The 117,203-nt window shown below is 44.7% G+C and overlaps 1 protein-coding gene and 1 long non-coding RNA gene across 2 annotated transcripts; one reads left to right on the top strand and one right to left on the bottom strand.

The window, feature by feature from the left end:
* Positions 1-31,019: 31,019 nt before the first annotated feature.
* LOC141131453 (uncharacterized) lies at positions 31,020-113,491 on the bottom strand. The gene is made up of 3 exons (XR_012242780.1): positions 113,248-113,491; positions 58,423-58,564; positions 31,020-31,321 (listed from the first exon to the last, which is right to left on the bottom strand). It is a non-coding gene; the product is annotated as an uncharacterized lncRNA (long non-coding RNA).
* On the top strand, positions 48,683-51,449 carry LOC141131450 (protein kinase C theta type-like). Its single transcript, XM_073618741.1, has 5 exons — positions 48,683-48,834; positions 49,367-49,505; positions 49,613-49,804; positions 50,240-50,371; positions 50,888-51,449. The coding sequence occupies exons 1-5, from the start codon at positions 48,698-48,700 to the stop codon at positions 51,038-51,040; spliced, it is 753 nt and encodes a 250-aa protein (XP_073474842.1). The 5' UTR covers positions 48,683-48,697; the 3' UTR covers positions 51,041-51,449.
* Positions 113,492-117,203: the final 3,712 nt, after the last annotated feature.

The following is a 117,203-nucleotide window of genomic DNA, read 5'->3' as shown; positions in this document are numbered from 1 at the left end:
CACACGGTATTTGCGCAGCGGTCTTTTAAACGCAATATTTTTTGAAAAAATACACTAATAAATTTTAAAAAAATGTAAGCAGTAAAGTTAGCTCATTTTTTTTTTTTTTTGTCCAAAAGTTTTGATTACTTGTTTTTGTGTATTTAATATTTAAGATATAGTTTTTTTTATTTTTTTTTATCTAAATTCTACATACAAGTGAACTGATTGGAGGTTTGTTTTGTTTAATAAATGTTTAAATGTAAAAAATTTTCTGTATCACTAAGGTTGCTTTCACACTGGAGCGGGCATGCGTTGACGGTAAAACGCTGCTAGTTTTAGTGGCGCTTTACCGTAATTTTACCGGCGCTATTCGGCTGCTAGCAAGGCGCTTACAACCCAGCTAGCAGCTGAGGAAGGGGATAAATGCGCCCCTGAAGCGCCACTGCCAAAACGCTTTGCAGGCGCTTCGGCAGCGGTGCGCATTCATTTCAATGGGCAGGAGTGGTGGAGGAGCGGTATACATCGCTCCAAAGATGCTGCTTGCAGGACTTTTTTTTAACATCCTGCCAGCGCATCGCCTCAGTGTGATAGCACTCGGGCTTTCACACTGAGACTGCATGGGAGCCGTTTTACAGGCGCTATTTTTAGCCCAAAAGCGCCTGAAAAACGCCCCATTGTGAAAGGGGTCTAACTGTTAGATTTTATGAGGTGAAGGGAAAAAAAAAATCGGCCTAATATATCGGCCCAAAAAAATCGGCATCACATATCGGCCTTCGGCCACCGCGATTTCTAAATATCGGCATCGGCCAGAGAAAAACCTATATCGGTTGACCTCTAGTAATTACCATCTCACACTAGCTAGTTCACATCTCAGATATAGGCAACACTTACCATTGGTAACCAAGTATTCAATATGCAAGCAGCAATCCAGCGTATAAAAAGCTGGGGATAAGATAAAATAGTATTAATAATATAATTCCCAACAATTATCTCAAACTAGCTATTTCACAACCCAGATACAATGCAACACTTCTCATAAGATTGTAAGCTCTTCTGAGCAGGGCCCTCTTAATCCTCTTGTATTTTATTGTATTGTAACTGTATTGTCTTCTTTTATATTGTAAAGCGCTGCGTAAACTGTTGGCGCTATATAAATCGTGTATAATAATGATAAGGCAGCCAGATATCCAGCATTCAAACAGAAATTCAGCATATACAGAAAAAAATAACCCAGAGGCTCATTTACACTCCAGAGGGTATATCAAGGTCCACAGCATTTTTTTTATAATAAATATATAATTTAAAAAAAAAAAGTTTGTCTATTTAGTGCAATTGGGGTTATCAAAGGGTCATCGTTCAACGCCCTTACCTTGACATTTGCTCACTTTATCTGTCTAACAAGGATGCTGTGCAAGCACCCAACATTCTCCTTATCTGATGACATAATTGGTTGTTCAGACACCGGCGGCTGTAAGGTTGTAATGGTGCTTGATCCACCTGCTGGCCTTGTATACACTTTTTGGGCAATTTTTAGGCATTTTTGCCAAGGCACCCCTGAAGAAAACCAAAGGCACTCTGGTTGAAAAACCAGGCCTTAGAGAATAAAATGGTGGTAGTTCCAATTTTTTATGTCACTTGATATCACCGAAAAGATCTAAGTAGAAAAACACTAAAGTGAATTTTGGGGCAAATAAACTACCCACGTTTTGGTCAAATATAGATACCCAACATGTCAGACCTTAAATTGCGTGAACCCATGAAATGGCGACAAACTTCAGTACCCTATATTTTCTATAGGTGATGCTTCAAAAGCCCTCTATATGTCATCAGTTTAGTGTTACGGAGGAGGTCTGGTGCTAGAAATATTGCTCTCTCTAGCGTGCGTGGCGATATGTAACGTGCATCGCAATCAACTGTTTCACGTGTAGGTGCCCCTAACACAAGCGTATACATTCATAAGTGGGGGTCCTCAACATTTTTTAGGGTGTAACTTGGGTGTAACTTTTTTTTTTTTAAGTGATATTTAATTAGTGATATCGGAGTCTTTTTTTTTTTGTTTGTTTAAAAAAAACAAAAATGTGGTTGCAGCGGTTTTGCACAGAGCAGCCCCGATCCTCTGCTTCTCGGGTCCCCCGCTGGCACTCCTGGCCCCTCCCTCCTGTTGAGTGCCCCCACAGCAAGCAGCTTGCTATGGGGGCACCTGGGCCGAGCTGTTCTGTGTGTCAATTAAAAAAAAAGAAGCCATGGCTTCTCCTCCTTGGCTCACTGACTTTGACCGCAGTGGGAGAGCCAATGGAGCCCATTGCTGTGTCTCAGCCAATCAGGAGGGAGAGCCCCGGACAGCCGAGACTCTCGTGCAACATCGTGGGGATCATTTACCCAGTCAGATCTTTTGGCATATATACAAGGTGTGTCTAAAAAGTTTGATGAATGGTATCAGAAAACAAACAAAACAGAAAATACAAATTACCTTCATTGGCCTTCAAAATAATTGCCATCCTTCGCAACACACTTTTAGTAACATTCATAAAGCCTCTGGCAACTGTCATCAAAGACCTCTTTAGGAATCTATCGCAAAACCGCTGTCACACATTCTTGGATTGCCGCCATGTCCGCATAATGTGCGCCTTTCGTGACGCTCTTTAGGTGGGGAAACAGAAAGCAGTCCACAGGCGCCAGATCAGGGGAGTATGGTGGATGATCGAGAACAGGTGCGCTGTGCTGAGCCAAGAATTGGCGCATGTGGATCGCACCGGGTCTCATCCTCTGTGACGATGGAAGGATGGTTCCTGGTCACACATGGTAATGAAATCTCCTGAGGTTTCCATCCATTTTGCTTTCTGTTTGTCACCTTATGTGGCACAAACCGGGCACAGATCTTTCACTTCCATGCTAGCATTTGTTGCACTCGCTCTATCATGTCTGGGTGTCACTTACCTTGTGACAGAGCCTGATGTGTACAGGGCGGCCTCTCATACAGCCCCAGCTCTGAGACCACTGATGAAGCGTCAGTGGCAGTGAGAGCACGGCGAGGTATGAGTGTCTGTAAGATGTCTGTCAGCCGCGTCAGTGCGTTGCAAGTACTTTGCCAGAGACGGGTCAGATTTCTGGAACAGCAGATGGCAGCAGAGACAGCCATCCCCGGATTGGGCAGGCTGCAGCTGCTTGACAGGCGGCTGGCAGGTAGCAGGTTCAGGACCAGTAGGGACCAGGTAGCATGCAGAGCAGGATGGGTGGGTAACTGGATGCAAGGTCAGACGAGCCAGGTCTACAACAGATGGTCAGATACAGGCATAAACGGCAGGCAGAGAATGGTCAGGATACAAGCCGAATACAGCAATGTAGAATCAGGCAGATGAGCAGGAGGCAGAGCAAATCCAGAGACAGGCCAAGGTCAGGGCAGGCAGCGTTCAAGTGAGGTCAGAGAAAGCTGGGTCAATAACAGAAGTAACACGGGCAACTGCACACCTGTCCCTGCGCACCAGTGTACATCTTGAGGCTTCATCTGTACTATGGCTAGTGCCTTCCTGACACTGGGGTTCTGCTTGTCAACGGCCAACCCCAATGTGGCTCATCCTCAGTTGTTTCCTTCCTGACGAGAAACTCATTTTCTGGTCATAGGTTCTGGCCCGTACACTTGCACCAACATTTTGTGCATCTCCATCACCGGTTTCCCCAACTTGTAGCAGAACTTGATGTTCACTCATTGCTCCATTACACTGTGACCATATCTCTCACACATGTGCATGCACCTGGCCCATGTTGCCATTGAGATATTGGATCATTTACCAAACTTTTTAGACACACCTCATATACCCTAACATTAAAGTGATATTAAAGGCTTACTTTAAAAAAAAAAATAACAAACATGTCATACTCATTTGCTCTGTATAATGGTTTTGCACAGACCAGCTCCAATCCTCCACTTCTCGGGTCCCCCCGATGGCGCTCCTGGCCCTTCCCTCCTGCCCCCAGAGCAAGTCCCTTGCAATTGGGGCACCGAAGTTGGCTCATTCCCGAACTGCTGCTCTGCATGTCCATTCATACACAGAGCCATGGCTCGGCCCCAGCCAACGAGGAGGGAGAGTCTCCAGAGAGACGATGGGGCTCCGGTAAGTATTGGGGGGGGCTGCTGCACAGAGGTTTTTTACCTTCATGCATGATTAGGACAGCAAAACAGGTTAACAGATAAATCAAATAAATTGTTTTTCTGTACCCACACTTATATCTCGTGCAGTACTTACGTCCGAAGAAGCCAAACTCACCAACCTGAAGAGTGAATATTTATTGTACCAATACACATTAATTTAATTTAATAGCCAAAAAATGGAAAACTGCATTAAACACTACAACATGCAGAGAATCTCCAACAGTGGCGGCTAGTGGTATGTTTGGGGGCCATCAAACGATGCAAACAACCCCTCCCCCCATGGATCGTTCAGCCCGGGTCACCAGCAACTCCCAAACCCAATCGCCATTTTATTCTCTAGGGTGTCTGCTAAAAAAATATACCGTATATAATGTTTGGGGGTTCTAAGTCATTTTATAGCAAAAAAGTCCCAGAAAAGGCCTGGTCTTCAAGTGGTTAATAGGCAAAACAACTTTTCATAATTCAGAGGGACCAGCATTTTACAAATCACTGGGTTTTAGTAATTATACGAATTCAGTGTTTTCCTATGTGATTCCACATTAACCCTGAAAATGTGTATATACCTATGGAGGGAGAATGGATTCGGGAAGTAAATCTAATGAAACAAATATAAAACATTTACCCTCCTTATACATGGTAAAATGTAACTACTCAATAAAATAGTTTGGATTGAATCAAATTCAAGATTTTGGAAGAATCAAACTTTATATTAAAATAGTGTATATGGTGCAATTTATACAGGGATGAGAGAAATTATTGGGTTTTCTTCTTTTGTATTCTTTGTATTTAAAAAAGAATAGGTATGACTGGAATGTGGAGTTCCCCTCCCCCTTCTGTATATCCTTTTAGTACCCCTCTTTTTATTGGCCTCCTGCCCTTCCTTTTCTGTTCTTACTTCTGTTTCTTCTATTTGACAATTCTGGTAACAGGTTTGTTCTTGTAGTTCAGACAGTGTGGCCGTCATCCCACAGGTTAGAGATGTATATGCTGCCTATATATACTGTATGTATATACTATACTGCCTATATATACTGTATGTATATACTATACTGCCTATAAGTAAGGATTTCTGTTTTAGTGGGGGGGGGGGGGTTGTTTTAAATATGTAAATAGCCAGCTGCTGCCCCCTGGTGGAGCTGGGTAGGTCCTGAATCATATAATGAAAGCTCTTATATTTGCATATGATAATACTTTTGCTTAAAGTGGTTGTAAACCCTTACAAACCATTTTTTGCTACAGGTAAGCCTATAATAAAGGCTTACCTGTAGCTACCCTGGATTATCTCCTAAACCTGCACGGTTTAGGAGATATCCCCCTGTATCTGCATGTGCCGAAGTCATCGGCACATGCGCACTGAAGCAATGGCACGTTGTGCCGTTGCTTCTGTTAGACTGTGCCGCTACCGGCGGCTCCCATGCGTGGGAGTGACGTCATTGAGGCTCCAGCCAATCACAGAGCCGGAATCCGAGGCTCCAGAAGGAAGAGGGGCATAAAGATGGACGCAGCCTGCACAGGGGACAGCACTGGATTCATTTGCAGGTGTCACATAATGGGCTAGTATGCAATGCACACTAGCCCATTATGCTTTTAATTTGCAGGGTTTGCAGTGAGCAAAAGAGGAAGTAAAGTCCATCAGGGTTTACTTCCTCATTAAACACCCAATTAAAAGTCAGCAGCTACAAAAAGTGTAGCTGCTGACTTTTAATAATCAGACACTCACCTGTCCCATGGTCTAGCGATGCGGGCTAACGAAGCCCGCTCCTCTCTGCGGGAACGGCATCACTACTGTGGGCGCCCGGCTGTAGCTTCACAGCCAGGCACGTACTGCGCATGTGCGAGCCACGCTGTGATTGGCCGGGCAATCTTCTGGGATGTGCCCCAGACGATTGCAGCGGGGGGGAGAGGTGAACTTACGTAGTGTCAAAAGTGTCCGATGTGTCCGCCATATTGTCGCAGTCCCGATAAAAAAATTGCAGATCGCCACCATTACTAGAAATAAAAAATATATTAATAAAAATGGCATAAATCTATCCCCTATTTTGTAGACATTATAACTTTTGTGCAAATCAATCAATATACCCTTATTGCGGGTTTTTTTAACCAAAAATATGAAGAATACGTATCGGCCTAAAATGAGGAAAACATTTTTCCTGACAGACTCCATGGCAGCCTACGTATGGGTTAATCCCGCCTCTCATACCTCATAGGACCCCACTCCCATAAATCTTTGCTTCTAGACAGAGACTGTGTTCCTTTTTTGTCCTCCTCCTAGGACCAAGGTGTATCTTACCTTATGAAGTTTTTGTTGATCCAGTCCTGGTGGTTCGCACGTATTTGATGATGGCGGTGTCTTATTGAAGTCCAGTTTCCCCAGCTATTAGCAGGGCGGACATACGGGGTACACTCTGATGCCTGGAAGAGCTGATTATACCGGCCATTGGCTGGGAAGCGGCATCTCGGCCAAACGTCCCAGCTATTAGCGGGAGGCCTCCTTCATTATTACCCCGGGCGTGCGGTGAGCGCTCCTCTTGCTCCCATTTCCAGGATGGATCCCCTCAGGTGCCGTGGTAATGTATGATCTTCTGTTTATAAATTTTTGGCAGCCTGTTGTGTGTGTTGTTTTGTCTTGTAATGCTTTTTCTAGTGGCCATGGCGGCTGGGACGCATCTGCGTTCCAGTCCGCCGCTTCCCCGCTCCGACTGCGCAGCTGCGAAGTCTCGATTGAGATCGAGGCTTGGTTCGCGCCTGCGCAGTCCGCACGTGATGACGGCGACAGCGCATGCGCGCGAGCGCCGTGGAGCGGCGTCGGTCACAGCGTAGGGACGCTGTGGCCGCGATGACGTCATCACAGGTGGCAGATTCAAATAGCTGTCACATACAGCTATGGTTTGGGTTGCTCTTTCGCTCAGGCAGCGGCTTCCCTGTGTCCATCTCTCTGGCTTCTAAAGTAAGGAGCTTTGCTGCTCTTCCTGTGTCTAGGTCTCTTTCTCCATATAGGGGAAAGAGAAAGTGAAAGTATACATAGTTATTTGTCTCTTATTGATTGTTTGCAGTCTTTTGTTTCTGTCGCCATGGATGTGTCACCGCCACCTTGTGGCCAACCCTTACACCGCAGGTAGGATGAAGTATTGTTATTTTCATTCTGCCTGTATTGGTTGGGTTCTAATTAGGAACAAAGTATTCTTTTCTTCCCTGCAGCCCTTCTAGGTCTGAACCACAGTTATCGGCACATAAAGAAAAAGACCAGTCTAGGTCTCATCATCACCAGTCTACGTCGGGTTCTAGACGTACTAGGTCACCTTCCAGACACCGCAAAGAGGGGTCAAGGTCTAAATCTAGCCATCATTCCCCCCGCCATTCCAGCCGCCCTGAGAGGAAAGCTTGCTGGGGATGTAAAACTCAGGTCCCAGAGGGTAAATCTCTCTGTGAGTTGTGCTTTTCGAGAGCCACGAAGGAAAGAGGAGCTGAGGACCAGCAAGTGGAGGCTCTGGTCAGGAAAGTGGTCCAAGAATCTCTTAACAAAGCAGATTTTGACCGGGCAGTAATTCCTCCTTCTGTTATAGCTCCAGTTGCTGAAGAAATTGAGTCCGAAGTTCCAGGCCCATCTCATCATAGTCTCTCTTTTAGCGGTTCCTCGGACAGCGAAGCAGAGATAATTGAACCTGGGGCAGGTTTTGACTTCTCCCTGGTTCCCCAGCTGGTCAGAGCGGTTAAAGACGCATTGAGATGGGAAGAACCAGTAGAAGCACCCTCTAAACAGAGGAAATACTTTAAGCACCTTAAGAAGGATCGCCCGAACTTCCCCTTCCTGGGTGAACTGGGTGAAATTATCTCGGATGAATGGGGTAAAGTTGATAGGAAAAATTCCTTAATTTCCAAGGTTGCAAAGATGTACCCTTTCAAGAATGATGAAGTAAAACATCTTGAATCAGCCCCCCTTATCGATGCAGCTCTCATGAGGCTGGTGAGACATGTTACGCTCCCTCTAGAGGATACCGTCTCTTTCAAGGATGGTCTGGAAAGGAAGATTGATACGGACTTAAAACGTATCTATATCACGGCAGGGATGGCTTGTAAACCGGCTTTGGCCCTCGCAGCTTTGTCAAAAGCTATGGAGTCTTGGACGGATGATGTGGGGGCAGCTCTAGGAAGTGTGTCTGAGGACTTATTCAAGAGATCTCCAGTACATGAGCTGAAGCTGGCTTCAGTATTCCTGGGAGAAGCATCTATCGACATTATTCGTCTCGTGGCACGTGTCATGCTTTCATCAGTTACCGCTAAACGTGCCCTCTGGTTACGCCCATGGGTTGCAGACCCTGCCTCTAAACAGGCCTGGTGCAGGATTCCTTTCGAAGGCTCCTCACTCTTCGGAAACAAACTGGATTCTGCCATCTCCCGTGCTACTGGGGGCAAGTCAGGATTCTTACCCCAGGACCGTCGTATCCTTAACCAAAGAAGGACTCAATCCAGACAAGAGCCAGAACGCGCTAGAGATGCTCGTCGCTACAGACCTGGTCGGGAGTTTAGAAAAAACTGGAGGAGAGGCCAGCCTTCAGGCCAAAAATCCTCAAAGTCAGCCCCGTCAAGTGGTCGGGAGACTTCCAAGTCCTTTTGATACGACGCCTGTCCAGGTAGTGCGAGTAGGAGCTCGTTTACTCCGGTATCAGCACGTCTGGGCAGCCTCGATTCAAGATTACTGGACCGTAAAAACGGTCTCTTCAGGTCACACTTGGGTTTTCACCAATCCACCCAGTCACCGGTTTGTGCCTACGGTCCTTCCGCACTCAGAAGGAAAAAGACAAATTCTTCTATCTTATACAGAATCACTGATTGCCCAGGGGGCCGCCATTCAAGTTCCATCAGAAGAAAGATTTCTTGGAATTTATTCCCCCCTCTTCATGGTCCTCAAAAGGAATGGCTCTTCGAGACCAGTAATCGACCTGACACATCTAAATTCCTTCATCAAGAAGGAAAAATTCAAGATGGAAACCCTGCTGACAATCCGACAAACAGTACAACCAGGAGATTGGCTGGTCTCCATAGACCTGAAAGACGCCTACTTTCATGTGCCGATCGCAAAAGATTTCCAGAGGTATCTCCGATTTGCAGTAGGCCAGAGGCATCTCCAATTCACTTGTCTCCCATTCGGGCTCACAACATCGCCTCGAGTGTTTTTGAAGCTCTTATTGGCTGTGGTAGCTCTAATCCGGGTAAAAGGCATTCGGTTACACCATTACTTGGACGACCTACTCCTACTGTCTCAGGACAGAGAACAGATATTGTCACATCGGGATCAAGTCATATCTACCCTGACAGAGTTCGGTTGGCTATTGAACAGGGAGAAAAGTCACCTAGTTCCGACACAAGCTATAGTATTCCTCGGAGCCCTATTCAACACAGTGGAGAGCACCATCTCTCTTCCTGTGGAGAAGATTCCAGTAATTCGAGAGAGAATTCGCCTAGCATTGTCAGCAACTCTCCTCAGAGCCTCTCAGTGTCTCAAAGTAATCGGCACTATGGTAGCCACAGCCCCCATGGTGAGGTGGGCGCAGTGGAAAATGCGACCCTTTCAGAAGGGTTTTCTCCAGCAGTGGGATCCAGGGTCTCGAGACCATCTGGTGCGGGTAACCACCTCCATGCGGGAGGGCCTCCCCTGGTGGTTGCTACGGAAAAACCTCCTCAATTGTCACTAAATAGCACCTGTCTCCTGGATTACAGTGACAACAGATGCAAGCAACAGAGGATGGGGCGCTCTCTGTCTGACGGAGATAGCCCAGGGCAGGTGGGACTTCCCATCCCAGGGGATAGTCTCAAATGTCCTGGAGCTCAGAGCTGCTTTCCGTGCCCTTCAAGCCTTTCTCCATCTGATATCAGGAGCCTCAGTCCTCCTGAGACTGGACAACACGACCGCAGTGTCATACATCAAGAGACAGGGGGGCACCCGCAGTCTCTCCTTACTGAGGGAAGTAAGCCCGATCATGTCCTGGGCCCAGACGAACTTGACAAATCTATCCGCTGTTTATCTCCCAGGAATTCAAAATGTCCAAGCGGACTTCCTTTCAAGAGTCACCCTGGACAACAACGAGTGGTCCGTGCACACCGAAGTCTTCGATTGGCTCCTGTCTCTAGGGATGATGCCGGAAGTGGATCTGTTCGCATCCCCATGCAATTTCAAGCTGGAAAAATATTACACGAGGTGTCGTTGTCCACAGGCCTTCGGAGTGGATGCCCTGACGGACCAGTGGAAATTCCACAGGGCCTATGCCTTTCCCCCGGTTCCAGTCATTCTTCGTTTCCTTTCGAGGCTCAGGTGGGAGAATGTCGAGGTACTGGCAGTTGTTCCGTTCTGGCCCAACAGGCCATGGTTTCCTCTCCTGATGCAGCTCAGTTACCGAGAGCCGGTCCCTCTCCCGTCCAGACCAGATCTCCTGCTGCAGGGAGCGTCTCTTCACCCTTGTCCATCCCAGCTCCATCTGATGGCTTGGTGGTTGAGAGGAGAAGGTTGGAAGTACTAGGTTGTCCAAGTACAGCTATTGCTACATTGTTGAATGCCAGAAGAGTGGGCACCAACAGAGTGTATCAGAGGATTTGGGTGAAGTTTGCGGACTATGTGATCTCCACCAATGGATCCTGTAGTAATCCAAGGATTCAGGACATTCTAGGTTTTCTTCAAACTGGCCTGGATCTGTCCCTATCGGTGAGTTCCTTGCGGGTTCAGATTTCTGCAATCTCAGCCTTTACAGGCGTATCATGGGCCAGACACCCCCTTACTAGGCAGTTCTTCAAGGGAGCAATAAGGCTTAGGCCTCAGAAAAGACCAAGATTCTCTAAATGGGATCTCCCTCTCGTCTTGGATTTCTTCTCAGAAAAGGAGATACTGCATATGGATCAATCATCGATTAGATAGCTTTCTCTCAAAGTGGTCTTTCTAGTGGCCATAACATCGGCCAAGAGAGTTTCTGAAATTGGATCCCTAGGATACAAAGAACCTTTCCTTACCTTCTTCCCAGATCGTGTAGTCTTGATCCCCATGTTAGGATCGAATCCAAAGGTAACAACCATCTTCCATGAAAATCAGGAGATTGTCCTCCCTACTTTCAGATCCACTGAGGACTCTAATATTCACCCTCTAGATGTTGGACAGATTCTGAAGCAATACCTAGAAGCCACAGCCTCTTTTCGCCAGTCTGATCATCTGTTTGTGCTTTTTCACGGCAAGAACAAGGGTTCACAGGCCTCCTCTAGAACCATCGCAGCATGGATCGTCCAAGCTATTCAATGGGCTTACAGGTCTAAGGGTTTGGCTCCTCCGGAGGCGGTAACCGCTCATTCTACCAGGAGCGTCTCTACATCGTGGGCAGCATCCCGACATGTGTCTCCAGACGTAATCTGTAAAGCGGCCTCATGGTCATCAATTAACACTTTTATGACACACTATTGTGTAGAACCGGCTTCTTTGTCTACGGTTAACTTTGGTTTGCACGTATTATCTGTTGATGGTGCCAATTAAACCTTTTTTCTTTAAAACCAGCAATGGCCCACCCGGGTGGGTATGGCTAGTTATTTCCCATACGTAGGCTGCCATGGAGTCTGTCAGGAAAACGGAAAATTTATATCAAATACTTACCGTAATTTTCCTTTCCTGATGGACTCCATGGCAGCAGGAGTTCCCTCCCAGTTGCTGGAGTAGGCTAAGTTACGGAACACAGTCTCTGTCTAGAAGTAAAGATTTATGGGAGTGGGGTCCTATGAGGTATGAGAGGCGGGATTAACCCATACGTAGGCTGCCATGGAGTCCATCAGGAAAGGAAAATTACGGTAAGTATTTGATATAAATTTTCCGTTTTTTTTTTTATATATTTTTTAGGGATATTTATTACAGCAAAAGGTAAAAAATATTGCTTTTTTTTCCAAAACTGTTACTCTTTTTTGTTTATAGGGCAAAAAGTAAAAACCGCAGAGGTGATCAGATACCACCAAAAGAAAAAAAAAAGGTCATCAATTTTGTTTGGGTACAGCGTCGCATGACCGCGCAATTGTCAGTTAAAGCGACACAGTGCCGAATCGCAAAAAATGGGCCGGTCATTGGGCAGCCAATTCTTCCGGGGCTGAAGTGGTTAAAGAGCTGTATGCGGACTATCCCATGTGCCCACCAGAAGGTGGCAGCTGACTATATGAAGGCCATTTATTATGAATCCATTTATTTGTTCTTGTATACAACATTGAGGGATGTGGCAACACATTATTGTGGCAGAATACTTATTGATATTTATAATATTTCTTTTTTCAGTGTTTGAATGCGATACATTTTTCCTGAAAAAAGGGCGGGCTATGCCCCATGAAACGCAACTGCGCCAAAGCTAAAGCAAGTCCCTCATCCCCCACTGTAGTAGGGTTGATGAGAATCAACACTAAGAAGAGCATCATATCGTCTTGATGTTTATGTTTGTGGTATATGTGTATATTTTCATGTCTTCAGTAATTTTAACTTGTATAAATAAATACTTTCGATACTTCTTTACTAAAGCAGAGGACAATCAGCGCAAACTAAACGTAATAATGAATGCAAGTTGGACACTTAAAGGATTCACCAACCTCAATAGCAAATAACTAAACAAATGAAAGTGCAGCGCAAACTGTTAAAAGCATTAAATAAAAGCATTAAATAAAAAGTCCATCTAGTGAGACATATATTAAATTCTTCTTGGCACAAACAGACTGGTCCCCTTTTCCAGCATCTCAGATGTCTGGATGCCTGGACTCCAGGCAGATGGTGTCACGGGCGAATGGTGTCACGGGATTCGAACCAGCAACCCTTTTTGCTGCCAGGTTACGACTTCACTTCAGATATTCTGTTTGACCGACCACCGCAGACAAGATCTAAGGCAGCTGCCTATCAGATATTCATCCAGGCGTGTCTGACCCCATGTAATTAAGGGGTCCATCCCTTCCGGTAAGCGTACCCATACGATTTTGTATATGACATCTGAGACGCAGGAAAAGGGGACCAGTCTGTTTGTGCCAAGAAGAATTTAATATATGTCTTACTAGATGGACTTTTTATTTAGTGCTTTTATTTAATGCTTTTAACAGTTTGCGCTGCACTTTCATTTGTTTAGTTAGTTGTTAGATACTTCTTTACTCCATTGGTCCTGCTATAGTCCTTTCAATCTAGAAGTTAGGGTTTTTTTGTGTATAAATACCGTATACAGCCCACTTCCTGTTTCTTGTCTGGCCATTAGCCTAGACCAGTGATGGTGAACCTTGGCACTCCAGGTGTTTTGGAACTACATTTCCCATTATGCTCATCTGCAGAGTGCTTGAACATCATGGAAAATGTAGTTCCAAAACATCTGGGGGGTGCCAAGGTTCACCATCACTGGCCTAGGCTTATGCCATCATGCACAGCTCTCTCTCCCTCTGGTGAGAGTTTGCCAGGAAGGGAGGGGGGGTGAATCATAAGAGGGCCAATGAGAGCTGCAGAGCTGGAGGTGTGCCTCCTCTGTGTCTGTGTAAATCCAGGAAGTGAACAGGCAGCAGCTTCAGCTGCCCACAGTTAAAATGCATGCAGCCAGACTCAGTGGATGGAGATTTCTGCAGCATATTTGGCAAGTACAAAATAAAATAAATATACAAAGTGGTTGGAGGGAAGCTTCAGAACGGCAAAGATGTTTTTATTACAAATTATGTGAACAGACTGCAGTTCCTCTTTAATTGACATTAAGGACAGGCAAGGGGAATTTCAAGAATAAACAGGAGAATTCCTTGATGTATAAGGTTAAAGCAGGGCTCAACACACCCCAGGTGCCAGGTTGCATGGGCAACTAGAATTAGCGGCCTGGCACCTGGGCTGCACTGTGGCAGGTGTCATGTCCCCCTGCACCCCGCACGGGTGTGTGGACTAACAGGGTGTGCTGGCCGGTAAATGAGGCCGTGGCTTTGCGGCCTGCTGGAGCAAGATGCATCGCCTGCTATGCTGAGTGAGGGCATTGCTCTTACAATGATAACATTGGCCGGCGAACCGTTGCCCTTTTCTGGTGCCTAGGGCTGCGACAAGCAGTCACTGACAGCGCTGAGGGCTTCCACTGCTCGCCCTCCTCCGACATCAATTTGACAGCTGGTAAGAGATTGAAGGTGTTGCGGGCTTCACCTGGCACTCTTTCCTTTATAGTGAGTGGATAGGGAGTGTGGGGCAGCTGGTTGGAATGGTTTCAGTTCCATTTACCACCCCCTCCCTGACGAGGAAAACGTTTTTTTTTTTTTTTCCATTATAATTCATTTTGTATTTTTTTATTTTTATTTTATTATCTTCAGCTTTGCACTCTCTCCTTGTCATGCCACAGCAACACAGCCGAAGGTCTACTTCACACCAGCTATCCAATCAGCTGCGCCTGTCAGTTTTTCAGGCAGACCTGATCAGACCCTCCAGTCTCCTCTGTGGAGCAGCGGATGGCAGCAGACACATGTCTGCTGATGCCCGCCACCATCCAATCTGATCTGATCATGTCTGGCAAAAACAGACAGATGGTGATTTTTCTTTATCATACATCACGGGACACAGAGTAGCCATAGTAATTACTATGTGGGTTAAACGCCACCTATAGGTGAATGGACACTGGTGCACTAAAAAAACAGGAAGTCCCCCTCTATATAACCCCTCCCATACAGGAAGTACCTCAGTTTTTTCGCCAATGTCTCAAGGTGTTGAGGTTCTATGCTAAAGAAAAGCCCCGTTGGAGAAATACTTGACAGGATCAAGGAGCTATGCCAGGGGTAGGCAACCCCCAGCACACAAAGCCTCTTTTGCCGGCACTCGACTTTCTCCCTATCAGCAGAGCAGTGCAGGGAGATGTCAGTGAGACACTAATGCATTTCAGTTTCAGAGTTCCCCACGCCAGACCTGCACTGAGGGGGAGGCACTGTGTCCCCACACATTGTAAAAGATGGGAAACATTGTTTGGTTCTCTAACTTTGCTGTAGCTGCGATCGTCAGCTTTTGGGATGGGGAAGAGATTGGCTGCAGTTCTGCTGGGGGGGGGGGCGCTCCCTGTTTCCAGATGGAGAAGGACTGTCAATGGCCACTGCTAAAGACAATCACAGTCCTGCTAGCCCCATCCACGATCTGGAGGAAGGTGACTCGCTTGGTTGTCACTACCAATCTCAGAAAGAAGGGATTTCTTGTACAAAGGTTTTTATTAAGTGCCCCTCGCCCGCCAGCTGTCAAATGACGGACAGGCGGCGCAGCTCTCGGTTTGTGCAGGCGCCATATGACGTCCTTCCAGAACGACCGCTCTTGCACGCCCCTGAAGGCGCGCATCGCGGCGATTGGTGGTGCAGTGTGTCAGTCACACACACCGCTACACCAATCTCGGTAAAGAGCCTCTGATGGAGGCTCTTTACATCGTGATCAGCCGTGTCCAATCACGGCTGATCACGATGTAAACAGGAAGAGCCGTTGATCGGCATTTCCTCACTTGTGTCTGACAGACGCGAGCAGAGGAGAGCCGATTGGCTGCTCTCCTGTTTATCAGCACAGCCCCCCCTCAAATGCCCGCCCAGGACCACCAGGGATTGGCACCACCCTGGACTACCAGGTATGCCACCCTAGACCACTAGGGAAATGCCAATCATTGCCCAGGCAGCTGCCTATCAGTGCCCAGGCAGCTGCCAATTAGTGCCCATCCCAAATGCCTGCCAGTGCAAGTGCAATCAGTGATGCCTATCAATACCATCTATCAGTGCTGCATATCAGTGCCCAGCAGTGCCACCCATGAGTGCCCATCAGTGCCGCCTATCAATGCATATCAGTGCTGCCTACCAGTGCCCATCGTCAGTGCCACCTCATTGATACCACCTCATCGGTGCCGCCTTATCAGCGCCCATCAGTTAAGGAGAAAACTTACTTATTTACAACATTTTATAACAAACAAAAGAAAAAAACTTTTTTTTTTTTTCAAAATTTTAGGTCTATTTTTATTTGTTTAACAAAAAAATAAAAACCCCAGAGGTGAGCAAATACCACCAAAAGAAAGCTCTATTTATGGAAATAAAATGATAAAAACTCTGGGTACAGTGTAGCATGACCAATTGTCATTTAAACAGCAACAGGGCTGAAAGCTGAAAATTGGCCTGGGCAGGAAGGGGGTGTAAGTGCACTGTATTGAGGTGGTTAACCACTTAAAGACCAGCCTCGTTTTGGATTTTAGGTGTTTACATGTTTAAAACAGGTTTTTCTGCTAGAAAATTACTTAGAACCCCCAAACATTATATATTGTTTTTTTTTCTAACACCCTAGAGAATAAAATGGCGGTCATTGCAATACTTTTTTTTGCACCGTATTTGCGCAGCGGTCTTATAAGTGCACTTTTTTTGGAAAAAATTCACTTTTTTGAATAAAAAAATAGGACAACTGTATAGTTAGCCCAATTTTTTTTTATATTGTGAAAGATAATGTTATGCCAAGTAAATTGATACCCAACATGTCACGCTTCAAAATTGCGCCCGCTCGTGGAATAGCGTCAAACTTTTACCCTTAAAAATCTCCATAGGCGACGTTTAAAAAAATTCTACAGGTTGCATGTTTGGAGTTACAGAGGAGGTCTAGGGCTAGAATTATTGCTCTCGCAATACCGGTCGCGGCGATACCTCACATGTGTGGTTTGACCACCGTTTTCATATGCGGGCGCTACTCACGTATGCGTTCGCTTCTGTGCGCGAGCTCGTCGGGACAGGGCGCTTTAAATTTTTTTTTTTTTTTTTTTTTTTTATTATTTATTTTACTTTATTTTATTTATTTTTTCACTGTTTAAAAAAAAAAAAAATTTGGATCACTTTTATTCCTATTACAAGGAATGTAAACATCCCTTGTAATAGAAAAAAGCATGACAGGTCCTCTTAAATATGAGATCTGGGGTCAAAAAGTCCTCAGATCTCATATTTAGACTAAAATGCAAAAAAAAAAAGTTGTTTAAAAAAAATGACACAAAAAAAATTGTGCCTTTAAGAGAAGTGGGCGGAGCCGTCGTAATGACGTCGCTCCGGCCGTCACATGGTATAGAGACGGGTGGGGGCCATCTTGGCCTCACTCGTCTCAGTACCTCGGCGGTGACAGGTCCCGATCTCCTCCGCCGCTACTGACGGCTCCGGTAAGCGGCGGAGGGTGCGGGAGAGCGGCGGGAGGGGGGGTGGCACCTCTCCCGCCGCCGATAACGGTGATCTCGCGGTGAACCCGCCGCTGAGACCACCATTATCGTGTACAGAACCGCTCGCTGTAAAGATGGATATCTCGGTTGTGGCAGCAGCTGCTGCCGTTACTGAGATATCCATCTTTAAAAAAATGACGTATATATACAGTGAGCGGTCGTGAAGTGGTTAATAATCAATTCAACTGTACAGCTCATCACATCTATGGTCACATAGGAGATAAACATAAGATATCATAAACGAAAGGAAGACGAATAAAAAAGGAGAGCATTAATAAATTCATGTCAACAAAGTAGAACAAAGTGTCCCCTCCTAAGTCTACAGCATCCTAGAACATATGCTTGGAGTGTAGATAGGGAGCACCCAAATGGGGCGTGGAATCAAATCTGGTAGGTTGTATGTAGGCGACCCAAGGCTGCTAGAAATCCTGAGAAATTTATTGTGAGTGTCTGAAATTATGGCTATCAGCTTTTCATTTACCATAATGTCATTCATACGATGTTTGACAGCCTCAAAGCTAAGTATGGGTGTCTTCCAGGCTCTCGCTATGGTCAGTTTAGTTGCAGTAAACAGATGCAGTGCTAGCTGGCGTTCTGGAAGCAGTAGTTCTATAATTGGTTTGCATAGGAGAGCCTCATAAGGGTCCCACTTCAGGTTAGTGTGAAATAGAGTGCGGAGAAGGGCATAGACTCTGACCCATAATCTGCATGCTCTTGGACACGCCTAAGAGCATCCCCGGAAGCAGAGAGGAGAATAAGTTGGAATGAAACGAGCCAATCTAGCCAGGGTATATTAACATCTGTATAGTATTTTATATGCATTCTCCAAAATGAGGACATTTTTGCAGCATTCGAAAAGAGAGATAGTAATGACCTGCCTGTCCTCCGGATCCAGCTGCCTCCCTGAGTTGGCCTCCCACTGGAGGTAGTAAGGTCTAATCTGTGTTTCTTTTTTTTAGAGAGAAAATTATTGCTGCATAGACTAAGGAGATTAGGCCCGAAGATTGGGGCCGGGATCTACAAAGGCTTTCTAAAGGGGTAAAGGTGCATGGGGTAGGTCGGGACTTGATGAGCTGTTGCAGAAAGTGGCAAAGCTGTAGGTAGCTGTAGTGTTCCCGAAGTGGGATATCGTGTGAGGAACGCAGCGCATCAAATGTAATTATCTTGGTGGGGGTGAATAGAGAATGAATATCAACAAAACCGTTATTAGTCCACCAAGAAAACTGTTGTGGGTTATCATGGCCTGGCGGGAACAAAGGACACAGGAGGAGGCGGAGTAATGGAAGATGAGGAGAAATCAGACCCGCTGAGTATTTAATCGAGTCCCACGCGTGGAGGGAATGTGCCAGGCAAGGCCCAAGAGTGTCAGGCCAGTGTTTGAGGGGAAGCCAGGGCAAGGAGGCTAACGGAATTGGATATGAGTCCACCAAGTCTATGGTGGCCCATAACGGCATTTGATGCTGTTCATGGGGATGAGACAATGGGGCAATGTTCGCTGCTGTATAGTAGGCTTGGAGATTGGGAACCGAGAGGCCACCATTGATCTTACGGGCGTATAGAACCTGTGTCTTGATTCTGGGTTTGGTGGAACCCCAGATAAATTTCAGAATTTTACGTTGGTGAATGCGCAGAATATGTGTAGGGACCGGCAAAACATGAAAAAGATACAGTAGTTTTGGGATACAAGTCATGCGGACCGCCACAATCCTGCCGAACCAAGATAACGGGAAATGGGACCAGGAGGACAGCATATCGGATAACTTCCTGAACAGAGGGGGAAAATTGGCCTGGTATAGTTCCTCATATGTCGGAGTGAGCCTAATCCCCAGGTAAGGCAGAGAAGTGAGCCATTAAAATGAAAAGGCATTTTTTAGGGTTGCCAGCTCCAAGAGTGGAAGGTTAAGAGACATAGCTTTCAATTTGGTAGGGTTAACTGATGGTCCTGAAAATAGCGCAAAAGGTATCCAGGAGGGGGAACAGGTTAGGTAAGGCGATGTGGGAATTAGTTAGTTAGGGACATTGGGATATCGTCCACAAATAATGATATTTTATGAGAAGTACCCGCTTTATCCACCCCTGTTATGTCTGGGTGAAATCGCATTGCCTCCGCTAAAGGTTCTAGTGCTAAGATAAATAGAAGTGGGGAGAGCAACCTTGTCTGGTCCCCCTCCTGATAGGAAAGAGAGGCGATTCAAAATCGTAGTACTTGACCTTGGCCTGGGGAAAGTCATATAATGCTGAGATCCAGCTCAAGAATGAGGTGCCAAAGCCGTAGTGGCGAAGTACCGTCATCAGGTAAGGCCAAGACAGGGTTGTCAAAGGCCTTGTTCACATCGAGGGACAAGAACATCGTCGCCAAAGATCTGTTATGTACTATATGTTGGATTTGAAGGAGCCGTCTGATGGCGTCTCCCGCCTGTCTTCTCGGAACAAAGCCCACCTGGTCATTTTTAATCAGACAAGGTAAAAAGGAATTCAAGCAGTTGGCCAGAATTTTTGTTAAAATTTTCATGTCTATGTTTAGAAGGGAGATTGGCCTAAAATTGGCCCAAGAGGAATGGTCCCGGTCGGGTTTGGGGATCATCACTATATTGGCGGAGAGGAGGGTTGAAGTAAAGGTGTGGCCATTTTTCACAGAATTAAACATGGTTGTCAGGTAGGGGGCTACCACATCAGCCATTTTCCTATAGAAAAGTGCCGTGAAGCCATCTGGGCCCGGTCTCTTGCCCACTTTCAATTCTTTAATACATAATAGGGTCGGGGTCCGACCATGGAGCTGCTAAGATAGAGGCGGAGACGATTACGGGAAGATGTTTCCTGGACACAAACATATGATCGATTCGGGAGTGGGAATGATGAGGATGAGAGTAATGAGTGTAGTCCCTGCCCGGGGGATGGAGCTCTCTCCAGACGTCCACCAGGTCATGACTTCGTAGTAAGCATAAGAACTTTTTTGCATCTGGAGAATGTGCTTTGCACTCCGAGGGATATTTGTCAAATGCGGGGTTCAGAGTCACATTGGAGTCTCCTGCCAAGAGCAGAGTATCCCTCTGGTGGGCTTTCAGCAAGGATCAAACATGGGTCAGGAAGGGCCCTAGATGTACATTTGGGCATAGTATGTCAAGATGTTAACTTACGTGTCCTGAATGCTACCCTGTAACAGGAGGTACCTTCCATTTGGTTCTGCTATCTGTTTACTGCAAGTGAAAGGAATTGATTTGCGAAGAGCGATCAGTACGCCTCTTTGCTTAGTCGGGCCCTTAGTCAGGTAGATTTGAGGGTATATGGCATGAAAATTTTGGGGGCAAGAAGAGGAGGAGAAGTGGGTCTCCTGCAGGCATGCAATGCCCACTTTTTGTTTTTGGAGGTATTTAAAAACCTTCACACTTTTGAAGGGAGAGTTCATGCCCTGAACATTCAGGGATAACCAATTCAAAGCCATACCATCAGAAAGACGAACTAAAAGATTACGACGCCCTGAGGCCCCGTGGATTTTAGGGGGGGGGAGAGGAGAGAGGAAGAAGAGAGATTGGTGAAAAGAGAAAGTATAGAGGTGAACCGTGAGAATCGAGGCCGAGAAGTACTCGGAGCATAGCAAATAGGTAAAGCATAAATGCTTCACTGAGTGGGACCAAAGGCCCACAAGGGGGCCGGAAGTTGGCTAAGACTAGCATCTGAGCCAAGTTCTGGCACATGGGGGAGCAATGGTCCTTTGGAACCACTCAATATCCTAATATTGTAAGATTGTCACAAGTAAAATAAGCACAGTATCTAACTTAGCATTTAGGCCCCTTTCACACGGACGGATAGAATGGTGCTTTTAACTGCAGATTTTCTAGATTTCTACCGCAGCTAAAAGCACACAATGCTTTCCTATGCGCCCATTCACACACTGCGTTTAGCTGCGATTTTGTTACATGCGGTACCGTGCGGATAGAAAAAATAGAATTGACTGCGTCCAGGAGCGATTTAGCGCAGCTATCTGCACATAACCGCAGGTAATCACAGTCTATTGTGTCAACTGCGGATAGCAGCGTGAGGAAAAGAAAAGAAAAACAAAAAAAAGCTCTCAGTTCACCAAACATGAGGAAGAAAAATCGGTGACTCGCGCTAAACAAATTAGTGAATGTGTGGCTAAGAAATGCCGCACCAAAAAAACTAGATACAACAGGTATTAGTGAATACATAAACCATCAGTGCAGTAATATATCACAATTAGTGCAAGCACATTTCAAAATGAGTCCATGTGTAATAAATATAATAGGAAATAAATGTGAATGGTTGAAGGAATAGTCCATAAGGAAAAAACCCAAAACAGTGAATGGCAATCCTGGGTCTTTCAACTGCATGGAACCCCTGGCACGTGCCCCTGGAAGATGCTGAGCGGTATCATCGCGCCACCTCCCACTGTCGCTGTTCATTCAGTAGGACAGGCTATCTGTGGTCATCCGGCCGGTGCCACAGACTGTTCTTCTATTGATGATGCTGATTTTCTTGCCTACATGTAAGTGTTTAAGTTTTTTTATTTTAATAAATTGCTGTTTGATTTTACACTATGGGAGCCCTCCCTTTCTTTCTTCCTATGATGACAACACTATGCTGAGGGCTGAGCCCCTTTCTGTGGACCCATCCATCTCCATCCTAGCACCTGACGTCCTTTCCAGTTTCCATCTCCGCCCCTGGGAGTTCCGGACTAGCAGAATCTCAAAGCCCTTCTAGACCCTCTGTAACGGGGGTCATGGGGTTCTGGTAAGCGGCCAGGCTCTTACTATTGGTGGTGGTCCCACACATCCAAGGTTCCATGCGGTTGAAAGACCCGGGATTGCCATTCACTGTTTTGGGTTTTTTCCTTATGGACTATTTCTTCAACCATTCACATTTCCTATTATATTTATTACACATGGACTCATATCACAATTAGTGCAAGCAAATTTCAAAATATTACTGCACTGATGGTTTATGTATTCACTAATACCTGTTGTATCTAGTTTTTTTGGTGCGGCATTTCTTAGCCACACATTCACTAATTTGATTAGCGCGAGTCACCGATTTTTCTTGCTTATATTGTGTGTTTGTGTCACATTTAGGACATTGCAGCTTTTTTTATCATATTTTATACACCTTTGAAGCGCAATTATTCCCCCCCCCCCTTTTTTTTTCCACCAAACATGAGGGCAAAGTAGCCGATCGAAAGACGTTGCGAGGTTAAAGGGTGCACCCAGTAACGAAGGGGACATCTCCTCCGCTCGATCACTCTTCTCCTCTTCATTCTCATCAGCAGCAATATACGCAAGCCATCAAACTACCCGTACATGCATTCATCTTCAAAAGCACAATAGACAGAACACTCCTCTCACTGCAAAACTCCAACACACACTCAGCCAGTACACAAAGAGACAGGAAATAGATGATTTGAACTGCAGAGGACCGAAATGCATCATGGGTAGATTCAGGACCAAACAAAAACATTGACTACTGCAGCTAAACGCAACCACGTGTAAACGCAGGTAATCGCATTGTACAAATGCAGCTGATCGCAGTGCCTGGAGTCTTGAATTTCACAGAAAAAAAAAAACATGCTTTTAACTGCGGCAGAATAGCCGTCCGTGTGAAAGGCGCCTTAAGGCACTAAATGTATGCAAGTAAAATGAGACTTATACATATAGGTGCAAGGAGGTCCCTTGCTCTCCCGGGGCTGCCACCCTCAAGTGGTGTCACGCAGGGAAAGCCAGCGGACAAAGAGGCAAACACAAAAAATGCTGGCCACTAAAACAATAGGTGCAAAGTGTAAAACAAACATGAGCCAATAGGCTCTATAACAGGTTAAACTGAGATGGAGAACACCCATTCAATCACTTACACCACAGGTTAAGGAGTGGATGTCACTGTCAGCCAGCCTATAAAAATAAAAAGAGAACAACAAAGAAAAAAAAAAAAAGAACAGTTGTGGGTCTCCCATTAAGGGAGCCAACCTATGTTAGGTGAACCGTCCCATCTAAATGTCTACCCCCACCCATCATACAATAGTCAAAGAGTTTCTGAAGCGGTTAGGGCAACCGGTGACTAAGTGATGGGAAGAAAGGCAATAATAAAACCAAAAACTAGGAACCTCAGGGTATAGAGTATCATCGGTTACCTTTCTCAAGCATCAGCAGGAGACGAGGATTTGCGGATGAAACCTCGAGAAAGTGCAACATGCTCCTCCATGGCCTTAGCCTCCAAACCGGCAAAGGGTAAACCCAGCCTCGAGGGGGTATGGCACCAGGTTGAAGGTCAATTGCAAAATCATACGACCGGTGTGGAGGCAAAGTACCGGCTTGACCTTTGTCAAAGACATCGCTAAAATTGCTGTACTCCTCCGGCAGGGAGGAGAGTGAAGAGGTGCACAAGACCTTGGCTACCTTCTGGAAGCATCTCTTACTGCATTGTGGTGACCAGGACAGAACCTCAGCACGGAGCCAATCAAAAGAAGGGCTGTGCCTCTGTAACCAAGGATAACCAATAACCAGCGGAAACTTAGGTGAGGAAATAACTTGGAATTGGATCTCATGGTGAAGAACCCCTACGGCCATGGACAATGGAACAGTCTCATGAGTCACATGGGCAGGCTGTAGAGGTCTCCTGTTAAAAGCCTCAATGGCAAGTGGAGTGTCACGCAGCTGCAGTGGAATCGAGTGCATCGCTACAAAGGCAGCATCAATGACCAGGCCTGCTGTCCCGAGGTCGATAAGAGCCTGTATCTCGACGGATGACTCAGCCCAAGAAAGGGCAACCGAAACCAGGGGCTTATCCTTATAACTGGAGACAAAACAACGCCACCTAAGTTCTATGACAGGACTTCAAGGTTCGGGCGTTCCCTGGACAGGTAGGACAGGACTTCAAAAAGTGACCAGCCTGGCCACAATAAAGGCACAATCTCTCCCTCCTTCTAAGGGCTCTCTCATCCGCAGAGAGACGCGTAAAGCTCAAGTGCATGGGTTCATCTTCACAGACCGACTCGGTACCAGGAGGCATGGGAGGTGAGGGAGGCAAGGGTGGGACTGCAAAGCTTGGAGACAAATGTACAGGAGGCTTCCGCAAGCACTCCTTAAAAGAGAGTCTTTCTCTGAGTCTGGAGTCATTGAGAATGGCAAATGTGATCAAATTCTCCAGCTCAGTGGGTATATCTCGGGCTTTCTCATCCTTGATGTTATCCCAGAGACCATGAGAAAAGGCAGCCATGAGGGCCTCATTGTTCTAAGAAACCTCTGCTGCCAGAGTACGGAATTCAATGGCGTAATCGGCAACAGTTCTCGTACTCTGTTTGATGGACATGAGGCTCTTGGCAGCAGAAGCGGAGCAAGCGGGAACGTCAAATACCCTTTTGAAGGAAGCCACAATTTCTGGGTAACTCAGGACCATGGGTTTTTGTGTCTCCCATAGAGGGTTTGCCCAGGCCAAGGCTCTCTCAGAAAGCAAAGATATCATGAAATCTACTTTGCTTCTGTCCGTGGGAAATGCCTGGGGCAGCATCACAAAGTATATCTCAACCTGGTTGAGAAACCCTCTGCATTGAACTGAATCGCCCCCAAATCACTGGGGAAGTGGAGCGGAACCAGACATACCTCTTATAGGAGGTAATACTCGAGGTGGGTGCCTGCACAGAGACTGGAGCAGCAGCTGGGATTGCCTGCAACACAGGTTGTACCGGAGCAGCCACAGTGGGAGATTCCAGGTGAACCGTGCGACTCAAGAGCATTTGTAACGCCATGGCAAACTGATCCATGCAGTGATCCTGGTCATCCAATCTGGAAAATCACACTTGTTTAATAATAATAAAAAGATAAACAGAGTAAGTGTAGTCAAAACATAGCCAGAGTTCAGGAACCAGATCGGATTGTCAGCCAGGCCAATGTCAGAGAGCTAGAGATAAATGTAGTAGAACAGCATGCAGGATCTGGAGCCAGTAGGAACATCAACCAAGCAAGTCTTCAACAGGAACGCAGGAGTCTCTGTGATGTTGACCAAGGCGAAGGCAGAGATCAAGTGAGCTGCATGGCTTAAGTAGGCAGGACTGATGAGCAGCATATCGTCAACAGGTGAGTAACTGTGGAGAGATAGGAGCTGGCAATTAGCCGACAGCTGAGTGGCCAGCTCAGAGAAAGAAGGGCTGAGCCCAGCCCTGACAGCATGATTCTGTGATGGTCATCACTGCATGGGCTACTTCCAAAAATCACTGTCTGAACATAGTTTTCCGTGCCATCCATAAATAAAAGGTAAAGCTCTAAATCGAAATGTGACATTTCTTTTTGACAGCCATCTGCCCCATCAATGCTGAAAGATATATCCAGGTTTTAGAGCAGCATATGTTCCCATCCAGAGGATGTCTTTTTCAGGGAAGGTCTTTCATATTTCAGCAGGACCATGCTAAACCACATACTGAATCTTTGACAACAGCATTGCTTAGTAGTAGAAGAGTCTGGGTGCTTAACTGGCCTGCCTGCAGTCCAAACCTTTCACCAACTGAAGATATTTTGCACATTTTGAAAAATACAACAAAGGATACCCAGGACTGTTGAGCAGTTAGAATCCTATAACAGGCAAGAGTTGGACAACATTTCTCTGCCAAATCTCCTCGCTTCCCAGATGTTTACAGAGTGTTAAGAGGGGATGCTACATTGTGGTAAACATGGCTCTGTCCCAAATTTTTGGAGACGTGTTGCTGCCATTAATTTCAAAATTAACGTTTTTTTTTTCTTAAAATTGTACATTTTAACAGTTTAAACATCTTATATGTTTTCTATTGTGAATATAAGTTAGGTTTATACGATTTACAAATCATTGCATTGTCTTTATGTAGATTTTACTCAGCGTCCCAACTTTTTTGGAAGCTGGGCTGAACAAACAAACCTTTCTTTTTTAGCAAATGTGGGCTGGTGGTCTATAACAGAGGGGTGTAGATTTACATTCTAGCTTCAATAATTATAATTGAATATCCCCTTCTCCCAAGAAAAGGAAAAGCACTGACTACAAGTGATGATTATATTTTCCTGAAGTGTTGTGCTGTTCTCACAAAATGGCAAAAATCAATATACTAAAAAAAAAACAATTAATATTTGATAATATAGTGACAGTGTAGCGCTACTAAAAAGTGAAATTAAATCACAAAAAAACTAAATAACACATCTAATAAAACCAAAAAGTAATATATATTAGCTATACTGAATAAAACAGCGAGGGTGTAAGAAAGAATGTCCACAAAAAATGGCAAATGGTAGATCCCTCAGGTGAAGGTAATCCCAATCGTGAAATAATGGTGTAAGGTTTGTCTGTGGTCAATAACAGCGAAACTCAAGAGGTAAATGGGTACTCTTACCAGCTGTGATGGACCCCAGATGTCATACGACAGAGGGGTCAAACAGGCTTGAGATCCTATGTTATATTCATCAGATGTTACCCAGGTACTGGACACAGGTGGATGGAACCAGTTCAAGGTGATATCCTCAGCTCCTGGTCCGTAAAGGCTCCAAGTGCTCCCCTGTCAAATAGCCGTCTCCAAAGATGAAGGGGGGTGGTGGTGCCCTCAAAATGCTTAGAGTGTGTATATAAAGATTATATTATTATATACATACATACACACAGTGGGGGTTATTTACTAAAGGCAAATCCACTTTGCACTGCAAGTGCACTTGGAAGTAAAGTCACTGTAGATCCAAGGGGGATATGCAAGGAAAATAAAAAACAGCATTTTAGCTTGTACATGATTGGATGATAAAATCAGTAGAGCTTCCCCTCATTTCAGATCTACCCCTTAGATTTAGAGCGACTGCACTTTCAAGTGCACTTGCAGTGCAAAGTGGATTTACCGTTCGTAAATAACCCCCAGTATCTCACAAAAGTGAGTACACCCCTCACATTTTTTAAATAATTTATTATTTCTTTTCATGTGACAACACTGAAGAAATGACGCTTTGCTAAAATGTAAAGTAGTGAGTGTACAGCTTGTTTAACAGTTTAAATTTGCTGTCCCCTCAAAATAACTCAACACACAACCATTAATGTCTAAACCGCTGACAACAAAAGTGAGTGCACCCTTCAGTGAAAATGTCCAAATTGGGCCCAAAGTGTCAATATTTTGTGTGGCCACCATTATTTTCCAGCACTGGCTTAACCCTCTTGGGCATGGAGTTCACCAGAGCTTCACAGGTTGCCACTGGGGTCCTCTTCCACTCCTCCATGATGACATCACGGAGCTGGTGGATGTTCGAGACCTTGCGCTCCTCCACCTTCTGTTTGAGGATGCCCCACAGATGCTCAATAGAGTTTAGATCTGGAGACATGCTTGGCCAGTCCATCATCTTTACCCTCAGCTTCTATAGCAAGGCTGTGGTCATCTTGGAGGTGTGTTTGGGGTCGTTATCATTTTGGAATACTGCTCCGTGGCCCAGTCTCCAAAGGGAGGGGATCATGATCTGCTTCAGTATGTCACAGTACATGTTTGGAATTCATGGTTCCCTCAATGAACTGTAGCTCCCCAGTGCCAGCAACACTCATGCAGCCCCAGACCATGACACTCCCACCACCATGCTTGACTGTAGGCAAGGCACACTTGTCTTTGTACTCCTCACCTGGTTGCCACCACACATATTTAACACCATCTGAGCCAAATAAGTTTATCTTGGTCTCATCAGACCACAGGACATGGTTCCGGAAATCCATGTCCTTAGTCTGCTTGTCTTCAGCAAACAGTTTGCGAGCCTTCCTGTGCATCATCTTTGGAAGAGGCTTCCTTCTGGGATGACAGTCATGCAGACCAATTTTATGCAGTGTGCGGCATATGGTCTGAGCAATGACAGGCTGACCCCACCCCTTCAACTTCTGCAGCAATGCTGGCAGCCTCTCATACGTCTATTTCCCAAAGACAACCTCTGGATATGACGCTGAGCATGTGCACTCAACTTCTTTGGTCGACCATGGCGAGGCCTGTACTGAGTGGAACCTGTCCTGTTAAACTGCTCTATGGTCTTGGCCACCGTGCTGCAGCTCAGTTTCAGGGTCTTGGCAATCTTATAGCCTAGGCCATCTTTATGTAGAGCAACAATTCTATTTTTTCAGATCCTCAGAGTTCTTTGCCATGTTAAACTTCCAGTGACCAGTGAGAGCGATAAACACCAAATTTAACACATCTGCTTTCCATTCACACCGGAAACCTTGTAACACTAACGAGTCACATGATACCAGGGAGGGGAAATAGCTAATTGGGCATTTTCACTTAGGTGTACTCACTTTTGTTGTCAGTGGTTTAGACATTAATGGCTGTGTGTAGAGTTATTTTGAGGGCACAGCAAATTTACACCATTATACAAGCTGTACACTCACTACTTTACATTGTAGCAATTTAGTATCATTTCTTCAGTGTTGTCACATGAAAATATATAATAAAATATTTACAAAAATGTGAGGGGTGTACTCAATTTTGTGAGATACTGTGTGTTTTATATATATATATATATATATATATATATATATATATATATATATATATATATATATATATATATCTCAGGCCCAATGGTTCTGATGTACTGAGGAAGTATCTTATTGTGTGTGCTGCCCTGCTGTATAATTATCCATCATGGCATACCGTCAGGGAGGCGTGTGATTGGCCCCAAATTTATTCTGCCACAGGACATCATCCCCAAACCATCCCCAAACATATAGCCAATGCCATTAAGAACTATCTTTAGTGTTATAAAGAACAAGGAGTCTTGGAAGTGATGGTTTGGCCCCCACAGAGCTCCGATCTCCACATCAAGTCTGTCTGGGATTACATGAAGAGATGGAAGAATTTTAGGCAGCCTACATCCACAGAAGATCTGTGGTTAGTTCTCCAAGATGTTTGGAACGACCTATCTGCCAAGTTCCCTGAAAAACTGTGTGCAAGTGTTCCTAGAAGAATTAATGCTCTTTTGAAGGCAAGGGGTGGTCACACCAAATTTTGATTTTATTTGGATTTCTCTTCTGTTTATTTTTATATCAATTAACAAAATTGAAAGTAAATGAACTATTAACACTTCTATTTCTGAAAGCATTATTCAATTACAGCATTTTTTCACACTTGTCTAAAACTTTTTACAGTACTGTATATAAGTTTTGGATTGTCAGATATTAACCACTTGCCAACCGCCGCATGTACATTTACGTCAGCAGAATGGAACGGCTGCACAAAGGGACGTACCTGTTTGTCCCGGCTGCGTGCTCGGTGAGCGTGCCCGCGATCGTCTCACGGAGCGCCAGAACAGGGAGATGCCTATGTAAACAGGGCATTAGCCAGTTCTGCCTAGTGACAGGATAGTGATCTACTGCTCACTGTCATCGGGAGCAGTAATCAGTGTCATGTCACTTGTAGCCCATCTCCCCCCAGTTAGAATCACTCCCTAGGACACACTTAACCGCTTCATTGATGGTGTTTAACCCCTTCCCTGCCAGTGTCATTTACACAGTAATCAATGGATTTTTTATAGCACTGATCGCTGTATATATGACAATGGTCCAAAAATAGCGTCAAAAGAGTCCGATGTGTCCACCATAATGTCGCAGTCACGATAAAAATCTCAAATAGCAGCCATTAGTAGAAAAAAATAAAATAATAATAATGCCATAAATCTATCCCCTATTTTGTAGACGCTATAACTTTTGCGTAAACCAATCAATATGAGCTTATTGTGATTTTTGTTACCAATAATATGTAGAAGACTACATATCGGCCTAAACTGAGGAAAAACATTTTTTTTATATATATTTTTTGGGGATATTTATTATAGCAAAAAGTAAAAAATATTGCTTTTTTTTCAAAATTGTTGCTCTTTTTTTGTTTATAGCGCAAAAAATAAATCTGCAGAGTGATCAAATACCACCAAAAGAAAGCTCTATTTGTGGGAAAAAAAGGACATCAATTTTGTTTGGGTGCAACGTCGCACGACCGCGTATATGTCAGTTAAAGCGACACAGTGCCGAATCGCAAAAAATGGCCCAGTCATTGGGCAGCCAAATCCTCCAGGGCTGACGCGGTTAAAGCTCCACCCCAGCCATAACTTGTTTATGTTTGTCACGCTTACCCCTAATGCAGATGGTCAGGTACTATAGCTGGCTGCTGTGTTCTTCATCTATAGCAGCTCATTTCCAGTATGGCAAGCAGGCCTACTGGTACTCAGTTGCCCCAGGACTTATGCACAATGCTATAGTTCCTGGCCACTATGCCGGGGCAGGCGCGGACTGGGCAAAGCAAACAGGTACTTGCTATTGGCAGACATGCAGAGTGGTTCAATGACAGTCCAGGTACAATGTAGGCAAGGTTCAGAATAGTCTGGGTCAATCCGTAGTCAAAAGACAGGCAGAGTTCAGAGAGTAAGTGTAAAAATGTGTAGCGCTATTAAACTACCAAGGAAAAATGTGTATTGAAGGTAATCAAACTAATTAAAAGGTAATACGATCAATAAAATTAGTAACATGGTTAAAGTGCTAAACACCTCAATAAAAAGTGCTATGTGAAAAACACAATATACAAAATGGTACATCAATATCTATCCTATTATAGAAATAACATAACTGGTATTGGATCAATAAAGTGCTTAGAGTGACAAAAACCACAAAGTTCAACATTTTTTTTTTTATTTTAATAAAAAGATTAAACCAAAAAAGTGACATGGTTAATTAAAAATGCTTAAAGTGCCAAGAACCAAAGTCCAAAGGTTTGAAGGTGTGATCCAAACAAACTTGAACAAAGAATTCAGCCAAAGGGTGACACTCCAAAAGAGCCAAAATAATTAAAGGTGCCACCAAAGGCTTATTGGTCAGCTAGCTCGATGGATGCAACAGGCTTTTAGTCTACAGCTGTGTTGGCAGCTATTTTTTCTCTTTCCATTTCACACAGCGCGGTATTTTCCCCCTCTTTTTCCAGAGTTCAGAGAGTAGTCGATATCCGATCTGAGGTTGTCAACGACGGAATCTAAACAGCAGAGCAGGGCAGACAAACAGAGAGCTTGGAACATGTGTTACAAAAGCAATATCACAAGCATGAGACTGCAGGTTTGGCTGGCTTGAATCAGGTTTGGTCTCCACCCAGAGACTGACCACATCAATCACCTTGCAGGTGGACAGGCATAGAAAATGTATCACAACCAAAATTAGAATGCTATAATGAGACCAGAAGGATCAGGAGCGCTATATTCTCCCAACAATGTTGTGTACAAAGAGATTAATTTTTATTATTGTGTGAATCCTCACCTAGGAGATTTATCCATACTTCTAGTCTATTAGATTTGTGGCAGAACAGGAAGAGAGGATAAAAATCTCCAGTGGTCACATAGATAGCAATAAAATTTAAAAGCATTTAAAACAAATCTAGTAGAATGAGGGAGACTTTCCCTCACTTCCTGTCTAGTTGGCAGAATAGAAAACTATGGAAATGTTCACACTTCCTATTTGACAGTTTTCAGATCAAGAAATGATGCAGAATCCTCCCCAATGGGGACACAAGCAATAAACACATTTTCCAGCAGAGTGAGGAAAATTTAGAACCTCTTCAAGATCTTTTACTTCTGTCTGTATCTTTATAAGGGCGATTTCTCCTAATTTCCTGTCCAGAATATGGATATCAGGAAGAAAAAGAAATACCCTCTATGCTGGTTGCATTTAAATTCTTAAGGGAAAAGATCTACATACTAACCATTTGACAGAATTTCTGACTTTTCTCCATTTTGCTTCCCTCCCCCAAAAAATGTTGCTTTGGATGGAATTGGGAGTTTAGGTAGTGAGACTTGCTAAACCAACAGTGAATATACATTACACTATCTGTAAGGTGTTTCCCAACCCTTTGACCCTTCTATACAGGATACAACTGTCAGACCACTTGTCATACCACACTAAATCTCAGGTTCAGTTCATTAATGATTTTGGAACTTTAAAAAGATAGAAGACACAGAGTTAAAATGAATACAGAAGGCTTAGCACATTCCAACAACTCAAGACATTAAATCAAAGGAACATGGCACCGCAGTGGATCAGACAACTCTTCAGATGATTTCTCACATGACAAACTTACAGGCAGCTTCATTCTAATTACTATGTCTAACCACAAGATTGAGCTTTCCTATACAAAAGTCTTACTGTTCAGTGACAACCTGTCCCCTTATGGGAACGTGTCCATTACTGGAATAATAGGGACATTCTAACACCTTATCCTAGCACTGGAGGGCATTGTTTGACAGGTAAGACTGCCATAATGTGCTAATATGCGAGGCATACTAGACCAATATGGCTAACAGGTCCTGGGGGTCCATTTAATAATAATTTAAAAAAAAAAATCTTATTATTATTATTATACAGGATTTATATAGCGGCAACAGTTTGTGCAGCACTTTACAACATGAGGGCAGACAGTACAGTTACAATACAATTTAATGCAGGAGGAATCAAAGGGCCCTGCTTGTTACAGCTTACAATCTAAAAATGTAATTCTGCTTTAAATAATTCCTTTGGGCAATAATATACTGCAATAGCTTGTGCTACGTACTGAGATAGGCTTCTCCTCTAGTCCAGGATATAGAGAGAGTAGGTTGTCTCACATTTTCATCATTTAGAAGAATAGGCTTGTATTTTTTTCCAGTCAATACAAGGTTTTCTCTGACTGGTTAAAGTTTGAAGGTGGGCAGGCGACACCATGGTCTCCAACTCGACCAGAGAAAGCCTTGTATTCCTTGAAATTATACAAGGCTTCTCCTGAATAGTGGAGATATACGCTACAACTGGCTCTTTTAATATCTGGCATAAGAGGAGAAGTGTCATACTGCTGCCAGGGCACATCGTCGTTTGCTGTATCTATCACAAGCTTCTATGGTGTATTACAGCCTAAGCAGCAGCCAGTCTGGCATGCAGATAAATCATATAGTCCAAGCTGGCTCAAATAAGTCATTTAAAAGTGACATGAACCCACCTAGAATTCTCTTTTAGATAGTGTAGCTTGGTCAAGGACTTCCCAACAGTGTGCCGATTAGACAATCAAAAAAAGAAAAAAAAAAAAAGAGAAAGATTGTACAGATGGTCTCTTCATTGCAATAATTCTACATTCTCCTTTTGTCAGTAAACTGTCATTGTTGGGCTGACATTACTGTGCATAACAGTAGAGCTCCCTGTCCTGGCCCTTCATTCCATAAGCTGAGTCTTGTTGTGTAGATCAGGGAGTCTCTAAACTTTATAAACATAGGGCAAGTTTAGTGTCCTTCAGACTTTGGGGGGGGGGGGGGGGGGGCATATTAGGACCAGTGGGAGTAGAAGATGTCCTGTCATCCAGTAAGTGTAAACAGTGCCCTATCTTTGTTATCAGGAGGACCTGTGCCCCATCCTTGGGGTCAGTGGGAGAAATAGTGCCCCATTGTTGGTGTCATTGGTATGTGCTCTTTCGTTAGTGGGAGGAATAATGCCCCATCGTTGATGTCAGTGGGAGGAATAGTAGTCCATCATTGATGTCAGTGGAAGTAATTTTGCCCCATCATTAGGGTCAATGGGAGGAACAGTGCTACATTGTTGGTGTCAGTGACAGAAATGATGCCCTATTGCTCTATTGTTGGCTTCAGTGGAAGGAATAGTGCCTCAAGGGCCAGATAAAGGCAAGCAAAGGGCCACGTCATGCCCCAGTTTGGAGATGACTGGTGTTGATGATTATAGAAAGCAAATAAAATGACTGAATTGCATTAAATGGTGTATTTTTCATATATGCTTTAATATCAGACATTTGCTGGCAAATAGTATAAACCTGTTCATCCCTTGACTTAATATGCAGTATACTGTAGAGTGGCACTTTAGCGGGTAAGAAGTTATTATTGGGGAAGGATTAGAAGTGTCTGTTTTTTATTGTTGTCTGTGTCCCCTTTGGGAAGATGTCTCCTCACAGCGTGTCAGTTGGACAGGATGTGAGAGGAATCCCTCCAGCAGAGACACACGCTGCAATAAAACATTTTTTATCTGAAAAGAGAAAGGTTAGAACTGTCAGATTACTCCTATAGGTGTCCCTACCAGTGAAGCAAGTACTTGCCATACTTTCAGTCTGGTTCAGATAACAGTTACTAGACTTGTATGTTCATTATAACCTCTTGCTGGCCATGTAACACAAATGTTTGGTGACAGGTCAGTTGGGCCTTAATGCCCACATGGTGGCCAAGGTTTCTGTGCTCTGAGCGTGCTCACTGCACCCTCCAGCGCAGTCAGCAATCTGTCACTGACAGCTCCTGACCTTCTGTTTATGATGAAATCTGATGCAGCTGGACAGCGCACAGAGTGGTACTAATGTTTAGAGCAGTATGCCCACAGGGACAAATGTAAGAAACAAAGACTTTCTGCATTACAGACATTCCTTCCAGGGCACATACCATCCTAAAAGTTTGTAATACTAAGTGCACTGCCCAGCTGCAGCAGTTTTCAGCCTCCCGTAAAGCTTTATAGGCTGCCTGCAGCTGGGTGGTGCACCTCTGCCCTCCGCCTGCAAAAAACACTAAAATCTCATGCACAGAGGCTACAGGCCTAGTGTGCATGAGGTCTAAAGTGGAACAAAACCCTCCTATCTTTTACAGCCAAAGAGGCCATCTTAAAGCAGAACTAAAATTCCAGTATGTTACACTGACAGCAGCCAGGCATTTTATTGCAGAAGAGATATATGCAATGTCTTGTCTGCAATAAAACATACTTACCTGCCTGTTTACAGCGGTTTCCAGGATCATGCACAGCACAGCTCAGAGTGGCCAATCCTGTGTGCCAGGATGACTAGCTCCTGCGCATTGGCGAGGGAGTGAAGTCATCCCACACTGGCCAATGAAAATGGCTAAAACCAGCACACAGGAAAGGATGCCGGTGTTCTGACTAGAACTGTCCTCCTATCGCATAGTGTCCGCCCCGTACTGCGCAGGCGCAGTGCTTGCGCAGTACGGAGCAGAAGGAGATGCCGAAAGTGTCCGAAGTTGATCAGCTGACCATCAGCTGTACACGGCGCTTGGGCACTTCTTAGCGATGGCTTTGTAAGAGGGCCCCTCGCAGGCTCGCTTCGCTCGCCACGCTTCGGGCACGGCCTCGCTGCGCTCGGCAATTATTTATTCTAACTCTATGTCCACTTGGATAGTAGGGAATGAACCTGGACATAGGGTGAGAATAAAAGCGCAGGCGCCGTGTACAGCTGATGATCAGCTGTTAAACTTCGGAGACTTTCGGCGTCTCATTTGTCCTCCGTACTGCGCCTGGACTGTATTCGACAAGACACCGGCACCAGCAAGGGAGTATTGAGAAGGTGAGTATGCTCCATTCAGTTTCTATTTAAGTCTCTATTTGATCTGTTGCCATGTTGCTGCACATATTATCGGTTATGACACCAGCTATTTCATGGCTTGACATTTCGGTTGAGAGCACAAGCAACTTTGACAATTTTCATTCATGGCATGCCATGAATGTAACTGTTTTGGGAAAGTTAAATCAATAGGTATACATACCTCCCAACAGTCCCAACTATGTGGACTCTGATGTAAGTGGGGGCCTCTGTGCAGACTCTGACGTAAGGGGGGGCCTCTGTGCAGACTCTGATGCTTACATAATAATGTACATAACATAATGTACAGGGTGCAGGAGTATGTAATGTACAGTTTGTAGGGCTCAGGAGTGGGTATTGTGCAGAGTGCAGGGGTCAGAAGTATGTAATGTACAGCGTGCAGGGGTCAGGAGTATGTAATATACAGGTGTCAGGAGCATTTAATGTACTGGGTGCAAGGGTCAGGAGTATTTAATGTACTGGGTGCAGGGGCCAGGAGTTTGTAATATACTGGGTGCAGGGGCCAGGAGTTTGTAATGTACTGGATGCAGGGGCCAGGAGTTTGTAATGTACTGGGTGCAGGGGCCAGGAGTTTGTAATGTACTGGGTGCAGGGGTCAGGAGTTTGTAATGTACTGGGTGCAAGGGTCAGGAGTTTGTAATGTACTGGGTGCAGGGGTCAGGAGTTTGTAATGTACTGGGTGCAGGGGTCAGGAGTTTGTAATGTACTGGGTGCAGGGGTCAGGAGTTTGTAATGTACTGGGTGCAAGGGTCAGGAGTTTGTAATGGAGAGGATTCAGGAGTATGTAATTTTACAGGGTGCAGGGGTCAGGAGTGTGTAATGTACACGGGTGAGAGTCATGGTACAAGAAGGGGGTCCCATGAGGTCCAGAGTGAATGAATGTGTTCACTGTACACTCTGTTAGAAAGAGGTCCCCCTCTAGGTTCCATTATACTACTTTGTAGTCTCTAATGGGGCCTGAAGGAGAAGCTAACAGACTCTGTTGTACTTTGGGCCAGGGGCAGGACATGGACAAGGCATGGGTGGGTCATGGGTGGGGCCTGACAGGGGGCCCTTGCTTTATTTGTTCCAGGGGCCCTGAGTGTTGTCAGTCCGCCCCTGCCGGCAAGTGTACCATAATGCTCTCCCTGTCAGGGATCTCCCTGTTAGGGATCTCCACCCGACAGGAGCTTCCTAGTTCCTGCCCATCATGACATCATTCAGAGGCTGGGATGGAAGAGGAGGAGTGTTGTTGTGACCTGCAGGGAGCATCTACTACAGTGGGTGAGTGAGCAGCTGAACATTGCTGCACTGCTTTGATATTACAGAAGTGGTTAATTATCTTAAAAAAAAAATTGGGGTAGGGAGTTAATTAATCTACAATGATATTTGTTATATGCAGTATGGAGGAGGTTAATGTATTGCTATTGATCACTGATGCATTAGTGACCAGTGGCAGTTAATTAACCTCTTTGTGCTGCATTAGCAGCAGTGGTGTCAGTGTTAATTAAACACTTAATGCTGCAGCATAAAGGAGTTAATTAGCACTGACACTGGTGCCACTAATGCAGCATAAAGGGGTTATTAGCACTGCCACTGGTGCCATTGCCACTAATGCAGCATAAAGGGGTTAATTAACTGCCACTGGTCACTAATGCATCAGTAACCAATAGCAATACATTAAAGCGGAGCTCCGCCGAAATTTTTTTTTTTTAAAGTCAGCAGCTACAAATACTGCAGCTGCTGACTTTTAAAACATGGACACTTTACCTGTCCAGGGCGCCCGCGATGTCTGCACCCGAGGCCGAACCGTCTCTCGGTACTCGGGTGCTGCCGCCTCCATCTTCGGTAAGGGAATCAGGAAGTGAAGGCTTGCGGCTTCACTTCCTGGTTCCCTACTGCGCATGCGCGAGTAGTGCAGCGAAATATGGATGGTCCCTGCTGTCTCTGGGACCCGTGTGTTTCCCAGCAGACAGCGGGGGGGGGGGGGGGACAGGAAGTGGCGTAAATAACCGCAGATTCTGCGGTTATCTATGCCGGAAGTGGGTACAGATACCTGTAATATACAGGTATCTGCACCCCCCTCCCCCCTGAAAGGTGCCAACTGTGACACCGGAGGGGGGGGGAGATATCCGATGAGTGGAAGTTCCACTTTTGGGTGGAACTCCACTTTAACCCCTCCATGCTGAATATTCTAAATAGCATCGTAGATTAAAGTGGTTGTAAATGTTTTTTTTTTTTATATAAATATAACAAACTTGTCATACTTACCTGCTCTGGTAAAGGGTTTTGCACAGAACAGCCCAGACTCTTCTTCTGGGGTCCCCCGCCGGCACTCCAGGCCCCTTCTCTTCATCCCGCCTCCTGTCACCTTAAAATCATAACATAGGGGACTTTTTGTCCCCTATGTGATGAAAAAATAACTTAAGAAAAAAAGTTACACCCAAGCACATAACCCCCCCCATCTCCACCCAAATTTTTTTGAAGCCCCCCCACCCCCACATATACACATGAACTAATGTAAACGCATGCCTCAGGGGAACCTACGCATGAAAACGTGATTGCAATACATGTTACATATTATCGTGCACTACGGAATGAGAGCAACACAAGACCTCCTCTGCAACACTAAACTGATACCTATAGGGGGATTTTGAAGCTTTGCCTATAGAAAATATAGGGTACTGAAGTTTGTCGCCATTTCACACAAAATTAAGGTTTGACATGTTGGCTCTATTTACTTGGTGCAACCTCTAAGTCTTTTATATATTACCAAAAAATTGAGTAATTTATTGCCTTTATTTGCCCTAAATTTCTCTTTAGTGTGTTTTTTTTTACAGAAATGTTACGTTTCCTAGACCTTTGCGGTAATATTGTGTGACATAAAAAAACTACCACTATTTTATTGTCTAGAGTGTCTGCTTTCAGGAAATATATAATGTTTGGGGGTTTTGTGTAATCTTCCAGCCTAAAATGATTTTTTAAACATGTGTGCAAAAATGGCTCTGGCTAAGAAAAGGTAAATTAACCACTTGAGGTCCGGGCCATAGCCGAATGACGACCACAGCGCAGACCTAAATTTCTGGGAGGCCGTCCTCCCCTGTGCACGCACCCCGCGCGCCCCCTGCACGGCGCGTGATGTGATCAACAAGTCACGGAGACTCGGGTGATCACAGATCCGAGTAAGGGGCCGATCCCGACCCCTTACCATGTGATCAGCTGTCAGCCAATGACAGCTGATCAGATGATGTAAACAAAAGATCAGAAATCGTTTTTTTTTCTGCTCACGCTGACAGTGTGAGCAGAAAAAAAAGCCGATCACCAGCTTATGTTATAGGGACATTGGTCCCGAAGAGGAAGGAGGCACATCTGCCTCATCTGTGCCTGCCAGTGCCACCTATTGCCACCTGACAGTGCCCACGAGTGCCACCTATCAATGCCCACCAGTGGTGCCAATCAGAGCCACCTAGCAGTGCAGTCATCAGTGTAAGCAATCAGTGCCCATTATTGCCACCATCAGTGCCCATCACTGCCACCTATCGGTGCCCATCAGTGCCGCCTCATCAGCGTACATCAATGAAGGAGAAAAATTAACTGTTTGCAAAATTTTTTAACAAAATATAAAAAATATATAAAATTTTATTTTAAAAATTCGGCCTTTTTCAATTTTTTAACAAGAAAATAAAAAACCGCAGAGGTAATCAAATACCACCAAAAGAAAGCTCTATTTGTGGGGAAAAAATGATGACAATTTAATTTGGGTACAGTGTTGTATGACCGCGCAATTGTCATTCAAAGTGTGAAAGCGCTGAAAGATGAAAATTGGTCTGGACAGGAGGGGGGTTTAAGTGCCCAGTAAGCAAGTGATTAACATGGATGACAAAAGTGGGAGTTGGGAGGAGGCAGGGAAGAGGGAGAGTGGGGCAGAGTTGCTCCACCATGGACCTCTGGGTTATACTTGCCCCTGGGCCAAAGGATGCCAGTCAGCCCCTAGCAGGGGCTCTGGAGGGCCACATTGTCCTCCCCCCACCCTTGTGATCATGAAAAATCTTAGACTGTTTTCCTCGATCCATCACTTTTCCACGCTCTATGGGCCACTTGACTGGACTTGCCCCCCAGGCCTAAGGCTGCCAGCCCTCCCCTGATATATTGTGTATATATATATATATATATATATATATCTGCAAGGCGGCTCTCCTGCGCAGGATCATGTACCTAGCACTTCCAGGTCTGGGGCGCGCAAACGCACCGCCGGCAATCTGCTTGCACTGTGATTAGACACAGTGGGAGCCAATCAGTGCTTCCAACCTACTCGATGTCTGTTGGCACCTGCCAATCGTTCAGGACACAAGCAGAACAGTCTATGAAAACAAGCCAGATTGCTTGTTCTGTCAGTAGGGAAGGTATTGATCTGGTGTTCCTGCAAAACAGGAAGATGGATCTCTGCCTTCCCCTAGTACAAGCACCTCCCACACAGTGACCAAGCACAGGTTAGGCACAGAGGTAACCCTTTGATCACCCCTGATGTTAACCCCTTCCCAGCCAGTGTCATTAGTACAGTGACAGTGCATATTTTTAGCACTGATCACTGTATTAAGGTCACTGGTTCTCAAAAAAGTGCTATAACTATTGGGATTTTTTTTACTAAAAATATGTAGCAGAATACATATTGGTCTAAACTGATGAAGAAATTTGTTTTTTTACATTTTTTTTATTGGATATGTTTTACAGTAGAAAGTAAAATTTTTTTTTTTTTTTTCAAATTTGTCGGTCTTTTTTTGTTTTTAGCGCAAAAAAAAAAAAAAAAAAACCTGCAGAAGTGATCAAATACCACCAAAGGAAAGCTCTATTTGTGAGGAAAAAGGACAAAAATTGTATTAGGGTACAGCATTGCATAACCGCGCAATTGTCAGTTAATATAATGCAGTGACATATCGCAAAAAAAGGCCTGGTCCTGAAGGGGGGGGTAAACCTTTCGGAGCTGAAGTGATTAATTACTGAAAGCTCAGGAAAGAGAATGAAGGAAACATTCCGTTCAGCAAAGATTGTAATGATAAATGTCTGTCTTCCCAGTTGCAGTTCTAACTGTTAGTTACATGCATGCATTCACTTTTCACACCTTAGCTTTTCAGGATTTTTTCATTGGTGTATTTAAATAGGAGCTCCAGGCTCCTTCAGAAAAAAATAAAAATCAGCAGCTACAAATACTGTAGCTGCTGACTTTTGGAGGTCAGAGGGGCTCTACAAAAGACTCCGGCCTTTTCAGTCTTTGTTGATTCTCTTGCCACCAGGTCTAGTTACCCAGAGATATTAGATGACTATTGCCTGATACTCACATATCTTACAGACCTACATAGCAATCTTATTGTCTATGGTGCACAGCTAACACTTTTGGAGCATCACCTTTAGTTGGATTGATAATCTGTTCTCCAAACTCGCTTGGCTGTGCTGAGTTGTGCACCCCTCATAAACATGAACACCTTGATTATACGAGCACATCTGTGAATAAAACTGTCAGGTAATCAAATCTTTACCATGTACAACCTTCAAATAATGTAAATGTCCCATCAGAACTGGTAAGTGATCGGTTCCACATGTGAGTATGTTTATTAGTTCTGTTCCCGCCTTGTGTAGATGAAACAGCGGCGTCTGCGGACTACCTCAACCAACAGGGCAAGCATCAAGGGAGTGAAGGGGCGTGTACAATGCGTTTCTGAGACCCGCCTCCTTTATAAATAAAATGTTGATCTCTGTGCATGACAGTTGTTTGCCAGTTGGATGGCTGTGCTGCTTTCCTCCTCTCCATACAGATTGTTCCCTCCACATAGAAGCAGCATTTTGTTTACCATAATGTAAGTCTGGATTTGTGTTGTTAATAAATAGATACTATGTTCTTACTGATACCTGTGTTGTGGCCACCTTTGTGTCTCTACATGAAAATTACAAGCAAGAAAATGAGTCAGAAGACTTAAAGGTTAACTCCACTTTCGTTGGGGAAAAAAAATAGCAAATAAAGAAAACATACTATAGTGTATACAATTGTGACACAAGTCATACTGTAATTGAATTTAAAAAAAAAAAAAATGACCTTTCCTTTTCAGTCTGCAGCTCTGTTGTTTTCTGAAAATGCAATGCAATATGGCAACCTGGAGGTGTTCTGTACACAGAATGTTTACTGATCACTCCCCAGAAACATCATTTCCTGCTTGTGTGATTGGCTCACTAATTTTCCCAGAAGTCTGCCTTAGATTCAAGTCAGATTTCAGGCATCCCCTGTAACAGAAATGTCATTTTTGGTGAGATACTTCCAATAGGAACACGTCTAAAGGGATGCAGGCCCAGCAGATTTCCTCATTAGTGCTCTGCAGCTGCCACAGCTGACTGATAATTATGAAACCACTTCCATTAGACCCACTTAGCACAGAGGCAGAGTGGAACAAACAGTGATTTCTTCAGAGTAACACAAGGTAGGAATCTGCAACAAAGGTTTTTATAACCCTTGCAATATACATAGATCACCTAGAGGGAAATGTTTTGTTCTCAACAAAAGTGGAGCAACGCTTTAAGCTGGTCATAGATGGATTGAAATTTGGCCTGGATCAGCAAGGACTGGATGAGGCCATTCACATTCCAGTAAAGTTGATTTAATGATCGACTTCTTTCAAACTGGCTTGTGGGAAAACGTCCTTTTGATCAGTGTATTCTGACAGGGAAGGAGCCCCACTGTCCGAATATAATACTGGAGAAGAGCAGGTAAGGGAGAACTGCTTCAAGACAACACCAGACTCCATTGTTTTTTTTCTTAGACAGAGACAAGTATTTGATTTTTGGGGGTAGGTAGAGTGAAGATTTTCTGCCTAACCCCCTCCCCCCAAAAAAAAACAAGATCCCTAAAAATCTGTCTCAGTATAAAGATCCTACACTATGATTCCAGCCTTGTCTTAGTTGAACCAGAAGTTCACCCTTAGTAGAATTCCAACTGTGGGAGCCCAACCCCTCCAGATGCTTTGTGTCAAACCATAATAGATGCATGAAGAAAGCCCAAGGTATGAAAACAGGAGCCGTTTGAAACAAATACAAAAAACGAGGCATGATGGACATCTTGAAAGAAGCCGTTTGGCTAAACCAAGAATGACGGTAATAGACCAAAATTAAAAAAAAAAAAAAAGTGTGGAGTGTATGGCGGTGAGTAGTGTGTGCAGGAGAAGAGTGCAGGATGGTGTTAGTAGTTCATTATTTTTATCGTATTTTTTTACAATTTTATTTTTTCAAAATTAAAAAAAAAAAAAAATTGGGGGGGGGGGGGGCAGTGTCAGTAGAGCAATGGTCAGTGTAAGATTTTTATTTTTTACTATTTATTATTAACTATTTATTTTTATTTTTACTATTTTTATTGTGTGCAATTTATTTTTTCTAATTATTTTACAATTTATTTTTATTTTTTTCTCAAAATCCTTTGGGGGGCAGTGGATGGTGTCTGTAGGGCAGTGGGTGATGTCAGTAGTTTGTTTTTAATATTTTATTTTCTGTTATTTTTTACAATTTAATTTTTTATTTTAATTTTTATTTCATTGTTTTTTTTACAGTGTTTCTGGGGGAGGGGAGCAGTGGATGGTGTTAGCTGGGCAGTGTCAGTAGAGCAGTGGATGGTGTCAGTAATTTTTTTCTATTTTTATTTATGTTTTATTTATTTTTTCACAAATACATTTTATTTATTTTAATTTTTAAAATTTAATAATTTTTCTTCCTTTTTTTCCTACAATGCCTTTGAGGGGTAGGGGATTGGGGCAGCGGATTATGCTGGTAGGGGGGTAGATGGTGTTAGTAGAGCAATGGACAGTGTCAGAATTGTTTTAATTTTTACAATTTTATTTTTTTATTATTTCTTTCTATTTTTTTTTTTTATTATTATTTTTTCAAAATGCTTTTAGGGAGTGTTTTTTATTTTACTTTTTAGTGTTTTATTTTTTTTTTTTATCATTTTATTGAGAATTACATTTTTTAATATTTATTGCAATTTATTTTATACAATTCATACACATATATATAAATAATGTGCGATTGTACAACACTAGAATATGTAAGTGATATATACATGTATAGTAGCAATATGTGATTGCGATTTATAAATAAAGTTTATTTTTTTCAAAAGTTGGAGAAAAAAAAACAGCCCTTTGTTGCCAGGTAACAGGTGACTGATGATGTCACAGTGAGCAGCTGGGCTATAAAAAGCAGCACTGCAGTGGCAGGCAGACAGATATAAAGGAGCAGTTGAAGAGTACACAGTGATTTTCAGTGTCCCATTGTATTGTTGCTGTGACCCCAATATATTGTAGAGATATTATATCATATATTAGATAAAAAAGGAGACAGCGTAGGAAGAGATTTATTGCTTTGAATTTAAATTTTTTTTCTTTAAAAAAAATAAAAAAGCAGAAATATGTCTTGTAGAAATAGACAGGTCAGGACTTGTCTAAGTGCTGAGGACTTCACATTCCATACAGAATTAGGGAGAGGATCCTATGGACAGGTAAGTGATCATATTAGATTAGTAGTGAGGACACAGCTGGGTATCTCTAGAACTCTCTGATCTGATCTGTAGTTTTTCACCTTCATCTCACTAATGAAGCTGCCCAACAAACATGACATTTGGAGGTTGGAATAAACCAATAAAGTGGTTCCCCATCTTCATATCACCCCTCAGAGTTCTGATCCTGAGTCTCCCCTCAATTCACAGCTCTGATCAGAGATCACATGATCGGCTGGTTTCCTCTCTCATCGTCTGACAGAGGCAGGAGGAGGCTGAGATTCGTCCCTGACTCACTCGGGGGAGGAGACAGAGCTGATCATGTGATCGCTGAGAAGCGAGGCATTGCAGGATTATTTATACATCACACACGGGGCACAAAGCAGTGGTGTTCGTAAAGCTGTTGCTGAGGTCGCCATGGTGACCGGCCCCAGTCTATCTGGATAGGAGGAGCGGCTGATTAGACCTAAATGAAAGCACAATGTGTGCTGTGCTCTTTATCTCCCCCTACAGTGCAGTACCCGACAAGAAGAGATAAGGGGAAGCTCTGCCTTTTTTTAACCACTTGCGGAATGCCCACAATAGTGCCTGACAGAGCGAGGACGGGGATGTGTGAATGTAAACATAGAGATCTACGTTCTGTCAGGGGAGAGGAGAGACAGACCGTGTGTTCCTAGTATATAGGAATAACGATCGGTCTCCTCCCCATGTCAGTCCCATCCCCCCCCACCACACAGTTAGAACACACTGAGGGAACACATTTAACCCCTTGATCTCCCCCTAGTGTTAACCCCTTCCCTGCCAGTGTCATTTATACAGTAATCAGTGGCTATTTTTTAACTCTGATCGCTGATGTGTCAAAAGTGTCTGATCTGTCCGTAAATAACAAAAATGCCATAAATCTATTCCCAATTTTGTAGATGCTAAAACTTTTGCGCAAACCAATCAATATACACTAATTATACAAATATACAACATCACACGACCGCGCAATTGTCAGTTAAAAATGGCCTGGTCAGGAAGGGGGTAAATCCTTCCGGGGCTGAAGTGGTTAAAAAGGCTATCTGTATGTATGTATGTATGTATGTATGTATGTATGTGTGCATATGTATGTATTATGTATGTGCGTGTGCGCGCATGTATGTGTATGTATGTATTATGTATGTATGTGTATGTATGTATTATGTATGTATGTGTATGTATGTATTATGTATGTATATGTGTGTGTGCACACGTATGTATTATTTATATGTGTGTGTGTGCACATGTATGTATTATGTATGTGCGCACGCATGTATGTGTATGTATGTGTGTGCGCATGTTTTATAAGTATGTATTATGTATGTATGTCTGTGCACATGTATGTATGCACATTTTATATATGTCATTTTAATCCTGACCTCCTTAAAGCTGAGTTCCACACAAAAACGGAACTTCCGCTTTTCGGAACCCTCCCCCCCTCCGGTGTCACATTTGGCACATCTAACACCCCCCCCCTCCACTGATTGGGAATGGTGCAGTCCAAGGGTGATGGTTTCTCCTTGGTAATCTACAATATAATAAATGATGTTTTTTGGGTTCAGTTACTTTACTTTAACCCTCGCAGTGCAGAGGGGACCCCACTACATGGGGAATGTTTTTCCCTTAGATTTCAGCTTTAACCCTTTTTCTACCAAATCCTAAAGTAGCATTCCAAGCTACCCCCAGACTAGTCTTACAATTGTCCCCTCCCCCAAAGCCTAAGCTGACTAATCTCTGTAAGAAAGATTTATATACTTACCTATGTACAACCCTCTCCATCCAGTCATGTGATCTCCTATGTCATCCAGTGCCAGCTGCAGGTGAGAGGAGAGAGTGCTTAAAGGGGTTGTAAACCCATTTGGTTTTTCACCTCAATACATTCTATGCATTGAGGTGAAAAACCTCTTGCAGTGCATCTGCGCCCCAAAGCCCCCGTTTTACTTACCTGAGCCCGATCGTTCCTGCGCCGGAGACAAGCAACCGCTCTCAAGCCGGTGTAAGGTGCCGATTAATTGATTGATAGCAGCACAGCCATTGTCTCCCGCTGCTCTCACTCAAATCCAATGATGCGGGAGCCAGGGGGCGGAGCTAAGTCCTGCTGTCTGTGTCAATGGACGCAGCAGCAGGACACGGCAGCATGCCTGCACGAGTGCCCCGAGGGAGAGCGCTTCTCCGACGGGACACTTGAAAAAAGGAGAAGCCAGGAGCGCCACTGAGGGACCCCAGAAGAGGAGGATCGGAGCCACTCTGTGCAAAACCATCTGCACAGAGGAGGCAAGCATAACATGTTTGTTTTTTTAAAAGAAAAAAAAAATGCAAAGCTTTAGTGCCCCTTTAACAATGGCTGGTAAAGCCTGGAGGGGTGACCTCACCCATAGGCTTCCTATGGCCCATCCATTGTCATTGCTCCCTCCTCTCTCCTGCAGCCATCGCTGGCTGACACAGGGAGTCAGATCACATGACCCAACCGGGGTGGGCTGAAAATAGGTAAGTATATACAACATTCAGCCTGCTGTAATGAATAGGGCTGATGGAAGCTCATTTTTATGTCTATAGGACATTTATGGAGGTTGATAATATTCTGACAAATGACAGAAAGGGGGAAAAGAAATGTAATTACAGCGAGAACAGGAGGAATGTCTAGGAATGATGTTACAGCTAGAGCACATGGAAAAGAAGATGTACTAACCTCCCTCTCTCTCTCTCTTACAGGTTGTGGCTGCCACCCCCCACGCCATTAACAAACTGGTGGCCGTGAAGATGGTCAGCAAAAAGGATCTAATTAAGGACGATCCGGCTTCCGTCCTGATCGAGAGGAAGGTCCTGGAGATGGTTGAGTGCAGCCCTTACTGTACTCACCTCTATGGCGCCTTTCAGACAGAGGTAAGTGTATTTTCTATAAAATATAATATATAGTAGCAAAAATATTGTTTCATGACATCTGCATGCCGGCTTTGGAAGCTGAACTCCAGACAGGCAGGGAAGATGCAGATGTGACACATGTATAGTACATCTCACCTGTCAAAGGATTGTGTTGTGATCAAGGTAACCCTGCCAGACAACATTGCCAGGTCAGGGACCTCACTTTTCTCTGCTGTAGTCACACAATAGTGGCTGATCACCTGCCTTGCAGCCTACACTGATAACTGTCACACTGCATTAGGCAATGCTATACAATGCAAACTGGCCTGACTGGCTCTCACTGATAACAGTGTTCCACCACCTCTGGCTCAGGTTCTCTGCCAGCCACTATCACCTGTAAACACAGAAGTCACCTATAGTGGAGGTACTAGAGCCAGCTGGGTGCTTCAGCTTAATACTGCAACAAAAGTAAGATATGTGGACAATGGTGGAGCTTTTAAGGAAGGGGGGGTTGCATGGAGAGATCAGAACTAAAGATGGGTGAAAGTGGGATGTGGATGGGGGATGCAGAGGTAAAGTAGCTGTGGAAGTAGGCTGAACTCTGCACTCACTTTGTAGTGACCCCTGAACTCTGCACTCTGTATGTAATGTACTCCTGGTGTTTTATGCCCCTTTAAGTGGTTGTAAACCCTTGCAGACCACTTTTACCTACAGGTAAGCCTAGATTACCTAGATTAAGGCTTACCTGTAGGTGCAAAAAATATCTCCTAAACCTACATGGTTTAGGAGATATTTCCGAAAGACAGGTACCGATGTCTACGGCGCATGCCCCGTAGACAATGGCCCGCAGGCGCACTGAGCGTGCCGTCTCTAACGGCGATCATGCAGTTAGTGGCGGCACCAGCGCGCATGCGTGGGAGTGACGTCATCGTGGCTCCGGCCAATCACAGTGCCGGAGCCGTGATACCTGGAAAGAAGATGGACGCTTCGTAGGAGAAGGGACAGCGGTGACATTGCAGGCTCCCTTAGGTAAGTGACACATAATGGGCAACTATGCGATACAAAGTAGCCCATTATGCTTTACCTTTGCAGGGAAACAAAGAGGAAGTAAACTCATCAGGGTTTACTTCCCCTTTAAGACCCTCCCACTGTTAGTGGGTTAATAGTGTGGTTAAATTTCACTATGCAATGAGGTTTGGAGGGTGTGTGTGAGGGGCTTTTGGGGGGTCGTGATTGGGTTCCTGCACCTATTTTCTGAGAAAAAAAAGCCCTACCGATAACTGTCCCTCTCCTAGCTTCAATCCTGCTGCAAGGAAGAGGAAGCCAATATAAAAATGACTTTTGGTATTTTTACCAGCTGTATTTAAGAAATAGATTTACCGAATCTATCTCTGGAACCAAGTGGTGATTTATATCAGACTGGAGTTCACATAGAATTGGAGAAGTCAGATGTAGCGGAATACACCAGAAACATGTTACCAAAGGATGTATAGTAATAGATAGACATAGATATTATGCAGTGTTTTTTGGTAGAGAATTATAATCTTATTTTATTTTGACCTTCTAACTGAATTCATTCACTGACCTGTCTGTATTTCCTTCCCCAGAACTACTTATTCTTTGTAATGGAATACCTGAGTGGAGGAGAGCTGCGGAAGAAGATAACCAGCAAAGCAAAATTGACGATCGCCGCCATCAGACACATGGCAGTGGAGCTGCTTTGCGGTTTGCAGTTCCTACATTCAAAAGGTGTCGTGCACAGGTAAGTATCTTTAATAGACTGCAATTATTTTTACAATCTGCCCAATCGCTGAAACTGTAACTAAATCCCATTTGTGAAAAGAACTATTCACCCTTCTGCAAAAGGTGGAAGGGCGCAGAGGCAATACATTTTACACTTAGTGGTGCTTTCCTGTTTCCCCCTTCTCCATCCAATGATTGTGGCTGCCCTTCTGCTGGCCGTTCTCATAAGAGAATGGTTGAGTGCAGATTGTATCACTTTTTAATGTTTCACTTACACAGTAAAAAAAGGAGGGAATTTGGAGAATTTTTTTTTGATTTTCCACCAGGACTGATTGATTAGTGCTGATGAAAACAATTGTTTAATGATCATATAGTAGTAGTGCCATCAGTTCAGGAAAGACATCATTGTTTCCTGGATCCTATCATTCTGTGTATGGACAGCGCTAGGAAAGGCAGATTTGTGAATGTTAATCCCTCTATGGATCAGTAATATTGGGATATAGGGAGGAAAATTGACTGAACTGCAGATCTGATGCTCTTTTTCTTCGTAGGGATCTAAAACCTGAAAACATCCTTCTAGATGGGAAAGGTAATGTGAAAATAGCAGACTTTGGTCTAGCTGCGACCAACATGATCGGAAATAAGAAAGTAACTGAATATTGCGGAACATCCGGATATATGGCACCAGAGGTAAGTAAAAAAAAAAAAAGCCAAGGGAAACTTTCAGTCTGGCCTTTTCCAGTCTCAGCTGAGTGTGATTTGTTGCTCTGATCCTAATCTCTCTAATTTTCTTGCAGGTCTATGAATCTAAACCATACAACGCAATGGCAGATTATTTCTCTTTGGGAATAATTCTGTTTGAAGTGGCTTTCAAATATCACCCATTCTATGATGGCGAGGACGATAAGAAGATGAAGAAATGTATACTCCAGGATGAGCCACGTTACCCAGAAGAGGCTGACCCTGATCTTCTGGACTTACTGGCAAAGGTAAGTAGTGACACAGTCCCAGTGGGACAAGAAAAGTAGATATTTAAGCTCAGCCAATAAGTCAGTGTTCTTTGCAAAAGCAATGCTCTTTATTTGCTTTAGGGCTCTGAGTAAAGTGGAGCCTCATTTATCCCAATGATTGTAAATAAAATGAGCTAGGAGGTGGAGGAAACCTGTCACATGACCTTGAAATGTCATGTGACAATACTCTGCTCCTACGAACAAGCATTCTTCGCAAGTATTATGCAGAGAACACACTGCAGAGTCCACATTGTGCTCAGCATTTTATTAATAGGATGTAAATTGCCAGCGCTGTGTGGAGTATTTCCTGTGATGTGCGGAGAGTGAACACCGCAGATCTTTATAAATAGACCTCTTAGCAGTTTTATGCCATTACGGTCATCTAATGTTTCTCCATTTTCTTTTCCCTCACAGCTCCTGTGCAAAGACCCGAAGACCCGCAAAAAGGATGTTGCCAACATAAAGGACCACCCGTTCTTCAATGAAATAAATTGGGAAGAGCTGGATGTGGAAGAGCCTACCCCTCCATTTCCTAAAGATAGGAAGGTAAGTAGAAATTTGAGTGCTTTGTGTGCGGTCCACCCAGCCTGGCACTGTACACAAAATAAATGATGTTTGGAAGACAGTATCATTGTGCTTAACATGAAACCATCAAGTCCAGATTTATGAAAGGATATGAACATTCTGTCTTCAATTATTATAATTGTGCAGCTTTTTTATTCCCATCTTAGCTTTTCTGACTTATCAGATTTAGAGTCTGGGGGGAAAGAGTTACATATCACTTAGCTATAGGGCTCTGAGAGGACAGCAACAGGCAGACCTCATATGAGCTCTCAGCCCAACTCTCAATCTGAAGACTCAGGGGGAGTGAGTAAAGTGAAATAAGGGGACAGATATAAACCTTTCAGAAGTGAGTTTGCACAATTCTAATAGTGAAGATACATATCCTTGGTATCGGACATCTCACAATCATATGGACTTGGATGGCCCATACAGGGGGAAATGCCCCCAAGAGGTATTTCTTCTAATTATTAGTAAATCTAACTGATCTCTCTTTTTTAGAACCCCAGAACCATACAAATAAAGCGAATGGAGCTGGAAGAAATAACAGACAAAGAAAAGGCCGTTACAGATGACGAACAGAAATTGTTCACAGACTTTCCTTTTATCAGCGACAAATGGAAAGCCCTCATAAACCAAGAAGAGGCATCTTAAGCAGAAAATGACATAAATGCCTCAAAATAAATCATCAATTCACTCAAGAAAAAAAGGGAGGATACAATCATCCAGTGTTAACTAGCTGGAAGAATAAGGGGAGATGACCCCAAAAAGAAAGGCACAGCTAAGCACACTGCCCTTGAAACTGAGTGAAATGAAGCCAGAAAAACAAAAATGGAAACAGGATAGGGAAAAGGGGAGAGGGAAGGGAAAGAGAAGGAAAGAAGAAAGTGGGGGAGGAAAAAGCTGCTGGAGACAAGGACCAAAGACGGAAAGCTGCTGGATAGAAAGAGGGAAGAAAAAAAAGAGAACCAAGGAGGACAGGGAAGGGGGTGAATGAGGAAGGGAGGAGGGAGAACGGGAAAAGAGAAGAAAGAAAGGGAGAATGGGGGGGGGGGGGGAGAGAGAGAGAGAGAGAAAGAGGGAGAGAGAGAGAGAGGGGAGGAGAGAGGAGAGGGAGGGAGAGAGGAGAGGGAGGGAGGGAGAGAGGAGAGGGAGGGAGAGAGGGAGGGAGAGAGGGGGGAAGGGAGAGAGGGGGGGAAGGGAGAGAGGGGGGAGAGAACCAAAAAGGACAGGGAAGGGGGTGAAGAAGGAAGGGAGGATGGGAAAAGAGAGAGGGGGGGGAGAGAGAGAGAGGAGAGGGGGAGGGAGAGGGAGAGAGAGAGGAAGGGGGGGTAGAGAGAGAGGAAGGGGGGTAGAGAGAGAGGAAGGGGGGTAGAGAGAGAGGAAGGGGGGTAGAGAGAGAGGAAGGGGGGTAGAGAGAGGGAGGGGTAGAGAGAGGGAGGGGTAGAGAGAGGGAGGGGTAGAGAGAGGGGGGAGCAGATACCTGTGTAATACAGGCATTTTCTCCCACTTCTGGGCATAGATACCAGAGCCACCCACTGGTATCTATGCCACTAGTGCAGCGCGAGTCACGCATGCGCAGTAGGGAACTAGGAAGTGAAGCCGCAAGAAGAAAGAAGAGGAGGAGGAAAAGAAAAAGAGGAGGAGGAGGAGGAAAAGAAAAAGAGGAGGAGGAGGAGGAAAAGAAAAAGAGGAGGAGGAGGATGAGGAGGAGGAGGATGAGGATATAATCTCAAATCAGGTACAGTGGAACCTCAGATTACAAGCATAATCTGTTCCAGGAGAATGCTCGTAATCCAAAGTACTCGCATATCAAAGCGAGTTTCCCCATAGAAGTCAATGGAAACGAACCCGGAGATTTCAAAACCATTTCCACCTGAAAGGAAGAAGGAGATCTTTAGGCTGAAGATATATGCACAGATGAACAGAGCATGCGATTCCTTCATCCTCAAATTGGAAGGACTGGGATTTTTTGACCGCAAGCAAGATGAACTCCGAATTGCAGAGAAGTTCTGCTAAGTACCCAGGTAAAAACAGGACTAACATTTATTTACTGACACACACTGAACAACATACAATGACTGGCATGCACTGACCTACACTAACAGAGGACGTCCAGATGTACATAAACTGACTGGTCCATGCTTTAGAGAGATGTACACAGACAGACAACCAAATTAGGAGAGAGTAGATCGCACACACAGATTATAGGATGAGGCCTACTACAAACATACATCCAACATTAGAAAAATGATGACTAGCATCCAGTAGGGTAGCTTAGTGTAGTTAGTGTAGGTCCTGCCCTAGAAGAGTCTACCTTGCCGTGGTGGGCAGGCTTGGAATCTCTTGGTCAAAAGTGTGTCAGTGAATGGGAGAGAGGATCACTAGAGCTTCACTTCTGGCCAATTGATTTTACCAAAGGACTCTTGGTTTAATCAGAGTATATTTAGTTGGAAAAGGAAAAAATGTGTATAGGTCAAGAATTATACTTTCATAAACACACAATAAAAATTTGGTATATTTACATTTGAATTGCTTCCTCTTTTATTTAATCCTTTCATGACTCGGGGTCATTACCACTTGGATGCACAGGCCATATTTGCAAGGCCGGAAGGGGGTCTATGGCTACTTCTTCCACTTCTGGTGTGTGTGTAGGGATGTGTAATAGGTGTTTATGTATAAACATGTGTCCTAACCATGTATATAGGTATGTACTGACAAGCCCCTTATATGACAGTAGTGACAAGATCCTCTCAATGGAGACATCAGGGGTCTTCTAGCTTCATCCCAAGAACAGGATATATGATTAAATTTGGTAATGAAATATTCCCCTTAACTAGGAAAAGATATCAAGTTCTCAGGGAATTTTATATTCATTTTTAAATTTTATATTCCTACACATTCCCCTCACAAAATATATAGGAAATTCTTTCCATTTATCCAGGGCTAGAGGATCTGCTCTATTCAGAAGTGTTTTTCTGCCCTCACAATCTATACTTTAGTATTAAGCCTTTGGGCTCTTTCACATGGACGTTATCCGTGTACGGAGCCCGCTCTGTTCAGCGGGGTATCACTCCGTCGATCCCCGCTGAGCAGGCAGTTGACAGGTCTGTGTCTGCACACTGTGCAGGGATGGACCTGTCAGAGCGCCGCTCTCCCCTATGGGGGAATCGGATAAAGATGGACCGTAGAGTCCGTCGTCACCTGATCCGATGACGGATGGAAAAATAGGGTTTTCCTCCGTCACACTTTTTCAGATCGGAGTTGGCTGGATATCAGCAGACATGTCACCGCTGACATCCATCCCCCCCATAGACCTCTATGGAGTGTCCGTTCAGGTCTGCCTAAAAAACTGAGGCGAACCGTCCGTGTGAAAGGGGCTTTTCTCTAGTCTCCAATATAATTGTAAAATTCTCAATTTTAAAATCTCTTGCTTCTTAAAGTGACTGTAAATGTTTTACATTTTTTTCATTAAAATATTAAACATGTTATACTGATCTGCTCTGTGTAATGGTTTTGCACAGGGCAGCCCTGATCCTCCTCTTCTCGGGTCCCCCGTCGGTGCTCCTGGCTCCTCCCTTTGCCTGATATGGGGCACTTGTGTGTGCTCGATCTGGAGCCTCACTGCCTTTGTCTATTGTGTGAAAAACTGCACTTGGTGACTATTAAATGACACAGTGAAAAGAATTGCGACTCTCAGAGAAAGCAACACTCTAAAATGTGTCAACACCCAAAGAAATGTCACTATAGCTGGTTTGGTGCACTGTCTCTTAAATTGTTACATTAATATGAAAAGCTTAATTGATAATGACACAATGACAGTGGGACTAGGCCCTGCCCCTGGGCTACGCTCACAGCTTTTGACTGACAGCAGCTGGAGCCAATGGCTCCCGATGCTCTAAGCCAAGCCTGTGAGAGCGGGGAGAGGAGAGAAGAGCTGCTGCAGACGTTCATAGCACTGGATCGAAATCTGGCTCAGTTGAGTATTAAGGGGGAGAGGTTGGGTACTATTAAAAGTTTTTTACCTTAATGCACTTTCATTTAAAAAAAACTCCAATAGTACAATGGTAACCAATAACATTTTGCTTCTCAGGTTAACAACTCAGGTTATCTACTTTTGTCTATATCCTGTACAGTATGTCCTCGGTCTCTTTGTCATTCGACTTTTACCAGAGAGGAGTCGAGCATTACAGCCAGAAACATTGTTTCTATTTTCAATAGTTCTGTAGGAATAAAAGTAAAAAAATAGCCAGGGCTGAGCTTTTACTCCTTTCATACAGAAGCATCAGAAATATTTCTGTTGGGCTTGACTTATTTCCCAGATCACCTTTCTTTATTAGAAGGGACTTCTCCATCCTGGCTAGCATATATGGTGTGACTAAATGGGGTTCTGAATTAAGCTTTTCCTTAAAGTGGTTCTAAAGTATTAGGCTTAATGTACACAGGACGTTTTAACAACCTCAGGCGCTTTTAACCCTTTTTCGGCCACTAGCGGGGGTTAAAAGCGCCCGCTAGTGGCCAAAAAGCGCCGCAAAAACTAAGGTAAAGCGCTGTTAAGAATAGCGGCATTTTACCAATACATCAGTCTCAACATACATCAGTGTCCCCATCAGTCTCCCCATACACCTGTGTCCCTATCAGTCTCCCCATATACATCAGTGTCCCCATCAGTCTCCCCATATACATCAGTGTCCCCATCAGTCTCCCCATATACATCAGTGTCCCCATCAGGCTCCCCATATACATCAGTGTCCCCATCAGGCTCCCCATATACATCAGTGTCCCCATCAGGCTCCCCATATACATCAGTGTCCCCATCAGGCTCCCCATATACATCAGTGTCCCCATCAGGCTCCCCATATACATCAGTGTCCCCATCAGGCTCCCATATACATCAGTGTCCCCATCAGGCTCCCCATACATCTGTGTCCCCATCAGGCTCCCCATACATCTGTGTCCCCATCAGGCTCCCCATACATCAGTGTCCCCATCAGGCTCCCCATACATCAGTGTCCCCATCTGTGTCCCCATCAGGCTCCCCATACATCTGTGTCCCCATGACTCATCAGGGTATCCCCACAAATTGGTGTCCCCGTTAGAGCCCCCCACATTTTTGTGTCCCAATCACTCATCAGAGGCTCTCTGCACATTTGTGTCCCATCACAGGCCACCCCCGCTTGCATATTTGTGTCCCCATCAGAGCCATCACCCCCCCCCCCCCACAAATTTGTGTCCCCTTCAGAGCCATCACCCCCCAACACACACATTTTTTGTGCTCCCATCAGAGCCATCACCCCCCCCATATTTGTGTGTGCCCATCAGCCCCCCACATGTTTGTGTCCCCATCAGAGCCATCAGCCCCCCCCATGTTTATGTCCCCATCAGAGCCATCAGCCCCCCATATATTTGTGTCCCCATCAGAGCAATCAGCCCCCATGTGTGTGTCCCCATCAGAGCTATAACTCCCCAATATGTTTGTGTCCCCATCAGAGCCATAACCTCCCCCATATGATTGTGTCTCCATCAAAGCCATCAGCCCCCCACGTTTGTGTCCCCATCAGTCCCCCCCCAGATGTTTGTGTCCCCATTAGAGCCATTTAACCCATCCCTCACACATTTGTAACCATCTCACATCGGCGCCACCTGCATGTGTACTTTACCAGCACTTCTCAGACATTACACTGGCTGTACAGACGTGCTGCACCTCCCGACTCCCGCCCCGCTGGTATTACACACTGGTTACTGGTTAACAGTGAGGCAGGAGGCGGGAGCAGGAAGGTGGCAACAGGTCTACACTAAAGCACTTCTTTGGCTGCCCATGGTCCCAGCAGCCAACATAGTGAGATGACAGGAGGGATTGTGGGACCTGCGCTGAATATTGCTGGGGGTGAATATGCAGCGCAAGTTCCAGAACTGACAGGAGGACCGAGGACTCCAGCTGCGGGCCAGAAGAAATGGCCTGGAGGGCCGGATGTGGCCCACAGGCCGTACTTTGGAGGCCCCTGGTGTATGGTCACATTTATACACCTAAAATTACCAATTGCGCTTTCAGTGTCATTAATTGTTAATGCCACACCAAACACAAAAGCAAACACGCATTTTGCCACACAAAAAAACAAGTGACAAATGCAATAAAAAATGTGCAAAAATGTCCCCTGAGCTATTTTGTCATGTGTAGCACAGCCCATTGAAATCAACGAGCTGCCCTATGTGTGACACTGGAGAAACAAGCCAAAAAACTTGCACTCCCACTACTCTAGGTGTGAATGGGGCCTGAGAGTGAAATTGGTGCGTTTACACAAGAGCAATGAGGCTCCATTCACATCTGTGCGTTTTCAAATGCATCGCAAACCACAGAAAATGCACGTTTCACCACGCGTTTCAGAAATGCTGCAAATGTGCATCATGCTTGTGTTATCATTAAATGTTAAAGGCTCCCCAAGTGCAGCAAATGCACCAAAAACTGCAGTAACACACCACCACCTGCTCCAAAAAAAGTTCTGGAGCTTCTCTGGGGAGATTGTTATGCTTAAGGCAGCCCATTTAAGTGAATGAACTGGCCTATGCTTGACGAGTGAAAACACTCCAAAGTACCCAAAACAAACACATGCAGGAATGTGAGTTTTCACTACGCAAAGATGTGAACAGGGCCTGACAACTGATTGTCTCCCTCTTATGTTCTTGTATAAAGATGGCCATACACCATGCAACCTGATTGTACAATCTCTGTACAATTTCCTTTAGATTTACCAAAATGATGGAATACAGGACACACTTGAACAATCCATTAAATTTGTATCCAATCAGACGGGCCTTTGTACTACATAGCTGATGGGAGATCTAAAGGCGATTGTACAATCAGATTGTATAGGGAGTAGGTGGAAGGTAGTATTGTAATGAAGGAGTGTGGTCCAGAGTGGTGAACACACCCTATCATGCCCTCTTCTGTGATGCAACAAAGAAGTGAAGGCTTCTGGGAGATGATCTATAGAAAGTGAATACTGATACAAGCTACAGGAAGTGATGGAATCTGAAAATCTGTTCAAAAATACAAATAAACTGACAAGATGTGGAAAGGTGGGTTAGAAAAAAGCACATTGAGATGGATGGGCCCGAAATGGCATTAGAAAACACTTCTATTTACTATGAACACTGAAATTCTGCCCAAAAGGGTGAACCTTTCCTTTACCTACTATTCATATAGTAAATAAAATTTAGGTAGCCATAAAATACTCACTTTGAATTTCACCCGATTCCTGCTGAATTGGCCCAAATTTGAGCTGTGGATCTGTTGGTACCCCTTTGCTTAACGTGGAGTTCCACCCAAAAGGGGAAGCTCTGCTTAATTGGCTCCCCCCCTGCCCTTGTTTTTTACAGGTACCTGCAGACACTTCCAGATAACTTTGCTGCAGAAAACTCATCCGGAAGTTTGTCCCCCTCCTCCTTCCCCTGATGCCAGGCCATTCACAAAGCACAACGCGTTTCACGCCTGCGCAGTAGGGAACAGTATGTGTAGCTGCTGACTTCATTTTTTCTGAAGTCTGGAGCTCCTCATTACAAAAGTTGATATTTGGATTGACTTTTGTCAAAGCAGCCAGCGAGAAAAATGTTGGCCAAACGATGCCTGCATCCAGTCAGATGCTGGGACTGTCCAGGAATCCATGCCGTTTAGCGGGATGGAGAAATCAATCAGTTTCTCCTGTTCAGGAAACTGAATGAGAGAAATCTACATGCGTGTAGCCAGCTATAGCAGGGTGTGGGGTTGGGCTGTAGTCTGACATTAGTAAAGGACCTTATTCCAGCCTAATTAACCTCCATAATAACCGTGAAGTCAGTATAATCTATTGAAGTAATATCAGGATGGAAGGCTCTCATATTTCTATCCTAACATATTCTGCTTAACCTCCCTCCCCCCATGCAGTGGCGTAGTGTGGGTTGTCAATGCCTGGGGCAAGGCAAGTAATTTGTGCCCCCTAACCCATAGACTTTTAGCACTCCATGAGTCCTTTACATAAGTACAATATTAAACCCCTTACCTAAGGAGAAGTGGAAGACATACTGAGTGGAGGTCCCTTTGCACACATCAGGCACAGGTACTTGAAGGCCTTGGTGCTGTTCTTTAAGGTGCACACACTGCAGTCCCAATAGTCTTCATCTGAGGAGGGCTTCCGCTTCAGTCTGTGGAGAAGACACACACAGGTCAAACACACAGCACACAACAAGGTCTCTGCTTCTCTGCTCCACCACACAGAAGACCACCACCCTCTCTGGACTGCTCCACTGGCACCACTCACCTGGCTGGTAGGGCTCTAAAGCATACCTGCATATGTCAGCCATGAGGAATGGTGTGTCCCCCAGGAGCTGCAGGAAGATGGTGGCAGAAGTAAGGTTCAAGTGGTGGTCCCTTGGGCCTTGCATACATCACACATCAGGTGGTGTCAGGGAATGGAGTACTGGCCACATGGTGATGGAAAAAGGCTGAGAGTGTGACTTCTAACTTTTAGGTCAACAGTTGTAGCACTAGAAGTGATGCAAGGTCAGTGATGAAGCACTGGAGTGGCTAGGGGTGAGCTTCTGTGACTCCAAAATCTGCGAGATAGAAGGTTGGCAGGGAACACTAATACAGTAGATTTTGGAGTGTAGTGAGGTGATGGTGAGGGTGATGGCTTCACTTACAGCCTCTGCTTCCCATTCCTGTCTCTGCTACTGCCATTTATTACTGCTGGAGGTAGAGAAGGCCAAGATCCTCCTAAACCCCCTAGACAAAGGAAAGGGAGATATAAGAGCAGGATACAGCTACAGTGGCTGGAGAGGGAACAGTGTTAGTCAGCTGCTTTGTCATCTTACCCAACTGGGCCCTCCTTCGAGCTGGGTGGTAGATTTTCATGCACGGAGAACCCAGCTTGTTAACCCTTCAACCCCTTTTATAGTGCTAAGAACAGATGTTTCAGATGACCATAATTTTGTCAGAAGGCAAGTTCTTAAAGAATGCAAGGTGGCAGAGGCTCTGTGACCAGTTGCTGTGGAAAGTCCCCCTTGATCTACCGCTGACCATCATGCTAATGGTCTATGGCTATACCATCAGCCTGTGTCAACCACTTCATCACTAAAGGATAAGTTCACCTTTGGGAACATGTTAAATGTTCAACCCGTTTTTAAGGTGAAACATGTAAGGTGTTCCCAATGCTGCAGCTGATGCCCACTACCCCCCCTTGTGACAGCAGTACGGGGAGAATTTTCCTGTACTACCTGTCACCCACAGTCACACAGCTCTGTCGGCTTGTAGTTCTCAATGTACTACCACAGCGCTGTGGAGTACCATTGTAGTCCATCGATTTCTTCCTGTCAGTGTATTTCCCTGCCCATATGGGATGTACAGCACACAGATATACTGACAGATCTGAAGGAGACCTGCATGGCACCAGCCTTCTGATCGCTGATGCAATGCTTTACAGGCTCTAAAAGAAAAAAAATAATCAAAGCACATTTTTTTTATCTGAAAAAAATTAGCATTTATTATTTATTTCTAAAAGGTGAACTTATCCTTTAACCAACTCTTCCTCCTGACTGGGCTCATACTCACAGTAAGTGCCAGGAGGTGTGCATGCCTGTGGTCCCCCTCTTCAAACATGGTCTGCGAAGGGCTGACTGCAGACACTGACCCAACCTACTCTGACTGGTTGCTGGTCTTCCTCCTATTCCTTCTTCAAAGGGAAACTAGGTAGGTGTTGGGCATGAGTGTATTACAACAATGAAAGGAATGAACTCCTGCGTTGCCTAGTTGGTGTATGTGTATTGACAAAGGAAAGTGTTGCAATACAGAATATAAAAATAAAATAAATAAAAATTACAAGGATACAGCTCCTTTCATACGATCGGACCGATTGGGTCCGCCTGTCCATTTTTCAGGTGGACCCGATCGGGCCACCCATTGTCCTCTATGAGGAGGCGGATGTCAGCGGACATGTGTCTGCTGGCATCCGATTCAACAAAATCCGCTGAAAACAGATGTATGGCGATACGTTCGCCAACCATCCAGAGAGCGGGATCGGATGGAAACTGACATGCAATTCATTTCCATCCGATTGCCCCATAGAGTAGAGTGGGCTCTGTCCTTGCCCGCTTTGCACAGTAGGGCAGACATGGACATCTGCCTGTTCAGCGGGGATCAGCGGAGAGATATCTCGCTAAGCAGGCAGATTCCGCTCGGACAGATCTGCCCCGTGTGAAAGGGGCCTAAGGCCTCTTTCTCACGGGGCGGATCAGTGATGATCCGCCCCGTGAACATCCGCTGGCTCAGCGGGGATCGCTCCGCCGATCCCCGCTGAGCAGGAAGATGACAGGTGCATCGCTGCACGCTGTGCAACGGCGGACCTGTCAGAGCGCCGCTCTCCCCTATGGGGGGATCGGATGACGACGGACCGTAGTGTCCGTCGTCATCCGATCCAATCCGAAAACGTATGGAAAAGTAGGTTTTTCCTCCGTTACACTTTTCGGATCGGAGCGGGGTCGGATGTCAGCGGACATGTCACCGCTGACATCCGACACTCCATAGGGATGAATGTATGTCCGTTTTTCATCCGAAAATGGAAGGATGAAAAACGGACATACGGATCGTCCATGTGAAAGAGGCCTAAATGAATGATGCTGCTGCAGTCACAAATTTGTTCCCACAATGTACAGACAAAATAATATAAAGTGTGCTGCTCTGCAAATCAGTGTACAAAACAAAAAGTACTGCTAACAACTAGCAAAAATAACTAAAAACATAAAACACGTCCTACATTCATATCTTCAATTCATCAATAAAATATACGATTAGAATATAAATCAAAGTCTATATAGTAGTGAAATAAATCTGTGTCTGTGTGTCCATAGTATATCAATGTTCTTCAGTGCTCTTGGGGTCCCACACCTTTTCAATGATAGTTCACTTTTACAAAAACCTGCCTATGCAGATAAGGGGTGTTTGTAGATAAAAACAAACTGTGTAGCTCTGACTAAAGACGAATAACACCCTTGCTACAGGTGTAGACCATTTACATACCTTATGAAGCCTGACTGGAATGCTCCCAGGACGTTGCTAAGTGAGGCCTAGTCATCACTACTCACCTCCACCATCACAGGAGTGAGCTCTTTCTCTGATTCAAACCCCCTCACATGTCCTTTCTCTCCTCTGATGCAGAAGCTTTGAGCTCAGCATTTGAGAACTCACTCCTGTACTGGTGGAGGTGATCAGTGATGACTAGGCCTCACTTAGCAACGTCCTGGGAGTATTCCAGTCAGGCTTCATAAGGTACGTAAATGGCCTACACCTATAGCAGGTGCTTTATCCAACTTTAGTCAGAGTTGCACAGTTTGTTTTTATTTACAGACACCCCTTATCTGCTTAGACAGTTTTGTAGTAAAGGTGAACTATTCCTTTAAATCAAATCACAGTGCTCCTAAGTGAATCCATATGTGTCACTTCTGTGCTCACTAAGCTCTCACCTTCCCGTATATGATATACGCACAATAACCATCAGAAAGCGGTTGTATAATCCGTAGATTTCCTATCCACCAGTGAACCTACAGCTGTTACTTCACATACTCCTGATGCTCATGGCACTGGTTCCTTAAACCACTTCAAGACCAGGCATATTTCTGACATTTGTTGTTTACAAAAAAGTTTACACACACACACACACACACACACACACACACACACACATACATACTTATTTTAGAGGTGGGCGATTTTCTAAAAATATATTATATATATATTTTCTAGCAGAGACCCAGGAGAATAAAATGACCGTCGTTGCAATATGTTATGTCACACTGTATTTGTCTTTCAAACGCAATTTTTTGGGGGAAAAAATACACTTTAATGAATTAAAAATAAATAAATAAATAAACAGCAAAGTTAGCCCAATTTTTTTGTATAATGTGAAAGATGATGTTATGCCAGGTAAATAGATAACTAACATGTCATGCTTTAAAATTGTGTACACTTGTGGAATGGCGACAAACTACGGTACTTAAAAATCTCCATAGGTATTGCTTTAAAAAAATGTAATGGTTACCAGGTTAGAGTTACAGAGGAGGTCTTGTACTAGAATTATTGCTCTTGTGACGATACCTCACATGTGTGATTTGAACATGGTTTACTTATGTATGCGTTTTCTTTGGCGGGTGAGCATAGAGTGATGGGGAACTTTTTTTTTTTTTTTACACTGTCCCTTTAATTTTTTAATTTAATTTTTTTTCTGATCACTTATTGCTGTCACAGGGAATGTAAACATTATTTATATCTTTATGGAGAGATCTGGGGTTTAAAAGACTGCAAACCCCTCCTCTGCACTTAAAAGTATTCAAAAATGGCAAAATCTGCGTTTTTGAATACTTTGGATTTTTAGACCAACGGTACCGGGGTGATTCCTCTAGCTGCAGGCGTCACTCTGGTACAACCACTTTCTAAAAATGACGTACAGGTACATGATTTTGCGGAAAGTGGTTTTTAACCAGTTGCCGACCGCCGCACAACGATGTACGTCGGCAGAGCGGCACGGGCAGGCAAAAGGACTTACAGGTACGTCCTTGCCTGCCCGTGGTTGGGGGGTCTGATCGGACCCCCCCCCCGGTGCCTGCGGCGGTCGGCAAATCCTCCCCGGCGATCGGTGGTGAGGGGGAGGCCATCCATTCCTGGCCCCCCCCTCGCGATCGCTCCTGACCAAGCAAATCATTTCCCTGCCTCTGTATTGTACACAGAGGCAGAGGAAATGATGTCATCTCTCCTCGGCTCGGCATTTTCCGTTCCGGCGCCGAGGAGAGAAGACTGTAATGTGAGTGCACCAACACACACACACTCAGTAGAACATGCCAGGCACACATTACACCCCTGAACCCCCCCAATCACCCCTCCCCCTCCCTGTCACACTGACACCAAGCAGGTTTTTTTTTTTGTTTTTTTTTTCTGGTTACTGCATGGTGTCAGTTTGTGACAGTTACTGTGGTAGGACAGTTACTGTTAGCCCCCTTTAGGTCTAGGGTACCCCCCTAACCCCCCCTAATAAAGTTTTAACCCCTTGATCACCCCCTGTCGCCAGTGTCGCTAAGCGATCATTTTTCTGATCGCTGTATTAGTGTCGCTGGTGACGCTAGTTAGGGATGTAAATATTTAGGTTCGCCGTCAGCGTTTTATAGCGACAGGGACCCCCATATACTATCTAATAAATGTTTTAACCCCTTGATTGCCCCCTAGTTAACCCTTTCACCACTGTTTACCGAACAACTGTTACGGGTGACGTTGGTTAATTCATTTTTTAGTGTCAGGGAACCCGCTGTTTATTACCGAATAAAGGTTTAGCCCCCTGATCGCCCGGCGGTGATATGCGTCGCCCCAGGCAGCGTCAGATTAGCGCCAGTACCGCTAACACCCACGCACGCAGCATACGCCTCCCTTAGTGGTATAGTATCTGAATGGATCAATATCTGATCCGATCAGATCTATACTAGCGTCCCCAGCAGTTTAGGGTTCCCAAAAACGCAGTGTTAGCAGGATCAGCCCAGATACCTGCTAGCACCTGCGTTTTGCCCCTCTGCCCGGCCCAGCCCGGCCCACCCAAGTGCAGTATCGATCGATCACTGTCACTTACAAAACACTAAACACATAACTGCAGCGTTCGCAGAGTCAGGCCTGATCGCTGCGATCGCTAACAGTTTTTTGGATAGCGTTTTGTTGAACTGGCAAGCACCAGCCCCAAGCAGCGTCAGGTTAGCGCCAGTACCACTAACACCCACCGTACACCTCCCTTAGTGGTGTAGTATCTGAACGGATCAATATCTGATCCGATCAGATCTATACTAGCGTCCCCAGCAGTTTAGGGTTCCCAAAAACGCAGTGTTAGCGGGATCAGCCCAGATACCTGCTAGCACCTGCATTTTGCCCCTCCGCCCGGCCCAGCCCACCCAAGTGCAGTATCGATCGATCACTGTCACTTACAAAACACTAAACACATAACTGCAGCGTTCAAAGAGTCAGGCCTGATCCCTGCGATCGCTAACAGTTTTTTTGGTAGCTTTTTATTGAACTGGCAAGCACCAGTGGCCTAGTACACCCCGGTCGTAGTCAAACCAGCACTGCAGTAACACTTGGTGACGTGGCGAGTCCCATAAGTGCAGTTCAAGCTGGTGAGGTGGCAAGCACAAGTAGTGTCCCGCTGCCACCAAGAAGACAAACACAGGCCATCGTGCCCATAGTGCCCTTCCTGCTGCATTCGCCAATCCTAATTGGGAACCCACCGCTTCTGCTTCCCCTATTCACATCCCCAACCAAATCAGTCGGCTGCATGAGAGGCATTTTCTTTATGTCCTCCCGAGTACCCCTACCCAACTAACCCCCCCAAAAAAGATGTTGTGTCTGCAGCAAGCGTGGATATAGACGTGACACCCGCTATTATTGTCCCTCCTGTCCTGACAATCCTGGTCTTTGCATTTGTGAATGTTTTGAGCGCTACCATGCACTAGTTGAGTATTAGCGTAGGGTACAGCATTGCACAGACTAGGCACACTTTCACAGGGTCTCTCAAGATGCCATCGCATTTTGAGAGACCCGAACCTGGAACCGGTTACAGTTATAAAAGTTACAGCTACAAAAAAAGTGTAAAAAAAAAAAAAAAAAAACACAAACAAAAATATAAAATAAAAAAAAAATAGTTGTCGTTTTATTGTTCTCTCTCTCTATTGTTCTGCTCTTTTTTACTGTATTCTATTCTGCAATATTTTATTGTTATTGTTATTATGTTTTATCATGTTTGCTTTTCAGGTATGCAATTTTTTATACTTTACCGTTTACTGTGCTTTATTGTTAACCATCTTTTTGTCTTCAGGTACGCCATTCACGACTTTGAGTGGTTATACCAGAATGATGCCTGCAGGTTTAGGTATCATCTTGGTATCATTCTTTTCAGCCAGCGGTCGGCTTTCATGTAAAAGCAATCCTAGCGGCTAATTAGCCTCTAGACTGCTTTTACAAGCAGTGGGAGGGAATGCCCCCCCCCCACGTCTTCCGTGTTTTTCTCTGGCTATCCTGTCTCAACAGGGAACCTGAGAATGCAGCCGGTGATTCAGCCAGCTGACCACAGAGCTGATCAGAGACCAGAGTGGCTCCAAACATCTCTATGGCCTAAGAAACTGGAAGCTACGAGCATTTTATGACTTAGATTTCGCGGGATGTAAACAGCGCCATTGGGAAAGCATTTTATCACACCGATCTTGGTGTGGTCAGATGCTTTGAGGGCAGAGGAGAGATCTAGGGTTTAACAGACCCCAATTTAAAAAAAAAAAAAAAAAAGAAGAGTACCTGTCACTACCTATTGCTACCATTTTGCCAGATGTAAATAGCGCCATTGGGAAATTGGGGAAGCATTTTATCACACCGATCTTGGTGTGGTGTGGTCAGATGCTTTGAGGGCAGAGGAGAAATCTAGGGTCTAATAGACCCCAATTTTTTCAAAAAAAGAGTACCTGTCACTACCTATTGCTATCATAGGGGATATTTACATTCCCTGAGATAACAATAAAAATGATTTAAAAAAAAAAAAAAAAAATGAAAGGAACAGTTTAAAAATAAGATAAAAAAGCAAAAAAATAATAAAGAAAAAAAAAAAAAGCACCCCTGTCCCCCCTGCTCTTGCGCTATGTAAACAGCAATTGCACCATGCATGTGAGGTATCGCCGCAAAGATCAGATCGAGGGCAGTAATTTTAGCAGTAGACCTCCTCTGTAAATCTAAAGTGGTAACCTGTAAAGGCTTTTAAAAATCTATTTATTTTGTTGCCACTGCACGTTTGTGCGCAATTTTAAAGCATGTCATGTTTGGTATCCATGTACTCGGCCTAAGATCATCTTTTTTATTTCATCAAACATTTGGGCAATATAGTGTGTTTTAGTGCATTAAAATTTTAAAAAGTATGTTTTTTCCCCAAAAAATGCGTTTGAAAAATCGCTACGCAAATACTGTGTGAAAAAAAAAATGAAACACCCACCATTTTAATCTGTAGGGCATTTGCTTTAAAAAAATATATATAATGTTTGGGGGTTCAAAGTAATTTTCTTGCAAAAAAAAAAAATTTTTTCATGCAATCAAAAAGTGTCAGAAAGGGCTTTGTCTTCAAGTGGTTAGAAGAGTGGGTGATGTGTGACATAAGCTTCTAAATGTTGTGCATAAAATGCCAGGACAGTTCAAACCCCCCCCCCCCCCCAAATGACCCCATTTTGGAAAGTAGACACCCCAAGCTATTTGCAGAGAGGCAGGTCGAGTCCATAGAATATTTTATATTGTGACACAAGTTGCGGGAAAGAGACAAATTTTTTTTTTTTTTTTGCACAAAGTTGTCACTAAATGATATATTGCTCAAACATGCCATGGGAATATGTGAAATTACACCCCAAAATACATTCTGTTGCTTCTCCGGAGTATGGGGATACCACATGTGTGGGACTTTTTGGGAGCCTAGCCGCGTACCTGGCCCCGAAAACCAAGCACCGCCTTCAGGCTAAGGGCGTAAATTTTTGATTTCACTCTTCACTGCCTATCACAGTTTCGGAGGCCATGGAAAGCCCAGGTGGCACAAACCCCCCCCAAATGACCCCATTTTGGAAAGTAGACACCCCAATCTATTTGCTGAGGGGCATGGTGAGTATTTTGCAGACCTCACTTTTTGTCACAAAGTTTTGAAAATTGAAAAAAGAAAAAAAAAATGTATTTTTCTTGTCTTTCTTCATTTTCAAAAACAAATGAGAGCTGCAAAATACTCATCATGCCTCTCAGCAAATAGCTTGGGGTGTCTACTTTCCAAAATGGGGTCATTTGGGGGGGGGTTTATGCCATCTGAGCATTTTATGGCCTTCAAAACTGTGATAGGTAGCGAGGAGTGAAATCAAAAATTTACACCCTTAGAAATCCTGAAGGCAGTGACTGGTTTTCGGGGCCCCGTACGCGGCTAGGCTCCTAAAACGTCCCACACATGTGGTATCCCCATACTCAGGAGAAGCAGCTAAATGTATTTTGGGGTGCAATTCCACATATGCCCATAGCCTGTGTGAGCAATATATCATTTAGTGACAACTTTTTGTAATTTTTTTTTTTTTTTTTTGTCATTATTCAATCACTTGGGACAAAAAAAATGAATATTCAATGGGCTCAACATGCCTCTCAGCAATTTCCTTGGGGTGTCTACTTTCCAAAATGGGGTCATTTGTGGGGGTTTTGTACTGCCCTGCCATTTTAGCACCTCAAGAAACGACATAGGCAGTCAACTATTAAAGGCTGTGTAAATTCCAGAAAATGTACCCTAGTTTGTAGACGCTATAACTTTTGCGCAAACCAATAAATATATACTTATTGACATTTTTTTTACTAAAGACATGTGGCCGAATACATTTTGGCCTAAATGTATGACTAAAATTCAGTTTATTGGATTTTTTTTAGAACAAAAAGTAGAAAATATCATTTTTTTTCAAAATTTTCGGTCTTTTTCCGTGTATAGCGCAAAAAATAAAAACGGCAGAGGTGATCAAATACCATCAAAAGAAAGCTCTATTTGTGGGAAGAAAAGGACGCAAATTTCGTTTGGGTACAGCATTGCATGACCGCGCAATTAGCAGTTAAAGTGACGCAGTGCCAAATTGTAAAAAGTGCTCTGGTCAAGAAGGGGGTAAATCCTTCGGGGGCTGAAGTGGTTAATGTAGTTTGTCACTGTTTCATGGGCGTGCATCATTTTAAAGCAAGACATGTTTGATATCTATTTACTCAGTGTAACATTATCTTTTATCAAAAAATTGGTATTATATTGTATTTGTGTGCACTAAAATTCATTAAAGTATATTTTTTCTCAAAGCAGTTGCAAAACCTCTGCATAATTATTGTGTGGCAAAAAAAAAAATTACAACACCCACCATTTTATTCTCCAGGGTCTCTGCTTAAAAATATATGTTTGGGGGTTCGAAGTAATTTTCTAGGGAAAAAAAGCAGATTTGAACATGTATGACAGAAAGGTCAGAACTGGCCTGGGGGGGTCAAGGACTGAAGGCGAGGGAAAATCCAAAATTTGGAGTTGTCACTAAAACAGGAATAGAAGGGAAGTGTTCCAACCAAGTGTTATGGCAACCACTGTCTAAGGCAGGCAATACATAATTTATTTGTTTTCGTTCCAACAGCCGGTTGAACAAAAAAAATAATAACCGTGAATGTGTGGATGGGGGGAAAAAAAAAATCACTCCTGCTGAGCTATTGTGTTCTTATAGCGGAGAGACTCCCCCACTGTCAGAATACACTGATCAGCATTGCAGTGCCCATACATAGATTGAAATTTGGCTGGTCCCTGCTGAACTGCACAAATTTCAAACCATGTATGGCCGGTTTAAATCAGGATTTCTCTCCACTTTGTAGAGATTTGCTTCCTGTTATGTTTATAGAACATAAAGTATAGGAAAATCCCCCTAATGGGACACCGGAGGCAAAAAAAAAAAAAAACAGACAGAGGTTTTAACACCTCATTACTTTATCAACACTAAAAGGAAACAAGTTTTGGCTTTAGATATAATTTTAAATACATTGTTATTTCCCTTTAAAATAAGGATTACTTGTAAAAACACAAAATACCCTATGCTGCTGTTAGTACACCTGCAGCAGTTTTTAGTACCTTGAATGTTAGGCAGTTCCATTCAGACCGAGATCCAACATTTCCTGGCTGTCTTGGATCTTACCTTCTCCTTCCCAAGCTCCATACATTCCTGTAGACCCCTGGTGCCCAACCTGCAGCCCAGGGGCCACGTGTGGCTCTTGGGCATAAGATGTGCGGCCCTCGGTCCTGAGCAGTCTGTAGTGGGAACATCGTTTAGGGTAATAGTATTGATCTTTACTATCCTCATGCAACATGTTTCCAGATAGTTATTGTCTTCTGCAGATTATCCCAAGCCAAAAATGTAGCATGTACTCATTCCTTCTATTAGGTCTGCCATTTTCTTACAGTTGTCTCAAGCATTACATATACTGAACATTATATTTAGTGATGTCAGGGGCTACATGTAAAGTCCCCTTTAGCTCATAAGTTGACCACCACTGCTGTCGACCAATCATTTTGAAGAGCTGCTTCACTGGCCAACAAGCATGGGTGGGAGGGGCTGGGCAAAATTCAGAACTATCAGGAAGTGCTGAAGCGTTATCCAATCAGAGAAAAGTTGCTGCAGGTATGCATCTCTAGGTGCCTCCACTTTACACCTGTCAGCAGCTGTCTATTGGCTGGTAAAGTGATGGCAGCTTTCATCTCTCCAAGGGTAAAGAACATGAATGGCAGTGTCTGGGAAATCCAGCAAAGTAGGTCTTTACAGCCAAGTACAGTCTTATGTACTGAGCTTAAAGTGGAGGTCCACCCTTAAAAAAAAAATTGCATGAAAAAATACCTAAAAAAATTTTAAAAATTTTACTTACGTGAAATGGCTGTTGCTAGGCAGTCTTCCTAATCTGCCTCTTCCTACACCGTGGTGATGTTCTGTCTTCTCCTCCCCGCGTTGTCTTCTGGGGAATGGGGCGCGGTGTGTTATGGGAACTGTGTGTGTCCCACAACACATCGCGCCGCATTCACGAAGCGCCACACCGCTCGTGCGTGCGCAGTAATAAACTGGCAGTGAAGCCGCAAGGCTCCACTGCCCGTTTCCCTTACTTAGGATGGCGGTGCTGGGACCCAAGAGCCGTGGGACAGGCCGGCCTCGGGCAGCCGACATCGCGGGCACCCAGGACAGGTAAGTCTACTTATTTAAAGTCAGCAGCTACAGTGTTTGTAGCTGCTGACTTTAAAAAAAAATTTTCGCTGGCCGGAATCCCGCTTTAAGTCAATAACAAGATAGATGCAGACCATGTAATTGTCTTAGTAGGCAGTAGAATAAAGAAACTGAACATATACATATAAAGTGGAATTCAATTGTATCTGAGAACCACAAACTGAAAACACTATAGGATTAATTTTTCACCCTGGGTTCACACATATGCGAACATAGACATGGCATGTTATTCGCACCGCATTGCTGATGTAGATCACATGCGATGTCTGTGCAATGCGAATTCGGTCATATAGTTGTATGGCTGAACACGCTTTGGATTCGTAAGAAAAAAAAACCACAAACACAAGGTGCAGGGAGATTTCTTTTTCCCGCACTGGAAAAGGATCACATGGGTGTTCTCACCCATGTGATTTGATACCTGTCCAAATCCTGGGGGTGTCATTAACTTGAACTGCCTGTGGGGGAAATGCAATGTAGGAACTGGCAGTGGAATCATGCTGGTTCCCGCATCGCAAGAGTCTGAACCCAGGCTAAAAGGATAAGTTCACCTTTGTGAACATGCTACACCCATATATTTAGGGTGCACCATGTCCAGCATCTGCCTGCTCACCCCCCCCCCCCCGGCCACAAATCCTCTCCTGGCACCTGCTGTCACAACTTAAGAAATCGCGGCCAAGTCATTTACATTTACAGTCAAGTACTGTCGGCCATTGTGGCTGATAGCTTGTAGCTCTTATTGAACTACCAGAGCACTGATGAGTGCTCTAGGTCATGGGGCCAGCAACCAGTAGATCGTGATCTACCAGTTGATCGCGGACAGGTGACTGGTAGATCACGATCTGGGCTTGATGACCCACCACTCTAAAGCATCAAACAGAGTGCAATGCAGAGGGACTACTTGGAAAGTTGTAATAGGGAGCAAGAGCCACATAAGCCAATGCCACATAAGCCCATGCCTCCACTGTAGTGCGGGCTCCTGTCACTCACTTCATCTCCTCTTATCCTGGCTAGCGGTCTCCAGAGTGGTGCCAGCAGCAGGAAAGAAGTAATCTTAAGATCCATGTGAAGCAATTAGGGGTGTGCGTCTTCACTGGTCTCACGATTCAATTGCGATTATCTGGTCAACGATTCGATTCCGTGATGCATCACGATTACCGACGAGCTCCCACTTCCGCTTTGGCCGCCTAGGAGGCCCTTCCACCCTGCAATCTTCTGGGACACATCACAGGTCCCAAAAGATTGCCCGGCTATGCAGGACAGCGCAGTGAGACATGCGCACCCGGCTGTGAAGCTGCAAGCTGTCACAGCCGGATGCCCACAGTAGTATTGCCAGTGCCGTGGACAGGCGGGGGAGAGAATGGAGTGTTTGGGTGGCCACGTCGCTGGATTGTTGGACAGGTGAGTGCCTTTTTATTAAAAGTCAGAAGATACACTTTTTTTGTAGCTGCTGACTTTTAATAAACAAAAAATTGACTGGAACTCCGCTTTGAACTAAAAATAACCTCACTCCCTCAAAAAGTGCACTAATCCGGTGCACTACAGTGTACAGACATTCACACACACTGCTGCTGGGAGGTCAGGAGGGATTACAATCCACAACTGACAAACAAAACGTGGCCTTCTTCTTCAGGTCCTCGCCTCTGAAACATGTTGTCCTAGCAATTGCATGAAGCTTACGAGAGGAGTCAGCTGCATCACTGTGCATCCCCTCCCTGGCCACGAGTGACGTCAGGCAGCACTGGCTGGTCCGTGCGAGCGCTTTGGGTGGTGTGTGTTACAAGGAAGCCGGCGGTCTGTGCTTACTGAAATACTTTACCACGCTGCTAGTTGCTGTGCGCTAACTGATCCCTACAGACCAGGAGAGGAGGCTATTATGGAGCTGTTTATGCCATTTAACGCTAGATGTTTGTTTGTGAGTGCAACCCTCGTTTTTTTATACACTTATCTTCATCTATTAAACGATAACACACTAGGGCTGGCGTGCGCTCTCTCTTGTCTTTATATATTTTCAGAATCATGTCTACCACCCAGTGGACTTTTGGGAGAGCTGCAACACCTTAAACGAGGAATATACATACAGATTGTTCACTATTGGAATAGGTATTTGGGGACAGCGCTAAACTTGGTTTGTTGTGTGTGTTTAAAAAAAGTAACAGGGAACTCACACTTGCTGGAAGAGAGGTTTCATCACATTAGCATTTCCACATTTGTGGGAAACGGAACGGGAAATAGCGAGGCAGGTATTGGACACTTTGTTGCAACCAGGGTTGTCCCGATACTGAGCATTTGCGTGAGTACTTGTATTCACACAAATGCTCCCGATACTTGATCTGATACCTGGGAGAGGCACCACAACCGGAAGTCAGTGGGCGGAACAACAGAAGTGACGCTCTGTGTCGACATCAGTGGTTGAACGTCCCAACGCCCATCTTGGTAGATCCTGCACTCAGCCGCAGTAAGCCAGCAGCGGACATCTTGTTACATCCAGCCCAGATAGTTGGGGCTGGGTGTAACAAGATATCCACTGTTGCTTTTATGCGGCCGTCGCAGGAAGCCTTTCCTCTCATGTCATTTATTGCTGGCTGCATTTCAGTGTCTGCCCACTAATGCCACCTATCAGTGCCCAATGCCCATAAGTGTCAACTACAAGAGCCAGCCATCAGTCAGTGCTCATCAATGCTGCATAATTAGTGCCACCTAATCTGTATTGTGCTTTGAAAACCATCACATGACATTAAAAAAAAAAAAAAAAAAAGTGTATCAGAAATCGGTATCGGCAAGTACTTGGGAAAAAAAAGTATCGGTACTTGTACTCAGTCTTAAAAAAGTGGTACAAGTTGCAACAGAAAGTTGCCTGTCCCTAGGGACAAGCAAGCTGAATTGATACATGGACATAGAAGAATCAATCAGCCATGACACTACAAACAGCAGCTACAACATATGAGAGCATCATTACAAAGTAAAGCAAACAAACACAAGAATTAGAGACCAGCACCTAGTTAAAAAAAAAAAAAAAAAATCCACCTGAACAAAAATGCCCAATCCCAGCCGCTAAAAGTGTAGTCAAAAGACAGCTGACAAATCAGTGCCTTCTGCTACAAGAGGCCAAACCACTAAAATAGGGGTGTCAAACTCAATTTCATTGCTGGCCGCATTGGCAGTATGGTTGTACCTGCAAGACTATGAATCTATGCTTTTATTATTTAGGAGTAAATTATGTCATAGGAGTAAATTATGTCATGGGTGCAGAGTTCAGGGGTGCTCTGTCTACAGAGTTCAGCATTTAAAGGTGCGCTATGTACAGAATGCAGAGTTCAGGAATGCGCTGCACACAGAGCGAAGAGATCAGGGGTGCGCTGTGCACAAAGTGCAGGGTTTCGGAGTGAACACCAACAAGCTTTCTTGCATCTCTACTCTCTCCTACCTCTCTCTATGTAAGCGGCTCTAGTACCTCCCTGTGTAGGCAGCTCTCTCTACTACCCATTTAGTTGGGTCTGTTATACCTCCCCTGGGTAAGTGGTGCTGCCAAACAGGTAGATTGTTCTCGCTCTTAGGTTCTGGAGAACTGTCCTCACCGTGCCCCCTCGTGAGGGATCTGTTACATCTGAAAGCCCCCGAATGCAAAGATAACTTGCTGATTGATAGGGGATCAAATACTTTTTTTACCCATTAAAATAACTTTTTTGAAATTGCCGTATTTAATCAGAGTATACCACGCACTTTTTTTCCCCCTTAAAATCAGGGGGAAATCGTGGGTGCGTGTCATACGCCGATCCCCGCTGATTGTGAGCCGAGCGAGCGCCGCCGATATACACATAGCTGAGTGTGCTCGGCTCCTCTCACAGTCACGCCCAGTCCCGCCATTTGTCCTGTGTTATGTCCATCATAGGGCAGGATTGGGTGGGACTGCGAGAGGAGCCGAGATACACTGGACATCTGGCTCTGTATCTCGGCGGCGCCATATTTAAACTGCAATGACTGGGGTAAGGTTGCAATGCCACTGGACAAGGCTGCAAATGCCACTGGACAAGGCTGCAATGACACTGGACAAGGCTGCAGATGGACACTGATAAGGCTGCATTGATGGGCATTTAAATGTAAGTTTTTTCCTTAAAATTCCCTCCTAAACTTGAAGCGCTTGTTATACGCCGATAGATACAGTATTCTTTTCTGGATATTTTTTTTCTTATTCTGTCTCTTCCTGTTAAAAATAAACCCACCAATACAATTATAGACTGCTCATTTCTTTGTCAGTGGGCAAACGTACAAAATCAGCAGGGGGATCTAATAATCCACCCCCTTACTGTAAGTTAATGCAACGTAGCTCAGTGATTAAGAACTGAGACTTAGTGTTTATTGTAATATACACTCACTGGCCACTTTATTAGGTACACCTTGCTAGTACCGGGTTGGACCCCCTTTTGACTTCAGAACTGCCTTAATTCTTCATGGCATAGATTCAACAAGTTGTTGGAAACATTCCTCAGAGATTTTGGTCTATATTGACATAATAGCATCATGCAGTTGCTGCAGATTTTTTGGCTGAATATCCATAATGCAAATCTCACATTCCACCCCATCCCAAAGGTGCTCTATTGGATTGAGATCTGGGGACTGTGGAGGTCATTGGAGTACAGTGACCTCATTGTCATGTTCAAGAAAACAGTTTGAGATAATTTGAGCCATGGTGCATTATCTTGCTGGAAGGAGCCATCAGAAGATGGGTACACTGTAGTCATAAAGGGATGGACATGGTCAGCAACAATACTCAGGTAGGCCGTGGCATTTAAACAATGCTCAATTGGTACTAAAGGGCCCAAAGTGTGCCAATAAAATATTCCCCCACACCATTACACCACCACCAGCCTGAACCGTTGATACATGGCAGGATGGATCCATGCTTTCATGTTGGTTACGCCAAACTCTGACCCCATCATCTGAATGTCGCAGCTGAAATCGAGACTCATCAGACCAGGCAACATTTTTCCAATCTTCTATTGTCCAATTCTGGGGATCCTGTGCAAATTGTAGCCTCAGTTTCCTGTTCTTAGCTGACCAGAATGGCACCTGGTGGGGTCTTCTGCTTCAAGGTTCAATGTGTTGTGCGTTCAGAGATGGTATTCTGCATACCTTGGTTGTAACGAGTGGGTATTTGAGTTACTGTTACCTTTCTATCATCTCAAACCAGTCTGCCCAGTATCCTCTGACATCAACATTTTCTTTCACACAACTGTCGCTCACTGGATATTTTCGATTTTTCGGATTACTCTCAAATCCCATTAGATCAGCAGTTTTTGAAATACTCAGACCAGACCGTCTGGCTAATATAACAACCAACAACCATGCTATGTTCAAAGTCACTAAAGTCCCCCCCCCCTATTCTGATGCTCCGTTTGAACTTCAGCAAGTCATCTTCACCACATCTAGATGCCTACATTCACCAAGTTGCTGCCATGCAATTGGCTGATTAGCAATTTGTGTACCTAATAAAGTGGCCGGTGAGCGTATTTGCCAGCAATGCTTGTAGTACTGGGAGGAGACTGTTGGGGCACTTTAAATGCCACAGCAACTTGTGTGCCGTTTTATTATTTCTTACTTTGCTGGAATGCTTTGGGCACCAAACATTACATCCCGTGACCAATAATACCAGTAATATTTATGATGCTTTATGCACTCATTATATTCATCATCTGGCGACTGTTGCCAAGCACAAAAATCACTCAAAAGGCTCGCTGAGCATTTTACCCCTACAGTAGTTCTCTGTCCCTCCATTTAGACATTTGGTTGTTCTATGTGGCAGCGGCCTACGCTGAGGATCAAACAGATGGTAAAGTCCCAAGGAGAGCAGTAACAAAGTTAGAACACATGACTAGTAATCAGGATCAGAGCCAGTCAGGAAGACAATGCCAACTGAGAGTGGTTCAACCAGCCGAAGGCAGACCGAGTTCAGTGAAAGCAAGAATCAGCATCTACCATCTCAGCAGTTACGGCATGGAGAGTCTTAACGTCAGGGCTTTTTTTCAGCGGGAACGCGGGGGAACGCAGTTCCGGCACCTCCACCACTGAATGTATGTAATGGCAAGGAGTGCTGTGTTGTGCTACAGTGTCTATTAATGCTGGCTGCTGATGGATCTATTGTTGCTGGAGGGGATCTATTTCTACAGAAGGGTTGATTGCTGCTGGGGAGGTCTATTGTTGCTGGTGGGGGATCTATTGTTGCTGGGGTGGGTTTTTGTTGCTGGGGGGTCAGTTGTCCCTGGGAGGGATCTACTGTTGAGGGAGCAGTCTATTATAGCTGGCTGCTAGAGGATCTACTGTTGCTGGGTGGTATTTTGCTGTAGGTGGTCCATTGTGGCAGGGAGGATCTATTGTTGCTGGTGGGTCTATTGTTGTTTGCTGTGGGGGGGGGGGGGTCTATTTTACTGCTTTTCTTGTTATCAATAACAAATTCCATACAAATTACTTAGTACCACAAATGTTACGTGGTTCTGCATTCTCTAAAAGGGACAGTGCTGAGAGGTGGGTAGGGGGTGGAACCAAGGACTGGTGCTCAGAGGTAGGTAGGGGCAAAGACAATAGGTAACTCTCAAAAGGGGGAGTTCGTGCACCTGTTCTCTGAGAAAAAAAAAGCCCTGCTTAATGTATGGATGAACACTGTCAGCATTCCAGAACCAGTGTGTGGAGGACTGAAGTTGGCCATATCTACAGCACAGCTATTATTCCCTCACTCTGAGCAAAACGTGTTCCTAAAAAAGTACAGAGTTACAAAGCATGCTAGGTGCTACATACTCCTAATCTTAAAAAAAAAATACAAAATTTGAATGTCTATTTCAATCTGTTATTTTAGGAGAATTACCCTCATTTACTGTCTGGTAAATGTCAGCAACTGTCCTAAAATAACACAATAGAAATAACAATGCATTTCTTCAAATTCAGGATACTGGCAACTCCCCACCCCCTTCTAGCAACTGAGTTCAAAAAAAAAAAAAAAAAAGGAAGGGAGGAATAAAAAAAACTTGTCTCCAAATGCCCATTTTACATACCTGAAGCCATGGGCATATGATGATGATCCTTCTCTCTTTGATTTACTTCCTGAGGTCTGCAGGGTGTGAACACCTATTGTTGGGGTGAGACTTCCAGCTGCCAGGTCCTCTCTCATAGGCTCCAGAGGTGGGAGAACTCATGGGGGTGGAGAGGAGACCCATGCCCAAAAAGATAAGGAGTGGGGAAAAATGTCCACTCTCCAGGGCAGGATATTAGTGTAGCACCCTCATCCTAGAATAGGGCTACAGGTAAATTTATTTATACTGGGTGGTAGCCAGCCTGGCTAATTTGTGGCGTTTAGTGGTCAAATGGCTTCTGTCATAATCCTGTTTAGCTGGGGTTTCTCCCTTTTGTCAGTAGTGTTGTTGCCTTTGACATTAGTGTGATGAGTTACAGTGATTTCAGGTTATGGATAAACATACCTTTCTCAGCCATCATATTTGCTGCTATGCATGCTGGGAAAAGGTATTTATTCGGAAGGAGTCAGGTGATCGAGGTCTTCCCGCCCAGGGCTGCGGCCTGGGTAGACGTGTGTGTATGGAAGAACCCCTGCCTGCTAGGTCTTAAACCTGAGGCCTATCCAGGTGGTCTCCTGGCTGCTAGGGCTATCCGGGTGTTCAAGGTTCTGCTGAGAAAAGCCTGCCAAAGACCAGGAAATGATTCTGAGAGGGATGGAGTTCTAAAGAAGCACCAGGGGTGACCCTTCATGAGCTGGAGGCTATGAAGTGGCTGGGAGGACTGCAAGAGAGAACTCATCCAAGGGAATCTGTGTATGACACTGTGAGTAAAGTTCTGTTACTAGAGGAGATAGCCTATCCTACAAAGTACAGATGTGCTGGTTCAGCTTAGAGGCTCCCTTGCCTGTACTGCCATGTACTTTATCTCACCTATTTTTGTCTAAGGAGTCTGCCAATCTGCCTGTTGCTGATCGCTACTAAGGGTGTCCTGTGCCCCATCTCCTCTCTCCCACATTTTTCCTGTTTGAGAAATAAACTTCTTGTTTAAGCATAAAAGTGACTGGTGCCCAATGTTCTTGTTCATTACCCACTGTGCCTAGTAACCTGCACCCTGAGGAATTAAGTCAGCTCTCCCCACCTCTGGTAGTCACTATCAGGCACCCGGAAATTTGGGGTAGGCGCTACATTGGCTTGGCTTACAGAGGAAACTGACTTTAATCCATTACACTGGAGGAAGAGGTGTTTGGAATCAAGGGTAAGGCCAGCCACATGCAGTGCAAATTTCTTTCCTGCAACCACGGGACAGTGCTGACTGGGGAATCAGCCAGGGACGTCTTTAAGGCAGGGCAAAAGGGGCAACTGCCCTGGGCCCTGTCATTATTGTGGGGCCCAAAGGAGCTGCCCCATACTTGCAAACTATCCCAGTTTAAATCCCCTGATATCTCAGTGTGAAGTTCTGTTACTAATTGTGCCCAGCTCTGCCCTATTGTTGTGTACAGATGACTCACCTGCAGACCCCGTGTTTACATGTAAATACCAGCATTGATATGTAAATAGCGGCTGCATTCATATGTAAATAGCGACGGACCGGCAGCATTCATATGTAAATAGAGGCAGTATTCAAATGTATATCATGCCCCCCTGAGGTCATATCCACCATCACCTATATCGAATGCTGCCCACTGGGGAGATAAAGGGGTATGCTGGAAATTGTCACCCCTCCCCCCAGCACTGCCACTGATCCCAGGAATCCTAGGATCCCTAGGAGTTTTCTGTCTATTAATGGGTCCCCTCACCTCCCCAGTCCATGGTGTGCAGGCAGTGAGGAGATGATGTGCTGTAACCTCTAGCAACCAATCAGTAAGCAGTAATGGTGTGCAGTAACCTCTAGCAACCAATCAGTGAGCAGTATTGATGTACAGTAATCGCTAGCAACCAATCAACAAGCATAAATCATGTGCTGTAACCTCTAGCAACTAATCAGTGAGCATTAACGATACACTATAACCTCTGGCAACCAGTTGCAATCACTGCCTGATCCGATTCAGTAAACGGATTTTGAGTCTGGCTGCTATTTATTGTATGCCTCAAAGCAGGTGGAGAGTGAAACTGCATGGAGGGGGGCCCAAGAAAATGTTTGCCCATGGTCCAATCAATATTAAAAACGGTCCTGGAATCAGGACTTGTCTGCTCCCGGCGGGGGAAGCCGTTCCCGTGGACAGAAGACAGTGATTATCGATAGAGGCTATAGCAGCCGCTTACGATAACATAAAGCGAATTCGGCAGGCTAGTTGTACCAAAGTTGATCAACTTGGTACATTCAGCCTGCCCATTAACGGCTCGAATCTCAGCCTGTTCCTGCTGAACTGGCCGAGATCCGAACCATGTATGGCCAGCTTAAAGAGAAGTATGGTTTTCTTTTTTATTGTAGAATCATACTTACCTAGGTGGATGCAGCATCGGTGGAATGCTGCATCTGTCCCCCGGCACCTCTGCACTGAAAATCGATCGATCGTTTTCAGAGCTCCATGAGCAGAGAGATGCAGACTGTCAGTCACAGCACTCTCCCTCCTCGCTGAGGGGCTGAGATGGGTGTCAGTCCAGGCACCTGGTGGATCCAGACTCCCATTGTCGGGATGAAACGGTTCCTGGACTGATTTTTGTGAAGTCAGCAGAAAGGGGAATTCAATCCCCTTTCTGCTGAAAACAGGTCACAGGAGTGCAAAACAACCAGCACTCCTGGGATCCATAGAAGAAGTACAGCGAAACAAGCTGTGGCTGGACTTCTACTTTAAAGTGGAGCTCCGCTGAAATTTTTCTTTTTTAAAGTCAGCAGCTACAAATACTGCAGCTGCTGACTTTTAAAACATGGACACTTACCTGTCCAGGGCGCCCGCGATGTTGGCACCCGAGGCCGAACCGTCTCTCAGTCCTCGGGTGCTTCCGCCTCCATCTTCGGTAAAGGGAATCAGGAAGTGAAGCTGTGCGGCTTCACTTCCCGGTTCCCTACTGCGCATGCGCGAGTCGTGCAGAGCAATACGGATGGTCCCTGCTGTCTCTGGGATCCGTGTGTTTCCCAGCAGACAGCGGGGTGGGAGCAGGAAGTGGCGTAAATAACCGCAGATTCTGCGTCTATATATGCCGGAAGTGGGTACAGATACCTGTAATATACAGGTATCTGCACCCCCCTCCTCCCTGAAAGGTGCCAACTGTGACACCGGAGGGGGGGAGGAATCCGATGAGTGGAAGTTCCACTTTTGGGTGGAACTCCACTTTAAGGTAAATATTGCATTGTGTATCAATTACATTTAATTTTTGCCTAGAGCTGGGCTTTAAAGTGGTTGCAAACCCTTTACAACCACTTTAAGCTACAGGTAAGCCTAGATTAAGGCTTACCTGTAGGTGCCTGAAATATCTGCCATAGGGCGATTTCTTCTGCGCATGCGCCGGAGTCAGAAAGGGCACGCTGTGCCGTTTCTAGCTCGGGTCATACCGTTAAAGGCGGCGCGCGCGGGAGTGATGTCACACGACTCCGGCCAGTCACAGAGCTGGAGTTCGTGGCCCAGAAGGAAGAGGGATGAAGAATGGACATTCGCTACTAGCGAGGAAGACGGGGACATCGCAGGCTTCTCCTGCAGGTAAGTGTAATATATATATATTTTTTTTTCCTAGCAGAAAAAAAAAAAAGATGATTTTTATACATATCCGGTGTAACATCATCATTTATATTTTACCCAAAAAATGTGGCTATATTTTGGGGGGGGGGGGGTTGTTGCATTAAAATTTATTAAAGTGTATTATTTGCATAAAAATTGCCGAGCAAATACCATGTGACATAAATTTGTTTTCAATCTTAGTTTATTTTCAAAAGTAAGAACACAAAGAATATAACAGAAAAATACCATTCTTTACAGTTTGGCAACACATATAGTATACATAGAATAGTGAGGTGTACTTTACCCATGTATAAACAGGAGTGATCATTTTAACATACAGCTTTCGGTGAACTACTGGTATATCATATTGTATATTGAAATCTTTATTCTAAGAGAGGAATAATATACGGGTGGGGGCCAACATATAATGAACCTTGTAGTTTCACGGGTTGGTGTTATCTGAGGGTTCCCTCTCAACGAATTAGACTGCTGTAGAAGTCTTTTATTCACCTATTATAGATAATCAAGTCATTTAGCTAGTCCAAAGATATGATCTTTAACTATATATGTGAGTGGTCGGTTCAGTACTTAACAAAGAGGAGACAGAAAAAGTCAGAAATAAGAACGTGAGTAGAAGTGTGGGATGGTACCTGAGGCACCAGGCACTCCAGCATGGCTAATCGGCGGGTAAGGGTGGGGTATCTCTGACCCAAAGGGAAAACTCATCAGAATAGCGAAACATGGACCATGAGGTCCAGGTGGCGGTAAACTGCTCCTCCTTTCCCACTTCCTCCGCCAACAGGCGCTCCAGATCTCTTATCTGGTCCACTTCAACCACCCATTCTCCCAAGGAAGGCACATCTGTCGTTTTCCAATGTCGGGGGATCACTGTCCTAACTGCTGCCAGAAAGTGGCGCAGTACATCTTTTTTAATCGACTTGAGGGGGCCTGGGAGTATAGATAATAGGGCTTTCTCTGGTGTGGGTTTGATTGATGTCGCCATCAGCCTGCTGTAAAGATCAAAGACCTTTTGCCATAGTTTCCAGATTGGAGGGCAAGCCCACCAGATGTGAAGCATTGTCCCGCTAGAGGACAGGCATCTCCAACACACGTCTGTCAAAGAGGGGTTAAACTTTTTAATATCTACTGGGCATCTGTACCACCTCGTTAATAATTTAAACCCTTTTTCTTGGTTCTTGGTTGCCAGGGAAATCCTATGCGTTAGGATAAAGCTTTTTTGCCAATCAGTGGGGGAGATGGAGTGTTGCAGCTCCGCTTCCCATTTCTGTGTATATGTTGGAAGGTCAGGGGCATATTCGTTCAGTAGTAGGGAATACAACAGTGATACTACATGTATTGGTGGGTCTGGTTGTAAAAGCAGTTCGTCAAAGTCTGATGGGTCGGCCAGTATCTCTGAGATGGATGAGAAAGTGCGTATGTATGACGTTATTTGACCCCTTTGTAACCACATTGTTGAGGTCCCTAATTCCGTCCGAGAGGGTATGTCCGTTCTCAAGGATGGGTCAGCGCGTAAGACCTGTGTTAAACGTCTATGGCTATCCCTACTCCAGGGTCCAAATCTTAACTTGTTCGCTGCTGGGGGGAAAGCCGGAGTCCCGAAGAGAGGGGTCATTGGGCCCTGGATTTTAGACAATTTACTCGCTGAGATCATGCGGTCCCAAATCTGGAGAGTTTGGCGAGTAAGAGCAGTGGAGAATAAGCCGTCCCCACGCCCAGCCATAGGGGTCCATGGCAGGGCGCAAAGATCAGCCTCATTAAGATATTTCTCTAGTTGAACCCAAAGTTTGGAGGAAGAGTGGTGGAACCAATCCACTATACGCACGAGTACCGCTGCCTTATGGTATATAGAGGCATCTGGGACCCCCGCACCCCCCCTGACTTTCGGGAGAATCATTGTGTCATGTTTTATCCTGGGGCGACGTCCCTGCCATATAAATTTAGAGAAGATCTGACGGAGCCTTTTGAAGAACGAGGTGGGGATATAGATAGGAATGGTCTGGAAAAGGTATAAGAATCGAGGGAGAACATCCATCTTCAAGACATTCACCCTACCCAGCCAGGAGAGCTGTTTAGAGGCATATGTGGTCAGATCCGCTTGAGTTCTGGTAAGTAAAGGGGTGAAGTTGCTGGAGAATAGTTGGGATGAGACTGTTGGAATATGGATTCCTAGATAGCGGATAGATGTGGAGCTTGTCTTAAAAGGGAAGGAAGTCGTAAGCTGTTGTAGAACCGCTGTTGGGAGTGAAATGTTGAGGATTTCTGACTTATTTAGATTAACTTTAAAATTACTAACCTCTCCATACCTCTGAAACTCCTGCATAATGGAGGGTAGAGAAATTTGTGGTTGGGTTACAAATATGAGTAGATCATCAGCAAATAGGGCAATTTTAGTGTGTAGTGGGCCTACTCTAACGCCATGTATGGCCGGATTGTTTCTAAGGGCAATGGCTAGGTGTTCCATGACAATTACATAAAGAATGGGGGACAAGGGGCACCCCTGCCGCGTTCCGTTGTGTATAGTAAACTTAGGGGATAGGGAGCCGTTTAGTCTAATCCTAGCGGAAGGAGATGTGTAGAGGGACATTATTCTGGAGATCATGTTTTGGCCTAGACCTAGTTGTTGTAATGATAAGCGGAGAAATTGCCAGTCGACACGGTCGAAGGCTTTTTCCGCATCGACTGTGAGAAGGCACAATGGGATATTGTGGGCCCGAGCATAATCAGCAATGAGGAGTGTTTTTAGGGTGTTGTCACGCGCCTCCCTTCCACTCACAAAGCCAACCTGATCTAGGTGTATTAAACGGGGTAACAATGGTTGCAACCTATTAGCTAAAATTTTTGCGTACACCTTTAGATCTACTCCTATTAGCGAAATAGGTCGGTAATTAGCGCAAACATTCAGGTCTTTGTCTGGTTTGGGGATGAGGGTAATATGTGCCTCTAAGGTTTGTGGTGGGAACACTGATCGTTCAGAGATGGAGTTAAATACTTTTGTCAAGAAGGGAGTAAGAAGGGTAGCAAATTGTTTATAGAATTTCGGAGTAAAGCCATCAGGACCCGGGCTTTTACCAGATGGGGTAGAAGTAATGGCGCGGGCAACCTCGTCTTCCGAAATCGGGGCCTCAAGGTCCTCTATCGTCTCGCCATCTAGAGTGGGTAATGCAGTTTGCTCGATGTATAAGGCTTGTGTTTCCGCTGTAGTGAGGGGAGGATCAGTGGAGCTCGCTGCAGGTATATTATATAGGGATTGATAAAAGTCCCGGAACACCTGTCCCATCTCGGAAGGTGATGAGACAGTTTTCCCAGAGCTGTCCCGTATATGAGGTATAAAGGAGTTAGGTTGTTTGGTGTGGAGGGTGCGAGCCAGGGATCTACCACATTTATCTCTAAATTTATATTGATGAAAAGCTAGTTTGTTCGCAAACGTGCGGGCTGATGCCTCATATAACTCTCTAAGCTGGGTGCGAGCAGAAGAAACCTCCGTAAGCAGTTCAACCGTCGGGGAGCGTTTATGAGTAGTTTCTAGTGTCCTTAGCTTATGTACTGCCGTAACTATCGCAGTTGAACTTTCTTTTTTCATGCGAGCACCCATCTGAATAAACCTACCCCGTAATACCGCCTTCAATGCTTCCCATTTCATGGGTGGTGAGGTGTCATCAGATGTGTGATCTGTGAAAAAGTTTGATATCGTCTCTACTATCTGTGTTTCAAACCCTGGTTCAGTCAAGAGAGAGTCATTTAACCTCCATGTCCATTCTTTTATTGGTGTAGAGGGGATTGTAAGCGTCAGGAATATGGGTGAGTGGTCGGACCAAACCATAGGGTCTATTTCACAATTGGGGGACCAATCTAAGCAGCCGTGCTCGACTAAAAAATAATCTATACGACTGTATGATTGGTGGATGTTGGAGAAGTGTGTGTAGTTTCGTGAGTCCGGGTACAGTATTCGCCATACGTCTATGAGATGCATATTGTAGATGGTACGTTTTAGGGCCCGTATTTTTGGAAAGGATATAGACGAACGGGATGTCGATGAATCCAAAAGTGGATCCAGGGGAGTATTGAAGTCCCCTCCGAGTATGAGCTTGCCCTCCGTGAAACCCGCCAAAATCTTTAGGTATTGCAAGGCTGATGGGACTTGGTGTGTGTTAGGCAAGTATACGTTGGCAATTGTAAATTTAGTCCCCCATAATAAAATTTTTACAAAGACATACCTGCCTTGGGGGTCCGTCACCTGATCAAGCAGCTCAATAGGGAGTGTTTTATGAAACGCAATAGATACTCCTTTAGATTTTTGTGTCGGGTTGGTACTGTGTATCCATCTATTGAAATATCTATTGGAGCAGGAAGGAGTGGAGTCAGAATGGAAGTGGGTCTCCTGCAGCAAGAGTATGCTGACCTGTCTTTTGTGCATCTGATATAGAATTTGCCCACGTTTCGACGCTATGTTAAGTCCGTTTACATTATACGAACAAAGTTTCAGGTGTGGGCGCAAAGTCACCGTGTGAGCCATGCTGGAGTGCCAAAAGCTGTAAAAGGGAGAAAGTATTAAGATATGGAGGAAAGGTATAGGGAGCAGGAAAGAAAAAGAAAGAAGAGATGAAGAAAAAGATAAACAGACAAAGGAGGGGAAGAGAGGGAGGGGAGGAAGAAAAATGAAAGGAGCGTGAGGATAATGGAAGAAATACGATATAAATGAAAAGACACCTAAAAAGATGTGTCTGGAAAACTAATGTGTCCGCGAACGCAGAACACTGCGTGAAAATTCACGTTTTAGGCACAAACCGTGCCTGTCCTATTGTGGGGGAAAAGTCGAGATGAATGGGTCTGAGCCGTGTTCCCGACAGCATATCAGGCATGCAAGTAGTATGTGTGGCACACTTGATATTTAAAACGAGTGTGGGGCATAAGGCAGCTTAATCACAACAAATGATAACAATCAACCAAGTGTGTGCATTGGATTTAAATAAGTAACCCTGAGGTATATATAAAACTATTGCATTGTCTCATGTATATAAAGAAAGTTATTGCGCCAAGACAATTGGGTGGGTATATGGAGGGCAGGGAGAGTGGGGGATCCCTCCATGGGGGCAATCCTCTGCTCCATGTGTAACGTCCTTTAAACCCTATATTCTCTGTAGCAGAGACCGAGTAAAACCGGGTACCAAACCCCCCTCCGAGGAAGGTATCCCCCCACTCCTGCTACACCTCCCCCACTGCATATATCATCATGGGAAGGTGAGAGGAATCAATCTGAGACAATGCAAAACATCTTTAGAAAAACGTCAGATAAAAAGGAAAAAAGAAAAACACAAAAACATAGCATTGGTAGACATTCGCATTACCTGACGCTCTTCATAATGAGAGGCATAAGATTGACTCCAATCTATGTTCTCACCCGAACCCCAGCCAAATTGTAAATTGGCAAAGAGCAGGGAAAGAACCAGTGGAGACAAAACAAGCCATCAGTCTCTAATTAACTGTTGAGTTAATCTTCTGGGGAAGTAGGTCTTCTTATCCCTGGGCCAGAGGAAACTGATCTGGACCTAGGACGTCTGCGGCGCTGTGGAAGTGGACCAAGTCCCACCTGGCCTGATCTATCCTCTGGAGGGTCTAACCAGTTCAAAACTTCCACTGGATCTTGTTCGATAAAGAGGAAAAAGTCGGGCAGTTGGTCTGGATCAGAGAGCGTAAACCTGTTGCCGCCCCGTGTCACCTTGATGCTGAAGGGGTGACCCCATGTATAGGTAGCTCCAGCTTGCCGTATAAGGTCAAGTAGAGGGCGCACCACTCTACGCATATACAGCGTATTGCGAGATAAGTCAGGGTATAGGTGAATAGGGGCACCAAAGAAGTCAACAGGACCCAAGTTCCATGCCTTTCGCATGATCTCTTCTTTTAAAGTGTAATAGTGGACCCGACATAGAACATCGCGGGGGCGACCATCTCGGGCCCCCCCTGGTCCTCCTACTCTGTGAACACGATCCAGTTCAATTGGTGATGTTGCCTCTCTTGTGACATAAATTTGTAATGACCACAATTTTATTCTCTAGGGTCTCAGCTAAAATTTTATATCTTTTTTATATATAGAGAGAATAAAATTGCGGTCATTACAACTTAAAATGCAAAATATAGCTTAATTTTTTTGGTAAAATATAACTGATGATGTTATGTCGAGTAAATAGATGCCTAACATGTCACGCTTTAAAATTACGTACACTCGTGGAATGGTGCCAAATTTGGGTACTTAAAAATCTCCATGGGCTACGCTTACATTTTTTTTTACAGGTTACCAGTTTTGTGCACTGGTCCAAATCATTTGGTGGAGGGGGATTATGGTGTGGGGTTGGTTTTCAGGGGTTGGGTTTGGCCCCTAAGTTCCAGTGAAGGGAACACTTAAGGCATCAACACATGGGGGATGGCCCCTTCCTGTTCCAACATAAAGACATGGATGAGTGAGTTTGGGGTGGAGGAACTTGATTGAATTGCACAGAGTCCTGACGTCAACCCGATAGAACGCCTTTGGGATGAATTAGAGTGGAGACTGCGAGCCAGGCCTTCTTGTCCACATCAGTACCTGACCTCACAAATGCGCTTCTAGAAGAATGGCCAAACGTTCCCATAGACATTAACCTGCTTGGGGCGTCTTTGTATTCAGCTTTGAGCTGCAAAACACTCAGGTGTAAATGGGGCCTAGAGGTAGATCTTTCATTTGTAGTGTGTATAAAAAAAATGTACGCGCCTTGATCATGTTGGGACATACAAGAACGTATTTGGGGGGTACACCATACAATGCATTTAAATTCAAAATGGTTTTTGGGCTGGAGCACCCCTCCCCCTCCTCATTACCTCCTATTTAGTGGCCACCAGTGTTTAGGATGTATCCCTTTCAGTTCTCCCACATAGAGGAGTTCAGCTCCTATGGTTGAGACAAAGGATCTTCCATTCTATTACTAGTGTAGGACCCACTAATTCGGGGTACTTTGTCGCAGTAAGTGGGCTTAGCACTATATGACCATATAGTGTGACCAAACCCCCGTATTTTTTGAATATATTCAGGTGTTTTTAACTAGCCCTGCAGGAAATGTCATTCTTGTATGTGTGCGCTGTAAAATATTTTGTATTGATCATGTTGGGTTCACACTGCCGTGACTTTGAATTCAATATCCCTGCACGACTTCATTGCGGCTTGCATACAACTTCTTTAACAGAAGTCAAAGAAAGTCATATTGACATCGCACCAGAAGTTGTGCAGGAACCTTTTTCTAAGTCGGAGACTTGAGATGCACTGATTTTAGAATGATTCCATTGACGGTAATGGTGCACGACTTGTCATGTGACTTTGAACTCTCAAGTTGCATGACAAGTCACGGCAATGTGAACCAGGGTTCAGTGTGGTAGAGTAGAACCCCTGGCGGTGTTTTATTAGAGAACATTTATCCAATGTAAATTCCAGAACCCGTTTATCTCACTAATTGGTGAGTTGGAATGACCAGAAGCTACGGAGATGTCACTTTAAAGCGATAATGATCATATCTTTGGTTTTTTTGTTTGTTTTTCTGTTGCTAACAGCACTGTTTAGACAGATAACCTGTTGGGAACCGATTTACGTAGTACTTTTTGAGCCGGGAAATGCCCCAAGGCTCTATTTTTGTAAAACTATTAAAAATCAATAAAGAGAAGTTAAAAAGAGAGAGAATGATGCCTCCATCCAAGGAAGAAATGAATTTTCAGACATGGTGTACTGAGTGTCATTAAAATATTCCGCTAGCGGGCTAATGGCTCTTTTTAATGAAGTGTTTATTGTATGAAACACCTGTTAAGTGAATCTTTTCTATTTAGTGGTACAAATCGATAATAAAATCGGAAGTAACAAAAACTGCGCTGAACTTCTTCATAATTGATGTTTATAAAAGCTGTGCGAACAGAAAACCTGTGTATGAATAGATGAATTCACAAACTATCGCTGAAATAAATTTTATTCTATAAACCAAATCTGACTAATGCATTAGCTTTGACCTAACAATTTCCATGGTAAATTCACGTATGATACGATATGTAACAGTTATGGGGGTTCATTACATTCTAGATAGGGGCCCAAGGCACTTTCACATGGGACTGTCAGTGCATTAAAATGAAACGGTTGAGGCGAGGATTTAAGGCACTTCAGCTGCCTATCAAAACTCAGCAATGTCCACCAGACACCCCCATATACATTGTCGTGGCTGTGAGTCTTTGTTTTGCAGAATACCAAAAAAACAAAACAAAAAAAAGTACGGCATGTCCCTTTTGCAGGTGTAATTGGCTATGCACCCTATAGTGGTAAACGGGCCGGACAGCAACTGCATCTAATGAATGTGGTTGTGACGCAGTAACAAAGGATGTGCATTTGAAATCCCTCTTCAGTCCGGGGTGCTGAAGGCAGCATATCGCCTTCTGAATGCCTGCTTAGGCGGGCCATACATGGCTCGTATCAAGGCCAGTTCAGCAGGAACTGGCTGAGATTCAAAGCGTTTATGGGCAGGCTGAATGTACCAAGCTGATCAATTCACTTTGGTACAACCAGCATGCCAGGTTTTACCTGCGATTATCGCTAGTGACTGCTATAGCCACTAGCAACATGCACTGTCTTCTCCCAGCAGGAGCAGACAATTGCTCAGCAGGAGGGATTCCTGCATCAAAGCTGTCTGTTAATGGGGGATTCAAGCTAATTTCTTTAATACAAATTGTGGTTGCAAGAAAGACATTTGCTCGGTGTATGGCCAGCCAGTTTGGTGTGTTAATGAAGACAGAAAAATAACAGATTACTGGCCGGATCACCAGGTGAAGAAAAAAAAGCAAACACAGCCACCATATTTTAAAGCATTTATTAACTAAAACAATAATAATATTGATCCTGTTCCCTTAAAGCATGTCATACAGCACAGTATTCGTGCAGTGTGATTTTGCCCCATGTAACACCTGAAATACCTGCTGATCCTGCCTGATTCTCCCCTCCCCTCTGTAAACTGACCACGGTTTATCATGGCTGCTGAGCCCTGACACCGTGGTCAGTTTACGCGCCTCCGTCATCTGCTGCAATCTGCAGCTCTCCTGTCTCTCCTCTGTCCCCGCCCCATCCCCTCCCTGCCCATCTGCTCCTGTGTCAGTGCCCACCCCCTCCCCTCCTGCTGCTGAAATAACAACATGTATTGCTTTATATAATCCTCTGTGTCTTGCCATCCTAAGTGTTCCTTTTTATAATAAAATGCCAGTGTTCCGTCAGATTTGGTGACCCATCAGAATTGTTGATGGAAGTGACGTTCCATCGCCACCATCTTGCCACATCCCGCACTCCTCCACAGTAACGATACACTGAGAAGAGGGCAAGCAGACATCTTGTTACACCCACCGGAGTTTTGCATTTCACAGTTATTTTTAACAGAAAACGGAGCTTATATACTGAAATACAGTATTTAGAAATCCGACGGAATGTTTAGATGTTGAATTATAAAAGCAGCGGCAAACCTGCTGATCTCCATAGGTTTGCTAATGTCACTGCGCTGCTTTTATAACACCGGCTATACCTTATTTCACAGGGCCGCTCATATGAATAGCCGGCTCTCTCCTCCTCAGTGGCAGCTGATGCTCAAAATCTTGGGGGGGTGAAAAACAGACTAAAAAAAAAAAAAAAATCAATTGCTGCTACTGTGCCAATCAAGCACAGCCACTGTGCCCATCAATTGCCGCTACTGTGCCCCAACAAATGCTGCCAGTGTACCCATCCATTGCCACTACTGTGCCCCATCAACTGCTGCCAGTGTACCCATCCATTGCCGCTACTGTGCCCCATCAAATATTGCCAGTGTGCCTCATCAAATGCTGCCAGTGTGCATCGCCCGGCACTTGCCTGTCTCGCAGCGGGTCAGCAGCGATGTCCTGCACGTCCACGCTCCTTGATGTCTTCTTCCGTCCTCTCTATCAGGTGCCCAATCACAGCGCCTGACGTTTCAGCCAATCAGGTGACAGGTAACAGACCCGAGCACCTGACCGGCTGAGAGGCGGTTCAGTGTTAGCAAAGCGAATTCCTTCAACAGCATGGCGCCCGCTGTTCACCTTTTTGGGCGCCTATTACAGCCCACAGCACTAATCAGGTGCTTCCCAAAAACACCCCCGCCGCTGTAATTCAGGTGCCCGGCGCCCGAAAAGAGGCCGGACACCTGAATAGGGGATGTCAGCGGCAACCATAGATGGATAGATTCATGCAATACATGAATCTATCTATCTATGGTGATAGAGTGGTGCTAGGAGAGAGGGGGCAGCGCCCATGCGCCCCTTATGTACACACCGCCACTGCTCCTCCTCCTTTCATGATGACTGAGGTCAGCGGGGGAATCTCGGCCCCTCATACTATAGCTGTCAGACAGGAAGAGAAGAGAGCCGGTCGATCACGTGATCGCCAGGAATCGCTCTGAAATCTAGTATAGCAGGCAGCTAGGATAACAAGACAGAGGATTAAATGAAATATCATGATAGGTTAACAACCACTTTAAGGATTGGTAAACTGCAATATATTAAATTTTCCTTTTTTTTTTTTTCTATTAGTCTTAGAAACACTTTAAAGAGGAAGTAAAACCTGATGGGCTTTCTCTTTGTTTCCCTGCAAAGGTAAAGCATAATTAATACATACATACACATATACATATATATACATACACACACTTTTTTTTATTCATCAAAATTCTATTTTTTCCCCAAAGAAACTTGTATTTGAAAAACCGCTGCACAAATACTGTGTGACATAAAAAATTTCAACGATCATCATTTTATTGCCTAGGGTCTCTGCTAAATATATACAATATGTTTGGGGGTTAGGGTTAATGTTCTAGGAAAAAAAAAAAGAAAGGAGGAAGGAAGGATTTAAATTTGTAAACAAAAAGTGCCACAAAAGGCCCAGTCTTCAAGTGGTTAAAGTGATATTAAAGGCATTTTTTTAAAATAACATGTCACACTTACCTGCTGTGTGCAGTTGGTTATGCACAGATCAGTCCCTTTTTTTTTTTTCAAAATTGTCGCTTTTTTTGTGTAAAGCACAAAAAATAAAAACTGCAGAGGTGATCAAATACCACCAAAAGAAAGCTCCATTTGTAAAAAAATTTTAAAAAATAAATAAATAAATAAATAAAAGGAAAGAAAGAAAAAAAAGGAGGACATAGTTTTTGTTTGGGTACAACATCGTACGACCGCGCAATTGTCAGTTAAAGCGATGCTGTGCCGTATCGCAAAAAATGGCCTGGTCATTAAGGGGGTAAATCCTTCTGGGGCTGAAGTGGTTAATATGCAGTTGGGGTGCAGCTTTATTGATCTCAATGAGTAAGTCTGACAGACACTGCCGGCTATACAACTCTGCAGCAGTTAAAATTACTGCATCCAGGAAGCAAAGAATTGGCGCTGCAGTGCGTGCAACCCTGTCAGGCTGTATTGTTAGAATTCCGGTGGGTGGCCGAGGGAAGTAAAACCACAGCTCAGTAACCTGTTTTTAAGGCTCAGTCACCACTGTGATAGGGTCCTTAGGGCTGTTATACACAGGGGGGGGGGGGGGGCAGTAAAAGCAGGCGGTTGAGCTGCGGTTTTACCACCCACCTAAACACTAATACGCAGATGTCCATTGCTGCAGACATGCCATAGTCACAATGCTTTGCTTCATGGCCGCAGAAAAAAAATAAAAGGCATGCTGCATGCTACTAGAGGAAAGTTTGTCTAATTCCCAGAGTTCGACTTTAATTGGTCTAATCCACACTGTGTGATTACTCACATTTAAAGAAAGTAGAATTCTGTGCGTCAAGAGGCAGATTAGGTAGTCTCAATGTGTCCAAATCCGTGGAAACGCAGGAGATTCCCCCATCAATACAGTAAGGCTTCATGTACACGGGATGTTTTTACAACCTCTCCTGATCGATTTAACTTGACAGATAGTAACCCACGTTTCAAACTTCCATTTTGCCGCGTTTACATGCTGTGTTAACATTTAGAAGCAGGAGTTTGTTTTTTATATGTTTTAAATGGCCAAAAACGAAAAACGCCTATAAACGAAGCTCGTCTAAACGTGGCTTACCGCGTTTAGAAGCGTTTGGCGTCTGAAACATCGTAAAAACGTTAGCATCTGAACTCATGTTTTTGCCTTAAAAAAAATGCCTATAAACGCAGCGGCCTAAAAACAACAGTAAACGAACCTGTTTACATGTACACATAAGATAACATTGAATGAGTTCAGGGGCAGCTGAAAAAAAAAAAAGTGTCCAACTGCCTCTGAACGTCCGTTTAGCACCAACAGTGTACATGGGGGCCTTAGACCCCTTTCACACCGAGGGCGTTTTGCAGGCACTATAGCGTTAAAAATAGCGCCTGCAATCCACCCTCAAACAGCTGCAGCATTGTCTCCAGTGTGAAAACCCGAGGGCTTTCACATCGGAGCGCTGCGCTGGCAGGATGGGAAAAAAAGTCCTGCCAGCAGCTTCTTTGGAGTGGTGTGTTTACCGCTCCTCCTCCGCTGCTCCCCATTGAAGTCAATAGGGCAGCGCTGGGATACCGCCGGCAAAACGTCGCTATTGAGGCACATTGCGGGCGGTCTTAACCCTTTCTCGGCCACTAGCGGGGGGTAAAAGCGCCCTACTAGCGGACAAAATGCGCCGCTAATCCGACGGTAAAATGCCGCTAAAAATAGCGGCGTCTTACCGCCGATGCTATGGGCGGCCCGGTATCAAAGGGCTCTTGCTATTGCGTTCTGCCGACAGGGAGAGGGGGGACAAGGAGCAGAACACAATGATTACTGCTGGCGGCGTAACTGTATGTTAAAAAAAACCCACGCACACGTCAGGTTGGTTGGTTGTCGATCGATGGAAAGACTTCGGTACAGTCAGCTTGCCCGCACATGGATCGAATCTTGGCTAGAACTGGCCAATTTTTAATCCACGTATGCCCGGTTTAACACAAACGATATTAGTGTGGCGATTTTCCCCGCTGTGCCTTTGTGTTCTGACAGAGGGATGCCCCCGCTGTCATTGGCTGCCATTGGTTTCTCCAGCATGTCTCTTCTGGCTTCTATCAGAAAGACAGCTGTAAACACTAACTGAATGTCAACTGGTCCTTTTGAACCAGCCAATATTCAGGCTGTGTGTACCTGGTCTAAGGGCTCATGCACATGGGCATAGAATGTAGAATATGGCTGTACGTTGTATACACTTCATCAGTAGTGGCTGGTGAAGTTTTAGGATGGGGGGGGCGCCAGACCCCGCCCTTCCTTTTTGAACCCTCCCACTTGGTGAAAATGGTCGTGGCTCTAAGGTGGTGTAGTTAGCGTCTGAGATGAACGAGGGATGGAGGGACAGCAGGCCCAGATCCTGCACAACAATAGAAATATGTGTATTCTAGAAAGTTTAACAATCAGCAGATAAAGATATTCCAAACACCTGGTGTTAGCACTTCATCATCCCGGCACCATGGTTGTTATGGTGTCAGGATGATTGAAGTGCATTATTTCTATTATTACATTGTAATATAAAATGAAATAATTCAACTCACCATAATGCAGAATCAGTGGGAGCCCTGAGCGTGTCACTAGCCACGTAGCCTGCCACCAGATGCCATCAGGTGTCCTCAGCAGAGTCCATCCTTACATGCAGCCTGTGTCCCCCAAATGCAGCCTTGCCTGTGTCACATCGAACACCCCCCCCCGTTCTCCGTGGGAGCACATCGGTACTACTTACCTTGCTGTGTGTTGTCCTCTCCTGTCCTGCGGTGTCCTCTTCCACAATGGCGATGGAGGGGTCCGTCCGTTCCTCTAATACTTCCTGTTTCCTTTCTCCCGGGCGCAATGGAAGCATTAAAACAGGAAGTGACATCAAATGTCAATCAAACCGCCCGGCCGTAGTAATATATACTACAAGCGCCAGGCGGAAGCTACTCGGCGATTTGGAAAGCGTTGCAAGGCAGCCTAAACGCCCGCAAATGGAGCGCCGCTTCTGCAATCTTGTGATTGCATAGACGTGGCGCTTCCCATAAGTGCACTGTGTCTGGCGTCACACTGTATCCGGCATCTGAACACAGTGCACTTAAGGCCCTTTTTTTGTATTTTTTTTTTTTTTAAAGGGCCAGTATTAATATTTTTTTTTTTTGACTGCCTGGGGGGGGGGGCGCCACTGCACTTCATATACCCGATTACAGCTTTATCCTGTATTTCACGGGTGGCTGTAGGCAACAGCTGTGGCTTCCAGGTGCTGAAATACACCAATATTTTACAATATGCACCCAATACGCCTGAGTGTATGAGTCCTAATAAGAATGACTTAATTTGCACAACTAAAGAAATAAAAAGAACAATGGCATATCAGTATAGAAAGCAGTTATTGTTCCTGATATTAGATTTATAAAGCATACAGTTGGTGGCCTCACCCTCAGCCCGACTCGTGAAATCATTAGAAATGCAAAGTCCTGTAACGCTATGTCTGCTGGGTGGATCGTTCCTCCCCTACAGAAAAAGAAATGCCGTGGATACCGGTGTTCAGAAGAATGCAGAAGTTTTGACTTTTCTGTTGTGTTTTTTCAGCCTGTGTGAGCCATTACCCCCATCAGTCTTGTTCAATCCAAGGGGAAATGGAAGGGCTCATGCATACTAGCACATTATAACATGAACTTGCAGGTGAACCTTTTTTTTTTTTCGTTTCAGCTTCGTTTAACTACCGCTTTAAAGAGGAACTCATTTTTGAAAATGAAAAAAAGTGAGCAGCTACAAAAACTGTAGCTGCTGACTTTTAATAAACAGACACTCACCTGGCCAAATTCAACATTAAATTGGTGGAAGATGTCATGTCTAACCTCTCACTGCATCCCTTTGATTATTTTTTCATGAACCATAATGTCCCCCGCTCATACTTTTTTAGATACATGCAGTTCTTTCATGCTTTCAGGAGTCAATTCCCCACTGGGGAGGTACAGATGGTCTCCTCAGACCTGGAATGAATTCTACGCTATGATTGCTTGGAGAAACCCACCTCCATATGCTCACCTTCTCAGTCTCCTCTCCTGACCGAGGGAGAGACTCCGACAACAATGATCAATTGACGCTCCCGAGTTGAACTCGGAGGACTGGGACAACATATGGGACTTCCCAAAATATCGGTTTCTTTAAGAGACCGACTTGTGCAATACAAGATAGGGCCTATATTACTCCCTATAGACTATGGACTAAGCAAGATGGGGTCTGCTCCTTCTTCTGAATGTTGGTGCTGTGGCCAGTGCCCAGGGGATTTTATCCACATATTCTGATCCTGCCCCAACATAACCATATACTGGTCACAGATGCTTACGGTGATCAATCTCATTGCCGATATTTCCATAATCCCGTCTCCAAAAGGTTTGCCTGCTTGGTCTGGTGGTGGACACAGCCCCCGGGTTGGCAGACAGGACTCCGATTGACCTTTTACTATTCTACGCCAGGAAAGCCATCACACTACACTGGAAGAAGCAGGCATCCCCTCCTCTTACTGCATGGAAACGCTTAGTTAATAGCGATCTTCTATATTATCGAGACACATACCTTCACATAGGTTGCCCCAAGAAGTATGAAAAAATCTGGGCCAAATGGCTTGTAGAACCATCCACGGCTGTAGACCACTAACAAATTTTACCGTCAACCACACCTACGCTCTCTATTAGCTGAAAAATTAATCAAGTTTTGGTTTTGGGGTTTTAAGTAATTGATAGGGACTTCCCGGGCGGTGGTACACAGGTCTTGATACAGATAAATACTTTATAGGTGAGATGCAGCTGGCTAAGCTACCCGGTTTTACCATAAATTACTTCTTGTGACTTAGTCACCCCTGCGTGGGTAAATGCCGAAACTGTAAGGCTCCATGCACACAGGACGCTCAAAAAAGTCGATCTGAACGTTGGATTGCTGGCAGGAAAACGCTGCTTTAGAAACGCAATTTTATCAGCATTTTCCATTGCCGTCAATGCACGTTTAGCGGCACTAGCTTTCAGCCACGTTTCTCTGCCTCTATTCAAAGTCAATGGTTTCCTATGGGAGCCCACTGATTTGAATAGAAGTCGCACCGCAAGTCGGTTCATCATGATCTGACTTGCGGTGTGACTTGTGTGCTGAGGATGAAGTGGGAACCCCGCTATAAATGAAAAAAAAAAAAAAAAAAAAAATGGGCGTGGGGTTCCCCCTCGGATGATAGCATGGGGTCCCCCCAAAATCCATACAAAACCCTTATCCGAGCACGCAGCCCGGCCGGTCAGGGAAGGGTGTGGGGACTAGCGATCGACCCCCCCCCCCCCTCCTGAACCGTACCAGGCCGCATGCCCTCAACATGGGGGGGTAGGTGCGACTTCTATTCAAGTCAATGGGCTCCCATAGGGAACCAATGATTTTGAATAAAGGCAGAGAAATGCCTAACGAGGCTTAGAGCTCTTTTTACAGCGTTAACCCTCGTTTAAAACCTTTTACCGGCATCTGGCGTTTCCAGGACTGCTCTTGAACGCAATTTTATGGCGTTCAGAAAACAGCCCCTAAGCTCCACTGCTGATAAATGTCTATGTGTGCATGGACACATAGGATAACAGAGTTTATGGGCTTTAAAAAAAAGAAAAAAAAAAAACAAAACGCCCAAACTACAAAAAAACGACCGTTTTTTAGCTCCAGTGTGCATGGAGCCTTAATGGTTTGTTCGTCTTATACGTACATTCGTACGTTTTGTTTTGCACAAGAAAACAAAAAAGGATTTATATCAATAAAAAAAAAAAAACAGACACTCACCTGTCCCCGGATCCAGCTCTGTCCTCACCTGAGCCGGTTTTCCCTCCAGTCTTCGGTCCCCGGTGCCAGCATCTCAACTGTGGGCACCAGACAGCTTTGTGCTTTACAGCCCAGTGCCCACTGCTCACGCACGAGCAGCGCTTCACATTGTGAATAGTCCTGCAGTCTTCTGGAATCCGATGTGTCCCAGAAGACTGCAGGGAGGGAGAAGAACTTTCACTCAGATCGCCTAAGGCTCAATTCACACCTGGGCGATTGTGCCCACGATTCAGAATCGCTGCAAAACGCACAGCGCATTTGTGATGCCATTATTTATTAATGGCACCCCAAACACGGTGTGCTTTTGCCGCGATTGGCACAGCATTTGGGGTGCCATTGAGAAATAATGGCATCGCAAATGCGCCCCGCATTTTGCTGTGATTCAGAACGCCAAGGTCTGAATGGAGCCTAAAAGTGGCAGCGGTACCTGCAAACCCGGAAGGAAGACCGGGTGAAGATTAAAGCATCTTCAGCAGTGACAGAGTGCCCCTTGAGGGTTTAGTTTCAAGGCAAGTCTCTTATAATGTGCTAGTACATGCGGTGCATGCTAGCACATTATTATATTGCCTCGCAGGGGAAACTACCCATGCAAGGCAATTGCAGTTTGCTACTGCTTTAAGTAGTGGACTATACAGTGTATGCATTTTGGAGAATAAAGCCGATCAAAATTTGGCCAGTTCAAATTCTGTACAACCACCTATCGTATTTTCTCCACTCAATCAGCACCGCCAGCTATAGCCTGCAGCACTGATCAGTGTATTCTGATGGTGGGGAACTGTTCCCGCTGTCAGAATACAATAACTCAGCAGGGAGGATTCTTCCATTCACATCGAGTGTGTGGATGGGGGAATGGAATCTGTTTTTTGTGTACTCTAGTGAAACAGTTCTAGGGGGCTCCAATGGGACTGAGCAGTGTTGGCACCACTACGACAGTTAGTGTGTTAGGACTATATAACACCTCCATCTTCTCCACAACTTGTAGTCCATAGAGATAGCAGGGAACAATGCTGACTGATAACAGTAACAAATGCAAGCCGGCAGCTCGACAACTTCTCTATTAGGAAACTTATTTGAGAACTACAGCAGTAAGTTAGTCATTCGGATTTTAGAATTTCGGCTTTTTAAGAATTATCGAAACAAGGAATACCGCATCTAAATGAATGGACTGTAACAAATTCAAATTTTCCCGAAGTTACTAATTTATTCAAAATATCACATTTTGATCATAATAAATGACCCCCAAAAAAAAAACAAAATTTTTAGGCAGTGCACATGTCTAGTCCAGAGAGTACAGAAAGTCATCAGCTCACAAGATGAACAGCTCTCTTATATTTGCACTTGTTGAACAGATATAATAAAACATTCTCAATGATGTATATCCAGCAGACCAAAAGGGAACAGATAGGAGGAATTTATTGTTAGCATTTACATACATTTTATATATATTTTTTTTTACTTTCTTTAAAACAAAAAAAAATGTAAATAAAATCTAATTTCTTCATAAAGTTAAGCTAACATGTATTCTGCTACAGGTTTTTGGTAACAAAAATAAAAAATAAAAATCCCAATAAGTGTATATGGATTGGTTTGTGCTAAAGAGATATAGATAGATAGATAGATAGATAGATAGATAGATAGATAGATAGATAGATAGATAGATAGATAGATAGATAGATAGATAGATAGATAGATAGATAGATAGATAGAGAGAGACTCTAATATTTATTTAAAAAATCATTTTAATAATAGTAATGGTGGAGATCAGCGACTTATAGCACTAGAGGACTGCAATATTGCAGTGGAAAAATATAGCACTAACTGACTAACTTTGTGTGAACCAGTGACACTAATACAGTGATCAGTGCTAAAAATATGCACTGTTACTGTACTAATGACACTAGCTGGGAAGGGGTTAAACATCTAGGGTGATCAAAGCGTAATATTTGTGTCTAACCATTGTTTATGTGTACACAGTGTGCAATTTTTACTAAAGGATGTGCTGGATTTTATTCCCCGCTTTGCATGGAAACAAAGTACACAACATCCCTGCTGAAAGGCAGAGCTCTGCATTGTTTACATAGGTAGAGCTCCGTTCTGTTACTCTGAACAGCTTTGTTTTCAAAATGTCATTTACATAAAATGTTATAGTCACAGAAGTTCCAGCGTTGCGGGGGTTATTTTTTTTTACATTAAAGTTCTGAAGGCCCTATCTGTCCTCTCCTCCATTCAGAAAAGGCATTGTCCCTTTGGACCTCTTGGGTGACTCACTATCTTTCACCTAATTTTAAGGAATCCTTATTACTCCCGTGATTAGGAACTCCTTCCAATCCTATTAGAGACGTCTTTCAGCCCTCCTAAGGTGGTGCCCGGGGATTCCCCTCCCTTATTTTCTTCTCATCTTTCTCCTCCGTTTCTTCCCGATTTCTTCTCTCTTTTTCTGCTAGTTGTTTGTCCATAGGTGCTGATGCTGCCCACATAAGTGGTGAGTAATGTGCATCACTATTGTACCTTTTCTACCACACTGTTGCACTACTCCCAAATTGATGGGTTACGCCTGTTTCAGTCCCCACAGTCTCCTCTCCTCTACATTCCAGCAGTTGGATGTCCTCTGATGCAGTGGTGCATTTAGGTTTTGTGCTGCCCTAGGCCTGACTGAACTCGTGCACCCCCTAATTTAAATATGACCCACTCCTCCCTGTCAAGGCCACACCCCTTCCTGTTTAAGACCCACCCTATAATCTGTAAATCACACCCCCTCCTCCGCCGCACCATTCAGAAAGTGCAACGTGCTTCGGACATGTGCAGTAGGGAATGGGACATAATGGCGGCAACAGCACCCGAGAGCCAATCCACAAATTGGCTGGGGTGTCGACATTGTGGGAACCCTGGACAGGTAAGTGTCCTAATATTGAAAGTCAGCAGCTAAAGTATTTGTAGCTGCTGACTTTGGGCCCTTTCACATGGGCTGTCCGATCAGGTCAGTCTGTCACTTTTTCAGGCAGACCTGATCAGACGCTTCATTCACTCCTATGGAGCGGTGGATGTCAGTGGTGACATGTCTGCTGACACCCGCTCCTATCCGATCCGGTCCTGTCTGCAAAATCAAGACAGATGGAGACCTGATTTTTCATCCGTCTGGTGGATCGGATCGGATGAAAACGGACAGGTGGATCCATTTATCAGATCCCCCCATAGAGGACAGCGGGGCTCTGACAGGTCTGTCCCTGCACAGTGAGTGGAGATGGACCTGTCATCTGCCTGATCAACGGAGCGATCCCCCACTGAGCAAAGCGGAGTCCATCGGGAGGACCGCCCATGTGAAAGAGTCCTTTTAAATTTTAACACGGGGGGTAAGGGAGGCGGAAATTCTCTTTAACCACTTGCTTTCTGGGCACTTAAACCCCCCTCCTGCCCAGACCAATTTTCAGCTTTCAGCGCTGACGCACTTTGAATGTCAATTGCGCGGTCATAAAACAATGTACCCAAATGAAATTTTTATCATTTTTTCCCACAAATAGAGCTTTCTTTTGGTGGTATTTAATTGCAGCTGGGTTTTTTATTTTTTGCTAAACAAACAAAAAAAGATGGAAATTTTTGAAAAAAAAAAAAAAAAAAATCATGTTTAATAGTTTGTTATAAAATTTTGCAAACAGGTAATTTTTCTCCTTCATTGATATGCGCTTATGAGGCGGCACTGGTGGGCACAGTTAAGGCGGCACTGATGGGGACAGTTAAGGCGGCACTGATGGGGACAGATAAGGCGGCACTGATGGGGACAGATAAGGCGGCACTGATGGGAACAGATAAGGCGGCACAGATGGGGACAGATAAGGCGGCACAGATGGGGACAGATAAGGCGGCACAGATGGGGACAGATAAGGCGGCACAGATGGGGACAGATAAGGCGGCACAGATGGGGACAGATAAGGCGGCACAGATGGGGACAGATAAGGCGGCACAGATGGGGACAGATAAGGCGGCACAGATGGGGACAGATAAGGCGGCACAGATGGGGACAGATAAGGCGGCACAGATGGGGACAGATAAGGCGGCACTGATAGGTACCACTGATGGGGGCACTGATGGGTGGCACTGATGGGCAGTGATGGGCACTGGCAGGTGACACTGATGGGCACTGATAGGTGGCACTGATGGGCAGCACTGTTGCACTGATGTGGGCGCTGATGGGTGGCACTGATGGGTGATGCTGGCGGGCACTGGTAGGCGGCACTGCTGCCTATTGCTTTGTGACAGATGATTGCCGTGATCGGGACTGATGTCCCGATCACGGCCGCCGGTGATCGGGTTTTTTTTTCCTCCTCACGCTGTCATTGGCTAACAGCTGATCATGTGGTAAGGGGTCAGGATCGACCCCTTACTCTGATCTGTGATCAGGCGAGTCTCATAGACTCGCTGATCACCGAGCGCGCCGCGCAGGCCGCTCGTGCATGGGACAACGTCAATAGATGTCGTCCCAGCAATTTAGATCCGCGCTGTTGCCGTCATTTGGCAATGGCCCAGATCTGAAGGGGTTAATGAGTTTGAAATGATTTCAGAATGCATGGGGAACTTTGCACATGCTGAAATCAATGCAAACTCACTAAACAGTCCACATTCAGTGAAAGTTCATGCACTGCAAAGTTTGCAGTACATGAAATTTCACTGAATGTGGACTGTTTAATGAGTTTGTAGCATGGATCACTTTGCAACATCATGATCTGTATATTTACATATGGAACACTAAGTGATTGGCTGCTTGGCACACGCACATTACAATAGTAATATAAATTCATTGAAATAGACGTGAACAAAATGCTTTAGGAAATAATGGAGTGAGAATCAAACAAACATCCAGTCTATAGGCAGCTGCTAAAAAAAATCCAGATGAGATCCAAACATAAAAATATAGCAGAAATGAGCACTGTTAACTGTTAATTGCTATAGCAATAGAAATTCATTTCACCTGTTGTCCTGGCCCCTGCCTGGGGTTCCCCTCATGCTCCTCTCTCCCCCTCCTCCCATCATCACAGATACCCGGGCCAAGGAGAAGATGCAGCCAGTGAACGAAAGCCGCACGGAGGAGGGTAGGCAGAGCATTAGGCTCCGCCTCCGCCAGTCAGATGGAATGCAGCCAGTCACCGGCCACTTATGGGGACGCCAGTCACTCCCCTCGGCCAAGCACGCCCAAACAACTGCTGCCCATAATATTTACTAGGGCTGCACTACATCAAGACGGGAGACGGGAGGCAGTCACAGGGGGAAGCCTCGGGAGCCGGTGTTCTGCTGAGAAAGTTCCGCTCGGTGGATAAGGACCCCCCTCTACTGCGCAGGTGCTGCGCCTGCGCAGTAGGATCCTGCAGGAAATAGCCGAAGGTGAATAGGTGAAAATCAGCTGTACACGGCGCCTGTAAGAGGGCCCCTCGTGGGTTCGCTTCGCTCGCCACGCTTCGGGCACGGCTTTGCTTGGCTCTTTTTTATTCCCCCTCTAGGTCCACTTGGATGGTGGGGAAGGAACCTGGACCTAGGGCGCAGGCGCCGTGTACAGCTGATTGAAGATTTTGAGCTTCGGCTATCTCCGGTGGCTCATAGTAGTTCGTACTGCGCAGGCGCTGCGCCTGCGCACTACAGGGGGGTCCTTATCCGCCGAGGGAACTTTCTCGGCAAGACACCGGGACTCAGTAGGATGGGTTGGGGGGGGACTTTTTCTCGTGCGGCGGCTTGGCTTTCCTTGTCGGCCTAGGCTAAAAGACAGCACTGCTCTGATGTCATCAGGACCAGTGCAGAGCCCAGAGCACTGAACCGGACTGGAGGAGGACGCTCAGGGAAGACCAGAGGAGTAGAAGAGAGTGCCAGCTGCCGGGGGAGTGTTGGATCTGGAAGATTTTCACTTTTCCCTGAGATGGGCATTAAATAGACATTACAGAGAAAACTTTGGATTTGGTCTAAAAGAAGGAACAATAAATTCCTCTCACATGGAAATACAGTTTAGGAAGCCGTATTATGTGTACAAAGTGAACCTCGGTGACTCGGGAGTTACAGACATGAATCAATGGAGGAATTTCAATTATACAATGATGGATGGATGGATGGATGGATGGATGGATGGATGGGATGAAATAGGATGGGTGGATGAATGGCAAAGGATGGAATGGAATAGGATGGAATGGATGGGATAGGATAAAAAAGGATGGAAAGGAATGGGGTAGATGAGACAGGATGAGATAGGATGGATGAATGGAATTGAATAAATTGATGGGGTAGAATGGATGGATCAGACAGGATGGAATGGGATGAGATGGGATAGATTGATGGATCAGATAGGATCGGATGGGATAGTATAGAATGCATCAATGGGATAAAATGAATTGAAGGGATAGGCTGGGACAGGATGGATGGATGGATGGATGGATGGATGGATGAGGAGGCCACACAGATGTGAACAGACGTTGATTCCTCTCTGATCTCCATGCGTTTTACACACACACTTCCCTGCTCCGGCCTCATTCTTGTTTCCACAAACACCCGGATCCCTCAGGACCCGATACTCCGAGTCATTGCTTTACCGGAACAGCAGCGCTTACTTGGTAATATTGGAATCTGTGCACAGCTAATGGAGATGAACCCCGGAGATTAATCATTTCACAATGGATTCATGTTCTGTACTGAACAAGCAGCCCTAACCGTCCTCCATATAGGACAGCGCCATCCCCGCACACCAACGCTGGATTCACCCCGGGTGGGGGAAGATTTTTTTGAAGTTCACCCGAATCATAAAGATTGTATTAAGCCTGAGTTCACACTTGTGCAATCTCTGATATCGCATGCGATTCACACCCGCACCTCAGGTGCAGATCACATGCGATGTCTGAGCAATGAAAGAACTGCGCTATACCATAAATAATGTATGCATAAAAATAAATTAAAAATAAATTAATACAAATAAAACGGATGTGGGAAAACCTCAAATATAAATGTATACATTGAGCGTAGCCGCGGGCATGTATAGGAAGGTACCGCAACCCAAATCACGGACATAAGAGCAAAGAAAAAATGGCCATAGTGTAACTCCGATAAGACAATTTCTTAGTATATGGTAGAAAACTTACAGAATAGTAGTTAAAAAGAGCAAAATCGCCACCCGGCTGGCGAGCGCCCGTTCAGGATGAGATGCGATGATGTCAGAACGTCAACCTCCCGACATACGTTTACTCTGTAGCTGACGTCGTCTGGGGATTGCGGTACCTTCCTATACATGCCCGCGGCTACGCTGCTAGAGGGATGCTCTATTCCTGGTTGGATATCTGGATTTAAGGTCCTATATGTGCCTGGTCTGCCTACCATATGCCACGCTGCATAGAGGGATGTTTTATTGCCTACTGCCTACCCGGTCTCTGGTTTGTCTATGAGCCTGTTGAGCTTGTTATCTGATAAACGTGCATTTTAGGTGGTGGAGGATCACTGCGAGGGGTGTTTTCAATTCCCTACCTTTCCACACTGATCCCTATGAAGAGCTATCAGGGGACTCTTCCCATTCCCCTAGAAGATTTTCCGATTTTCTGGTCTATGGACTTTGCTACATAATATTAATATATCATCACTACTTATGGTTTCTCACTTATTTTTTGGTTTTGGCACTGTTGATTTATATGCACTCAATATTATCCAAATATTGTTTGAATTTTTGTCTCATACAATTTGCTATATAATTTCAATGTATACATTTATATTTGATGTTTTCCCACATCCTTTTTATTTGTATTAATTTATTTTTATGTAGGGCTGAAACAACTAATCAATTAATCGACAACTAATCGATTATAAAATTAATCGATTACTGTTTTCATAATCGATTAATCGGCCAGTAACATAATGGGGTTAAAAAAAACTAAAACAAGCCCTTTATAGTACAAAAAGAGCAAATAATCCCAACTGTAGATGTTACTTTCACAGTTCTACAGTAAAAAAAAATGAACCCCTTACAGTAGTGATTATCTGTTTTTTTTTGTTTTTGTTTTTTTTTTTACTATAAAGGGCTAATTTTAGTTTTTTTTAACCCCACTATGTTACTAAACGTCTTAGACCTGGTTCACATCTATGTGTTTTTTGGTGTTTTTTTGCAGAAGCGCACTGCAGTTCATTAACATGGTTTCCCATTGGACACGTTCACCTCTATGCTTTTTTCAGCCGCTGCGTATTTGGAAAGGGTCAGGGACCTTTTTTTAACACAAAAATGGTGCTTTTTTGGTTCAATATACTTCAGTGGAGAATCTGCAGAAAAGCTTTTAATGCATTTTTGCAGCAATTTGTGTTTTTTAATCTGCACAACAACAAATTGGCCAAAAAAAATGCAAAAAAGCAAATCGCCGCAAAATCACGTGCGCAAAACATCAAAACGCACAGCAAACAGCACTGCAGAAACAGATCAAAAGCAAACTGCCTAGGTGTAAACCGAGCCTTATTCTGGCCACACGGATCAATTTTCAGACGAGAATATTCAGACGAAAAATCTTTGTATATTCGCTGAATGAAAGAATTTTGTTTGAAATTTTCACTTGTTTTTAACATTCTGTTTTTAAAATGAATGTAATTTCTGAGCGAAAACCACATACACTGTCTGAAAATTCCTTTGACCAAGAAGTTTTCTATTTCCAAATTTTCCTGTCACTGTGGTTGAAAATGAACGTCGACTTGACCCCACTAACGATTAGAAAATTGAACGAACGTTCTTAAAATGAAATTTTTTTTTTTTTGATGAAGACATTTGATCTCTGAGTCTGATAATATTTATCAGATTCACCCTTTAATAGTATGTACAGTATATCTCCTCTAATAGTATTTACAGTATATAACTCCTCTAATAGTATATACAGTATATCTCTTCTGTCTGTTATTCTCAGAGTGGATTAGATATTTTGCTCCCTAACCATATACCGTATATACTTGAGTATAAGTCGTTCCGAGTATAAGTCGAGGCCCTAATTTACCACAAAAAAATGGGAAAAACTTATTGACCCGAGTATAAGACGAGGGTGAGAAATGCACAGCTACTGTAAGTGGAAAAGAGGGTCAACAATGCCCATTTGCAGCATCACTGTGCCCATTTGCAGCCATAGGTCCCCTGAACTTCAAACTCGGTAGTTAAGGGTTCCTAGATGCCCCCTAGCTGCAGCCAAAAATTGTGGTCTCTGAACCCAAAGGGTCCCGAAATGACATTGCTGCAGATGGACACAGTTGACCGAATTTGGGGCCCCGTATCTCGGGGCCACTTAGTGCTAAGAACCCCAAATTTGGTGTGCAAACCCAGTGGAACTGGTACCATAAAATTTCCAAAGCTGGGGTTTCTAGCACCAAGTGGCCCCGAGATACAGGGCCCCAAAAATCAGTTCAGAAAATGTCAAGCACTTTTCTGCAGCAGAGAATGACATTTTCCGAACCGATTTTGGGGCCCCGTATCTCGGGGACACTTAGTGCTAGGAACTTCAGCTTTGGATATGTTGTGGTACCAGTTCCACTGGGTTTGCACACAGAATTTGGGGTTCCTAGCACCAAGTAGACCTGAGATACGAGGCCCCAAAGTCGGTTCGGAAAATGACATTATTTGCTGCAGAAAAGTGCTTGACTCAAGTATAAGTCGAGGGGGCACTTTCAGCACAAAAAAAAAGTGCTGAAAAACTCGACTTATACTCGAGTATATACGGTAGTTGGTTATTTATATTTACCGTGCATAGAGATATTTAAGAATAAATTGCCTTTTTTTAAAACTTTACATATTACGGTAACTAAATTATACGGCACACTTTTTTCTTTTTTTTTTAAGGTTATTTAACCGATTAATTAAAACAATAATCGGCCAACTAATCGATCATGAAAATAATCGTTAGTTGCAGCCCTATTTTTATGCATACATTATTTATGGTATAGCGCATTTCTTTGTTTTTTCTATATTGTTGTGCATATTGCACATTTGAACTGCAGCTTTCTTAGGGGTCTTTTTTGTTTTTTATGATGTCTGAGCAATGACAGTTGTATGGCTGAACTCGCATTGAATTTGCACAGAAAAAGGTGAAGGTGTTTTTCTCCGCACTAGGATTGGATCTCATGGGTGTTCTCACCTATGTGATCCGATTCCTGTGCGAGTTGACAATTTGCACTGCGATCCGATCGGGGGTGTCATTCAGGGCTGGTTCACACTGCAGCAATGCTGAAAATCCACTGCGGGTTCCCGCATCGCATGTCTCCCGGTGGAAGTTCACACTGCCCTATGCCAACTGCTGCGAGTGTCAGTTAAAAGTTAATGACCCCCAAATCAATTTGCATATGTCAGTGCGATCTGCAAACTCGGACAGGAATCGGATTGTATGGGTGTGAACACTGATGTGATCCGATTCTGCTGCGGACCAAAAAAAAAAGGGTCCTGTGCGAGTTTGGTCTGAACGCGATGCAAATTTAGCCATATGATCTGTATGCCTGAAATCGCATTGCACAGACATCATCGCATGTGATTTGCAATGCAGTGCGGTGCATGTGATCTCGCATCATGCAGCAGTGTGAACTGGCCCTAAAACCCCATTCCCAATACTGTAGCGTGACATCAGGAGTCACATTTATGCTGCGTTCTTCATGCGTTGTCACAATTATAGCAGATCATTTGTTTTCAATGGTCTTCCCTACATGTCACACCAACAGCAAAGAAGCTCTCACACTTTTTTAGCCTTGCATGGTGTTTAGCTGAGTGTTTGTCGCACGTTCTGCCATACTAGGTGTGTTTGGGGTGTCATTAACAATGAATAACAATACAAGTGCGCCGTGTTGGGTTTCACAAGTTCTAAAATATGTGCCAAAAGGTGGGATTTTGCGCCCGGCCAGGTGCTGCACTGGTGTGAACTACAGAAAAAGGCCCATTACAGGGTGGATTTGATTTAAATCACTAGTAAAAAAGTCTTGATTTATATCACAATTTTTAAAGAGCAACTGTAATCTCTGTCCTGCAGTAGATCCTCCTCTGACCCGCTGTTGACTCACCGACAGTCCCATTCACTTTAATGGGAAGGCTGGTGATGTGGCAGTGACACAACAAGGTGAGGGACGTGGCGGCAGCGGGTGAATAAATGCCCACTTACAGGCGCTGCCATGATGGATCTGAAATGACAGGTGCTCTTTAAATATAAGGACTTATTCTTGCTGGTAGTTAGAATCTTTAATATTTGCAAAAAAAATGAAGGTTTCCTATTTAGAATAATAAGCTGTCAGGTTAGTAAAACAGCGATATCAGAACTGATTCAATCATACAGTTTGTAGTGTACATAGATTTGCAAAACAATGGGATAAAGGAATATTCCTGAACTTTGTTTTATCTCATGGTTACTGTGAAATTGTGTGAATGCATCAATGCAGTGCATGTTCTCAGCCTGCAGAGCTTGGATTCATTAAAATCCAAAAATGTAAATATTGCAGAATATACAGCCTCATGCTACATAACTAAGCTCCATTTCATGCTGAATAAACTAAATAATTAATCTATCTTAAATAGAAAACTATTTTAAGATAAATGCTTTTGGAGTAAAAATCTCATTAAAATAAATTTGATTAAAAAAAACAAAACAAAAAAAAAACGATTTAAACAGAAAAAAATTAAAATAATCAGAAGTTTTAGATTTTTAAAAAAAATCATTGCTTATATCCACCCTGGAAACTTGTATTTTTTTGTTTTTTTTTTTGTACAGGAAACGTGCAAACCCCGCATGTTCTGCCATTTACTGTTAATGACATCCCAAACGTACATGTGAGGTGGTGGGGGGGCGGTAAAACTCCATGGTTGAGCACTCAACTGCTAGCACCCTCTTCAGTTGCAGAGGCAGCAGCAGGGAGTGTATATTTTTTTTAAATTTAAAAACTTCCAAACATACAGCTTGTTATTAAAAACCTAGTTACATACTGTATATACAAAAAAAAAAAATACATAAACAAAAAACAAATAAGCTTACATCAGTGCCCTGGAGTAAACACATGTGGGGTCGCTTTCAGCGGGCATAGTGCCCCCCCCCACCGTCTACCATGACCCGTTCAAGGGAAAAGGGCCGCTCTCCGAACACCCGGCAATCATGTGAAACGCACGTATTTGCGGTGGACTAGTGTGGCACTCAAGAAGTTAAAGCAGGTAGTGAGGAGGCAATACAACCTGTCAAATGCTCTCTGAAGAGTGATCCGGACATGGATCACTCTTCAGATACCAAAGCACATGTGAACGAGCCCTAAAAGTGTGGAAGGAGTGAAGCTGAAAGTCCACATTCACAATGGCGCGGAGCTCCATACGGCGTGAAGAGCCGATTGTTTACATTTCTGTCCCAGCGCTGAGCTGTGTGTGGTCTGTCTATATAAGTGAATGGAGAGGCGGAGGCTCCATGGATGGGCATCGAATGAAGACAGTGTGTACCCCTTAATCCCCGTTCACATGATCAGAAAATCGTACAAAAAAATATCGCTTTTCAATCGATCGTACGATAATCTGATTGTTAGTACACAGCGTTCCAGAGCCAATTATGACAGTTCATTTGATATATACGATCGGACATGCATGAAAAGTTTCTTCGTACGATACCAGATTGTATGATTTCTGTTTAATCCGTACAGTTGTCATTTGAAAATACAATACAATACAATACAATACATGACATGACTTCCAAATTTGTATTCTGTCATACGAGAGTTTTTGTAACTTTAATAAACTCTTCATTTTTGATGTGAGACTTGCCTGTAAAAAACCCAGACGATCCCTTTGTGTGATAATCTCATCATGTGTAGCGGGCGTTACTTCCAATCTCAGCACAGCTGTGTCTCCATACATGCAGCTCCACACCAAACAGATAAACGTCCCATCACACTGTGCGGGGCTCAGCACCATGTGACGGCACATAAAATCACACGTTCTCCCGCACCAAACCACCCCGCCCCCCCCCCCCCGCCTTTTTCAGACAATTCTGGTTGCCGTTGATTTTTTTAATGCCATCCCCACACATGCAGCAATCACACGAGTATTCACACCCACCAATATGCACCGCACTGCAATATAATGCAGATTGTTGGGAAGTGATTTCAAAAATCCCATCTGCACCTTTATTGCACGTTTCACACAAACATGGCTGCCCATTGATATTAATAGGCTGCCCTAAAACACGAGACGTGGGAACACACACACACTCAGATACACCTCGGGGGGGGCAAGTCCTCAATAAAGTGAAAAGGGAATGTGACAGAACTCCCTTCTGAATTGTACGATCGTCCCTTCCTACAAAGTGCAAGACATGACACAGCGCTACTCTCATGTATATGGGGCCCCCGTATTCCACATTAGGGGCCCAACACTTGGTGACAGCAAAGTGTACAAATCTGATCAGAGATGAGAAGTCATGAATGGAGCCCCTACTACAGAGAGATCACCCCCCCCCCCAGGATGATCACATACAGAACTGGGTGACCCCCCAATATTACTACACATTATACAGGGGGGGGGGGACTCCGCCATTACTACACATTATACAGGGGGGGACTCCGCCATTACTACACATTATACAGGGGGGGGGGACTCCGCCATTACTACACATTATACAGGGGGGGGGGGGGGGGGGACTCCGCCATTACTACACATTATACAGGGGGGGGACTCCGCCATTACTACACATTATACAGGGGGGACTCCGCCATTACTACACATTATACAGGGGGGGGGGGACTCCGCCATTACTACACATTATACAGGGGGGGGGGACTCCGCCATTACTACACATTATACAGGGGGGGGACTCCGCCATTACTACACGTTATACAGGGGGGGGGGACTCCGCCATTACTACACATTATACAGGGGGGGGGACTCCGCCATTACTACACATTATACAGGGGGGGGGGGACTCCGCCATTACTACACATTATACAGGGGGGGGGGACTCCGCCATTACTACACATTATACAGGGGGGGGGGACTCCGCCATTACTACACATTATACGGGGGGGGGGGACTCCGCCATTACTACACATTATACAGAGGGGGGGGGGACTCCGCCATTACTACACATTATACAGAGGGGGGGGGGACTCCGCCATTACTACACATTATACAGAGGGGGGGGGGACTCCGCCATTACTACACATTATACAGGGGGGGGGGGGACTCCGCCATTACTACACATTATACAGGGGGGGGGGACTCCGCCATTACTACACATTATACAGGGGGGGGACTCCGCCATTACTACACGTTATACAGGGGGGGGGGACTCCGCCATTACTACACATTATACAGGGGGGGGGACTCCGCCATTACTACACATTATACAGGGGGGGGGGACTCCGCCATTACTACACATTATACAGGGGGGGGGGACTCCGCCATTACTACACATTATACAGGGGGGGGGGACTCCGCCATTACTACACATTATACAGGGGGGGGACTCCGCCATTACTACACATTATACAGGGGGGGGGACTCCGCCATTACTACACATTATACAGGGGGGGGGGGACTCCGCCATTACTACACATTATACAGAGGGGGGGGGGACTCCGCCATTACTACACATTATACAGAGGGGGGGGGGGGACTCCGCCATTACTACACATTATACAGGGGGGGGGGACTCCGCCATTACTACACATTATACAGGGGGGGGGACTCCGCCATTACTACACATTATACAGGGGGGGGGACTCCGCCATTACTACACATTATACAGGGGGGGGGACTCCGCCATTACTACACATTATATAGGGGGGGGGGGACTCCGCCATTACTACACATTATACAGGGGGGGGGGACTCCGCCATTACTACACATTATACAGGGGGGGGGGGACTCCGCCATTACTACACATTATACAGGGGGGACTCCGCCATTACTACACATTATACAGGGGGGGGGACTCCGCCATTACTACACATTATACGGGGGGGGACTCCGCCATTACTACACATTATACAGGGGGGGGACTCCGCCATTACTACACATTATACAGGGGGGGGACTCCGCCATTACTACACATTATACAGGGGGGGACTCCGCCATTACGACACATTATAGGGGGGGGGACTCCGCCATTACGACACATTATAGGGGGGGGGACTCCGCCATTACGACACATTATAGGGGGGGGGACTCCGCCATTACGACACATTATAGGGGGGGGGACTCCGCCATTATGACACATTATAGGGGGGGTGACTCCGCCATTATGACACATTATAGGGGGGGGGACTCCGCCATTATGACACATTATAGGGGGGGGGACTCCGCCATTACGACACATTATAGGGGGGGGGGACTCCACCTTTACCACACATTATATAGGGGGGGGGACTCCGCCATTACTACACATTATACAGAGGGGGGGGGGACTCCGCCATTACTACACATTATACAGGGGGGGGGGGACTCCGCCATTACTACACATTATAGGGGGGGACTAGAGGTGGTAGTGGGAGGACTGAACCATGTACAGGTAGGGGGGGTCCCCGGCACACACTTACCCCATGGTGATGGGTAGTCAGGCAGCTGCGGGTGACATCCAGCGGGAGTTCTCGGTGTCTCTCCGGCTCTCAGCGGATCACACACGCGGCTCTCATCAGTTGATCCTCACGGAGCTCCAGGCGGCACCGGGCTGAGTGTGATCCCGGGAAGGAGAGGCGGAGTCCCGGGGATGTAGTGTGCTCCGTCCTCCGGTGATCAGGATTAGTGGATCTCTCCCGTCTTCTCCGCTCTGTGTGGATGAAGTGAGAAGACCGGCGGAGAGAGCAGCCCCGGCATCCCTTTAGATGGGACTCCTCCGGGGGGCCGCTAGGTGGCGCTGGAGAGATGGAGACAGACCGAGCCGATAACTGATCGATCACTGCCAGCCCTAAAGGGGAACTCCACCCTGACTATCACAGATGACTGATAATTATAGAAACATAAAATATAAGAGGAACAAATGATTTTCCAAATGAAAGTTTCCTCTTTTTTAACTTTGTTTCTGGTCCTGTTTTCCTCTTCTCTATCCTGGATGATGTATATCATACATGTGAACGCTCGCAGTATTTAAATGTGATATTATTACTGTAATCCCGTAACCTCAAATACTCTGTACTGTGTAGGTGTTTCCTCATGTAAATTGTATATGTGTCCCTTAAAAACATCACCGAGAAGATAACAATCTCCAAGTGTGTATATCAATCGATCAATGTTCTTTTTTTATGTAATAATTGTAATTCCTTTTTAAAAAAAAACAAGTGTATGTCTTCCTTGGTACCAGTAAAGTCCATTATTCCCTTTTGGGTCCTTTTTTTTCCTTATTTAAACCTCTTGTTGATGTGTTTACAAGTGTAAGGCCGGGTTCACATTAGTGCGATGTGGGAACCCTGCGAATCCACTGCGGGTTCCCGCATCGCACCCGACTCGCACAGCAGTTCACACTGCCATATGCAAACTGCTGGGGAGTGTCAATTCATTGTTAATGACACCTCTATTTAGCTTGTATATCGCACTGCGAACTGTCAGTTCGGACATGAATCGGATGACAGAGCTGTGAACACCCATGTGATTCGATTCTGGTGCGGACCAAAAAAGGCTCCTGTGTGAGTTTAGTCCAAATGCGATGCAATTTCAGCCATACTATCTGTATGGCTGAAATCGTATCGCATGGACATCGCATGTGATTTGGCACCATGCAGCAGTGTGAACCGGTCCTAAATCATTATTTTTTTACTAGAAAATTACTTATAACCCCCAAACATTATACATTTTTTTTTAGTAAAGACCTTAGGGAATAACATGGCGATCGTTGCAATTTCTCGTTCTGATCGTTAAAAGCAAAAAAAAAATGTTTTTGATCTTTTGCTTTTGAAAAAAAAAAAAAGATATATTTGCTTCTAGCCTAGAAATGACGTCATGAGGGGCGGCTGTACTGTCTTATATCCGCCAATGTTCCTCTTCTGCCTCCCCCTGCAGTGCTGCCAGCTTCTCTTTCTCCCTCCAGCTGCACTACAGGGGGATTGGTGCCAGCACACAGTGGCGTCACTAGGGTTGGTGTCACCTGGTGCGGTAAAACATGGTGTCACCCCCCCCCTGCAGGCTAGTGTGTCGGTGCGACTCTCCTCCCTTAACCCGCCACAATAGATGGAGCTGGGATGGGATTGGGGGGGTGTGGATAGAGCTGGGATGGGATCGGGGGGGTGGATGGAGTTGGGATGGGGGGGATGGAGCTGGGATGGGATCGGGGGGTGGATGGAGTTAGGATGGGATGGGATCGAGGAGGGGGGCAGGATGGGATTGGGGGTGGATAGAGAAAAGTGTCTGAAAAAGAGAAAATATCCAGTGAGCGGCAGTTGTATGAAGAAAAAAGCCTTGTCGAGGTCAGAGGAGAATAGGAAGACTTATGATAGAAAGGGAACAGTAACTCAAATAACCACTCGTTACAACGATGATATGCAGAATACCATCTCTGAATGCACAACACATCGAACCTTGAAGCAGATGGGCTACAGCAGCAGAAGACCACAACGGGTGCCACTCCTGTCAGCTAAGAACAGGAATCTGAGGCTATAATTTGCACAGGCTCAACAAAATTGGACAACAGAAGATGGAAAAAATGTTGCCTGGTCTGATGAGTCTTGATTTCTGCTGAGACATTCAGATGGTAGAGTCAGAATCTGGCGTGAAAGCATGGATCCATCCTGCCTTGTATCAATAGTTCAGGCTGGTGGTGGTGTAATGGTGGGGGGGATATTTTCTTGGCACACTTTGGGCCCCTCAGTACCAACTGAGCATCATTTAAACACCACGGCCTACCTGAGTATTGTTGCTGATCATGTCCATCCCTCTATGACTACAGTGTCCTTATCTTCTGATGGCTCCTTCCAGCAGGATAATGCACCATGTCACAAAGCCCAAATCATCTCACCACTGGACAATGAGGTCACTGTACTCCAATGGTCTCCACAGTCACCAGATCTCAATCCAATAGAGCACCTTTGGGATTTGGTGGAACAGGAGATTTGTATTACGGATGTGCAGCCGACAAATCTGCAGTAACTGCGTGATGCTATCATGTCAATTTTCTGCACTGTAGAGATATCTGATAGATTTTCTTGCAGCTGTATATGTATGTTAGAACTCTAGCGCGGTATAACCCCACATTATCATGTCAATATGGACCAAAATCTCTGAGGAATGTTTCCAACACCTTTCTTGAATCCATGCCCTGAAGAATTGAGGCCGTTCTGAAGGCAAAAGGGGGTCAAACCCGGTACTAGCAAGGTGTAACTAATAATAAAGTATCCGGTGAGTGTATGTTACAATAAACACTAATGCCCCGTACACACGATCGGAAATGCCGCCAGCAAAAGACCGATGAGAGCTTTTGGTCGGAAATGCGACTGTGTGTATGCTCCATCGGACTTTTGCTGGCGGAATTCCAGCCAGCAAAAGATTGAGAGCAGTTTCTCTATTTTTCGGTCAGAAAAAGTTCCTATCCGAAAATGCGATCGTCTGTATGCAATTCGGATGCGCAAAAAATCACGCATGCTCGGAAACAATTTGACGCATGCTCGGAAGAATTGAACTTCATTTTCTCGGCTCGTCGTAGTGTTGTACGTCACCGCGTTCTTGATGGTCGAAAGTTCAGAGAATTTTTGTGTGACCGTGTGTATACAAGGCAAGCTTGAGCAGAATTCCGTCAGAAAAACCGTCCAAGTTTTTTCTGATGGAAATTCCGCTCGTGTGTACGGGGCATAAGGCTAGGTTCTTACTTAATCACTGAGGTACATTGCATTAACGTATAGTGAGGGGAAAAAAGTATTTGATCCCCTGCTAACTTTGTATGTTTGCCCACAGACAAAGACATGAGCAGTCTATAATTTTAATGGTAGGTTTATTTTAATAGTGAGAGACAGAATAGCATCAAAAATATCCAGAAAAGCTTATTTCAAAAAAGTTATAAATTGATTTGCATTTTAATGGGTAGAAAAAGTATTTGATCCCCTATCAATCAGCAAGATTTCTGGCTCCCAGGTGTCTTCTATATAGGTAACAAGCTGAGATTAGGAGCATTCTCTTTAAAGGGAGTGCTCCTAATCTCAGTTTGTTACCTGTATAAAAGAAACCTGTCCGCAGAAGGAATCAGTCAATCAGATTCCAATCTCTCTACCATGACCAAGACCTGTCCAAGGATGTCAGGGTAAGATTGTGGACCTACACAAGGCTGGAATGGGCAACAAGACCATCACCAAGAAGCTTGGTGAGAGGGTGACAACCGTTGGTGCGATTATCCGCAAATGGAAGAAACACAAAATAACTGTCAGTCTCCCTCAGTCTGGGGCTCCATGCAAGGTCTCACCTCGTGGAGTTTCAATGATCATGAGAATGGTGAGGAATCAGCCCAGAACTACACCGGAGAATCTTATCAATGATATCAAGGCAGCTGGAACCATAGTCACCAAGAAAACAATTG

The sequence above is a fragment of the Aquarana catesbeiana genome, linkage group LG03, assembly GCF_042186555.1.
Source record: "Aquarana catesbeiana isolate 2022-GZ linkage group LG03, ASM4218655v1, whole genome shotgun sequence".
Lineage (NCBI taxonomy): Eukaryota > Metazoa > Chordata > Amphibia > Anura > Ranidae > Aquarana > Aquarana catesbeiana.
This window is presented reverse-complemented; position numbering and strand designations above follow the sequence as displayed.

What these genes read in the sequence shown, in the direction of transcription:
- LOC141131450 (XM_073618741.1), top strand. Translation starts at nt 48,698, where the DNA reads ATGGAATACCTGAGTGGAGGAGAGCTGCGGAAGAAGATAACCAGCAAA. An exon ending in TCAAAAGGTGTCGTGCACAG is followed by an intron (nt 48,835 to 49,366) that starts GTAAGTATCTTT and finishes TTTTCTTCGTAG; the next exon opens with GGATCTAAAACCTGAAAACA. An exon ending in CATTTCCTAAAGATAGGAAG is followed by an intron (nt 50,372 to 50,887) that starts GTAAGTAGAAAT and finishes TCTCTTTTTTAG; the next exon opens with AACCCCAGAACCATACAAAT.